Source organism: Meriones unguiculatus, chromosome 8 (assembly GCF_030254825.1).
Source record: "Meriones unguiculatus strain TT.TT164.6M chromosome 8, Bangor_MerUng_6.1, whole genome shotgun sequence".
Taxonomy (NCBI): Eukaryota; Metazoa; Chordata; class Mammalia; order Rodentia; family Muridae; genus Meriones; species Meriones unguiculatus.
This window is the reverse complement of record NC_083356.1, coordinates 33,274,438-33,418,616: the sequence shown is the minus strand read 5'-3', so window position 1 is coordinate 33,418,616 and position 144,179 is coordinate 33,274,438. Positions and strand designations below refer to the sequence as shown.

At 46.4% G+C, this 144,179-nt stretch overlaps 1 protein-coding gene across 2 annotated transcripts; it reads right to left on the bottom strand.

Annotated features, from left to right (window-relative positions):
- Positions 1-26,081: 26,081 nt before the first annotated feature.
- Positions 26,082-97,670, bottom strand: St3gal1 (ST3 beta-galactoside alpha-2,3-sialyltransferase 1). 2 transcript variants are annotated; one of them, XM_021661195.2, is made up of 9 exons: positions 97,398-97,670; positions 77,997-78,133; positions 53,718-53,772; positions 36,226-37,103; positions 35,258-35,454; positions 33,960-34,139; positions 32,698-32,743; positions 31,268-31,387; positions 26,082-29,975 (listed from the first exon to the last, which is right to left on the bottom strand). In XM_021661195.2, the coding sequence occupies exons 4-9, from the start codon at positions 36,529-36,531 to the stop codon at positions 29,802-29,804; spliced, it is 1,023 nt and encodes a 340-aa protein (XP_021516870.1). In that variant the 5' UTR covers positions 36,532-37,103; positions 53,718-53,772; positions 77,997-78,133; positions 97,398-97,670; the 3' UTR covers positions 26,082-29,801. The 2 variants fall into 2 exon arrangements, with proteins under 2 accessions (XP_021516870.1, XP_060245311.1); XM_060389328.1 differs by lacking the exon at positions 97,398-97,670 and adding an exon at positions 96,255-96,587.
- Positions 97,671-144,179: the final 46,509 nt, after the last annotated feature.

Sequence of the window (144,179 nt, the reverse complement as noted above, 5' to 3'; positions counted from 1 at the left end):
GGAAAACCTTTATATCCTGCCTGTAGCTGATACTGCCACTGTCCTATTCCTGTCCCCTCTGCCACCAAATCCTTTCTCCTTAAAACTCTCACGTCAGACTGAGAAGGGGCTGGTGGGACCTGTATTATTAACTGTTCTCTTTGCAATGACAAAAATACCTGACAAACAGAAAGAAGGAAGGAGGGAGGGAGGAAAAGAAGGAAGGAAGGAAGGAAGGAAGGAAGGAAGGAAGGAAGGAAGGAAGGAAAAAAGGAAGAAAGGAAGAACAGAAAGAAGAAAGGGTCTATTTTGATTCAAAATTTGACATTACATTCTGTTGTGGCAGGGAAGGCAGCAGGTCACACTGTATCCACAATTAGGAAGCAGAAAGAAAAAGATTGTGCTCAGTTCACTTTCTCCTTCTTATTCAGTTCGAAACTCAGGTCAATGATACTGCCAAGGTTGGTCTTTCTAGAAACTGTTGGTGAATGTTCATGTGAGATGTATACAGTTTACCCTTGTTCATTCAAATGCTGATTTCTCTACCTCACTATTCAGTTTTAATCAAGACATTGCATTGAGATACCTAAGCATCACCTGTCTCAAGTTTGTGTAAATATGCCACCTTTTGTTCTCTGTATTTTCAATAAAACAACCAGCCAATGCTGAGCAAGGGAGAGAATAGGGTGGGACATCCTGGTCTGGAGGGTAGGAGAAGAAAGCAAGTGGGAAGAGTCATAGAGCAATGATTAGGCAGGACAGGACTGGGAAGCACTAGGAGAGATGAACAGGATCTAAGAAATGACTGAAAGCAAGTATAATGTGGAAATTCTGAATGAAGAAACTACACCAGCTTGGAAGTTTAGGATGGAGTAACTATTGTCCAGCATTGTGCTCTAGGTTAATTAAATAAATCATAGTCTCTGTGTGGTGATTTGGGTATACAACTGGCTTAGGAATAACCACTGTTTAACTAAAAGATAAATCAACATTAAATATTAATAACCGACAACAAAAATCTCCATCATAGATATGCATTAAGATTTGTTTCCATGAAAATTCTAAATCCTGTCAAGACCTACCATCACAGGGGCCACACATGGACCAAGCTGCAGAAGCAAGGTGGTAGGTGTAGGCTCAGCTTTCTTGCCCACCCTGTGTACACTGTATTATGTTCCAACACAATCATGAAACCTCAGTGGTTATCTGTCAATCTCCAACATGGACATGTCTCTTTCTGCCTACTTTCTGTCTTCTCTCCTCCAGTTCTCTAGGTCATTCCCAGAATAACATATCTTCTCAGACTCCTTTTAGTGTCTAATTCTTGGGAAACCCAGCCTAAGGCAAAATGTCTCTCTCTGCTTCTACTTCAACATCTGGAAGATTCTTCACTTCTCCTGCATTCTACTCCAGGACACAAAAAAGCAATCATCAACATTCTGAACTTGGACGTGGAGACGCTACTGGAGAGAGGCTGAGGATGACCTGTGAGCCCATTGAGATACTGAAGCAATTCAAAAGATGGGAGAGGATCACAGCTCTGCCACAGAAAGCAGGTTCTATTCAAGCTAGTACTCAGAAAACAAATGGTGAAATAAACAGGAACTAGGAAGTGTGAAATGACACCAGAAGCATATGAAGGGCACAGACTTCCTTACCTTACACAGGAGGAAATTAACAGACACATCTTTGTTTTATGATATTTAACCATGCAAGCTGAACAGTAGGGCACGTTCTGAAAGATGTGACAGTATGCAACTTCTTCATTTGTGAATATCCTAGTGTGTGCTTTCATAAACCCACATGGTGAAGATCAACCGCTCCGGGGAGTCACATGGTGCAGTAAACAGATGCTGTAGACAGGAGATGCGAAGTACACTTTAAACAAATAACCCAAAGCATGCAGTCTGACACAATAATATAAGCTGGGGCAGAGTAAATACATAAGCCAGGATGAGGTCAACTTGATTGGATTGAGACACATCCAAAAGATCAGCAAGACACACTTTAAGATATGTCTGCAACGGCATTTTCTGACAGGATTGGCATGCAAGACAGGAAGAGAGAGGGACCCCAGGAATACAGACAGCACTAGCCTACAGGCTAGGGAGCAGATGGAAGAAGAGTGAAAGGAGGAAAGAACCCACAGCACAAGCTTGTTGCTGCACTTCCTGCTTCCTGGCTGCTACATGGGAAACAGCTCTTATGCAATACACCCTCCGTACCATGATGAGTCTTCCTTACCACAAGCTTAAAACAAAACAAAATAAAAAACCAAAAACACAAAAGCAATGCAGTGAGTGAGCCACGGACCAAAATCTCTGAAACCATGAGCATGGGGAGTAGATGAAGTCCTAATTGAATTGAATGTGTATTGTTGACATGTGCACAGCCATATTAAGGACCCGTAGTATGCTCACAGCAGATGCCTCTTGCTAACCTTCTCTCTGTGCCTCATGCCATCCACTTTTCCATCTTGACAACATAGCACCACACAGGTCAGCACTCTCACCAAAGTATGCCCACTCTCTGACAAATCCTTGACCTTTCTGCTTTCTATTTCTAATGTTGTTCCCATATCTTCTACAAGGTTGCCTCCTCCATGCTTTGATGGGAATGCCAATCTTCATGCCAGTAAGAATTATTCTCCTCTGTCCTTTGTCTGTCCAGAGGCTCATGATAGTAGCCGAATAAACAGTACAACATGATTTCCATGACGTGGCATGGGATCTTCAGCCTTGTGTCTTAGAGATCCAGTACAAAGCCCTGCATGGAGGCACTTCTAAAATGTATGTAGTAGGAATCAATATTTTAAGGATACAGACTGTGTGCTTGTCATTTTTCCTGGATTCAGTCAATCCCTAAGCTGGACAGGTCATGGCAATAAGATGAAATATATCTTTCCTCCTTTAGGTTGGTTTTCTCTTGGGTATTTTGTCAAAGCCTCAAGGAGTGACTAGCACAATTAACAACACACTTAATCATTATAACCATTAACTATTGTGTACTATACATAACTGTATTTCTCTGCTTTTATGAGACAAACAGCACAGTACTTCTGTTTATGCTAGCGTCACCACGAAGGTTCAAATGGATAAGAAGAAAGATGGATGAGATGGAAGCACAAGTAGAAGAATGGAAGGCAAATGGATGATATAATAAGGAGCAGATATATAAAGAGTTAAATGGATAAATGTATAGGTGGGTAGGTGAGTTGATGTTGAATTAAAGAATCGAGAGAGATGAGGTGAGTGAATGTATGGGATGCATGCATAAATAGAAGGACAACTAGATGATTGTTGGAATGCATAAATGATGAGTAAAAGAATATATGAATAGCTAGTTGAATGAAAGGATGGGTGGGTTAGTGATAAGCTTGGCTCTTCTTGGTCATGCACTACAGTTCAAACTACACTGTTCATTAGAAATATTTATTATTTAGTTGGCATATATTCATTTTACATAATCCTGAGTTTTATAGTGGCATTTTACTACAAGTATGTGATCCATTACACTGAAGTTTCCCATACCTCCCCAGCCTTCTCCTTTCTTTCTACTTTCCTGTTCATCTCCTCATTCTTCCAGAGCACTCTATTTCTACTTTCATGTCATACATACATATGTGATTGTAATGTATCTATATAAGTTCTAGGACCTACAAATAAAAGTTTCTCTTCCTGAGACCAACTTAATTCTTTTACTATGACTTTCTCTAGTTGTATCCATTTTCCTGCAAATAGTATAATTTCATTCTTTATAGTGTGATAATGTGTGTCTTCATCCCCAGAGCCTGTATATAGGGTATTTTAAATGAAAAGGGGACCTCGAAAGCTTGACAAAGGGGAATATTTTAGGAGAGCGATATGGTCCTTGAAGATGGGACTGAGGCAGTCACAAAAATCCTTCTAGTATGGAAGCAGAAGACAGGAGAGTCAGAGATGGGAATGGGGCATCAGGAGCTGGGTCAGTGATATGACTGCTGATGCTTTGGATGGACGAAAGGTCACAGCTCAAGGGACAGGGCAGGTTTTTGAAGTCTGAAGAAGCAGGGTGATACACATATCCTTGGGGTCCAGAATGAATACAGGCAGCTGAAACATAATTTCAGCCCACTAAGTCCACTTTAGAACTTGCAGTAACAGAACTTTAAGATTATACACTGGGGCTGGGCATGGTGGCACATGCCTTTAATCCCAGAACTCAGGAGACAGAGACAGGTGGATCTCTATCTCTGTGAGCTTGAGGCCAGCCTGTTTTACAAAGCAAGTTCAGGACAGCCAGGGCTCTCTTAAACACAGAAACCCTGTCTTGAAAAACAAAAACAAACAGAACAAAACAAACAAACAAAAGATTATACAATGGGTTCGACTTTGTGTCTGTGTGTTTCTATGAGTGTATATATCTGTGTGTGCATGATGTTTGTGCATGTGTATTTGTGTGCACAAATGTGTACATATATGTTTATGTGTGTACATATATGAGCATTCATGTGTACACATGCATGCATACATACATGTGTGTTCGTGTGTGTTTTTTAGAGGTCAATCTTTGGTGTCATTCCTCAGAAACTCTCAATGCTGTTTTCTTGAGACAGGGTATCTCACTGGTCCACTGCTCACAAGTAGGTGAGGCTGGTTGGCCAGCAAATCCTAGGGATTCACTTCTTCCTGCCTCCCTAACACTGAATTCTAAGTGTACACCACCATGCCTGGCCTAGTGCTCGTTTATCTTAGTGCTGGGAATTGAACTCGGGTCCTCATGCTTGGAAGGGAAGCACTTTAGCACCAGAGCCATATCCCAGCTCTTGGTTTAAGACACAAAATCTGTGGTTTGTTTTAGGAGCCGTAAGATAGCACATGGCAACAGCTAGTCCTTACAAACCTCATATGCCCACATTCTCATTGCCCTGGTTTCAGTTCAACTCCCAGGTCAGAGAGCAATGAAATCTCATTGCTGGAAGCAGTTGGTGCCTTGGTTTCAGCCCCTCAGAACCAAAGGCTGCTGGAGGCCTTCCTCTCTGTGGCCCAGATACCCAGTGCTTGGTGACAGAACGCAGGGTAGTCTCACTTCGTTCTTAAGTCCAGATCCCAGAGGCAAGAAATCTGTTTCCCCATCCATTTCTGCAGTTAGCTAAGAATACAAGCTGGTGGGGTATGGTGGCCTACCCTGTAATCCCAGAGATGGGGTTGGGAGTGGAAGCAGGAAGGGAGATCAGGAAATCATGGCCAATGTTGGCTGCCTAGTGAGTTTGAGGCCAGCCTGGGACACATGAGACCCAGGCTCAAACAAAGGGAACAGCCTGGAGTGGCAGATGTTCAGGCTCAGCAGAAGCTGGAGGAGCCGGCCCGCTGCACCCCTACCTCCATCTTTTGCTCCCACAGCCCTGACCTCCCACTGAGAAGAGGCTCATCATCGGGCCATCACTAGGATGCCAAATCAGCCTCCGGCACCAGCCAGGTGGGCTGTGGCTTTCCCAGAAGTCTTTGTGTTGTGCCAGATTCTCCTGGAATCTGCCTGTTCATGCTGCCAAGCAGAACACTGTTGTGTGCTCTGGTCTCCTCCAGGAGAGCAAATGGGGTGGGGTGGGGAGGTGGGGAGAGGCTGTTCTAGAGCTAGGGTCAGGCGTCCAGGCATGACTGCCAAGGCAACTCCAGAGTCAGCACTCAGTGGAGGTCTGCACCCTTGGCTCTAGAAGGTACGAAGTTCCCCAGAAGGAGGCAACAGGCTCCCGAGAGAAGAGGGAAAGCGACACGCCAAATCCTTGCAGCTATGAAGCTTACTGATAGGCACTGTTCTTGAAGGTCCTGAGACACATTATCTAAACGTCAGTTTAGGCTTATGTATTCCTCTAAAGCTGTCTTCTTTCTGCTACATTCCCTACACTCCAGGGAAGAAAACAAACAAGCAAATACACCCAACAAAACTGAAGCAGCCATTTGGATCATGACTTTCGTTGAAAAAAACTTATCATTATGGGATTTTTTTATGAATAAAAATTAAGAAACAATATAAAAACAAATGGCAGGAGATCATACTAATGAATTTTGGTAATTCTGTATGCCGGTATGCTAAGTGGGCTGTAAGCAGAAGGTTTCATGATGTTTAAATACAGATGTCAGGAAGCGGCAGGCAAACATGAAAGACTGTGATTCAGCAAGGATTCGTGCGTGCTTGCATGTGAGCTTGAGCACGTGCACATACACACACACTCACACACACACACACACACACACACACACACTTCCCAAAGAATGCTCCAGAATACTCTGCACAGTTGTTTTTAAGGCTGAGGTATAGTTTGTAATTTTCTAACATATAATTATCTGTGTTGTCTAAAATAACACGTTAGTTTATGTGTTTTTTCTTTTCTTTTTTTATCAAGACAGGGTTTCTCTATATAACTCTGGCTGTCCTGGATCTCACTCTGAAGACCAGACTGGCCTTGACCTCTGCCTGTTTCTGCTTCCCAAGTCTTGGGGATAAAGGCTTGTATCATCACACCTGAATATATGTTATATTCAAGGATTTTTTTTTTCTTGAGACAAGGTTTAGTGCTGTAGCCTGGGCTAGCTATGAATGCACAGATCAGAGGCATGGTGTGTGTATGTGTGTGTGTGTGTGTGTGTGTCTGTATACATGCCTATGTCATGGTTCATATGTAGAAGTCAGAGGGCAACTTGTGAGAGTTAGTTAGTTCTCTCCTGTGATGTGGATTCTGGGGACTAAACTCAGGTTGTCAGTTTTGGCATCTAGTACCTTTACCAGCTGGGCCATCGTGCTGGCCCAAAGTACTTTTTTTTTTTTTGGTGAAATGAACCCAAAGGGTGTGAAGTCAGCTTGTGTTGCATGTTGAGGATGGAGAAGACAGCAGAAAGCTTATGGCAGTGGAAGACAACCCAGCCCTGGCTGAACCAGCCACCAAGGATATTGTTCTAGAAATCCCTAGGGCTATAGCCATCAGCCAGGGCACAAGCTCAGTCATGAACCTGTTCCAAATTGGCTTGACCTGTTACTTTAATGGCATCCCTCACCCTCTCTTCTTTAGAGGCTCTGGATTTCTGGGTCACGTGCATGGATGCCCCTGATATCATACAAGTGGATATCCACTTTTGGATACTTAGATGGTTTCCAAATTATCTCATGTATTTTTTTTTCCATTCTAACACATCTTTCACACCCTCCTGTTGAACACTTTTCCCTGAGAAGACATGAGTATATCCCTCCAGATGGATTCTGGGACTCTTAGAGGCCATTTGATAGTGGCCTCAAAGCTATTAAAGAAAATGGGGGTTGGGTCCATGGCCTGCTGGCTCAGAATCAGGGCTTCTCTGTCAGGAGGAGACTGTGTGTTCTCAGGCAGCTTAGATACACCCCAGCCCAAAAAGTCCAGGGAATTGGGGCCCATCAGCTGTATTTACAAAAGGCAGGTGGAAGCCTCGGGACCCTGGTTATTCATTACACTTTATGAAACACTGATATCTCAAACCCTCATAAATAGACTAAGGGGTGGTGAGTCACTCAAAGGCCAAACCAGACAAACGAGAGCCTTACTGATTAACCAGCCTTACAGCAACCTGCCAGCTGCCTAGCAGCATGGAAGAGGCTAGGGTCCATGCCTTGCCAACGTGGCCAAAGGTCAGAGGCTGCCCTTGTTCTATGGCTCCTGGTCATCAGGAAACTAGACATTGCCCTTGGACGTTGGCAGCTCCTGGACTCTTATAATCTTCAAGGCCCGGAGGAGGAGCTGGTCCCTTGAGACCTGCCTTCCTGGACTCCATGAGGCCCATTGTGGAGACACAGACATTACTCATGTCCTTCTGAAGACACATGCAAACTTTGTCATCTCCTCTTCACTGGGCCTAGGGTTTCACCTTGAACTTGTACTCTACCCCTTAGGTTGAATCAAACTTAAACATTCTTGGGCATCCCTAGTACAGATCTAAGAAAATCTTTACTGGTCAAAATGTTCAAGAACAGTTTTTGTCCGGAAACAAAAAACAAAAACCAAACAACAACAACAACAAAAAACAACAACAACAAAAAAAAAAAAAAAAAAAAAAGAGGAAGAAAGATGATCTCTGAGGACCATGAACCCTCAGGACACAATGTTCCAGAGATACTATCTTGGTTGATGGTTGGATGGTGTTATAGTTTAAGTGTAAAATATCTCCCTGAATACTTGGTTCCCAGCTGGTGACATATTATGGGAGAGTGCTGAATCTTTCTGATATAGAGCTATAAGGCTTTAGCTCCTTGATAGAACCCTATGGCTACTTCCCACATTAGGATTCTGGTGAGCCTGGGCCCCCATCTTGGTTTGTGTTGGTAATCAGACTTGACCAAGACCAGGCCATAAGGCACATCAGGTAAACTGCTGCCACCTCCATGTTTCTTCATTGACACAAAAGTCCCATCTCTATGATTTTCATGAGAGCAGTCTGAAATGTTGGTTGGTTAACTTAAACACCAAGAATGGTCTTTTTGCTCCCTTGAATTAAGCTAAAGTTTTTGAAACAGCTCAGATTCTGGTCCTTGTCACCCCCTCACAGTAGATCTTTCAGCGGGTTCCTGTAACACATCCATTTAAGAGCCAGAATCTCCCCTGAAAGGATGTATGCTGCATGATGGCAGGCCCTCTCTAATCTCACACTAGCTCATGCATTCTTGCTTGTCAGGCAGCAGATACACTTGCCTAGTTTCTGTTTCTCAAATACACTAAATGTAATCTCTACTCTGGAATATGTATTTCCTTTCTATCCTGCCCAGAGCACTCTGCCCCAGCCACTGGAGCAGCTGACTACTAATCATCCTTCACTTTTTCATCCAAGCTCCTCTCCTCCTCCTTGGCCTCAGTAGGAGTTACTTTTTCCATTGGTTCTCTGTCTCCGTTTCTTCTCAATTTCCTTCTTGTATGTATTATGTCCTTTTTTTCCCCCCTCAACTTGGCTGACTCCATATCCAAGGTATGTGTTTAGTGGGCTATGGCATGGGACTTCTTTGGCCCCTGGCATATAATGCTGCCTATCTTTAGTCTTAGTTCATAACTCTATGATCTTCCCAGCTCATCCTAGACAAACAAGGTGCCAAGCATCAGGGGAGACTATGGACTTCCTACCAGAGGAGAAGTCATAAGATGGTAGAGCCTGAAACTTCAAACCAAAGCAAGACCTCCCTCTGATATATACCCCTGTCAGATTGCCCATTTCCCAAACATCCAGTTTTTGTTTGTCTGGTGCTTTTACTCTTGGCTTATTCACTGTTTTTTTCTAATGAAGTACAATACAAATTAAGGAGGAAAGAGCTTGTTTATCGTGGTCTTATTAGTCAGCACAAAGCATGGTCTCTGGTCTGTTGTAGGTGTATATCCAAATTTGCTGAGTCAACAAGCAATGCCAATGGCTCAACTTTCCTTTCCAAGCTTTGTGGATGGCCAACCTCCTCCCTTCCCCACCCCCAACAGATTCTCATCTCTACAAATCGGGTTGCATATTGGGGCTAAAGGTCTCAGAGGTCTACCATTCTCCTTTCCTTCCTGTTATTCTGTCTTCACATTACAATTAGTCACACATGCATCTTCATCCTTTTCTGTTACACACATACTGTGTCACAACGCACACACACACACACACACACACCTTCCTGAGGCCTTTGTGTACAGGATATTTAATTCAAGTTTAGGAAAGTGTGTTCACCCCATAGCAATGCCTAGAGCTGCCAAATGAAATCAACAACCAGTTTTCAGCTCCCAGGGCTGTTTCCCTTCACTGTCCCACTGGCCTAGGTGTTTTTACTGCCATTTCATTCCAGTATTGTTCTTCCTGCAGGCTACTTTTCTGTTCTTTCTTTTCCTCTTTGGCCTCCCTTCCGACCCCTTGATACCAACTATAGTTTCTTTCAAGATGAAATGGAGCCCTGTTTCCCATCCTGCACACTCTTCTACAGCATGATCCTGCCACCCTCTTCTTTGTCTCATTCCCATGACCCTGACCAAGCCTGTAGCTGCTCCACATAGATGAGCTAAAGGAAGAAGGGACTACCCATGGCCCCTAGGGCATAGCAGCTTCTCCCTTGTCTACTGAATTGCTGTTGCTAGGGCTTCAGTGTGTCCTCCAAGATGTGTGTGTTGGAAACTTAGGCTGCAGTGTGACAGCACAAAGAGGCCAGGGCTGCCCTTGTGAGTAGCTGAGGCTATGCCTGAAAGGGTGGTCTACTTATTTCCTCCTGATAAAGGGATGAGTTTGGCTCTTTCCTTTCCCTCCTCCACCACCTTCCCCTTTTCCTCCATAGTCTCCTCCTTTCTCTCTTTCATGTTCTCTGCTTATCTGCCTCTGGCCATGGCATGAAATATTAGGAAGATTCTCACCAGATTTAACTAGATTTGAGCTCTTAACTTTTGGGTTCCCAGTCTCTTCCCAGGATGGTAAGAGAAAAATTTCTAAGTAATTATTTTATCTATCATTAGTCTATCTATCTATCTATCTATCTATCTATCTATCTATCCGTCCATCTATTCTGTGTGTGTGTGTGTGTGTGTGTGTGTGTGAGAGAGAGAGAGAGAGAGAGAGAGAGAGAGAGAGAGAAAGAGACAAAGATAGAGACACAGAAATTTTGCAGAAGTCAGTTCTTTCCCCCTCCCATCTTGTGGGTTCTGGGAATTGAACTCAGGCTTGGCAGCAAGAGCCCTTTACTTGCTGAGCTATCTTGCTGGCTTGAATCTGCTTTTTAAAATGCTCTAGGAAAAAAAACAAAAGCTCCAGTTTCAGGTATTCTGTTATGGTGACATAAAGAGACTAAAACACTTTGTTTTGGAAACCTGAACTGACATGTCAGAGCCCAGCTCTGGCTGTAATATTGAGCGGAAGTTCTGACCACATGACGCTCCCTGATAGATGTTCTGGTCACAAGCTCTGGCCAAAGCTCTGTCTATGAAAGGGTGAGTGAAGACACAGTTTGATGAATGATTTGGCTCATAAACAGGCTGAGGCCCCAGACATCATGGGGCATCCCTGCCGGGCCCTGTCCTACTTCCTGACCTACAGAATTTGTGAGCATAATGAAATCGTCCTTTGACGTCACTAGCTTTTTACAGTAAAACAGAAACCAAGAGGTCCCTTCCCCGGTCTCCACAAGCAGAATGACCACTACTTTTCTTAAGCAAAGCTGTGTGGTCACTTCTTTTGTTCTCTGGGTTCTTGCCTACCAGTCTCACATACTGCCTCAGGGTGACTTACCAAGATGTTTTCCTAAACAAAACCCTCCCAGGGGCACCTTTGATGCCAGCAATTAAAATAGCAAAGACTTTTTTTTTTTTTCTCTGCCAAGGTTTTGAGTCCTTGGCACAGACACAGGGACACTCAATTACTGTTGGTTTTTTAATTTCTGCTTTTCTTTGAAGCTGTGGAGCAGAAGGGTGAGTAGAAGAGAGCAGGGTGAGGGAAAGATCAATGTTGGGACTGCAGAAATACACCACTGGCTCACACTGACCACAAGTCTGTCTCGCATGATTCAGTCACAGGAGAGCTTAGTAGGAAATGCAACACAGAAGAGCAGGTACAACTCGCAGGGGGCTCTGAGAAGCCTTATGTGCAAGGTTGCCAGATAAAACCAGGCAGCTAGTTTAGTTGGTTTTTCAGACAAAGATGCCTCTCCCCCAACACTCCAGAAAGGTATGTTCCATGCAAATTTGAGAATGATTATAATAAAAATGATTTGGGATTTGCTATTTCTCTCAATGCAAATGTAACCATAACAGGGCTTCCTGTATTTTCATTTGCTAATTTTGGTAACTCTACTCTGGGGACCTACTGGGAAACCAGAGGTTAGAGCTGCAGGGAGCTTCCTTCCCTGGTTTGCAGGATGGGTGGTGCCTGAGTTCAGGGGCCAAGGCTGTTCTGGCAGGTGATCCAGGCAGGCATTGCCTGGCAAAAGCTGGGATGAAGGAAGCGCTACCCATAGCTATTATGGAGTTGTCTGGGCTCGCAACTGGAGCATAACTCAGAGCCCAGTCTAGCTTCTTGCTCTACTTGCTGCTTCCTTGTGGCTGATCCCAGCAGGAGCCCCTGGCAAGGAATCCTTGGAAATGTAATTTGTAGAAGTGACTCCGGTGGGACCAGCCAGGCACAACAAAGGCACCAATCTCTACACTCTAAATTTTATTATAGTAATAAAAACTATTATATTAGATGTCTAAACCACTTCTTCAGCCCTCGTGGTGTTTGCAACACTGAAATAAGCAATCTTAACACGTTCTTTCAAATCCTTCTTCACATTCATCAGGACTTTGACTCTGAGAGATTAAAAAAAATTGCAGTGAAGTGTGCAAAGAAGTAGGGTAGGACTAGCCTTTCTTTTGCCAGCAGCATGGCAACAGATGGGAGGATGAGCAGAAGACGGGGACCCACTGGCAACACCATTTGCCACACAAGGAGGGTCTAGAAATTATGCTATCATAATCCCAGACCACGTACTTTATCTAGCAGTGCACCAGAAATGGCCTTTCATTCCTACTCTTCATAGAAACACCAAACTCACGAATTCTTCTCTCATGATTCTCAATAGGCATGAGTTAGTTGCTATGCGTGTTTTAGGAAATATCAGGCAGTCCAGTAAAGCTAGAACTAGAGTCAGATGTCCAGTTTGAATCCTCGCGGTCAGTTACTAGCTCTGGACACTGGTCAAGCAATGGAGCTGGCATTACAAGGATAGCTCTCATGGTGATGATGGTGTTCAAATCACAGTCAGGCTCACCAAATTCAGCCAGACTCTGACACAAGTCTGTGTAAGACTTGTCTGGGTGGTAGACTGGCAGTTTTAGACAGCAGTCATTATCTAAAACTCCCCTGCCTGCTGATGAGAAAGGTTGATGGATCCATCTCTAGGGATCCAGGGATCTTGCCAGTGCCAGGAATACAGTCTGAATCCTTAGAGTATTGATCCTTATTATATGCATTATGAAACTACCTACATGCAGGGTTAGGCACTGGGTCTCCAGGCCGCAAAGCTGAAGGTCCTATGCCATGTCACAAGGAAAGAATGTTGTAGTGAATTCAGTTACCATCATGAGCTTCTGGGCAGACAAAGGGCAGAAGGGACCGGTTCTTACTGGCAGGAGAGTTGCCATGTCCATGAGACCACGGAGGAGGCAGAATTGCCGAAGATGCAGGAATAGCCTTAGAAACAGAGCAGAGAGGTCAAGGACTGGAGGGAGAGCAGGCACAGAGTGATGAGTGAGAGTGCTGAGCTGAGGAATGCAGTGAGGGCAAGATGAGATAGTGGAATGGCATGAGGCACAGCCCCAGAGAGGTTAGCAAGATGCATTTGCTGTGAGCCTATGAGGAAGGATGGTTTATCTCCAGTAGGAGAGGTTGCTTTGCTTAAAGCTGATTTTGGATAGGGTAGCTGGGAGAACAGGAGTGAGCAAGCCAAAAGGAAAGAGTCCTTCTTTCCTTGGGTACCAGCTGTCCTCCACTCCTCACTCTGTTGCAGCCTGCAGTTTGCTGTTCCTCTGGCCTGATGCCCTCAATCTTGTAGCATCCAGTCTTGCAGGATGCTGCATTCCAGAGCTCCCAACCCCATCTACCTCCTTCCAAATAAATCTGACCTCTGTCTCCCACCCTCAGGACCCACCCTGCTCTGCCCTGTGGTTAGCTAGGCAGTCCAAACAGAGGTCCTGGCATCCTAGCTTGCCAAATTCCTTCCAGGTCTGTTTTGCATTGAACAGAGACCTTCACGCTCTCAGAGTCCTCTGAAGGCTATCAGGGTTGTTTGCTGTGAGCCCTTGGATACAGTCACTGTCTACACCTTCCGAGTGAGGAACTTGTGGCCTCTTCTCTTTGGAATGGGTCTATAATCAAAGGAAATAACTTGGATTACAGACCCTGAAGTACACAGGAAAACTCAGAACTTGGAATACTTTGCAAAATTCCTCAGTACACTTTGGTCCAGCACAAAGAACTTTTTTGTTCTAGGCAACAACATCAAGAGCACATTCTGTAGGAGGTCTCTGTCTCAAACTCCCCTCTGACCTCAGCCGCTGGCTATGGCCTTTCTCTCCATTCCGCTTACAGCATAGGCTCCAGAAACATATTAATCAGAACTGTAAAGCCCATCAGAAACTGTGCTGTATGTTAGAACCAGCCACGTAATCATAGGTCCAATAGCTTGTAGTTTTATTGGGGGTTGGTAGAACTGGAGAGAGGGCTCAGCAGTTAAGTTCCCTAGGTGCTTTCTAGAGACCCACGTTCAATTCCCAGAACCCACATGGCAGCTCACAACCATTTGTAATTCCAGTTCCAGGGTATTTAATCTCCTTTTCTAGCCTCTATGGACACAAGATACATATGTGGTGTAGGGACATAAATGTAGGCAAAACACTCATAATAAAATAATAATAAAGATTGTTTTAGAAGACTTTTTTTTTTTTTTTTTTTTTTTTAGAGAAGATAAGTCATTGGAGATATGGTGCTGAAGCAGGTGTTTTGAACTCACCCAGTTCCTCAGACCCTCCCCCTCTCACTTTGTTTTAGGCAACACAAGGTGATTGGTTTCACCAACCCCCCAAAAAGTACAATGTTCTGTCTTGCCACAGTTCCAGTGCAATAAATTGAAACCTCTGAAAAACTACGAGCTGAAATAAATCTTTGTTCCTGATTAAAACCGTTTCTCGCAGGCATTTTGTAACAGCAACATAAAGCTGTTACAGACTAATAGACCCCTTAATCTCCAGATGAGATCCTGGAGTGGTCTTATAGCTTCCTAGTGAGTTGAGGATGACACCCTTTGTTGTTGTTTTGGGCACCGATGCTTCCTCTCATCTGCACATATACCTATCTAACTTCTAAAAATTTATGCCTCTCTCAATTTAACCAGCTCTTGTTGAACACCTCCGAGATGCCAGGCACTATACTCGGGCCTGCAGAGCGTTCCTAGCACAGACAAAGAATAGAAATATGACTCTGAGAATTTGGGGTGGTGGTGGAGCAGTTTTCTTAAGGCTAGTTGTCATACAAGGGGCTCTGGAAACTGGAAGGAATGGGTTGGGGTGACTGATCCTCCTGTTGAGGATGGAGAGCACAGAAGGACATTTGTCCTAAAGAGACACAGCAATACAGTTCTGCTGGGCTGAAGGACAGATGCTGTGGAATGGGCAGCTTTTTCTACTATGGCTTGCACTTAGTCTTGAGCACAGGGGCGAGGATTTTGCTCAGTGCTAGATTTCTAGGACACCAGCCATCGGCTATGCCTACAAGCATTAGGACATCGGTGTGTCTGCTGTGCAGACCACAGTGGCTCCAAGTGGCGTCACAACCCATACTTTCCACCTTTATTAAGCAAGTTTGGCTGACAAAGGGAGGCTGGCATATGTACCAGGAAGTCCATTTCCAGGACGTGCCTTGAAATCGCAGCTCTATTTTTGGAAGACTTCCACACGCTCTGAGTTCCTCAGAAGCTCACACGAAGGTGCTACAGGCCAACAGGCATTGTGAGGGTTCAGCTTTTCTTCCTCACAGAGTTTCCTGGATCTGACTTTCGCTCCTCTTCCATCGCTAAGGCCTGCTGCTAAGGATTCGTAGCCTGGACTCCACAGCTGGGGCTTAGAAGGAACCCAACTCACAGAACATAAGCCTTGACTTGAGATTCAGGTGCCCTCTGCTTGCCCACTATAAGCCAAGAAATGGTGCTGGTTGGCCACAGGTTCTCCCCTAGAGAGAGGAAGCTAGGGAGTCTGAGTCTAATCCTTCTTCCACTGCAGAGACTCTGTGAGACTCAACAAACCTGTTAGCCTCCCAGCACCTTCCTTCATTTCCACATTCTTGGAGAAGGATCAGCATGCTGCCTTTGATGGAAAGCATCTTATCAAACAAGGAAACTTTGAGATGTCATCATTTGTTACATTATTGCTTTAAAAATCTACCTGAAATTCCCATAGTACATAATCAGCCACTTGGAAATATAAACCTGATCAGTACTAGTATTGCCACTTCTACCTAGTTATAAACATACCCACACAGAATCATCATCCACCCAAAATAAAACCCTGTACCCATTAAGCAGCTCTTTGCCATACCCTTCAAAAACCTACCCCCTCCTTACTTTTAGCCCCTGTAAACCACTGTTTTGTGTGTGTGTGTGTGTGTGTGTGTGTGTTTTGGGGGGGTGTGGTTTGGAGGGGAGACAGGGTTTTATGTAGTCCAGGCTGGCCTCGAACTTGCTTTCTAGCAAGGATGACCTTGATTCTTCTGCCTCCATCTCCCAAGCTCCTGGTTATAGGTGGGTTTCACTGTGCCTGGCTTTATACCACACTGGAGATCCAACCTACAGCTTTGTGCCTGCTAGGCAAACATTCTACCAATTGAACTATATCACCAACCCTTGTTCTGTCATTTGGTTTGTGTCAATTTACAGATTTTGGACACTAGGGAGTCATAGAACAGGCCACTGGCTATGGTTTCTGTCCCTCAGCAACTTCTCTGTGACTGAGTAAAATGGCATCCTTCCCCCTCCCTCCATTCTTCTGCTGATGGATTCGGGGGTTGTTCCCACATTTCACCTGTCAGGAGTATGGCTGCTGTGGGTGTATTTGTGAACCTGCTTGCAACTATCTGCAATGCATGTCTAGAAACAGAATCACTGGGTCACGAGCTAACTTGGCTTAACTCTTTTGAGGATCTGCCCAACTATTTTCCGCAGCAGCAGTGCCATTGTTATCCTGGCAGCAAGGCCCAGGTATACCAGAGTACCCACCTCCTCATCAGCACTAGTAATTTTCCACTGATTGTGCTGACTTCAGCTATGGTGGCTGGGGAGTGTGGAGTGTCTGTCTTCTCAGGGTTGTTGTAGACTTGCCTTCTCCTAGTGGCCATGAATGCTCTCAAGGATCTTTTCTTGTATTTATTGCTCATTTGTATGTCTCCTTTAAAGAATCACTTACTCAAATAACTCCTTCATTTTTTATTTATTTATGTGTGTGTTGCACTCTTGTTGTGAATGCAGGCACCTATTTCACAAAGGATGTGGAAAACCCCCAGTGTTGGTTCTCACCTTCCACATTGCTTGAGACAAGGTGTCCTGCTGTGTACCACCACACTGTGTATGACAGGCTAGCTGGCCTGCAAACTTCCCAGGACTCTTCTCCCTCCATCTCCTACAGAAGAGGACCAGCAATCGAAAGAGACGGGCTACTTCATTAGACGTGTTCTGTTAGGGATTCTTTCATGCAGAGAGAGTAGTTTACCCACAGAGCCATCTCCCCAGCTCATTCTCTCTACTTTGAAATTGTATTGCTTGATTTTTGTTGTTACGTTGTAAGAGCTCTTTATATATTCTGGGGACCAGACCTTTTGAAGGGGATGTCATTCTCTCCCATCCTGTATATCTTTTAAAGGGTTTATTTTGGGAACTGGCAGGATGGTTCAGTGGGAAGACGGACTTGATACAAGCCTGTCGACCTGAGCTGAATTGACGTATCTCAGGATGGAAGGAGAGAACTAACTCCTCAAAGTTGTCCCTTGGCCTCCACATGTGAGCAGCAGCGATTGCATGGTCTCTGACCCCTCTTATGGAGGATCATGGGTAAACACACACACACTCACACACACACACAATTTATTTTTATTGCTAGTAAGAAATTATTCAGAAGCGATGACGAGGATTGTTGGCATCTTCTGTCACCTCACCTCTGGTCTTTATTTAGGACACGCTAGAAGGATATCTGAAGAACTTTACTCATGGTTTTCCATTTAATCTGGAGATTTGGCCATTCTTCCCTCAAAGTGGCAGAAACAGAGTGGCAGGGTTTTCTATCTACCTGGCCACTCTTCTCTGACCTAACCTGGCTCCATTCATCACTTAAAGCCAACGTGGCAATTTTTTGAGGATTCGTTACATGGTGGTTATGACAGGTGACAAACCGGGTCTCTTGGAATTATGACTCCCATTCAAATAAAACTTTATATCCTTTGACAGGCAGCAGCCAAGTGCCTCGCCAACTTCTAATAGCCGCCACCCTACCCTCTGCCTCTGCTACCCTTTGACTTCTTCAGATTCCATACCTAGGTGAGGTCATGCATCATCTGTCCTCCTGACTCATTCCATTGAATATGGTATCCTTCAGGTTCGTCATGCCAGGCTCACAGGATTTCCTTTATTTTCAGAGGCTGACAGAATTTTTGTGTGTTGTGTTCCTGCCTCCTCACCCACTCATAGGTGGGCAGGGTCACTAATGCTGATTCCATCTCTTGGCTGTGAGCAGTGTTGAGGTGAACACAGGGTGCAGACTCAGAATAGGAAGAGCTGGATCACACGGAAGTGCTATTTTTAGTTGTTTTGAAGAATCTGCACACTGTTTTCCACAGCAGCTCTACTGGTTCACAGTCGCACCAACACTGCACTTGCTGTGGCTTGCTCTTGGCTTGCTGTGAAAAACAGTGAAGGTGTAAGCTTGGAGCTAGAACGGTCACCATGATCCTCTGAGGGACTTGTGACATGGCTCCATTTCCTGTGCACCCTGCTCCGACTCATGGTGGGAGGAGGGTTCTTTCTCACACTTGACTTTGAGTTTAGCCATCTCTTTTGGTTTTGCATTGCTATGTAGAATATTGCCCCAAAATATAGGGCTCAAAGCAGCAATTCCCAGCTCACAAACCTATACTTGAGGCAGGTCTGGGTGGGGAGGGCTCTTCTCTGTTCCACATGAAACGAACTGGAGCATCTCTTTTGGGGTACAGAATACCCTCCCAACTATTTTCATGTAAGTGCTGAGTTGTTTTCTACCCAGGGTTCCTGTTCATGCCACAGTCTCTTCAGGATGTGTTGCTTTCATTTGTGTGATGTGTCTGAAAGTTATGGAACCAAGAATTCGAAGCTTCCACATTTGAAGAGCTGATTTACATAACACAATGATTTCTAATGGCTGAAGGAGTCACCAGCTTGTCCTGATCCATGGGAAGGGGAAACGCAATAGGGGGACTATCAAAGAATCTGAGGTTGTTTTTGATCTTCTTCACCAGGTGTTAGAGGACATGATAGGAACCAGATCTCAAATGTGCACTGACGTGGGAGTAAGTCTTTTCCTGTAGAACTCCTGCCATCCACATATGTGTGTCTGGTCAAGAGATGTGAGGGAAAGCAGAGAAGTGATGGATCCTGTGTAGACAAGAGCCAAGTGCAAGAGAGTTGAATCCTGGTCAATGAGAAGATGGTATGCGGCATAGTTGTGGCAATAGATGACGAGACATGTGCTGGCTTAGGTTTTAGGTGGAGCTGTTTATATACAACATGCAGATTGAATGGGTGAGTGATGAGACAGGTAGCAGAGAGAGGAATTGATGATGAGTTCATTTTGATATTATCTGACTAGAAGATAAAAATATTCTCTACGTATGCTGAGGGAACAGTGCTATGGAGCATGTGGTTATGAGCAATGTCACTTTTAGAAGCGGAAGGGCCCAGGCTGATACTGGATAGCTGTAGGGAGGAGGTGACATGATGAGACTTCTCAGGCCTCTACTTCAAGATCTGGGCACACCTGTCCTGTAATGTAGAACCACAGAAGAGCAGGGGCAGAGAGGGAAGGAAAGGCGAGGTGTGTGGTTAGGGTCTGTGGAGATGAAGAGCCGTTAAACATGCCAGGGCATCTCAGAAGGCAGAAGAATATGGAGCCCTAAGTGAGGAGAGTTTGTCTCCAGAGGTCAAGAGGAATGTTGCTAGTTTGTGAGAAGTAGCACAAGGTAGGGGGGTGGGGTTGGCAGTCCAGGTACATGAATGTGGTGTTGGGAGATGAGGGACCTGCCAAGCGTCCTAGAAGGATGTAGACAAGGACAGAGGCAAGCCATAGGAAGTAGGAGAGGGCTTCTGGCCCTTCAGTAGGGAAGGCACTTTTCCACATTTCTACCCTCTGGTGAAGTCTGATGGTGTCCTCCAGCATCCTGCTTGGTGTACCTGCCCTTCCATGGGCTACACCATCCCCTCTGCACACCACCTCCCACTCGGTCTGTTTCTCTTGGAGGCCCCAGCCTTCCCTGCCTGGCTGTCTCTCTGGTGATGTGCCTGGCCAGCGGCTCCCCTCTAAGATGACTCTGTGTGAAGCAAGGCTCAGAGATCAGTTCCCCTGGCCTTGAGGGCAGAACAGTTCTCACCATTTACGCAATCTTACACCACACTCAGCCCAGCTTCTCTCTGGGATTTGGTGATTTGGTCCACAGTTTCAGCAGACCTTGATGGTGTGTGTACCGGATGGCTATTCCAGGGTATAGTGGTGGGATAAGGACAATGAGCCTGAGTGCTCTGGTTCCCACTGCGGTCCTCTACTGTTGAGCTATGTGCCTCTGGGCTGAGTGGCTCACCTCTTGGAATGCTAGATTTCTGTAAAATGTGTATGTCAGTGAGGCTGCATACCCTGGGTCATGTGAGAAGCAGGTGAGGGACAGCCTAAAATCTGGGTGGAATGTTTAAACTCTCAGTAGGCTAGTGTTCATCTTATCTAAACAGAATTTTATGTGGCAGTCAATATGATTCTGACTCACCTGCCTACCAGGTGCCTGGTACTTTGCTAGATGCTGGGCTTTCCGAAGGAAAATCACCTCTAGTGTCTCTGCCTTTCAAAGTGTCTCTGAGAGTGGAATGATAGGGTGGATGGAATCTTGAGATACAAAGATCTTGTTCAAGCCATCTTTTATATACTTTGGGAACTAAAGCACTGGAGCGAGCACATGGAAGCAGCCACCCTGAAGTCCTTGAGAATGGACTTCAATCTATTTTCTTTCCATTGTTTTCTCCCTGATGCTCAAGGTACCATTCACCATCTCCGTAAAGGGCCCTCTGCCTTGGCTTGCACACAACAGCAGCTGGGGTGAGCAGCCTCCATCTCCATTCTCTGGTGCTGGGCCTCCTGTCCTCTGGGACACCTCTCTAGGGCCTACTGCCTGCACCCCTTAAGGTTTAACGCAGGGTGACCAGAGCAGACCTGCCAAGTTGTCACTAATGGGCTCTCAGTCTAGAACAGGATCTCTGAGTTTGGCAGAGGTGGTCAGTTGCCCTCAAGGACTCTAGAAATTCTACCTCACCATTCATTTCCCCTTTATGGTTTTGTTTGGGCAATGAGGCTCACGCTAGTCAGTGGACCTAGCATGGAAGTGATGGGTATCAGATCTAACTGGAGACATTTGAGAGTTTATGAGCCATCACCAGCTTCTTGTGCAGTGACCTTGAGGTCTATGTGCTGAAGGTGAAGTTGGTAATGTCTTTCATGAGAAAAAAATATACAGGGCAGGTTGGGTCAACACATGGGGGAAAACACAAAACCCCTGAAACTGCCCCAAGAAGAAATTAGCCTTGTTGTTCTAGGTTAGTGGGACTTGGAGCCCATTTGTTTTTCCAGCATTAGCCTGTCACAGCCTGACAGATACATAATAAGCTCTGGTTCTTTTTTCTTGGCTGAGTAGTTATGAACAGTGTGACCACAGGCAAATGTCATTACCATCTTGGGCACTCTGTGAGAATACCACTGCCATCCCAATCTCTTGGGAGAATTCAGGGAGAAGCATGATAAATGTTAAAGACATAGAAAACCTCAGAAAATGGCTGTCACATTGCTTCATGTCTACCATGCCATGTAATACCCTTTTACAGATTAATAAACCAAGGTTCAGAGAGGTCAGGCTATCTCATAGGCATACAGTTCAGAAATAATGGAGAGTCAAGAAAAAATTCCATATCCGGTGGTCCCAGTGAACTTAGGTTTCGGGGACCCATGGAAAAAGGATACCACAAAACACTTACCTTGTTCACATGGGCTAGGTGGCTTTTCTCTTACTGGGTCCAGACCTATTTTCTTGACTAGTTTACTTAGTTTAGTGACAGAGATAGTGATCTTATCTGAAAGGTGTTTGGCTTGCTCACGTGTAAGGCAAAGTCCTTTGAAGGTCTGAATTTGTTCCCAGGCCTTTTCTCCTGTGGATTTCAAAAGGTAAACTCAGCAGATGCAATCCTGACAAAGGTGGCTCTGTTGCACCCTCTGGTGGCCACCACCACTGGTGCTCTAAGTCAAGGTCAGAAAGACCTGAGCAGCCATGGGCTGGGCCTGCTTTACTGCCAAAAACCAGTGTGTACAGCTCCTGCCTAGAGTTCTTCTGCTAGGAACATCACCTAGAGTCCTTGTCCCCCATGTCACAAATGTCATACTCAGTGTTCAGGACACAGTGCCCAGCCCTCACTTTTGATTTGCTTGCTGGCTCCACCCTCTGACTCAACTTCCAAGTCTCCCTGAGCTTGCTTCTCTTCCTCAAGGTGCTATGCCTCATCAAACTGATGGGTATGAAGAGGCTGTAAACAACGACACTTTATTTTTATAGGTGTGACTGTTGTCTGGTTATCTTCCTGCTACTGTGCTTCCCACCTTGTCATGGCAGAGAACTTGTGTTGCCCACAGCCATCTCCACTGGCCATTGCCCTTGATGTTCTTGTGTTACACGAAGCAAATACTAAGCCTGCATTTGCTTGCAGTACAAACTGTGGGATTCCTCTTACTCTATAAAAGTCCTATCTCTAGATGCAGCCCTTTGACTCCCAGGACCCATGGATACCCTTGGTCCAACCACATTTCCTCTTGGGGGAAGAAACGCTCCATCTACAGGTAGGCCCAGACCAACTTGAGCTCCTTGCTTGGGACAATGCTTCCATAAAGCTAGTTCAAATGTTGGACTAGCTAGTACGGAGGAAAGAATATCTCAAGAGTTCAGGGGTAGCCACGAGGCCACCAGAGGAGGCTGGACCTAAGAGCTTGAGGCTGAGAATCTCTCAGCCCACAGAAGATCCATTTCAACAGTATTCATGAAACGCTGATCTGAGAGCTCAAAGCAGACACCAAGATCTTATTTGTTAGGTCTGCCACTGGCCAGGAGTATACCTGTGCTGAGCTGATGAGGAGCTGAGAGGAAACAGCTTGACTCTGACTGTGGCACACACTGCAGTGTCTGGGGGATGCACAGCTCTGTCTTCTGCCAGTTTTTCATCTTTTTATCATCCAATGACACCACCCAGAAAAGGACTCCAGCACCACTTTCCCATAGGAGTGCTTCTCACCCTGTCTCTGCTTAAGGCAACCCAGCCACTTCGCCTCAGCAGCCTGGCCCCAACCCCTGGCTGTGTGTGTTCCCTGTTGCTGGTGAGCTGCAGGTGGGTCGGTGTGATCTGACTCAGCTCAAACCTTTACACTGTTGTCCTCCATGTCCCACTGCATTCACACACATCCCTGAGGACTGGTGCCCTCTCTAGCTCTTTCTTCTACTTCCTGCATGGATGTCCCTCCTCAGATCGCTCCCTTACCTGGAGGCAGCTGTGATCCAGACTCAGGGCTTCATGGCCTGCAGCCTGCCTAGGCCCCACTCCTGCGATCACAGAGTGGGGACTCAGATCCTTCACCCTGCTTTAGGGCCACCTCTGAGGTGATGGAGAAGCTGACTGAGGAGGATAAGCATGCTCTCTTCTGCTACAGACTAGAGCATAAGGCTTAGCAGTGCAAGGAGCTATGGAAGGTCCTCTGCTTCATCTTGACCATTTGAAAGGTTTGTCTAGCTTCATGGTAGTACCTTATCCACAGTGGCCAGGCCAGAGGAGAGTGGCCAGCATGAGGTGGGAAGAGAAGAATAGGACCTCCAGTTTGTAGAATTGCTGCATAGGGTGGGGCTTCCTTGAGAACCTTGGGATCACAGGTCCAATCCCACTTACTCTATGTCTCAACAGCAGAGATTTAATTGTTTTGTTCTGGAGGCTAGAAAACTTCAATTAGGGTGGGTTCTGGTGAGGGTTGTCTTGGTTTATAGGTGCCTGTGATTTTACATGGTGGAGTTAGAGAGAAAGGGAGAATGATAGAGATGAAGAGGCGGAGGGAAAAGGGAGGCACAACACTGATATTCACTGTCTGTTTCTTGTTATAAGGACACAACCCCACCATCAAATCTGTCCCCAACCCCTTTCTCTTGAATTGTCTTGAATTGGGACAATTCAACTTGAATTGTCTCCCAAAGGCCTGATCACCAAATACCACAAGGAGTCACATGGAATTGGATTGGAGTTTCATTAAGGCTCTCTCTCTATATATGTATGTATGTGTATGTATTCACACCTTAATCTGCAGCACTGGAGCTGAAAGTTTTCAAAACACTAGATGTGAGAACCAGTAACAAGCAGCCTCTGAGAGATGATCTAGAACTAGGAGGAATTTAGCATGACACATGGAAGAAGATTCACTTTACTCTCTGGCAGGTTTTGGGCAGTCCATGAGGGGAAAGAAATCCATATGGTGGTAGGAGTGCCTGTGCCGTATCCTCAGAGGTACCTTTGGTGTATAAATGAGGCTGAAGCAGAGTCCAACTCCTCCCCAGCAGCCCCAGCTTAGTTCCCCCAGCACAGGTATATTAGGTATCTAAAGTCCACTGCCACTTGGCACAGGACAGGCCTCTGAGGCCACAGTTATTCCTGTGTATCAATAGGGGACTTGCTCTAGCACTAATGATCTCAAAATCCAGTGATGCTGAAAAACCTTGTATTAAACACAGGAGCAGCCTGGAGGGCTCTCTGGAGTTCTCCAAGACACTCAGGGGTCAGATGTCTAGGGGGCTGGATGCTGTCTAAGGCTGTATGCAGGAGGTGACAGGAAAATCCCGAGGAAATGTCTTTAGAACCTTAGTGCTTTTTAGCTAATGTACATTGCAGTAACTCAGGCCTGAGACCTGGCACTGGGTGATGTACTGGGGACAAAGGAAGGAAGCCAGGCATGGTTCCTCAGAGACTGACTAATGCTGCCGCCCTGTGGCTGCTTGTCCATTGTGCATCTGAAACCATAAGTCTAAGGGAACTGGGTCTCTGATGGAGTGTTGTATGTGGTGTCTTGGTATGGTATGATGCATGTATGTGGTGTGTTTGTAAGTATGTATGTGTGTTGTGCATGGTGGGTTGGGTGTCCGGTTTATGTGTAGTGTGTGTGTTGTGTTATGATGTGTGTTTATGTGTTTTATGTGCGAGGTGTGGGTTGACTGAGTGTTTGTATAATGTGCATAATATGTGTTGTGTCTGTGTGCACTGTGTATATGTATTGTGTGTATTCATATACATACGTTGTATGTGTGCAGTTTGTTTGCATATTGTGTGTGTATTTTTATAATGAATGAGCGTGACCTCTGGTGAAGAAACAGACGTGATAGAAGAAAAGGAATTCTGGAGATCAAGAAGCCTCCTGGAGAAGATATATGGTGAAGCCCTCACTGAAGATAGGAGGCAGGGATGGATACACAGGGAGTGAGGGTAAGGTCAGACAGGGCTGGATCCTGGTCACCCTTCCTGGTCTTGTTGAAATTCCTTGGTCCAGTGCTGGGTTCCATGCTATTCCAATTACCAGTGCTAACTCTAACCCTGACCTGCTCTAGGGCCCCATCTGTCAGTAGAGACATCTGTACATGTTGTCTTGGACTGGCTTCGGCATGTGTCGTGAATTCAGTGGTGGGGCAGCAGGATGGACTGGGAATCTACGCCCACCATTGCCTTCTCCTGCTTACCACCTGTGGTGAGCCGTGTTAGAAGACCAACCAGGGCAAGCAAGGTGGCATATAAACTGTAAAGTGCTGTACCAATCATCAGGGAAGGTTCACAGGCACATGACAGTGGTGCATGGCAAAGTTCCAACATAAGGCTTCTGGAAATACTTCTTTAAAAATCCAAGCAAGCGTGGTTGTGTCATTCAGACCTGGCCTGTGTTCCTCCCAGGGTGTGGCTGTCTTCTCTGTACACTGGGCCCCAGCCAGTCAACATCAGAGCCACTGGCTCTGGGTCCGTTTGCACCTCCTGGGATGTTTTGTTTCTGATTTCAGCCCCCTCTGAGGATTGGCAAGGTCAAGTCCATCAGATGGACTGGAGTAGAGGTTCAGGGAGGTTAGGTAACTCACCACAGTCACACATCAGGGAATGGCTCCACTCTGTCTCCTGAGCCCCCTCCCAGTGGGGAGGGCAACTTCCCAGGGGATCCTAGGAGATGACGCATCCAGCCATTTCAGGACTGAACAGACCCCTTGAATAGAAACTTCGCCAAAGCAGAACTCTGAACACACCCAAACAATAAAATAGCTTTTTATTCACTTTGATTCGGATCATTGAAAATATTCAACAATAAATAAAACAGAGCAGGGGCTGAGAAAGGCAGACTCACTAACATCATTGGGAACACATTCAGACCGATCAGGAAGATAATGACATGTGGGCAGGAGAAAGCAAAGTTTAAGTGGGCAACGCTGGGGGCACAGGAGACAGGGAAGGAGAAGCTTTTGGGGGAAAAGTGCTTGGAGAACTTTGGCTCTGAAGGGGACCTGGGAAAGGGCTAAAGTGATTGTGCAGGGGTCTGGAGGTCCAGGAGGGATCCTCTACCAGGATCTGAGGAAAAGGTTAGGTAATTATGCACGGTCTGGGGGTGCAGGCAAGACCCATGTCCATCCGTGCTCACCTGGTGAACGAGATTCAGGTTAGGAGTTAAAGCAGGTACCATCGGCTGACCCTAGGCAGGAGGAGCCAAGGTAAAAGCCAAGTGAGCAGAGAGGTCAGGGAGGTAAAGATGGGGTCCTTCCCTAAATGGAAGGAAATCAGCAGGCAGAAGCAAGCTCCAGGCTGGGCCTGCCTACATACTGTTTGGGTAATAACGCAGTCACTATATTCTGAGGCTGCAGGCATGGGGCACTGCTCTGCTGGTCTCTGCTTGCTTTCTTCACCCTCTGTGTTTCTTACAGGTATTAGGTAGCACCTGGGGCACAGGAGAGGGCGACAAACAAGGGAGAGGCTGATGCCATCTCAAAACTGGCTAGCCAGGCCATGGTGGCTACATAGCACAGGGCCAGTCTTTCTCACCTCATAGCCACCTGGCTATCTCTGATGGAACCCGTGGCTCTAGCTGTCATCTCCTGAGTGTATACAGCTGTCACTGTATCCTCTGGTGAAGCACCCAGGGCCTCCCCTACCCTGCACGTCAGGAGTTACTTTGAAGGGCACACTTAAAACCAACCTCTGGGTTCTCAACAGCCACTGAGGCCTCATTCCCAGGAGGTGCAATGAGCCTCTAGCGACCCCATGTGGCCATGGTGAACACTGCAGCATGACCTGTGCTCTTCTATGGTCTTTTCCCCTAAAGCAATCTCCAGACCTTCACAGCCCTAGCTAGTTGCTGGCCTCCCTAGTCTATCACTTTCTTGAGTCTGTTCCACTAGCTCTGCCCATGTGGTTTATTGGCTGCCTAAAAGCCAACCTAAAGGCACCAGACTTTAGATTTTTCTCTCCAGCTTGCCTCTTGCAGGAACTAAAGGCTACAGATCTGCTTCTCCCTCTTCCCTAACAGTGCCTGAGGGCCTGGGAAGCCTGACACCAATACAGGAAACATCACCTGCAGTTTAGTATTCTGGGGTTCTCTTGAAGACAGCCCCCTCATTCTCTTGGACTTAGCAGCTTCCGGTGCACTGAAAGCCAGCCCTTGGCTCTCTCCCTGAAGCTCAGGCCACCTCTTTTGTCAGCAGTCATACTAGTGTCTTTGGGAAAGACCCTTCTTATTCTTAGCCACCCATTCTTAAAGAAAGCTTCACTCACCTTAAACTAATTGATGCACTTAATTCTAGCCACAACTGATTTTGTTTTATTCAGTTAAGAGCCCCCTGCTCAGCCAGTGAAACACAGGAAGGATGGGGGTTATGGAAGGAGAAATGCTGGCTCCTTGGCTGGAGGAGGGGCAGAGGGAGGAACAGAGGAAGGCAGAGAGGGAGGGAAGACCAGAGGAGCTTCCTGAGCAGTGCTCAGCTAGAAATGGCTACGCTCTCACTGCAGGCACTTGTTCTCATGCAGCAAAACCCAGTGACACCTGAACTGCTACCCCTATGCCAATGTCCACTAATTTTGACTTGTCCTAGGGATTGGCCTTCTGACTCACAAATATCTGCTGAGTTCCTCACACTCGGACCTTTGAGAATGCTTTTCCAGAGCAAGGACCTCACAGGAGTCCAGCTTTTTCAGCTAAGGATCTTATGTCAGACAGATTTTAAAAGTGAAAAATACTGTTCCCTCATTAAAAGCCTGAATTTTTAGTCTGAGAATTGAACAAAAGCTACACCAAAGCCACTCACAGGAGAGACTCCTGGAAAATGGCAATTTTGTTATCTGTTCTTTGGTGATGCTTGTGAATGACCCAAAGCTGGGTGTGGCCCCTGAGCTCTTGCTTGCAGAGGGGAACCTGAGCAGAGGGAGCTCTCCCAACCCTCAAGATACCTCTCCCATATTCAGCCTTGATGAAGGTGCAGTGGTCTTTAAGGAACACTTTCGACAGAAACAGAGGCTTTTCTTATTGAACATCTGTAAAGGGGTGACAGTTACTGCCATGTGCCTGTTCTCCCTTGTTTCAATTCGCTCACCAAAGAGTCAGCAGTGGGGTGAGAGGTCCCAGCCTGAGTGCGTCCCTTCTGCAGTGAGGAAGAAGACAAGGCAGTTGTCCTAGAAAGGCGGTGACAGGAATTCTATGAAGGATTGTCAGCGCCGTAGGATCTGCCTACCAGCAAGCCCCCAGTGCAGCTGTCTCAACACACACATCCAGGATGCACGGGGCCTTTCCCTTCCGTCCCTGCTCCCACAAGCCAGGCCAAGCAACAAAAGTTCTGTGAGCAGCAATGGGGAAGAGTGTGCACAGGGTCAGCTGACTTAACAAAGCAATAAATAATTAGGGTTTCTGTCGAGGGAGGCGAGGAGAGCAAGCAGGACTGAGGAGAAGAGGTACATGCATTTCAGTTGTAGTCCGAGAATGTCCCCACTGTAATCCCAAAGGACTCCAGGATGGTGTCTGCTAGAGACTTGGCTCAGTATTCAGGACCCAGGGGAGGATGCTGGTTGTTAGCGGTCCTGAAGCCACCAGTCTGAGGAACTAGAAGTGAGCACACATCCCATGCCTGGTATACTCTGGGTGGTACGATGTATCATCGGAAAAGAGATTCTGAGCTATGCAGCAAAGTGTGGTGCTGGTGGAGGTCCCCTTTCTCCATTTGGGGATTTCGCTTCATGTCAGCCAACGCATGCATTTCTTTCTCAAGTTCAAAGGCACGTGGAAGTAGTCAGACCTGTTCTGGCCATCAGTATCACTGTGGAGGGGGATCACACAGAATGGTCACGAGGGCTGCACTCCTGTCAGCAACACGTGGCTAGGTTTCTACAGAAGACCTCTGGAGTCAGACGCTTTACCCAGCTTTTTGAAGAAAGGGGATGTCATATCAAGTGACAGACCAGGCCTCATGCAAAAAAGAACAGTATCTTGCCCCAGTGCTGGTGTAGCCCGGTGTGGCTCTGCTCTGGAAATGACTGCCCTAAACGTTCCAGCTTAAGTCTGAGTTGAGCACAAGGCCCATAGTTCAGTGGCAGCCTCTTTATGACTTCCTGGAAATGTCTACCTTTGAACACAGGGATCTTCAGGATTTATTTTCCCCATCCCCACCCTCTAACCCACAAGACAAAATAACTGTCATTGTTTGGAGGTTAGATTGTCATTAATATCTGCTCACTTTCCCTCTGCTAGGGGATAGCAGTGGAGAAGTGCTCCCACCTTAGATGGGCCTGAGACTTGCTCCATACCCTGGGAAAGTTAGACAACTTTGCTAAATAGATGCAACCAAAATGAGGGTGCAGGAGCCTGCCAGAAAGCCTGGGAACACCCTAAGTTCAGCCCTGGAAGCTTCTGGAACAGACTGGCTCCAGTGAGATGCTGGGGCTGCAAGTTGAGAGGTGTGGTGTGTTGTGTCCATCCTTAATGGGTCGCAGCATCATCTCCCCTTGAAGATGCGGATTTTGTTGATGGCTGCCAGGGTAGCTGTGACATTGTACTCGAAGTCGCCATCGTGAACCCCTGTCTTTCGGAATGCACCCGCTGATGGGTTGTTTTCCCAGTAATGGTGCCAATTTCCTTTGCTGTCTGCCCCAAAGCCATACAAGTCCACCTGTGGGGTAAAGCCAAGGTAAGACCCAGATAGTATGACCATGGTAAAGGGGGTGAAGGAAGCAGGAAATGTAGCCTGTGGTTATCCCTGACATTTTATGGTAAACATCCATGATTCAGAGAAACCTTCTTCAGAAAGGCAAAGAGAGCCAAGTAAGGCTCAAGTTGGACTCCAGCCAAAAGGCTCCTTGGGATGACCTCAGGTGGGTGGTCCTGAAGAAGGCAGGGCCTCCACTGGATCCCCAAGGAGTCCTGGAGAGAAGGTGGGGAAAAGGGACGTGGAAGGTAGGCAAACCATCCCTCATCCAAGCTGACTCTTGACTCATCAGATCATTGCAGAACCTCAATTCCTCATCTGGAAAGGATGCTAAGAGGCATGAACACAGAAGTTGGGGGACAAGTTCTAAAACTTTCCTTTTGAGGCCAACATCTGAGGCTGGGGCCCACATGCACATGAAAAACACCACTAGCTACTTATTGTGGAGCTAACACGTTGACAAGGCCTACTTTCCTCAGTTGGCATCTGGCAGGTACTGGGGACATTAGGGACACTACCCATCAGGCTTCAACCTTTACAACTTATGGCATTCATGGATAGAATGTCACTTAGAGAGACGTGGGTTAAATTCAGGGCTCCCAGAGCACTGAGGAGAGGCCACAGACCCAAGGTGATAGGAGGCTCTTTCAAGCAGCAGACATCCAAGTTGAATAGATGGTGACTAATAAGGAGTCATTCAAACGAGCATTAAATGAGGGACTCAGATATACCATCTAGCTGCGGGGTAGGGGATAGATTGGAGCTAGAGAGGGTTGTGCAGAACAGAGCACGGACAGCACAGATTTGCCTTGGGGCAGGGATCGTTGGGTGAGATTGGAGATAAGAGATGGGAACAGTGCCTCTGAAGTTCCACTCTGGATCTCACAGATGATGGGTAGTGGAAGTCCCATAGGCCTGGTTGATTTCCTAGAAAGTCTCATGAAGAGGGTCAGCGTGTGGTTCCCTGGGTGGCCCTAACATGGGGGTGGTAACTATGGTTCTCTCTGTCTAAGCTGTTTAGAGCCTGCTTCTTCATTTTGAGTTGAATCGGGGCCTAGCCACCCTCACTGGAATGTTTTAGAAATCCTGCTCATTCTGTTGCCACTCTTACACATGCCTGGTGAGACATGTGTCAGAGACCCAGAGAGAGACATGGTTGGAAACTGTCTTCTGTCCTCTCCCCTACCCTAGATGACCCTGGATACATGAGTGGTAGCCCTTGTCCCTGCAACCTGCAGGAAGGTAGGCTGGCTTACCTCATCACAGACATGAATGGAGAAGATGACTGAGAGGATGCCAGTTGATGGGTACCGCCCGTGGCCCTGAAGCCAGCTGTCAAAGACGTACTTGATGAAGGCTGGGTGGTAGATCAGGATCTGCAGGGAGAATGGACTGGGTGAATATAGCTAGCAAAAGACACAGAGCATCTAGTGGGTGCTATACTGCTGTGGCCATAAGAACGTGGTAATGAAGGGCTCTGACAAACACCCTTGCATTTATGGATTTAGTGCTGGGGACGCTATAGATAGCCTGCATTGTTGAAAGGTAGGGCTGAAGAGTGTCACGGCTCACAGGCAAGAATCAGCATGAAACAGCTTCATAGTATTGAAGGAAGCTTTGCGGGGACAAGGCTGTTAAAATGAAAATCCTATTGTGGCAGGGATTTTCAAGGCTCAAGAAGTGTTTCAAGAAGCAGTGTGAGGATGATCATGACTGTCTCACTGCAGTAAAAACATACCCATGGGCCACCTGTTCTGCCTGACATTGGCTGGAATCTCTGACCTGAGGTGAACTATATGCTTGGCTTTCCTTTCTTGATATGAAGACACCAAGGCTCAGAGAGGCTAAGCAACATTCAGTGTTACACAGCTAGATTGTCTGCCTGTGCTAGGCATGGCCTTGGCCTCATCCCTTGTGGCTGCCTTGGGGACAGTGAAGGAGACTTTGGAAGCAGCAAAGAAAGGGCTAGGCAGCCTTTAGGGAAGGGCTGAAACGACTGGTTTATAGGTCTCTGGAGGGATCTTCTCTTCTCAGCTTTGCTTCAGGGAATTAGGGTCTTAGCAAAGAGACCCATTCAACAAGATGCCTGTGGCTTTTTTTTCTGGGATTGTGATGCCCAAGGCCAAAGGAGAACATGTTGCAGGTACAGGGGTACTTCATCCAGCCCTAGCATGATCTGGACTATATCCCTGGACAAGTTACTGGCCCCTCTGAGCTTACTGAAGTACAGCAGTATATACAAAAATCCAGTATGGTGGCTTTTTCACATACCTTCTTGCTTTTGCCCAAGTCTGGGTCGGTGCAGTACAGGGGCCTACTAGAAATAATGGGGTATGAAGAGAAGGAGCTGAGTCTGGCTTTGAGAAGCTCCCGGGAACCATAAAAAAGCCTCAGCCTACATTTCTCTGACACTACAGGGGTTGCAAGAGTTGGATGACTGGGTGCTACCCTGGCTTGGCTGTAGTATGTTTGGGTACTCCTAAAGAGTCATGTCTATGACAAGCTCTCAGATGATAGTGCTGTTCCAGTGTCCCACTTTGGGGACCTGACCTTAGCAGTGAGGCTCCACAGGTGCCAGAAACTGCACCAGGACAGGGTCTGGGCACCCGGTGTAGCTCAGTCATCACAGCACAAAATTTCAGAAGAAAAATTACAGCCAATTGGAAGGTCCCAAGTTCCCTCTTACCTTCTCCTGTTTCACTTTGATCTTCGGAGGCACGGGGACATAAGTGCTGCAGATGGGAAAGAGGAGGAATTTAATGTGGAAAGGGACCAGAAGCTGGGGCATGATACAACCAGAATGACGACGGTAAGGAGACTTAGGCTCTCAGATGCCACCTTCCTGCCCAGCATAGATCCTTCTACAGCAGCTCCAGAGTGACACCAGAGGGCGCCTCAGCTGATTTGAGAATGTCCTATGGTTAGACGAGCCAGAATGGGGACTCGGCAGAAGCACAGCCTTTCAGGAGCCTAGTGATATTTGTCTCCCTCTGTGCCTAATTAGCAGGGCTCAGGCTGGTGCTGGGGAACTGATAGGGGTGACTTATGGCAGTCTCCAGCTCACATAAGCAGACATGGGCTGCGGCATCAAGGTGTAAAATCCACTACCAAATGAAATGTATTGGTGCAATTTTGGCTTTCTGTATGGCTGGGTTACCAGGGGACCACCTTGAGCCAGCTGCCTGGCCCAACCTCTTGCTGAGCCCTTCCCTCACACTCTGTCCCCTGGAGGCTCAGAGTTCCTGGAACCCGCAGTTCTTGGATCTGCTCCTGAGAGACCTGCATTAGGACGAGGAGTTATGTGGACATCTGGAAATGAAAGCCACTCCCCTTCGAGAAAAGTCAGGGACTGAGGAATTAGACCCAGATGGTTGCATGGGCTCTGGGTCAAGTTCAGTGTTGGGCAAGTGGTTTGGCCCAGCCATGGTTGCTCCCTGGAGGCCAGAGCTAATGAGAAGCAGTGCTGTGAGGACCAAATGAGATGCCAAGTTTCAAATGATAGGCGCCATGCCTGGGGAGCAGATGGCAGCACTTACTCCCGGAGAGTCAATGTTGACTTATCCACAAAGTATGTACTCAGCAGCCCCTGCCAGTTCCATGCTGCAGTCTACTAGCAAAGGGTTCTCAGCACTAAGGATGGACATGGAACTACCACAGCAAGGGTATTCAGCCCTGAGGATTAGCATGGCGCTACCACACGCTGAGTACTTTCCAGACAGGTTGGGGGAGCAAACCACGGAGTCTAAAACATAAGTAATATAAGTTTGAAGTACCAGTGCTAGGAGGGGAGGGGACCTCACCAGTGAGGTAGGACCAACCAGGGAGGTGGCAGGAGCGGTCACATATGTACCAGGAGGCATGGGGAAATGACATCCTAAGATACTTCCCAGCAGGAGTGAGCCATGGTAGGAGACAGATGGCCACAGGGTAGACACTAGAGAAACTCACTGAGTGATGGTTCCCGTGGTGGTGGCACTGACCACCCACTGCAGGTCGGTGGTCTTGAAGGGGACCAGGACCATGCTGACATTCTCTCCCAGCTCCCGGAAACTTTCAGGATACACAAGGTGATGGGTGGTCCTCCTCCCAACATCTGCCTCAAAGCCCGCCGTGGGTGCCCTGTTCATCCTGAGAGGGAAGAACAGGGCACAGGATAAGGATGCTGGAGTTGGAGGCACCCGTGTGGTAGTCACAGGTGAACTCCTCTGTCCCCTCGGCTCAGTTTCTTCACATGCACAATGGGAACATTATAGACACAGGCCAGACAGTCCTGGGAGAGCAGGTCTAAAATCCCAGCTGCTTGGGAGGCTAAGCCTGGAGGATGGCAAGTTCAAGGCCAGCCCGAGAAACTCATTTGGAATTGTGGGAAGCAATTCAGTCAGGGACAGGCAGCTTGCCTAGAATGCACAAGGCCAAATTCCATGTCTATTTCAGCAAAACAGAGGGCAAGGCTGTCTGTCTGTCTGATGTATGTAGGTATTTGTTTATTTATTTATTATTTATTTATTTATTATAAAAGCAAGTTGGATGGGTCTTGCTCTCCTACATTGACCACTTGTGCCATGGGTAACTGCACCTAGTAGGCATGCCTTTTTTATTATCCCGAGCTCAGACAAGCTGTCTATCAAACTACACAGCCTGACCCTGAACCTAACTCTGCTTCTTATCATGGTCATTCCTGTAGGATACTAACTACACTGAAAGCCAGGAAAGGGGCCTATGGACATCAAGTCAAAGACACAGAAACAAGGTTATTCTAGGTTTTAGAACCCTCTACAATCTAGAAGGTATCTGCGGGGATATTGAGTCCCGCCTCTAATTATGCTCTCTGTCCCAGAACACTTCTAAGTAGGGACTATGAAAAACTCCAGGAAGGCGTGGTGCTTTTTCCTGAGATGCCAATTTCACTTGGGGACAAAGGAAGCAAAGTTGACATTAAAAGCTTCTGGATCATGGTACAGATCAAAAGCTGGGGGTGGATTTGAGCCATAGAAACAGAAGCTTCAAATGAGTTTTGCCCACTCAACAGGCCTTTGGTACAAAGTCCCCAGCACATTGAAAATCTCTAGCAAAAGCTTCCTTATTGGATGCCACCTCGCTAGAGAAAGATGAAGAGACTGAGACTCAGAGGTCAGTCAGTACTGGGGCCCCAGGCCTTGAACCTTGTCCTTCTGAGCTGAGCCAAGGTGTTCCACCCATCCCTGAGGCTCTCTAGACTCGGGTTGACTGAGGATTCTAATGCTTACCTCAGAACAAAGTCATGGCTGTCAATCTCAGGCCCATACGAAGAGTCCCTCAGGTTACCAGAGTTGCCCACGACTGCACAGCGTCGGCAACCAACCAACCTCTTGTCCAGCATGGGGTCCACATTCCCGGGCACCACGCGGAACAGTTCCTTGATGGTGTCACTCAGGTTGCTGGGCTTCCTCTCCCGCTGGAGCCTCTGGGGCAGAAAACAGTGAATAGCCAGCTTGGCTCCACTGCCTCTGTCTGGGCAGGTTGGCTCCCTGTCCATCAGACCCAGCTAAGTGTGAAGGCATAGGTGGTTAGTGACAGCCACCCCTTTCTCAAGACCAAAGACAGGAAAGCTCATTTATTCATTCTATATGTACCCTCTGGGCATCTACTATTTGTGAGACTGGGACTTTAGCTGACCTTTGGGCACATAAGAAGGTGCCAAGGCCAATGCCCAGACACAGAGAACCGTCTTTATTGCATTCCTTATTTGCATCACCCACTAAGATCTAGTTTTGCTACTGCTGGCAGGTAAGACTAGCCTGGATTCCATGTACACCCTAGAGCCAAGGCTACACACCCTTCCCGAGAGCAGACATCAGAGACACAGGGAAACCTTGGGAAGGGGGGCACAAAGACTGGGTGCTACAGATATGGGTCAAGGGGTGCCACAAGTGGTGATCAGCAGCAGTAGCAGGAGAGAGGCATGGTGGGGGTGGACTTTTGGCCTCCAGGACTGTGATGTGTGATCACTTCTGATGTCCTAAGCCACCAGGCGCATGGTGCTCTGTTATGGGAGCCGCAGGAAGGAAAATCAGTAGAGTTTTTCTGTGACCTATACATAATAGATGCTCAACAAATAGTTGCTGAGTGAAGGGAAGACAGAGAAAAATGATTCTCTGAATGCTACCAGGTGCTTGGCAGAGGGTCCTCAGGTCTTCCCCACCCCCACCCCTGTCCCTGGACCCTATCTGCTCACCAGCCACCACTGGTATGTGTCCTCCTCCATCAGAGCATTTTGGGCTGTCAGCAGCGGCTGCATGGTCTTGTTGAAGCGCTGATCGAACCAGTACGAGACTTTGCCCTGGCTGATGCAGTGTGCGCAGGTGCACGGCTGCGACTTGATGAACTTGCGGAAATTCTGTGAGAGTTCTTGGACCATCTGCTTGGGGAACCAGGCAGTGGGCACTCCCGTGCTTGAGTAGTTCAGGACAAAGGAAGTGAGGAAGATGAAGAGCAGAAAGAAGGTGATCCACTTGAGGGTCCTCTTCCTCATGTTCAACATCTCTATCTTGTGCTGGGACCTCTGTGTTGATGGGAGGGTGGAAGAGAGAAGAGCCTGGCTAGGGCTGAGTAGAAACACGAGGGAAATCCCAGAGATGCAGTACCAGGAGGCAGGAAAGGGATTCTGCAGGGAGGCCTCGGTGGCAGCCAGGGCAATCTTCAGTCTGTCGGGAGATACATCTGTACTCTGGACATTTGTGTGTGGCACATTGAGGGCAGTCTGTGCGATGCGGTCTTGGCTGTACTGTATTCCTCTTAGTAAACAGTGTGGTCTCCCTCTTCTGCAACCCCAAGCAAAGTCAAGAATGTGGCTTGATGACAAGTTAGGGAAGCCTGGAAAGAGCAATGTTCTCCCCCACTCAAAAGGGATCAAGGTTACTTAGTTAATCCTTAGCCTGGGTGAACCCCAGGACGTCCTGAAAAAGGGTCTTGGTGCACGACGGATGTGAGGCTTCTCAGCCACCCAGAAAGTGTGGCTCAAGAGAATCCTTAACTAGAGCTTTGTGTCTTCTAGGTTGTCACCAGGAATGGGGACTTAAAGGACATCTGGAAGGTACAGAGGTTGCTGAACATCTGTATAGAAAGGAGGAAGAAAGAAAGATGAAAACTTGGTGACCTTGCTATGGAAACTGCTTCTCTCTCCACACTTCTGCCATATGCCTCTCGGGCTCCCTGTAGGCTACAGGGGGTTTGATATCATTTGTCTGTATTTCTTGCTTCTAGCCTGAACATTGCCTCCCCATCCACCAAGAGTATGTCATTGCTATGTAACCCCCCCCCCCCCCCGGCTACAGACACAAGTAGTCTGCTTGACATGCTTTACCTTCCATCATGAACTGATAAACTCTGAAATCGTAAGTCAAAGTAGATCCAACCTCCCTCAAGGTTGCTCCTGGCCGGCATGCTGTCAGTCATTAGAAAAAAAAAGGAGGGGGGGGGAGCTAGTACAATGGCTAGAGCTTAAAGCTCAGCATTTTAGTTTCTCAATTGCTGTTTCATGCTTCTTAAACTATGAACTTGTACAATTTACTCATGAGCAAATGCCTCCAATGAGGAAAAATGGCTCAGAATCTAAGTCCCTTCCCCCGTGATTTCCTTTGCTATGGGCAGAACCTCTGTCTCAGTGTTGGAATTAGTGTCTTATGAACTTGATCCATCCCTCTAGCCTTTCAATCATGTCTCCATTTGGCTCCTTGCTGTTCTCGACTCTGCCTCCTGGGAGTTAGCACCCACCTCATGAAGGAGGTGGGCAGATTCATCTCCACTTTATTGCTCATCTTCACCCTCCTTCATCCCTCACCCCTCAGGGATTCCCACCCTCCAGGCCTAGGCTGCTTTTATCCTGAGTTCTTTGCTCTGCAGCCATTCTTGATTAGAAAGAAAGGGTCTTGAGTTAGACCCTCTCTGTGTCGACAGCGAGACTCCAGTGAGAGCCAGTGTATCTCCCTTCTCTATAGACCTGAGCAGGTAGCTGGGCAGGAAGGGGCAAAGTAGCAACTAAAGCCTCAACAGCCCCTGCTGTGCCCAGTGTTTTCTAATCTCTGTGTTCAACATTCTTTTCACAATAGCCCTGACTCATGGCCCAGTGACTTCTGGACAAATCTTGTTTTCCTCATCACTGAGAAGCAGATCCTTTCCAGGCCTGTGTTCTGGCTCACTGGCTTCATATGGCAGAATCAGAAATGAGAGAGGAAGACCCAGGCCAGTGGAACTGCTATAGAGAAGAGAAAGCCTTCCTCAAAGTGCTCTCAAGCCTGTCCTAGCAAGAGGGTACTCGGCACCACCTACTCTTGTTGTGAAAGCTTTTCAGTGGAGCCTGGCCAACAGCACCAGAGTACACACAGTCACAGACAGCATACCATGTAGGTCCTGTGTGTTGTGGGCCAGGCACTTCACCCCTTGGTCCTTGCTTCCTGAATCCAGAGAAAAGAAGAGTGCTCCTCCAGGCTCTCAGGAGAGAATGGCTGGAGTAAAGCTGACCAGCTGGGAGCACCGAGTGTATGTACTACATGAGTCATGGCTGTTTCTCTTCTTGAATCCCAAATGCTTCTTCTGTCAAATGTACCCCAACAAGATGGCTGGGCTGTCTCAAGGGAAATGCCACTTGAAGGACCAAATGACACTAGACATCAAAGAATACAAGCTAGGGATACCCTGCCTCAATTTCTCTAAGTGGTGGCAGCTGACCCTTCAGTGCTTTCTGAGGGCCTGGGGAGAAGGGGTGCTAACTAATACATGGTGTGTGCATGTATGCATGCATGCAAGCTGGTTTTCACTCCCCAGGGCCTCTCTCACAATGGCTCTGCTCCCACTTTCCACTTGCCTATTCCTCCGATTCCTTGCCCCCATGCTTGGGAATACAGATGCACTTGCCCTTTGAAGCCTGTGAGATTAACACCCACTAGGAGAGGCAGTGATATGGGCCCTAGTGTTGGATGGAGCCAACCTGTTCTTTGTACTTTAAATTCAGGGTCCCATCTGCCACCTGTTAGAGCTCCGAGCAGCCCTGTGTACCATGTTATGACTAGAACACAGCCTTTGTGGTCAGCTAGGCCTATCTTTCCTAGCTGAGAGATCCTGTGTAATTCAGTGTACCTCTCTGAGCCCAGGTCTGCCCTTTAAGGCAGAGCCATCACTTTTTTTTTAAGGTATTATAGAAAGTAAGAGCAGAACTTCCCAGCACCTAACAGGCACTTATCTCCACCCCCAACGCACAGGTGATGTGACCAAGACTCACTGGACAAGCCTCTGACCGAGTTCACACACCAAGGGAATGGACTATGAATTTGAATACGGAGCCTCCTTGTCAAATATGCTTCTTTCTCAGATTTAGGAATGAAAAGCCTACCCCTGGCCCCTTCCCTTCTTTTCTCTGGCACATCTACTCTGTGCTAAGCAAGAAATTCCAGGATGAAGATGCTGGCCCTGAAAATTGTGTCCTCTGAGTAGGATTTGGGGTTTCTGTGTTCTCACGAGCGGTGTGTTTCACTTCTGCTTTAATCCTTCATTTGAAGAACCCTGACCCAGTGAGTCACAGTGAGCTCTTGCCTGGGGCTCACCTGTGGAGGGAAATGCAGCTTGCCTCAGCTCCTGTACCATCCATAACCTGTAGCTGAGGACTACTCAGGGCTTCTTGATGCTGAAGCTAGGTGACTAGCTTTCTCCCTGAAGATATCCCCTATGCCCACTTCTGACCTCTACAGGCACCTGTACCTGAGTGCCTGTGCGTGCATGCATGTGTACACACATATATACACGCACATAAATAAATAAATAGTTTTTTTAAAGGATTTATATGAAAGAGATTGTCTAGAAAGGTAACTGAGCTGGGAAGACTTATTCTGAATATAGGTGACATCATACTGGCCATATCAGAAGGAGAAAGTCAGCTGAGCACTAGCAGTCATCACTCCCTGCTTCCTAACTGTGGAGGCAATGTGCTCAACCATTCCACTATCCTCCTATGGTACCATCCCTGCCAAGGTGAACTGCACCCTCCAACTGTGAGCAAAAACAAACTGTCTAATGATGGCTGGGATAAAAAAATGGATCAGGTATTTGAATACTTGGGTTCTAGTTGGTGGCACTATTATAGGAAAGTTATAGAACCTTTAGGAGGTTGACGTTTGCTGGAGGAAGTATATCAGTAGATAGACTTTGAGGGTTTATAGTATCGCTCCACTTCCAATTCGCTCTCTGCTTCCTGCATGCAGATAAAGATGTGATCGCTCAGTGTTTTGATCTGGCCACCTGCTTCCATGCCTCCCCTGCCATTAAGGGCCCTTACCCCAGCTCAGAACCATAAGTCAAATAAATTCTTTCTTCTGAAAGTCACTTTTGATTGTGATATTTTTATCACACTAAAGAAAATTAACTCATACAGAAATTGGTAACAGGAGTGTGGTTCTATAATCGGAAGATAGCCTCGAGAGGCAGGGAAGCCTGGGGAGGCCATTGTATGACAGTATAAAAGTGTAGCCTGAATTGCTATGGAGACCTCAAGACTTTGGAAATGACACATCTGTGAAACATCTGTTGAGGAGAGTTGTATACAGAGAATTAAACCAATTGGAGTGAGATACATGTGGCAAAGGACAAAGCTTGGGGGAGTAGGCTGGCTTATCTAAATCCTTTGGGAACAAAATACCCAGACACCAGACATTGAGCAACAGGATCTGGTGTTTTCCTTGATGGGTCTTGTTTTAGTCCAGTATTTCTCCATGTGCCTCTATCCACTCACCCTGACCCAAGGAATGGTATGTATATTCTGTACAATTGTATGTTAGAAGTATATAATTTGCTTTTTCATTTATAGGGGGTTACAGTCAAGAGATTGCTTTCAGTTTCAGAAGGCATTTTGTACTACAGAACAGTGTTAAAACTGTTAAATATTATGGGGACTTTTAAAGTTAGACTCAATGCATTCTGCATTATGATATGGCCAGGGGCCTATGAGAGGAAGTGCAAGGCAGTGGTTTGAATAAGAGCTATCTTTCACAGGCTTACATCTTTTAATACTTGGTTCCTGGTTGGTGGCATCATTTGGGAAAGTTATGGAAACTTTAGAAGGCAGAGACTAGTTGGAGGAAGTACATCACTGCGGGTGGGAAGTACATCACTGAAGACTTTATAGCGTCACTCTACTTCTCGTTCTCTCTGCACTTCTTACATTGGATAAACATGTGACTTCTCAACTTCCTGTTCCATCCTTTCCTTGACATTATGGGCATTCTCTTTAGAATAGCAGGCCCAAATAAACGCTGTATAAGTTGGTTTTGGTTGGGAGTTTATGATAACAATAAAAAGTGACTAACACACCTGTCTTCCTTTCGCTTTTGTCATGCATTTTATCATATCAACAAGAAAAGGAACTAATATGTCAAGTTCAAGCAGCCAGAGAGTCTCTTAGCAGTTCCCTGGAACTCTGCTTTGCAGAGGAGCAAGTTGAGCTGTGAGAGGCTGACCTTCACCAGCCTCGTGGAACTGTAGAACCAATCAGCCTTCTTTAACAAAGTGCAAGGTCAAGCCCTTGCATCAAGGAGTTTGCTCTAAGCCAAGGCTAGGGAAGGGCTGAGTTGGCTCCTAAGTCAGTCCTTTAGTGTCACAGTGTCCTACCTGTCCCTTGGGCATGAGAGGATACCTGGGAATTGGCAATACTTTTCTGAATATAGTTGGTTTGGTGGTTGGAATGACAATGTCCTCCAAAGGCTCTGACACTTGAATATTTTGTCCCCAATTGGAGGCAATGTTTGGGGGGCTTAGGACACACTCCCTTGTTGTAGGAAGTATGTCACTGGAGTTGGGCTTTGAGAGCTTAAGGCTTCGCTCTAATCCCAGTTATGAGTCCTCAGTTTCCGCTGCAGCTGCCATGGACTTTAACTGTCTAGCATGGTAAACTCAAACCCTTCTTCTTTAAGTTGCTTTGGTCACAGAGTTTTCTCTCAGTAACAGAAAAGTAACTAATACATCTCTGTGTGTGTCACCACTAGATAATGAAGCTACAGACAGACTGGACCAGAGCCAGAAAGTATCACGATAGTCCCTATGTTAAATCTGCTCAGAGGGGCTAGTGCCTCCCAGGAGGCTTCACTAAAGACTTAAGTGACTCTAAAATGGCTGGCCAAGGGACAGCTCAAGAAAGGCCCCTTTGAACAAGTGGCTCTGCAGACAGCTGAGGCTTGGTATGGATGGGGGAAGAGAGGTAAGATTGAGGGTCATCTTAGCATATGGTAGTAACAATGGAAATATTGGTCAGGATTATGGAAAATAGGGTACCCTTAAGAATGCCTGAGCCAGTGGACACAGCCTGGTCATGGAGTATTTGGAAACATGGACTCAAGATGAAGGGAGAGGGGAGCCCCAGCCAGTGTGTGAGAACTGTCAGGACTACAATGACATACAAAGCTGGAGTGTAGAGGGGGCTTGGGACACTACAAAGATGGCTGAAGAGCAATTTTATCTCATATCAGAGACTGAGGAAGCCTATCTCTTTTGGGGCCTCAGGTTCCCTAATCCTTCCTGCACACTCTCTCTTCCATCACTCCAATGACCAAGAGGTGCCAGCAGATAGGAGGACCCTTGGATATACTCGTCTCTTTCCTGACTCTCCTACTTGCCCCCTCTTTCTGGGTTTCTTGATGGAACAATGAGGAGCAAAGACTGCCTTGAACGAGTGATTTGGGACACAGTCTGGAGACCCCCTGAGAGGCCTGATTAACCAGGATTAGCGGGAGTCACACGGGGAGTGGTCAGGCTATGTTTTCATAGTCTCAGCAGCACAAAAGGAATTTAAGTCCACAAATCTTCTTATGTGGATGGAAGGGCACTCAGCTTTGAGTCTGACGATGTGCCAGCAGCATGAGAAGTGAAGAACGGGAGTGGGAACCTGAGGGACCCTGCTGTCTGGGTACCCAGGCACACAAGTCCTTCCTGGCATCCCTGATTTGGATGGTGTGGTAAGAACTGCACGGGAAAGGCTGCTTAGGAACCTCCACCTGACCCCAGAGGCTCCCGGGGCTGTCTAAAGAGAGTGAGAGCTAGGCTGCTGGGCGCTAAGCTTTAGAAAGCTGACATGTGACTCAAAGAGGGTCCTTTCTGCACAGTTCTTTCATTTTTACAGGAACATGTTAATTTTGATTACAAGGGCACGATAAAGTTCTAGAAGAAGCTTGCGCGACCTCTAGTGTGTCCAGGATGGGCACTCAGACTATGGTATAGAGCCCAGCAGTCACCAGCAGGCATCTGTGACAGCCCGATATGGAGGATTAAGGCATGTCCCTGTGTGCAGTGTTTTGTTTTTGTTTTTTTTTTGTTGTTGTTGTTTTGTTTTTTTTTGGGGGGGTGCTTCTCCCTGGATTTTATTAAACACAGGACAAGCAAGTGATGTCCTTTTTGAGCTCCATGTCCACTGTACAAATCATTTGTGCCCAGGCCTCTCAATATGGATAGGAAAATGCAGGTGTCCTGAGCCCAGCCTGTGAACCCCACTTCCTATGGTGTGTTACTAAGGAACAAAGAAGTGTTCTGAGGAGGACTGGAGCAGCTCTTGTGGGCCTTGTTATGGGAGCTTTAGCTAGTAAGAGTTTGAAACATGTCTCCATCCAGAAAACCTGAGGTAAGAGGTATTCAGGACTGGGAGTAAAGCTCAGGGTTAGAGGATGAACTTGGTATACTAAGACCCTGGGTTCAACCCCAGCACTGCAGAATTTATAAAAGTTCTCCGGGACCTTGTCTCCTGCTGTCAGGAAGCAAGCAGTTTTCATTCAGTAATGTCTCTGGACTTACTGAAGGAAAGCTGAATAAACTTATATAAGCATGTGTTTCAAGACAACCAAGTCTAACAAAAGGTGAAATTTGCATGGTTGGCCTGCAGGAGCCTGATTACATCTGAATACTTGTGATTTCCATGCTGATAAGACCCCTGGATCCTGTGTTCAAAAAGCTCTTCTACTGGGCATGCTAATAATGGGGGGTCTTCTTTCCTTACTTCTCCAAAATCCCTTCAGTCTCCACCCTGGAATGTCTGTCACAAGCTGAGCAATGTGTTACTTTAACAGGAAGCTTATATTATCAGCCAAATGGCAAGCACTCCTAGTATGTTGATTCTCCTGTCCCTCATCCAGAAATTGTAAATGTGGGGAAACACTGGAGAGCCTCCAGAGTCAGTAGTAATAGCAGCTGGGGACTCCTTTCTCTCCTGCAAGGACCACTATGCAAAAGCCTGGCCACCCTGCCTTGGGCATGTTGTTCCCTGCCCTGATACGTGACAGTGAGCTAGCTATTCTCTCTCTTTTTTAAAATATAATTTATTTACTTATTATTATTTATTCACTTTGTATCCCAGCTGTAGCCCCCACTCTGGTCCCCTCCCAATCCCACTCTCCTTCTCTCCCTCATCCCCTTCCATGCCCCTTCCCCAGTCCACTGGTAGGGGAGGACCTCCTCCCCTTCCATCTGACCCTAGCCTATCAGGTCTCATCAGGACTGCTTTTCATAGTCTTTCACTATTGCCTGGTAATGCTGCCCCCGACCCCTTACCTCAGGGGGAGGTGATCAAAGAGCCAGCCACTTTGTCCCTCAATGAAGGAATGGATACAGAAATTGTGGTACACTTACACAATGGACTACTACTCAGCAATTAAAAAAACAAGAAAAACATGAAATTTGCAGGCAAATGGTGGGAATTAGAAAAGATCGTCCTGAGTGAGGTATCCCAGAAGCAGAAAGACACACATGGTATATACTCACTCAAAAGTGGATATTAGACATATAATATAGGATAATCATACTAAAATCTGTACACCTAAAGAAGCTAAACAAGAAGGAAGACCTTGGGTAAGATGCTTAATCCTCATTCAGAAAGGCAAGTAGGATAGACACTGGAAGACGGTGAAAATGAGGAACAAGAGAGGAGCCTACCACAGAGGGCCTCTGAAAGACTCTACCCAGAAGGGTATCAAAACATATGCTGAAAAAAAAATGCTGAGATTCATAGCCAAACTTTGGGCAGAGTTCAGGGAATCTTATGAAAGAAGGGGGAGATAGAAAGAGCTGGAAGGGTCTGGAGCTACACAAGGAGAACAATGGAACCAAAAAAATCTGGGTCCAGAGGTCTTTTCTGAGACTGATACTTCAACCAAGGACCATTCCTGGAGATAACCCAGAACCCCTGCACAGATGTAGCACATGGCAGCTCAGTCTCCAAATGGGCTCACTGTAAGGGGAACAGGGGCTTTCTCTGACATGCAATGGGGTCTTAAGTAAAGCTGCCTAGCCCCTGAGGTGAACAAAAGCTCATCAGAAAGAGCCACCCTTCCACTTGACAGTTCACCACACCAAGTTGCCTGTTGACATTCCCTCCCAAACTCAGGACATGAGGAGCATTGCCCTTGGCAAGGGATTACTGAGCAATCCTCTTGGAGGACTGAGGTAGACTGGGCTGGAGTACAAGTGCGGGGACAGCACTTTAGAAGCAGAAGACTCAAAAGGCAGCAGAGGCCAGATAGCCCTGATGAGGCGTGGGGTGAGCACAGGAAATAGAGGGTGGTGTACCAGGCAGTGTGGGCAGACAGGCCTAACAAAACAGGAAACAGTGAAGCCTACTGGACCATGGGCCTAGAGTAGCCTGTGGAGACACGAGCACAACAGCTATGAGAGAGATGCTACTGGTAATGTTTCCCATGTATACTCTTGTTGGAAAAGCCTGAACACAGTGATGCAGCCCTGTGCTCACAGCCCAGAGACCTGGCTTTAGTATCTAGCCTGCTCTGTTGAGTGGCTCAGGGAACTTCAGCTTTGTGGCTAATTTTTTCTTTGTATTACTGGAAACATGGAGACAGGCTTGAGGATATAACTCACTACCACGTTGTGAGTGACAAGCCCCCAGCCAGACGTGACACTTGGTCATGCTGCCAACACCTGTGATGGATACCAAATGCTGGGGGCCAGAGGTACTCTGTTAGCACCATGCTACTGGTTGGATTCCTGGTGCAATGTGTGGTCACAGAGGCACTTCCTCATCAATCATTACATGTCAATAGGGCTTCAGGGCTTCAGGTTTCATGGCAAAACTCACTAAGAGAAAACAGCTCCTAGGTCCGAGGTCAGCCATTGCCTGCTACCCTTCTCCATGCAGGAGACATATAACAACACCTTCACAGTCCACTAGAACAGAGTGAGAAAATGCAGGCCTTGGCCTTCAGAAGGGTGTTACCCTGCCTGCCCCTTCTCTGGCCCCCCTGTCCTTCTAGGCTTCAAGCAGGGCTCTGACATCTGTATTCTGCTTCATCCAACCAACCTGTCAATGTGTCCACTTAACACACTAGGAATGTAAAGCCAAGAAGGGAGAAGCAACTTGCTGCGCAGTGTGGAACATTTTATTAGAGTTAAGCTAAAAGGCTGGCTAAGCAGTGTGACTGCAAAGCTCAAGCTCTTTCTGCTGGGCTTTGCCTCTCAGATCTGGTCTTGTGCCAGGTATCCTCTTGGGGCACAGCAGCCTCCTGCTTCAGGGAGTCCACGTGGAAAAGGGAAGGCCATCCCACCCAGTCCTGCACCTCCTAAAGAGACCACAAGTGCTATACCCTCCTTCAAGCATGCATGAAGGAGAGAGGTGTCCTCAGCCAGTATCACTTATGGCTGGAGGTATAGTGGAAGGCTGCCCAGCCAGCGGGCAAGTAAGTATTTAATATAGACATTCCCACCAGCCCCACCCTACAGCCTGTTCTGAGTATGGGGGAGGGGCGAGAGGACTAGACTGCATCTCTTGCAGCCCATCAAAGGACTTCTGAGAAGGGAGCACCGAGTTTTAGAACATCATGTTCTGGTCCTATTTGCTTTAATGTATACAGGGGTCCTTTTATCTCCTCCTAGCACCAGTGGTGAGAGGTAGATGTGGGAATGTTTGGCTGCTCTCCTTGCTCTCAGAGAGATGCCAGGGCTAGAAGGTAGGAGGGCACAGATGTTCCAGGTGTGGGGAAACACACACAGGTCGGGGCCAGAAATATCTGCCAGAACCTGGCTCTCAGACTTAGCCAGTCAGTGCTTTTTGCAAGACCTCTTCTATATAATGTCTCATCTAGACAATTTGAGGTGCAAATCTTTCCCAAAAATACTATGATGGACACAGGGGGCAAGCTATGTGACAGAGGGGCACTGTATGGTTGTGTAAAATGAGGCACAGATCTATTTCCCTTTACTCCATTTTTTTTTTTATCATTGTCATCTTCCCTCTCTTGATCCATCTTTCCCTTTGTCAGGGAACAAACCAACAGGCAGAAAAACTATATTTTGAAATTTTCAAGCATGGATGAGTACGACTATGTGTGTCTTGCTCACTGGAGTTCACGTGAAACATTATTATTCCCAGTAAAGAAAAGGAATAATCAAACCCTGAAAGTCTGAATTATGGGGTGAACTGGCTTTTCCTATTGGTGCAGATAGCAACCATTTACAAGGTCCATGCTTTGTCTCTGCATAGCTCTCCCATCATGCAGCTGGGCCTTTCTCTGGATTCAGAAGTTTCATGTCCTCTGCCAGGATGTAGAATTGCCTACAGCCTGAATGGTTAGTTCCCAAATACAAAACAGAATCCAGCCCCAGACTCCTGCTTCCTTCACTTCCTGTGCTGTTCTCTGCCCAAAAAGCTCCATGGCTTGTCCACACCTGGAATACAATCCCAGCCCCCTACCTCCCTAAGCTACAAGAATGACTCACCATCAGTGCAATAGTGCCACCATAGCTATAGAGGTAACCAATCACTCTCTGATTGGATTTAGGGCCCACTCACAAATAAGAACTCACATCTGGCCAAGAATCCATGACTAAGGAGGCCACAGGCCCTAAGGGAGAAGTTATTTCTATTTATTATTTTACTAAATAAACACAGTATCAAACTACTTTCTAAATAATTGTTTTATATTTGTAGATTAGTACATCATTCAGCCTCCATAAGAGAAACTTCTTTTTGCACTGGATGGTGGTAGATAATAATAATAATAAAAATTACAACTGGTCAAATATAGAGAATAAGTGACAATAGAGTGTTCATCTATATCACACCAAAATGCAACATCTGTCTTACACCTCTTCCCTTCAAAGGTTGAAAAATGTAGCAAAAGAGGGGGGAAGAAAACTACAAAGAGATATAGTTCATGAAGGCCAGGGGAGAAACAATGTTTTCTGGACATGGCAGGACCACTGTATTCATGAATTCATAACAGAACAGCTCTGGTAGCCTACACAGGATCAAACCAGTCAGCACTGCAGTGTGTGTGTGTGTGTGTGTGTGTGTCTAGCTGAGAAGCTATCAGCACTTGATAATTACTGAGAGAGGAAGAGTCAATTTTCTTCAGGGATGTGACCCCTGATAGGAGACCATGTTTCAGTGGATGGCCTTATACCCATTCACATAAGGGCCAAACCACTTGAACATAAATAATTACAAAGTAAGAAAACGTAAAAAGAGGGTATGAAGTTGGGAGTGGGACATGGTGGGGTGGTCCGAGGAGAACTAGAGGGGAGTGGGGTAGATATGATCAAAATATATTCTACACATACATTAAATTTTCAGGGAATAAATAAAATGTATTTAAAAATTTAAAGGATACTTTAACACACCTTGAATTCCCATGAAGGCGTAAGTTCCACCGTTACTAAAGTATTTGCTGTAGCCCTACCCTGTCTCTGCTGTGATACGTGTTGGGATTACTGGTGCATGAAGAAAAGGCCTTGCCCTGGGAAAATGCATTTTTGTCGTCAGGAAGACAGGCAGTGACATTAAAAAAAAACATATTACTCAAGCTGGCTCTCTTCCTGTCTGGCTCTGCAACATGCCTCATGGGACGCCTTAAGCCAACAGACAGGCCCAGGGGCTTGCACCAGCTGTCTGCCCCCTCCCTGACCACGGCTCTCTGTGACAGGTTGCTTCTTCATTCAAATCAGGATGGGGGTGGAGCAAATGACAACTCCTTGGACAAACAGCAAACGGTTCCCACCACCTCCACACCCTCAGGTTCTAGACCACACAGCGATTAGCGAACATCATGAGTTGTTGTGCAAAGCTGAAAGGGTGAGCCTGAAGCTAAGCCTCCCCCTCTTCCTCCTCTCTGCACCCCCTCCCCCACCTACCTCTGTCCCAGCTCTGACTTTCATTATTCCCACTGTGCTCCTAGGAGAGACCAGGAATGACTTTAGCATTGAACAGCAGGGACCATCTGCATTTTACAAATGAGGAAACTGAGTGATTTTTAATGTATCACTCGATTAATAATATACCTTGTGATTTTTAATTACTCGGTCTCCACCTATTAACTGTTTTTTGTTTGTTTGTTTGTTTGTTTTTCCCGTCCACCTAGTAACTCTTTTTCCAATGCTGCCATGGGTGGGGGACTTCCTTCCCATCTCTTGTGTTCTCAGGGGTCATGCTGACACTCCTACAAGGCCAGGCTAGAGGGCTCTGGATCTCCCTGTTACAAAATGGTGGCACCCGACACTTGATATTTCTGTCTCAGACAGCAACCCACTGCATGTGTAGTCCCTGGTTCAGGCCTTTACTTGCCTCTCAGAACTTGGGGAAGAAAGACCAGAAACTTGTGGCCCCTGAAGCCTCCAGGAAGTAGGGATCCAGCAGGACATTTACTCACAAATAAGATAAAATCAAGTCCTAGATGATGCACCACCACTGTTCTCTACCCTGCAGGGTATCAAAGCAGAGGCTGAGACACATTACCAAACTTTGAGCAGAGTGCAGGGAATCTTATGAAAGAAGGGTGAGATAGAAAGATCTGGAGGGGACAGGAGTTCCACAAGGAAAGGAAAAAAAAAATCTGGGCACAGAGGTCCTTTCTGAGACTGATACTCCAACCAAGGACCATGCATGGATATAACCTAAAACCCCTGCACACATGTAGCCCATGGCAGCTCAGTCTCCAAGTAGGTTTACTAGTAATGGGAACAGGGATTGTCTCTGACATGAACTCAGTGGCTGGCTCTTTGATCATCTCCCCCTGATGGGGGAGCAGCTTTACCAGGCCACAGAGGAAGACAATGCAGCCAGTCCTGGTGAGACCTGATAGGCTATGTTGAGAGGGAAGGGGAGGAGGACCTCCCCTATCAGCATATGTGTGGAGGGGCATGAGAGGAGATGAGGAAGGGAGGGTGGGAGTGGGAGGGATCTAGGGAGGAGCTTACAGCTGGGAATCAAAGTGAATAAACTGTAATTAATAAAACAATAAATAAATTTAAAAAAAGAATGAATTAGCCAAGAACTCTCTGTAGTTTGGCCAATGGGGAAAGACTGTTAAGATGAAGGGGCCCCACAAAGAACTCCTATTAGGGGCACATTTGTCCTGTCCCCATTCAACTGACACATTTTTCTTGTTCCCTGACACAGACCAATAGAACAGGTACTTGGAGATGACAGACAGAGGAAGAGAGAGAGGAGTGGTGGCTGTGGTGGTGGGAGTGGGAGAAGAGAACACAGATAGTCAAGCTGGATGAGGGCAATGGGTACCAAGTACATTCCCTGCCTCAGGGTCTTTGCACCTACTGTTGTCTACACAGCAGTCCTCTTACCCCAGGGTCTGTAAGAAGGGCACACACAATGTCTGAGTATGTGCTGGAGACTGAATCCTTGACCTTCATGAGGATCTGTTTCATATCAGGCCTGTGGGATCAGGATAATCCGATGATGCTCAGTGAAGCAGGCTTGCTGGCAGAGCCACAGCCTGCCCTTGGGGGAGGGTGCAGTAGGGCTGGGTTGCATCTCACCAGGCTGGCATTCTGGAGTTCTGGCCTGTTCTTTATGAGATTCCTACAGGTGATCCCAGCTTCTACCCAGGCAGAATAGCTTTCTCATAGTTCTTTTTTCCAGCTGAATGAAATTCAGTTCGTGGATGGTTTAATAAGTCCTGGGTCCCCAGGAAAGAAGTGCTCAACCGTTCCCAATAATGAGTTTCAGCCTGTGCATTCCCAGGCCATGGAGGGTCTGGAGATACAAGGCTAGCCCAAGGCTCCAGCCTAGAAGCCCTGGGCAGGAGTGCCAAGGTTTGTGATTCTCAGGATATTTCTTTGCTAAGAGCCAAAGGCCTGGAAACAAAAGGGATCACTGCCAGGAGACCTGTTCCCCTGCTCACTGCTGCTCATCTCAGAGACAAGATTTGTCACACTTCAGAATCAGAGGGACACTCTAGTGCCACCATCTCCCTGCAAAGTCTGAGGTTCACAGGGTTCACTGAGAGGACGATATAATTTGCTTCCATTTTAGGACCAGGCCTGACTTGAGAAGAAAAGTCATCAGTCCCAGGCATTAGGCCATAGGTCACCAATTCCAGGAACAAGACTATAAAATTCCCTACCCAAGGAACAGCCTGGAGATAACCACAAGAATAGGAAAATATCTTATTCCAGGATGGGTCATCTATGCTGGGCAGCCTTACCTCATCCTGAAGTTAAACACAGGAATGCAGCCGACTACTTGGACGCAAGCCAATGAGGAACTGACCCTTGTAACTTCCCCAGAACCCACCAATGTGGTTTTTACATCACCTAACCCTTGCTAGAATCCCCTAATTTCCTATAAAAAGGCCTTCAAGCCTTTTTCTAGGGTCGCCATTTTGTAATATGGTTTGACCCCTGCATGCAGGTTATCATGAAATAAAACACTCTTGCCAAATGCATATGTCAGTGGTAGTCTCCATGCAGTGATTTTGGACTGAACCAGTCTGTAGTGACATTGAGGACCTGGGGTCCTCAACTGTTTGAGTACATTCCTTGTAGGAACTGGACGGTGGGTGTTTGGCAGGTGCCAACACCACCACATGTAGAAGTAGCCTTGGATAGAAGCCATGCTTGCCAGCTGCGTCTATACCCCTCTAGCTCCAGTCTCTGCCTGCTAGGCATCGCTCCCTGAGGCTAGCACCGCACAGCAGCTCAGCCGTGCTTTCCAGATGGAGCCTTTGGCTCCACCTGGAATCATGAGGCCTGCCATAGTGATATGCAGAGGGCAGTGATATGCAGAGGGCTCACAGTCCTATCTCTGGAACACATTTTGAGAACAAATGCAAAGCAACAAAATGAAACAGTTTCAAATTGCGCTGAGTGCGGTGGAGTAAGGATGAATAAACAGCTTCCAGTTAGAGATACCTTTGTCCTGCTCCCATTCAATTGTCTGGTTTTTTTTTTTTTTGTCCCCTCCCAATCCTAAAGGCACTTGGAGATGACAGCAGAAATAGAGAGAAGTGGTTGCTTCGTTGTGGGAAGTGGGGGAGACTGAACACACAGAAAATCAAAATGGAAGAAAGCTGTGGGTACCAAGTACATTCCCTATCTCAGGGCCTTTGCACACACTGCTGTTTTCATAGCAGTTTTCTTACCCCAGAGTCTTGTTCTCTGCATTTACTTTGTTATTTTGTGTCTGTGCAAGTACACATATATGTGCAGGTGCTTGAGTGTGTATACAGGTATGTACAGGTGGAGGCCAGGGGTCGATGACATATGTCATTTTTGCCAGGAGCCATCTACCTTGTGTTTTGAGACAGGAACCTTGTTTACCAATTGGGCTATGCTGGCTGGCCAGCAAGAACCCCAGGGATTTGTCCCCTGTGCTGAGGTAGCAAGCATGTGTCACTCACTATACCCAGCATTTGAAAATGCGAGTGTCAGAATCAGATTCAGGTTTCCATACCTGCGAGGTACAGAAACTCTTTACTGACTGAGCCACCACCATAACCCCCACTGCATTTGTGACTTTGCCCAATGGCTTTTCTGGCCACTGGAAAGTCACCTTGCTCTCACACCCCGCTGTCCCCGCCCCCCCCCAGCTCTGTAGCCTTTCCCCTCTTGCCTTAACCATGAGATAACACTGCACCGCAGCTCAAGTTACTTGTTTTTCTGTGTGTCCCCTGTTGACCTGTGGGATTGGAGCTCACCAGGCTGCCAGGGCCCCCAGTTGTGTACAAGTGACTTGAGATTCAGGAGAGCAGGCAAGTCTGGGAAGCGGGTTCTTCCTGCCTGGGCCTCACAAGGGCTGGGAGATCTCAGTCTTCTCAGGTGCTGAGACTTCACAGGGACGAGGAGCTAGCTGGTCAGACAGCAGCATCACCTGGAGCAAGCAGCCTATGACCTTGAGACGTTAAGTCTGGGTTTGGTCTTTTCTGGTTGACCCTGGCTGAGCAAATTATCAGTTTCAGGGAGGGACTTCCTCTGGCTTTACCAAAAACCAAACAAGCGAAAACAACCACACAGTGTAACTGTCCAACCATCCAAGACTGTGTCACTGGAGGGTGAGAGGTATCTGTGGGCACCTCTGTGGTGGAGGCAGGATATGACACAGTCACGAGGAGGAGGCACCCGGCCCTTGTGTGGGCTGAGTGTTCCGCTTCCTAGAGGGCCGGGTCCTCAGAGGGTTCTTTTTGGGAGTTGGATATACTGACAGTTACCCAGGACTCATTCAAAACCAGGACACTGGAGCTCTGGAGTTTCCTAGCCACCTACCAGCTCCCCCACCCCACACCTCCTGCCCCTATTCAGTTCAAGGCCCCAAAGCTCCTTCCTGTAAGCCCACAGTTCTGCACGAGGTCACCAGATCACGAAAGCCACAGCCCAACCTTTGGCAGAGGACATGATCAGTACAACACTGGCCCAGACAACTCAGAACACAGACTCTAGAGTCAAGGAGAACGGATTGCTTACCGGCTGTGTCGCATCAGTGGAGTTCCTTAACCTCTCTGAGTCTCAGTTTCTTCATCTGAAAAACAGAAACAACGGTTCAGCTTCACTGGCATGAGAGTGGATGCCTGTAGGACCAAAGAGAGGGTCCCTGCAGTTTGCACAGCTCAGCCTTACACAGCAAACACGAACTCTGTAAAGTGGACTGACAGCGCTGTGAAACTGTGCAGTGCACTCACACTCACACAAGTACTTAAACAGCATTGGGCAGAGCTGAGAGAACTGTACGTCTCGACTTCCTGCCCCAAACTGAAATAGCACAGTTCCGGAGCCCAGGTCTCTAAGACCAGTTTCAGTTCCAAAATATTAAATATGGAACACCTGCCCCAGAGTCTGAACTACCTGGGAGTCTGGCAGGTCCAGCTCCTTCCCACTCCTGGGGAATGAATATGGCTGCAAGTAGACAGGGCAGCAGGGAATAGCCCTTGCCTGCAGGCCCACGGATACGGGCTGAGCCCAGCACATATTCCAACCTCAAGGAGGTATCTGGTTCCCAGGGAGGGCATCGAGAAGAATGTGAGTTGACTTTGGGGACCATGAGGTCAGAGGCAGGGCTGGAGCTCAGGTCTCAGGTCAAAGGCCATGACCGCTGATCACAGGCCCTGCTGCAAGACACTGTAAGGGTCTCAGAACTGGTGAGAGACAGGTTGTCCTTTTGGATAAGAGATTTATTAGGTGGGTCTGAATACTACAGAAACCCAGCGCGAGAGTGGGGAGAAGCTCTTACAGTTTTCAGAAGTGGGGGAGGGATTTCCCTGCCATGTAGTTGGTGAGTAGCCCCACTGTGTGTGCCGGCATTCAGGTAGTCTCTGATTCCTCGGGAACAGAGGCAGGCAGAAGTTCTGCCCTTGACTTAACGTGTGTCCACCATGAGGGAGATGTGACTCGCAGCCCCTTTGCTTAGGGTCTCAATAAACTTCCTTAAAGGAAGACAGAGTCAGACTCGCAGACTGGTGGACTGTCCCAGTGCCTATTATTTTCCTACAGCAGTGGGAATCACAGAGCCAGCTGAGCATGGAGGCCACTGCAGGTGAACGTGGCTTGAAAGGCCCTGGCCCAAACTTAACAGTCATAGGTCACACTGGGGCAGGAGGCAGAAGGAAGCTCTGACTCCAGACCATTGTTTCGAGGGCAGGAAACAGGCAGCTGGAAACAGTGTTCTCACTTTATACATCTGGTGCCCGAATGATAATGAGGACATACTTCTTCTAGGTGTGGTTGAGAAGGTTTTTATTGTAGATACGAGGGAGGAGGGCACAGTCGGAGGCATCTGGAAGAGTCCAGACTGAAAGTGCCAGCAGAATAGACCAGACCATGAGAGGAGAAAGAGAAAGGAAGAGTGAGAGAGGAAGAGAGAAGAGGGGACAAAAGACCAAGAGGGCAAAGATAGTGCATAGCCAAAATGGCTGGGAATTATGTAGGAAAGAGAAGCTAGGGAAGGGAGACAGAACTCAAGGGCTGGAGAGGTTTAGGGCAGGGCTTGGGGATGAGGAGTGTTGAGAGGATCTGGGTCCACTTTGATATGCTAATAGGCACCTCAGCCAGCCATTTGTCCTAGGTTTTTTTTTTTGAGACCTGACATCGTAGAAACCCTTACTTTATATATCTGGTGCTAAAGGCCCCACAGGGTTATAGTCTTTTCTTTTTATATATATATATTTTAATCTTTTTTATTTTTTATTTTTTATTAATTACAGTTTATTCACTTTGTATCCCCCCCATAAGCCCCTCCCTCCTCCCCTCCCAGCCCCACCCTTCCTCCCCCTTCTTCTCGATTACCCCTCCCAAGTCCACTGATAGGGGAGGTCCTCCTCTCCTTCCTTCTGATCTTAGTCTATCAGATCCCATCAGGAATGGCTGCATTGTCATCTTCTGTGGCCTGGTAGGGCTGCTCTCCCTTCAGGGGGAGGTGATTAAAGAACAGGCCTATCAGATTATGTCAGAGGCAGTCCCTCTATGGAACCCACTTGGATACTACGCTGTCATGGACTACATCTGTGCAGGGGTTCTAGGTTATCTCCATGCATGTTCCTTGGTTGGAATATGAGTCCCTGGGGAGACCCCTGTGTTCAAATTTTCTGGTTCTGTTGCTGTCCTTGTGGAGTTCCTGTCCTCTCCAGATCTTACTATTTCCTACTTCTTACATAAGATTCCATGCACTTTGCCCATCAGTTGGCCTTAAGTCTCAGTGTCTGCTTTGATAGTCTGTAGGGCAGAGCCTTTCAGAGGCCCTCTGTGGCAGGTTCCTACGTTGTTTCCTGTTTTCTTCTTCTTCTGATGTCTATCCTCTTTGCCTTTTGGGATGGGGATTGAGTGTTTTAGTCAGGGTCCGCTCTCTTGATTAGTCTTAATTAAGAGAGCTGCAGCAGGGTTGTGGCCTGAATCTAGGAGAGGCAGAAGGAGAGAGGCAGTCTAGGGTCTGTGTTCTAATGGGAGGTGTACCTGTGTGTTCTAAGGCTGTTAGAAGAATTAGATGAGAGATACATGGAGTTCTCAGCATGGAGCCTGACAAAGGAGAGCTGGGGGCAGATAGATCACTATGAGTGCCTAATTATATGAGGCTTGGAAGACAGGCACAAGGGGCTGGATTGATGTTGCTTTCACACATGCTCACAGCAACTACTCTGGAAGTTCACATTGTACTTAGATGGTGCAAGGGCTGCTGGGAAGGGAAGGTTGTTATCTTGAGGCACACAGAGGGACAGAAGGGACAGTAGGGTAGGAAGGCACATGTGGGACACAAGTGCACCCCCACCCCCACACATCACAAGATCTTTTTGGGGCTAGCCTAGGAATTTGGACTGGACCACTGGTTTCCTAGAATCTGTCAAGCATCACCCTGTGGCCTTTTGCTCACACAGGGAGAGCAAGTGGCCCACCCCCATGCTGCCTTCAGACCAACGTGAAGTGTCACCACCCTTCAAGAGTGGGCTGCCAGAACTTTACACAGCACACCAGGTTCTGAGTCATTTCCAAACTCTTCCTTTGCCTGGGAAAAAAAGTGGCCACACTTGGCATCTCTAAAACAATCCACAAGACCCAAGGGACCTTGGATACCTGGATCCCAGCCAAAGAAATGCACACCTGAAACCTGCCTGCCCAGTGAAGTGACCCTCGGGGTCACTAGCTTCATTTGCAACCCAAGCCCAGCATGGCTTCTGATCAACAAGCCTAGTCTATTCCTACTTGCTGCTCAAATTTCCTCTCATATAGTACTTGCTTCACCTGAGAAACCTCCTAACCTTCTGACCACCACCCTAGGAAGCTGGCTCCCTTCCCCTAAAGTTGGGCCATCCCTGTGCTGCTGATCAGAGTGAGGGCTAGCCCTAGCTGGGAACATAGCTGTTCTACAGCTCCTCCTGCCTGGCTCTGTTCCCAGGCCCCCTGGAAACACTTCCTAGTTATAACACATGCTCTGAAGCCCTGCCTCAAGCTCTGTTGGGAGGGAACCGAGACACAGTGTGAGGCTGGTCTGAGCTGTGAGCACCAGGAAAGGAGGCCTCAGAAGTGGTGTCCTTCCAAATTCAGAGAGCTTTGTCTAGAGCAAGATCCTCAGCACAAACCTGGTCCAATCCTCTGGCTTCGTATCATGAGCCAGAAGCCAGCGGTCACCTGGCAAAGGATTACCAGGTCTCCAGTACATGCCAGGCCCCATTCTTGATCCTGGCAATAGTACTGTGAACAAAATGAATTCTCTTCTCTGGATGCTCATTGAGTCTAATCATACAAACTGGCAAACAATGAGCAGGTTTGTAGAAAAGCCTAGATTCTCTGAGGCAAGTAGAAGGATGGAAATGGGAAGCTTGGCCCCCTGCTGTGATGCATGGCATGAAATCCTTGTCTCTGGTCCAGATGCTAGGGTCTTTGCAGCATCTGCCAGCAGGCTGATCTGTCAGCTGGCATGCAGTGCTTCAATGCTACTGGCTTCATGCAGGCTAATTCTAATTAAAATTCAACCTTAGAATTAAAACATAGCTCCTTGGTTGCACTAATCAATGAACCAATTAGCACTACTAATTCAATAAAGTAATTTGATCAAAATTAAATATAAAAAGAGTCCCTTGGTGGCAGCAAATTTCGGGTGCTTATTAGCCTGGTGGCGGGTGACCACTGCCACAGCCCGTGTTGCTTGCTGTAGGACTCACTGTCACAGGCAGTGAGTCCAGCTCCAGTAGAAAGTGCAGACCGGGAAAGTCGAATGCCTTCGGTAAAATCCCAGTTCTCTGGCTGTGTAGCCTTTCGTAGATGACCAATTCTCTCTGAGCTGTTTCTTCACTTTTAACAATTAAACAGGACTGATACCTTGAGCTCTGGGGAAGGAAGACCCTCTGAGTCAGTGTGGGGGTCTGAGGGGGAGGATGGGGCAGGGTACCCGGAAAAACATCCTGCTGAGCTCCAGAGTGAGGCCTTCAGGAAGCACAGGAGCAGGGACCAGGAAGACAGAGACGGAGGAAGGGACAGGTGGAAGGGACCTTCGATGCATGGTGAGGTTGGCAGCAAGCTGAGCAGAAGGAATCTTTCTGTAGGTCGGCAAAAGAAGGAGTCCCTTGCCAGGTCTAGTCACCCGTCAAATTACTTAAGGACAAAAGTCTCTTCACACACCCATTTTCACATGCCTTTTCTGGTTTCCTCTGTCCTTGGGAACCTGTGTATTCTGGAGTCCCCAGGCCAAGGTCATCTTTTATGCTAGCTGTTGCTATGCCAAAATAGATTAAGTCTCAGGAAGAAACTCTCAGGGGTTTCCTGGAGACCAGCTCCACTCCCTAAGACAACAGTTCTCAACCTGTAGGTTGCCACTCCTTTGGGTTCATATGACCCTTTTACAGGCATCACCTAAGACCATCAGAAAACAAGGATATTTACATTATGATTCATAACTGTACATACATTACAATTATGAAGTAGTAAAGAAAACAATTTTATGGTTGGGGGGTTCATGACAACATGAAGAACTGTATTAAAAGGTCACAGCATCAGGAAGGTTGAGAATCATTGCTCTCATGGCTTGACGTGACGATACATGCTGTACCTGAGCCAGAAAGTAGCTCATCACTACCTTAATCTCATATGAGCAAAAGATTGGCCACACAGGTGCATGCACCTGTAGGGTGCTGGGAGATGGAGGTGAGCTGTGAAGAGGCTCACTGCTCTCAGAAGACAAGCCTGTGAGAACTTGCTGAGTACAAGGCACAGATAAAGTGTTTAGAGCCTCAGTACCGGCCTCTTTTAACTTAGAGGCTGCTTTTGCTAAAATGTTCTGACTCTTCACTTGGGTCCACATGCAGACACATCTGCCTGCATTCTGCAATGGCTTCTTTTTCTATGGGACACCCTATGACTCCTGACGCTCAGTATTTTAATTATTCAAGGAGTTTCCATCTAGTCTAACCTCTCTATCTCATTTTCCTTTAAGGACATAGATATTTGGGTCAGGACTTGTGGTGGTCTGAATGACGACGGTTTCAGGGAGTGGCCTTGTGGAGTAGGTGTGGCTTTGTTGGAAGGAAATGTGTCAGGGTTTTGAGGTCACGGATGCTTTTTTTTTTTTTTTTCTGAGACAGGTTTTCTCTGTGTAGCCTTGGCTGTCTAAGACTCAGTTTTGTAGACCAGGCTGGCCACAAACTCACAGAGATCCACCTGCCTCTACCTCCCCGAGTGCTGGGATTATAGGCTGGTGCCATCTCCGAGCGAAGTTACAGATGCTTAAACCAGGCCAGTGTCTCAGGGTCTCTTTCAGCTGCCTGTGGATAGAGATGCAGAACTCTCAGCTACCTCTCCAGCATCACACCTGCCTGCATGCCACCATGCATCCAGCCATGATGACAACGGGCTGAACTTCTGAATTGTAAGTCAGCCCCAATTAAATGTGTTCCTTTATAAGAGTTGCTGTGGTCAGTGATGTCTCTTCACAGCAATGGAAACCCAAGCTAACAGAGGACTGTAGCTCAGTTGGTAGAAGGCTTATCTAGCTTTCTTCAAGCTTTGGGTTTGACCTTCACCATCCCCCACACAGAGCACGGTGGACCACACTTTTAACCTCTGCTAGGATCATCACAAATTCAAGGTCACGCTAGCCTACAAAGCCAAGTTCAATGACAGCCTGGGATAACTGAGATTTATTCTCAAATTAAACAAAACAAAACAAATGGAGGCAAAAAGATAAGTCATGGCGCTAAACCTGCAGTCACCTTGAGTTCCAGGAATAGCAAGGCCTATGGGCAGACAGCCCACCCTCAAGAATGAGAGCAATTATCTATGAAGGAGAAACTGCACCCAGGAACAGCTCATCTGGAAAAAAACAGATTTGTCCCCTTGGGCTAGGATGGTGAAGGCAGTGAAGGCAGAGATTAATAATGTATCGATCACCTTGTGTGACTGAAGCTGAGACAATGATGAGTGGGATTACATCTTAGACAGGAGTGAAGCTCATACTAGGACCCCTGAAGAAAGCCAATTTGGGAGTCACTGGACCCCTCCATCTGTTTCTCTCCCAAGATGCATTGATGAAATCTCCCTGCTTTTCAGCTTTTCTCACCCCTTCCACAGGTGTGTTGTGATGGGGCTGAGTTGAGACTCTTGGAGCTGCCGAGGACGGGGCAGTGGGCCTCAAATTGCAGTTGCTCTCTGAGAAAAGCAACTGTCATAAGAGTGCAGTAAAGGTGCCTAGGTTTGCATCAGCACAGACAGCCTCCCATGCTGAGCACAGCCATACTGCCTGAGAAAGGGCAGGGACTCGAGCATGCAAAGAGCATGAAGTGGCCAGCTCCCAGGACTTTATCTCTAAGTTCTGGCAGCAAGCTTTCGAACTGGGATTTGAAGGGATAAACGTAAATGCCTATCACCATAGAAGAGAAAGGGTGACGAAGTGTAAGCCTTTCCATTTCCTTCTTTAATCGCCAGCATTCTCTCAAGCACCTGGATTAAACCTGGATGCCTTGCCAGTGTGAACTCATCTCAAGAATTTGAAAAGGTCCACAAACACCTTTTGAAAATTCTCATCAAGCTAACATTTGCTAGGACAGAAATGCAAGGCTGGGGGCGTTGAGGGATTGGGTGAATGACAGTTGCAGAGATAAGGGTGTCTGACATCTTAAATTCTTGCAAAAACAGCAAGCAAGAGTAGAATGGGACTTTTCTGGTTCACCTACCAGCAGATGAATGCTTATACTTACTGATTACCTACTGTATACCTAGTACTTTCTGTGCTAGCAAATGTTAACTACTTAGGTGTACCCCGTTTCAAATGTCATGTGGATTAATCCATCAACTCTTGTAGAAGAGCTGAGGTTAAGTGACTTCCTGTCATCTCATGTCTAGACAAGCACAAAGACGAAGCTCCTTGTTTTGGATCACATAACTTCAAGTGGGCAGTCCCACTTCCTGAATTCAGGTCTCCTGGCTCAGGAGCTGATGTCTACAGACACATATGACACTACGCTGCCTCACTTCACCTTTGACTCTGACTTTCTGTGCGGTTGACAGTCCCCTTCATTGTAACAAGATGTTCTGGAGACCAGAAAGCTGAAAGGGTTCCCCAGGTGGGGACCATGCGGGCTCCACCTAGCTCTTCAAGCCTGTTTCTTTGGCTTGTCACTAGGTCACCGAGCTTGACAAGGCCAACAGGGAAACAGCCACCCAGAGAAGTGTCTGAAAAGCCAAATTAGGTTTTTCAGTTGACAATAATTGGTGAAACCCTGGCTGCAGGAACATCACTGGAGCTGGGTCAGAAGGGAGAGGAGGTGTTTGCAAGCTATAATAAAATTTTCCTACATTCTTTAAATCAGACTAGAAATTACACAGGGTGCCTGTTGTATATAGCAGTTTCTTCTGAGATCAGAACATTCCATTACTCCTTCATAGAGGCTCAGTAAAGGACTCAAAACAGTGTTAGGAAGTCCCTGAAACTGACAAGATTCACCAGGTCCCTCTCTCCCCATGAGTGTATAAACATTAAAGACTTCACATTTGACTCAGACCTTTGGTACCACTGACAGTCCCCTCCATTGTAACAAGAGGTCATGGAGACCAAGAAGAAAACAGTGATTCCCCAAGATGGGGTCCATACAGGTGCCACTCGGCTCCTAATCCTTCTCTGGTTTGTCAGCAGGCAGAGTGAAAGAAACAGCCACCCAGAGAAGCCTCAGCAAAGTCAAATTAGGTCACTCTCAGACAGTCCATGGCACAGGGAGAAGCAGGGTCCAGCAGAGCTGCCTGGAAGAGGCTTAGACCAACTGAGCCATCGGGAAAAGATACTCTCCAACCTGTTGAGCTGCTTGCAGGCTCTGCAGTGTGCTCCAGGTTCCCAGCTTTTATAGCTGTCATCTAATCTGCTTTGGTAATATAGCTGCCTTTGAGACATTTCTGTTATTATAAATAACCTCTCACCCATATTCTTGGCAGCAACTCCAATAAAACTCACTGGGGTCGCCAAGCTTGACTTTGTTGTTACCTGTTCTTTGGTCTGTTGATGGTTCCATGTTGTGTATGTTGTGTCTCCCAACAGTCTGTCTCACAACAGTACAGGAAGGGGCTGGAGGGGCTGGTGACTTCCATGGAGGTAATGACATGACACCTAGACACATGACACCTGCACAGCCATTTTGACCACACCCCCAGGTGTAACACTGTGATCCTGGACAACCCTGTTGCTGCTCACCTTGCTCCTCTATCCTCCCCAGGGCAGACAGAATGTTCAATCTGAGGCTGTTTCTCCCACGGCCTGCTGGAGGGATCACCCTCCCTCTGGGGGAACCCACACTCTGGCCAGTGGAAAGACAGTACCTTAGGCCACATCCAGAGCCCTGTCACCACCAAGGCCTCCTAGAACCACCTTCTACACTGAATGAAGGCCCAGCTTTGAAGTGTGAGAAAGTTCTTACAGGAAGCTCCTTCTCAATCATTTCCTGCTGGTAGAATTCTAGGGTTGGAAGGGACTTGAATAAAAGTAGCCGAATTAACCCAGCATTTCATGCTACATTCTCCTCCAGGAAGGCTTTGTGACTCCTTGGAGGTCTTCTGGCAGAAGCTTTGAATATAAATACATCCCTGCTGTGATGCACACCAGCCCAGAAGCACAGCCAGGACTGCAAAGCCAGCCAGGTCTAGAAACTCTCCCCTGCTCAGCTGTATTATGGGTCAGGTATTCCTGCTAGTTCTCAAGAAAATTCTCCCTGCTCCTTTAACCTTTAGTTTGCAGGTAAAGAACCAAAGTTCAGAGAGGTGGAGGCCTCTGCTTACAACTGTAGAGCCTGTATGTACTGGAGACATCAGAGGTAGGCTTGCTTGCAAACTGGACTTCAGCGAGCAGTTGAATGTAATCTGTCCAGCTGACTTGTGAAGGACAAGAAGAAGTGGGTGAGGTGGGAGGAAAGCTGAGGCCAGGCAGAAGGAGGAGAAGGCAAGGGACCTTCCTCAGCTATTGGAAAAAGGCGAACAAAGACAGAAGGTGACATCCTGTGACACTTATCTGTGTGGTGGAAATGAGAAGGCACTGGGATGCCGTGTGCAGGCTGTGATGTATTCTTGTGATCTCATCCCTACTAATGGGAGGGAAAGGCATCAGCCATGGAGAACCCCCTGGAAGTACTACGACATGTTTCATACAGGCTTGTGAAATACCCCAGAAAAATTCCACTTGGGAGAATCCCAGAGCTGCCCAAATTATCAAGCAATCTCCTGGAGGCTGTCAAACATGTTCAAACAACACAAATGGTTGTCTGTAAAGAATTTACAATAGCATTCACATTGTACTGCTATGACACCATTTACAATAGCATGGGACTATTGTATTACCATCATCTATTATGGTGTCAATGCTGCAAGGAGTCAGGAAATAAGGAGATGGCCACCATCCATTGTCAGTAATAATGTCTGGGAAGGTAGGTGTAGGGCACACATCTAGAGCTGAAAAACTGAACTAGCTGAAGGACTGTTACTGCTTACTATCATATTTGGGGACCTGGGTGTGGGTCTCCATAACTTCACCTATTTATTCTCCATTCATTCCATCTATGATGACTGAGCCCTTGCACTGGGTCAATGGATGCCCTAGGTTCAGGAGGGCCACAGCAGGGACAAAACTGACCTTAACAAGAAAAAGAAATTCTAGGAGAGGTAGAGAGTAAATAAAGGCAACAATTCATAGCTGGTTGGATGTCTCTAAGATCCTTGAAGAAGAATGCACAATAGGACAGGAAACAGGGTTCATAGGGGTAGGTTCATGGGAGGACTGTTTTGTGGTTATTTTTCAGGGAATTCTATCTTGCTGGAGGTTGCCCCTTTCTTGGCATGGCAGCTCTGTGCCCAGACACTTCCAGGTCAGCCTTCCAAAAGCTCTGAGTCATCCCAGCCCTAAGACAAACCTGATCTGATCATGAGGACTCATACAGCTGCGAAGTCATCAATGTAGGATGCTGAGTCAGATCCCATCTCTGCCTTTGCTTAGCCAGGAACACCTAGAGTCTGGTCCCTGCTCAGCACAAAAGAGCCACAAGCCTCTGCGGGGAGGCCTGTTCCTCACCAGGTCTGCTCTACCACAGCCTTCCATCTGGCACAAAAGAACAGTCACCCAAGTGTGAAAAGCCTAGAAAATGGCTTTCCCTTTCCATCCTGAAAATCTCCTAAGAATCTATTCAAGGAAAAAAAAAACCTCGATGTACCATCATCTTTGTGTGCAGAGATTTTTATCATCATATCATTTCAGTGAGCATCACGCCAGAGTGCTTCTACACTTGCTGCCGCAAGGAAATCATCAGCCATGGGGTGAGGCGGTGCATGAAACAGGCTTCCATCCCAGCACTGAGAAAGCAGAGGCAGGAAGGCCAGGATTTGAAGGTTAGCTTCCGCCACACAGAGAACTTGAGGCCAGCCTGGGATATGAAAGATTCTGCCTCAAAACAAACACAGACAAAGATGAAAAAGAAAGGAAAACACGATCGGGTGGGTAAGTCACGGGCACAAATGTATTATCAGATGCACTATGGAACATGCAGCATTGTCACACTTCAGAACACACCCGGAGTTTCCAACAGCACTGGACGTATCTGCTGTGTTGCACAATCAGGGAGCATGAAGAAACTATTACTGAACCAGAATGCCAGAGAGTCAAAGAGTGTGAAAAATGGGGACAGGCAGGTACTTCCTGGGACAGGCAGCCATGGGAATCCAGGTGTCTATTGTTTTATTTTTGTTTCTTGAGCTTTCATAGTTTTCTTAGCTTTGCAAGATTTGCCCACACTTTCCTGACAGGAAACAGACTGTCTAACTAATTTAAAACACTGGAAACGGGTGGTGTCCAGGGCTGGGCGGCGGGGTACAAAGAGGGTGAGAGGGTCTCCATTCTCAAGACCTTGTCCTGAGACCTCAGGTAGACCTGAGACCTGTTGGGGGTATAGGCAACCTAGGAGCCACTTCCCCAGTCTCAGCTTGAAGTAGATCGAGCTCAGAGCAGTGACAGACACCGGAGGAAGTTGAGCTGAGGACAGGTGTGTGAGAATGCTGTCCCAGCAAAACTTAGGAATCAAAATCACCGAAGCTGCCTTGTGACAGCAGCTAGAGAATTGGGGAGACCAGCTCAACTGGTGTTTCTAAATTCCAACCCCAAACCCCACCAGACAGACTGTGCTTCCAGAGCACATAGGTTCCTTCCCTATTTGCAAAGTGGGGTCGCTGGGTAGGGTGTAGTCTGATGGCCTGCTGTCTGTCCTTGTATGGATGTCCTGGGACTGAAGGTCAGAGTTGAAAACCTCAGGCTCAGAGGAAGCAGTTATCTACCATATCATCTAGGGCAGCACAACAGGCATGAGGCAGAGCACAGAAAGGCCCATCTACCGTTTCATCCAACTCTTGTGGTACTTTTAAGGAGTGCTTGAAACCTGGGTTCAAAATCCCACCAGAGGCCCTGGTATCTTGGTAGTTATCTTTTGGGAGCACAGTTTCCCTTATACTACTATAGTGGGTATGCCTTCTCTCCACTTCCTGGCCACCCATGAACTGCTCTGCTCTATTGCTCTTCTCACCATGATAGACTGAACTCTCTGAGCCCAAATAAAGCCTTCCTACTTGAAAATCATCTCCCTTAGGTCATTAGGTCTTTGTCATAAGCAAGGGCAAACAAAGATGGTCAATGTGAATGACCGTAAACCAGCTGACAGCAGGTGATTATCAGGGCCTCGGAGAGGCTCAGGTTCCTTCTCCTTTGAGACTGGGATCCAATGTGTGAGTTTGTGACCACAGCCTTGGGCCAACTGGTAAGGCAAATGACTCCCAGCAAGTGCATAGCTGAGCAGTGATGGTTCTGGAAGTCCACCATGCGTAGGGGATTTGAAGGGAAGATGAAAGAAGTGACACAGCTTTGAATCACAGACTAGATATCATGTCCATCCATCCAGTCTGAGGTGTTCTCAGTGTTCCTGGCCAAGGAAAAGAAGCCTTGAACTGAGGATCTGCGCTGTCTAGAGACAGGGCAGGTTTTTTTTGTTTTGTTTTGTTTTGTTTGTGTGTATGTGCGTGTGTGTTTGCAGACAGGTGTTGCAGAAAGATCAATTCCTCGAGCTGAGCCAGTTCTTTCTGCAATGCCTGTCTGCAAACACAGAAACGCTGCCCAGCTTTGTCTCTAGACAGCCCACATCTTCAAAGTCAGCGACCTCTCATTACCACTCAGGGCAAGAGGTGGGAAGGAAGAGAGAACTGATGGGGACTCTTAAGGCTCCCTAGCCATCTGAAGCCACCAAATTCCCACGGAGGTCTCTGAATTCAGTTTGTCAGATTGCATGGTTGCTTCAACTTGTCCACAGCCTCTTTTCTACTCAGACTTCTGTCTTATAACAAAGCATCTCCAAGGGCCTGGGGCCTAATGGCTGTGAGATCCTTGAGATACAATTAAAAGTCAGAGTGGAGCAGACAGAATGCTGGCCTCCAGGCAGCAGAGACTACCGTGAAGGCCTGCAATTACAGGCAAACACAAGGTCACGGACAGGACTCTGAGCAAAACCAGCCTGCCAGGGTTCCCTAGACTAAGAATTCACAGGGCTAAGAGCTCAGTGGGCTCTTGCATGGACTCTCCAGCTTAGCATGGAAGGCAGGGTCTCTCTGGTTCACAGAGGCCAGAGGGAACTACACAGAGACGGAATGAGAGAGGAAGTCATGTGTGTGGAGGGCCAAGGCTCATCCACTGTGGTACTGCAGACCCAACATGAACTAAGAGCATGACAGAGAAGGAGAGGGCCCCTGTCTTCATAGGCTCTTAAGCTGCCAGAAAGAGGTCACTTAAAAATGGCTTTCTATGTCTCTTGGGCCACAGCGAGGCAGAGGATATTGGAGGAATTGACATGGCTACATTTTCTTAGGCAGAACTTGTGGAATCTAGCATCTACAGGGGGAATCTGATAGGCAAATAGTAGCTGGCATGTAATGGGTTCTCGTGAAGGAGAGAGATGGGTGCATCTGGGGATAAGGGAGCAAGAGTGCTTGAGGGGACTGTACTTGAGAAGTGCCCCAGGATTGAGAGTGCGAGCCAGCCACTCGTTGGTGTTTATAAAAATCAGGACCCACCAGCCGGCCTCCAACAGAAAGACCTAGACATTGTCACAGACAGGCTGACAGGAAAGAAGCCCCTATCTGGAGGCTCAAGATCTACACAGGACACTATAGTCCCAGGTTGGTGAGGTGTTGGGGAAGGCTTCCACCAAAGGCCACCATGGCCTATTGACCCATCCATCTTCATCTTCTCTGCCTCATCTTCTATCAGCTCCCTGAACGCTACCCCTCTGTTCTTGAGGGACCTTCCTGGGTCTCTAGTGCTCATGATGGTCTCATCTACAACACGGCTCTGCTCCCTTGATGGCCATACTTTTAACCTACTCCTAGTCCATCAACACTCCCAAATCCTCTTTCCCCTGCCTGCCATGGCCTTTCTTAGTAACGCATGACTTTCCCCAGAAGCACTGGGGATTTGGTTTGTGCTAGTGAAGAAACTTAGTTCTATGAACCCTGCCTTCCCTCGTGGCTCTCCAGTGGGTACTGTCTACTGAGATTTTCAGTTTCTTAAAAAACCCAGCTATGTTACATGAATATGTTTTTGTTTGAAAACTAACCAAGTGTGCAATATGGGGCTGCTTCAAATTGTCCACAGCAGCTAATGTGTCTCATTCTCTGGCAGGGGCACGATTTTGCCAGCTGAAGAGAGTTTAAGTTTGGGATTCCGGGGACTCTGGAGAGCTATAAATGTGAGAGCCCTGAGAGGGTCTGTAACTGCCGCTGTTCCTCACCCTGCCTCAACCCCCACCCCTGCTGCTGATTCCTGCTGCTGCTTTTCCTAGTTGCTGACAGCTTTTGCTGTTTGCTAGTTCCTGTTGTTGGTTGAAGATATCTTGATGAAGACAGAACTTGCCCCAAGGAACTCAATGGTCCTAATTAGCAGGAAGCAGTCTAAAGAGCTCCATCCTGTCTTTCCCCTCTATCCTTCTTTCTCTCCTACCTAGTGTTGGGGGATTGGAAAGGATTGGGGTGGAGAAGAATGGTAGGTAAAAGAACAGAGTAAAAATAGTCAAAAGCCTGGCTATAGTACTGTTAGCTGAATTTGTGAGTAAACACAGCAGGGGGCAGGCACTCCAGCACAGACTATCATAGAATGTCTTCAGGCAAGTGTCACTTTGGGACCTTAACAACGGCCTCTGGGGACCTCCCTCTCTCCTCCCATGGTGCAGCTGTGTCAGAACAGAAAGGCCAGACTTGCTTCATGGGTAGAGGCACATGCACCTTTGTTCAGCTCACACTGTGGGCATCCAGGCAGAGAGCCAGCTGAGGCCCTGCGGTTTCCTGAGTGCATTTCTACTGTATCTAGGTACTGAAGAAACAGGAGCAAAAAAGCAGGGAACAGAAAGCCAGGAGCTGTCACCAGCCTAAAGAGGAGCTCCAGGGAAGCAAAGGGGAGTGGGTGGCTCTTAGCAGGCAGTCACTCATTTGTACCCCACCTTTATAAAACTACGCTCTGTACAGCATCTATGAACACACTGGTGGCTATCCCTCCATGTCCCCCATTCTGGGTGCAGGCACAGGATGAACTGGCTGTTAAATATTCTAAATCTCAGGAATGACATGTGGGTGACTTTTCTGGAGGAACTTGTGAGATTTATTTACACTGGCTTCAGTATATGCACAGTGCATTTAATATATTTATAAATGCATACGATATGTATATATATATAAAACATACTAGTATAATGGAGTGCATGTTGTATATGCGCATATATGGATTAAATGAATGTAGTAAGTACATACATACACATGCATACAGTGTGAATGTGTGTGCAGACATACATGCACAAATATAAGTCCTGCAGCATTTCTGATCTACTTACCCCTTGGAGTAGCATATTATTAACATGTTAACTCTCATGATTATCCTCTAAGTAGGTGTTATCCCAGTTCATAGGAAAAGGAAGAGAGGCACAAGAAACTTCAATAGTTGGGCGTGTTCGATGGATACACTGCAGTGGGATGCAGAATATGGTCCCCTGCCATCAAACCCAAGAACGCCCATATACCCATTGTTCTTATGTCCATCCCCAGAACTGCAAAGGAGAGGAGGTGAGTGATGAGACGAAGCTTAGACTATGCTCTAAGTAGAGCTCTAAGTAGTGGAATTCAGTCAGAACCATTCCACCCTAACACTAGGCTTCCTGGTGCTATAGCTACCTTCAGGGGAAGATGACATCTGATCTCAAACAAAGGCAGAGACTGACACTCCAGGTGTCAACCATCCAAACACTGACGAAATCTGCCCGTCGACATCTCTCGCCTCCCTCTTAGTTTCTGTCTAAGCATTTTCATTGAAATGTTGCGGGGGTAACTATTTTCGGACAATAAACTAAACGTCTCAAAAATTCTTCAATATTTTCATCCAGAACCGTGCACGTTAACAGATCTTCATTAGGTGAGTGATCCGGCTGGCACCATCCAGATGCAGTGTGGAGGGACATACTAAGATGAGTGAAGTGAAGAGTGGCCTTGTGCAGTCACCCCACATGCCAGACACACCGTCTCTCAGGAGGACCTCTTGGCTTGTGTTCCAAGCTGCCTTTCCTGGCATGTGAAAGCCTGTCCTGTGGCAGTATGGTCTGCCTACAAAGTGCTAGAACACGGGAGAGTTTCCAGGCCTCACTGGGTGTGTGTGAAGGTCCGGTGCTGACGAAGCATGCCTTACATTAGGACATCAGGGCATCCAGCAGAGCAAAGGCTATCTGTATTCCACTAGAGGCTAGAATCCTGGAAAGTCCTGAATTTCCATAGAATGTGGGCATTTTAACCCTCATGGTCCAGAGGCACTCCCAATTTCATGCAGCCCTGAAGTACTGTTACCAGGCATATACAGCCTGTAGGCTCGGCAGACGCTTTGAACACCAGGAGCCATGCTTGTGCTATATTTGCCCTGTAGATTATCAACAACACAAGCTGACCTGAAGTGGGTCCAGTGTAGCCCATTAACTGCTAGCATACATCCTGCCTCCTCCACATGCTAGCCACTGGAAGAGTGCAATATGGGAGAATGGGTTCTTTTCCTATCAGAAACAAGCTCCCTTGACCCCGAGGCCTGCTTCTTCTTTGCTTGACCTGTCCTTGTTCCATTTTCTCCATGACCTGGACAGTGAGCCCCACAGAAAAAGGATCCATTCGCTTGTCACATGATCCCACCATGTTGTGGGATCTCCTTGGTTTTCACCCTGTCCCTCTCCCAGCCTCCTGAGATCATCTTCCTGTTTATAATCTTCCTGGCTTCCTTCCCCAGCAAGGTCACAACTGTGAACAGGTGGCAGAAATTCTCAAAGCAGCTCTGGTGTTCTCATTCCTCCTGGGAACTGATCCCAGGAACACAGTTCAAATGAAGCAACATGCTCACAACATCACAGGGCTGGTGACAGTAACCAGAACAATCATATATGTAAATGCTCATGACATATAAATATGCAGCAATTGAGGGGTAGAAATGTCCAGATTCTACTGCTGCTTGCTGGAATATTACACAACCACTGCAATGATTGCTCACGGTGATTGCTGGAACACTTTCAGAGTGACTCTTGACCCAAGCACAGGATTCAAGGGGGTGGGGGAAGAGACGGTCTGTCCCTGATGCCTAGAGACCCCTGTTGAGTACACTGCCCAACTGCAGAGGCTGCTAAGAGCAGGGAACGGATCCTATGCTAATTAACAAGGAGAGAAGCAAGTCTGTGTCTCCAGCTTTAAAGGTCCCTTTCCTGCTTTTCTTCTGATGGCCATTACTCTCAGCACAAAGGAAAGTTTAGTGCTTAGGGAAAGTGTTTACACAAAAACCATTGAGCAACACAATGACGTGTCTTCCCTGAACAGCCTCTTGGATGTGCTGTAGTCCAAAGGCATGCCAAATGAAATTCAGGCAGGCTGGCTCTGTTACCCTCCTTTCCCTTTCTTCCTCCTCCTCACCCAGCCACTGATTTCAGAAAGGGCTGACTGCTACTTGGGTGTGCTTGCTTAATAAAGTGGGAGACATGCGGACATGTGAGTGGAAGCTATTTGGGCTTCCAGAAATTTGGGAATCCAGAAAAATCAAGGGTTCTCAAAGTCAAAAACCCACAGATACTGGATCTTCAGTTTCCATTGCTCTCAAATTAGGTCTGAAGTGGTATCAACATGCCTGAGAAGGCTGAAAAGGGAAGAGATTCCCCAGGGGTCCTGCCTAACCCCAACCCACTCGGGTGTGGCACTCAGAACGTTGTGCTTATGGATCTAGCAGGTGGGCCAGCTGGTGGTGCACTGAGAACAGTGGAAAATAACATGGCTTTGGATTGCATCTCCTAGTGCATTGGGAATGCCTAGACATGCCGGGTCACCTTCCTCAGTGCTGGAAAGGAAAAGCTGCACTCGTTGAAGGTAAGAACTCATAAGGGAAGGAGGAAACACCAGTCCTGTTCCTCCAGGATCCTAAATAGCTATTTAAGACTGGCCAGGGTGACAATGAGATGCAACACGTGTGTGTGATTGTGAGTGTGGGGGGGGGGAGGGGGGAGAGGAGGAAGGGGGAAGGGGAAAGATGAAGGAGAAGGCCTGGTTGAAGATGGGGTGAAAATGGAAATGGGAGAGAACGATTCCCAGAAGACAGGTCATGCACATGCATTGAGTTTTGAAGAAGAGAGGACAAACGACTCATTAGGAGGCAGGGAACAAGGTGCTCCATCAAGGAAGAAAATATACAAGCCGAAGAGGCATGAAGTCCCTGAGGCACAGCAGGCTTCCATCTGGAGTGGTCACTTATGACACCACAGCCATATCCCTATGCAACTCACCCCTTTGTTGTGGACTCAAGTTCACGGAAAAAAAAAAAAGCCACACCTATGTTGAAGATTTTGCAGATTGGTTAGTGCTCAGTAATTCTGGGTAGCTGAGCTGTTGTAGAACAGATGGGAGCAGATGACTTAGTAGAATGCTAACTCAGCACATCCTGGGTTCAATCCCTAGCACCGCAGAAGCGGGGCATGGTGTTGCATACCTGTAATTTCAGTCCTGGGGATGTAGAGGCAGGAAGAACAGAAGTTTAAGGTCATCCTCAGCTACATAGCAAGTTCAAGGCCAGCTTGACTATATGAGACCCTACCTCATAAACAAATATTATAGGTCATATTTTAAGTCTCCCTAATAACCATTTATCAACTATCTCTGTATCTGATCTAACATTCTTTTAACTTCAGGTGAAACCTTCAGTATGTATTAACACACTTCAAGCTTCCAAAACCTTAAAAGCTAAGCATGCCATTAGCCTCTGAAATCTATAGTAAGATAACCCATACCCTTTGCTGTAACCAGCCCTCCTGATGTTCCCACTAAATGGGTAAATGCATTGCTTTATGACTTTCTTTTGTTTTGTGACTATAGAATCCATGTTACCAGTTAACAGGGGAACTGCATCACCTGGCACAACTTAAGTCTGTGTTCCTCATCCATGGTCACTTATATTTGGCTCAGAATAAAGTTTCCTTCCCCCTGGAGAAAGAGCTGTGTTTCCAATACCCATTGACAACTCTTCTGTTTCATACTGGCCATCAGAGTGTGTTGTATTTGGAAGGACTCTGAGCACTTTTCTGTATATTAACTACTTCAGGCTATAATCAACTATTCTAACCATCTGACAGGTAAGCAAACTGAGGTCAGGATGACTCGGTGAGTAGCAGAAGTGTGATCTGCACCCACACTACACTCATCACTGCTCTGCAGAGTGCTGTGCATAGCAACAGGTTGGATGAGGTTGGATGAGAGTGGGGACTCAGAGGGGACGTTGAGGAGTTTTGTCCTTCAACCCATAGGACTTGGACTCTCTCCCAGAGCTATTATGGATATGAGCATTAGAAAAAAGAAGAGCAAAATGGAAGCATGTCTGGAACTGAGATTATCTGTAAAACCTGTAAATACTTGCCAGCTGGGTGTGACCAGAACAAAAGCTGCTCATTCATGAAGAGTGAAGGACTCAGCACATGTGAGTGGCTTCTAAAAGCACCTGCAAAATTTCCATGCCCCTGGTGGCACTCCCTTCCTGCAACACTGGCCTGGCCACAGTGGTTGACCAGAAATATCCATTCTCCATGAAGGAAAGTGTTGGATTCAAGGGAGGCTGATGTGAGTTACATCTGATACAATAAGGAAGATGCAGGTAATAGCAGAGAGCCCACAACAAGCTGCACAGTGAGCAGTCACAAGTGAAGGAACACTCCTGGTCCTGAGGTTTAAAAGCTTCAGGATTGGGATAATGAAACAGGTGCTTGTGGACATGTGGGAAAATGAGCCTGCTCTAACAAGCCCAACTGAGGGTGTACAGGCCAGAGAGAAGACTCAACATCACTAGCCCCCAGTACTCATTTTTTGTTTACAAAAGGGGCTTTGCCCTTAGCATCTAACAGTTGGAACATCCTGCTCTTCTAGGAAAAGCTCCACATGGATCCATTACGAGTGATTTCATTCTAAGCTATGTTTTATCTAAGCCTTTTCCTGAACTTGGCTATCCAGGCTATTTTCCCAGATATTAGATATTAGAGATATTAGAGGCTACAAAAGAATTAGAAGCAAGAATCCTGAAGAGGCAACAGAGCTGGTGGGAAAGACCCTGGAAACGCACTGCAGCTTTAAAGCTCAGCTCAGAGCCATGTGCCTATGGGTATGTTACTAAACCATCCTGTGCCTCTGTTCCATAAACAGCTTATGCAGCGTGGAGTTGTCTCTAAGGAAACACTATACAAAGCCACATATTTAAAACAAAGCACAAGCTCTTGATAAGTGGGTTGCACCTGACTTATCAGTAGAAAGTTCCCATAGTGGCTGACCATGTGCTTTTAGAAATGAGCTCTAGCCAAGTCACTGGAAGTACTCCCACATGCTCCACATATACCCAGCTCAGCACTACTGCAATTCAGCTGGTCCTTGGGACATACCCTGGAAGTGGAATCACTAGGTCAGTGTCTTAGTTACTGTTCTATTGCTATGAACAAACACGATGATCAAGCCAACTCCTATGAAAGAAAGCATCGGATTGGGGGCTTGATCAGCATTTTAAAAGGGTTAGATCATGATCAGAATTTAAAAGGGTTAGTTCATGACCATCATGGCAAGAAGCAGAAAGGCATGGTGCTGGAGCAATAGCCAAGAGTTTTACATCTTGATCTGAAGGAAACAGGTAGAAAGAGAGAGAGAAAGAGAGACCAAGAGAGAGATAGATACTCGGCCTGGTGTGGGCTTTGTGTGAAACCTCAAAGTCCACTCCCAGCAACATACTTTTTTCCAACAAGGCTACACCTTCTAATCCTTCTAATCCTTTTTAAACAGTTCCACTCCATAGTAACTAAGCCTACCAACATAGGAGCCCATATGGGTCAGGACATTCCCAAAACACCACAGTTGGCCTAAAGATTATATAGACTGTGTCTTTGAGCACCCAGTAGCATGAAGAGAACAAAAGACTTCACTCCATCTCATCAGCCAGAAAACAAAACCAAGAACACCCACGTTACCAAACACTACAGTAGATGTTCCTGGCCTTCCCAATGGCCTTCCTTATGAGTATGTGTCCAGATAGTAACAGGTTACCTGTTCCCCACCTACAAGCTCCAGAGACCCAGGAAAGAAGGTCTGATAATCCCTCAGCTCCAAATCCACCAGAACTGACCCACACCCAGAAGAGTGGTCCCCTATCCCCAGAGCACCCCACTTATCAAGGCTTATATTTTATTTTAAATCTATGACTTAATATATTATTTCTATATAGAGAACTTTAAACTGCATATGCCTTCAGCTTCACAAAGCCAGAACTATGCCCTGTGCCAGCCACTGACTGGTAGATCTGTTTTCCCCACCTGGGCCATCAGCATCCCAGACGGATGGTACCTGCTGTCTCCCTTCACTTTCAGTGCCCAGTAATGCCCCAGGGCTGGAGGCACCCCTGAGTACCTGCCAAGAACCTGAAGATGGGACGTGCAGACAGAAACAAAAGCTGTCTTCTTTTTCTACTTATTTATCCACTGGGTTCACTCATTAACTCCCCCGTACAAGCTAATCCGTCACCATCTGACAGCCTTTAGAATATGCAAAGATACTCCCCTGCTTGTGTTTGCCTTCTTCCAGGGAAGGAGCACGTGCTTCTTGACACTGACGCTGCTTGACACTGCCTCTCTCTTCTCAAAGGCTATCAACAAAGGAAATTCCCCCAAGCTCCTCTCCACCCAGGTGGAGTGGGGGACCGCCAACATGTCCTCTTATCTCAACTACTGAAAGCCTGGCCTGCAGGCTGTCTCTGGTCTGGCTGATAACACAGCCTGTTGTTTTTAAAGGAAATAACTTTGCCCTGAAAGCTTCCATGGACGTGACTCTGCCTGACCGGGTTGAGGCAGGAACAGGCTTGGCTCTCTACAAGACCCATAGACCCTGTGAAGGAGGAATCATTTCTGTCATGAATTGTGACCAACAATCCTTGTGTCTCTCCCCGCTCTCTTTTTTGACTCATTTTCAGTGGAGTTGGGCTCCCCATGGACAGAGCTCTTGTGCCCACACAACTGCAATGCTCCAGGGCCCCTGCTCACTATCCTGCCACTTCTATGCATACTTCCTTCTTCCCCTTAGCCACTCTAGGATAGGACATGAACTCTCTGGTTCTTTGTCTAGAACAGCACATTCAAGAACTCAGAAATACTTGTAGGCACCTGAGGGGAACTAGTATCTGTCAAGTGATGTTGGGAATACAGTGGCGTTTAAGTAAAGGCATCTTTTACTGAGCTAATGCAGCTCAGCTAGGTTCAAGTTTTCCTCCCACTCTGAGCTCAGGACAAGAGACCATGTGCTGTGTTCCGACATGTATGCACATTCACATATTGCTAGGGGCTGTCTGTTGTACTTTCCCTTGCAAGACTGTGTGTCAGTGCAGTGGCTCATATACCTGGCTCATGGGGAACAAGGGAGAGGTGTCCTTCACTAAGGTCCAGTTGGCTACTGCCAGGGCTAGAGACTTGTAGCCACCCGAACAAACATTTGCCCATTATTAAAGTTTGGAGGCGATATGTCCTCTGCAGTCTTAGATGTTTCAATGACTGATCTTCTGCTGGTGGCCCTGTTTGGGGAATTACGGAACCTTTAAGATATGGCCTGACTGGAGGAAGAGGTGGGGAGGGGAACACTGTGTGTGTAGTTATGAGTCATAGCTCAGCTCTAATTCCTGCTGTAACTCTCCAGCTTCTAGGTCTATCTGCCCAGATGAGAGCAAGCTTCTGCTGCTATAACAGAAGCCATTCTTGCCACTGTGTCTTTACCTCCATGCTGGAGAGTATTCCCTTAAACCATAAGCCCAAATAAATCCATCTTCCCTTAGGTAGCTTTTGTCAGATATCTGGTCATAGCAAGGAGGGATGGATCCATGACACCCACCCTCCGCTCTGGGATTTCTTCCTCTTTTATGGTGCATTCCTGGACCTTTGAATCTGAGCACAACAGTCAAGATAGGTGCTCACTGTGAGTGGCTGCTTTCCACAGCAGTGCAACTTGGCATAGCTTTGTTAGTATTTCAGGATAAGGATCTAACACAGGCCCCAATAGTTTAATAAATGTGGTACTTAGAGGGGTATTGAGTCATTTAATAGCAAGATAGACCTGAATTTCATGGATGTTCTAGCATCATCAGCAAGAGCTCATGATGCAGTTACTATGCAGATAAGTCAGTCAACTTGATGAGGTTTAGAACTGCCATAGGTTGAACTAATTGAGGTGGGAATGCCTACTCAAATTGTAGTTGTTCCCATGGATCTGCTGGGTCCTGGACTAAATCAGGAGAGAGCAACCTGAGAACCAATATTTATTTCTCTCTGCTTCGTGACTGTGGGTACCATGTGATCAGCTGCCTCATTCTCCTGATACCATAACTTCTCTGACACAATGAATTGGCTATACCTCAAACTGTGGGCCAGAATAAACCGTTCCTTTCCTAAGACACTCCTGTCACTGAAAAGTAACCAATACAGTGTGTTCAATAATAATTCGGATGCTGTGTGCACATGTAGATGTGTGTTTATATGTATATCAATGTATGTGTTTGTCTCACGCAAATACACACGTCTTTCTTAGCACTATGTTCAGGATGTAGGCTACCCAGGACTTCATTGTGGCTGCCACAACATTCTCCCCTGAGAGGCATCCAGGCACTGGCAAAAACTCTGATTCCACACAGCAGCCAGCTCATCTCTAGATCTAGATGCACAAGACAAAGAGCAAGGGAAGTTCATCAGGCCTGTCCTCAGAACAAGCAAGTACCTCTTGACCTAGAATGCAACAGTGTCAGGCCAGGCCTTATTTGTAACGGCAGCCACTTGTCATGGAAGAATGCTCACAATTCAGGTGTCTCTTCTCAGTGTTCAAGAGAACTGCAAAGCTCTCCATCCGAAGCCTACTCTGCACTTCACGGGGAGAATGGGTCCCCTCTGTGGGCACTGCTCCACATGGCAGGCAGGCAATGATACAAAGAGTCTAAGAAAACAGGGCAACACCCTTTGCTCTGCTACATAGCCCACAGAACCGTCTGGAAAACACAGTGCATGTCTCATCCCCTGTCCAATCCCTCAACATAATTCCAAGTGTTGGAAAGACAGCATATTTTTCTCATCCCCCAGTGCACCCACAGAACAGCCCCACTGGAGAGACTGGAAAAGACAGCACATCCCCTTCATGTGGGAGAAATCAGTCACTCACCTCAGGAAGCTGAGCCACCGTCAACTCTTGGCTCACAAATACAACTGCTCAGCCCCACAGCTCTGAGCCTTGTTCAGCACCATCCCCAAAGGTGCCAGTTGCTTTTCAATGGCATTTCTAGTTCAGCAAAGGCAACTCTGAAAATGGAAAACAGAGAGAAAGTACAAGTTAAGTTGGTCATTAATCCCATCCCGGGCTTTCCTGACATGCTCAAGACAATGACACGGAATCTTCCTACCACCCTAACATTCACACTGCACAGGAGGCTCCAACAGCACTACTGTTCCATGGTCAGAGTTGGGACAAAAAAACCAATCAACTCATACCTCCTGCTTGCAAGGGGTGAGAGGCAGACAACTGCACAGAAAATTCAGGGTAATGGGACACAGGATGCAACGGACACTCTGGAGAATGGAGGAGGAAATGAGCAAATTGGTCTGAAAGGAGGGTGTGATATGAAAGACATGTGAGATGGTAACTGTGAATATACATCAGATGTCGCGTCTATAAAAACAAGGTCGTGAGGAAATTGTTCCCAAGGGCCAGGGAAAACAATGCAAGCATGAAAATTTAAGAGAATTATTGGATCGTGAACAACAGTGGAGATACAGTGGACTTTGGCTGGTCCCCAGCTCTACAATGCAGTCCTGATGTCACCAAGGTCACAGTCCCCAAGGTTCCCATAATACGGATTTGAAAAACATGCAAATTGGCACAGCACAACAAGGCAGTAAGGAACAGGAAACAAACTGCACTGTCCCATCAAGAAAGGGTCCCAATTTCCCCAGACTATCAGTATTCAAAGTGGTTCTGCCTTCCCGCACAAGCAGAGCCCATTTCTCTACCTTTTGATCCTGAGATTGACTTTACAGGAGTAGAAGAGCGGATGGAGCACAAAGCTTCAAACACAGACTGTGGCAGGGACTAGGTAGCTTAGTGGTAGAGCACATATTTAGCATTCAGGAGGCCCCAGGTTTGAACCCTAGGATCACATACACGCAAAACAGTCCTCATGCAACCATTCCACTTCCTCACTGCAGGGACTCATTCTGCTACCACAATAACTGGCCTAGGACAGCCCTATGGAGCATATAAAACATCATGCAGAGGTCTTGGGTCTCCCTGGCTAGCACAGGTTAAGCACCAGATTTGCTTGTGAGAATATCAGATACAATGAATCCCAGCAAAACTAAGTAGATCCGAAGGATGCATCCGCCCAGAGTCCGGAAGATGAAAGCAGTGGGCTGGACCAGGCCCCTGGGTTTAGACTATGCATCTTCCAGGGAAGGGTTGCTGAGCAACATACTCACGTTAGTGAACTCCACAGCAGTTCATGGCGAATTAGGAAGGAAGCTATCGAGGAGACAGGCTGGGGCAAGCGGAGCAGGGAGATTCAAGAGCTGTTTCAGGTGAAGAATTGGCAGATCAGAGATCAACAGAAGCCAGCTTTGTCTAAGGGCTTAGGTCTGGCTCTGGGAACCGCACAGGGTGTTGACTATAAACAGTCTGCTAGGAGCTGTAGTGGGACAGGATGTTTACAGGGAAGCTACACGAAAGGGACATAAGCAGAAGGACTCAGATTCTCAGGAAAAAAAAAAAGGTAAAAAAAGATAAAAAATTAAAAAACAAACAAACAAAAAAACCCAAACAATATTACCCTCTCCTGGCCCTGTCGTAAGTGAGCCACAGGACACCAGTCCTGGCATCATTACCATCTGGCCACCACCACCATTTCCACTGAAGGACTCTTGCCTCTCATGAACAGCAGAAGGGGGCCTTGACTACCACTAATAGCTGGAAGGACTTGCCTTATCATCAACAACTTAAGGGGGTCTTTCCTTCCAGCAACAATTGCAGGAAACTTTTACTCTCCACAACAGCTGGAGGTGGACTTGACTCTTAGCAACCGCTGGAGGAAGCCTTGACTCTCTCAGCAGTAGCCAGTGTAGGCGTTGCCGACCTTACCTTGGCCTCCCTATTTCATGGATGGCACAAACCCCTTTATTTTTGTGCTTTCTACTCAACCCTCACATTGCAGTACAAAGGACACCTCCCAGGACCCCTCTCTGACTCTCAGATGGGAAAGACATTGCATTGTAGTCCTTGGCCTCTATGCTTTCACAAAATACTTTCCTGGCTTGTTAAGCCCTGACGTGATGGGCCATCTGCCTCTCCAGAGCCCCTGGTGTGACATAAGAAGAAAGTTAATCACTATTTTCTCCTTCTCTCCCTCCTCCTTCCTTCCTCTTCCTCTTTTTTCTTTTTCCCTCCCTCCTCCTTTCTTTTCCTCCTCCTCTCTCCTTCCTTCCTTCCCCTCTTCTTCCTCCTTCTTTTTGTAGTGCTGGAGATCAAGTCCTGGGCCTCCTGCATACAAGCCGGGCTATAGCCCTTACCCTAGGGTGCCCACAGTTTCCTTTGTTTTGCCCACTTATAGTCTATTCACTGTTTTTTGTTTTGTTTTTTTTTTTCTTTTTTAATTTTTTTCTTGTTTGTTTGTTTTTGCAGCACAGGTTTACTTAACACCAGGCCTCCCCTCAGTCTGCTGTCAGTGTTCTCCATAGAATGAGCCCCTTCCTGGAAACGGGGCTATACTTTGTAGCTGGTGCCCTCCACCCACTCTTGTTACCTATTGAGCAATACTGTAGTTTATATACAATACCAAGGAGGCACTTGGTGATTGTTAAATAAATGAATGAACAAGAGATAATATCTGAGTAAGGCTGGTTCATAATTCAATAGAAGCCTGTACTTGAGTTTGGATTTATATAGGTTACATCTTACTGAATAGTTGAAAACCATCACGATAGAATGGCCTACACACACACACACACACACACACACACACACACACACTCCTAGAGATAATACTTTGGTTGCTCTCTATCTTAAAGCATAATGGGGGAAATAAAGAATTGCTTTAACATGGAACCCCGCTCCCCAGTGAGCCTTATTCTATAGTCTGGCATTGTAAACATCAATTCATGACCAGGGATCTCACTGGAGCAATGCAACCAGCCCTGAACCAATTCCTTCCTTGGTCTGTCTGGATCAAGGACCATTCAAATATGGTTGGTTTGAATCTGAAATATCTCCTGAAGGCTTGTAAGTCAAAGGCTCTATTGTCAGCTGATGAGCCTCGGGAAGTGAATGGATCTCAAGAGCATGGCCCTTGAGATCCATTCACTTTATCCATCTATGGATAAATTAGCAATCTACAGACAGATTGCTAATTTGATGGCTTTATTGGGAGATGATGGGCATGGGGCATAGGGCATGGGGCCTAGTTGGAGGAAGGAGGTCATTGGAAGCTGTACCTCTCTCTTTCCCTTCCCCTGTCTCCCTCAGTTTCCTCAGTTAGCCTTGATCTGAATGGCCTCCTCTGTCCCATGGTCCCACAGGTTTTGCCTTACCACTGGCCCACTGCCATTGGATCAAGCCACAGTGGGTGGAAAGCTCAGAAACTGGGCCAAATTAACCCACTCCACTCACGTGTTTCTTCTCAGACTTTTCTCAGAAGAATGAGAAACAAAAAGCATCTCTCAGCATCTAAGCTCAGTTCACTTTCTATAGCCTCAGTTGCTCAAATTTGCAGTCATAGCACTGAACTTTCAAACATAGAGCAGGCCCACTGCTGATGCCTGGAACAGTCAGTTCATTACTCTGACTCCCCAGGTCTTGTATTTAATACAAGTACCCAAAAACATTTGCTGAAAGGTCACCTTACAGCTCTGTGCCCACCAAGCCCTGATGCTATGCCTCTATTTGTCCAGGCTGATGCTTCCACAGGCACTTCCAGAAGAGATGACAACTCAATCCTCACCACTGAAACACAAATACTGGTGTTTCAGACACTCCAAACACGAGTTTTACACACAAGAAAATCAGCCAGAACAGTTATTCTCTGTGGGCCCAGGAACAACTCCCCAACTTGGTCTGTGGAGTGAGTGTAGACTCAAGGTTGTGTCAACCTATTCCAGGCAACTATCTCTTCATGCTGCCCATCCTCCAGGCAGCATGAGTACTAATCCAGATCCTCATTGGAAGATTTCTGGGTTCCAACTAGGACACTCAGAGACAAGAAAGACATTTACCGCCTAGCTGGAGCATGGATTAGGACAAATTCCAGTTAAATAAATCATGGTTATGTTCCTCTGTGTTCTTATTTCCCCTGATCTGGATCCATAAGTCATTCTTTCTTTGACCCTATTAGTGCATCCACCATTCACAGCCCCATGTGCCCTCAGACGTGCAGCCCTTTCCTGCACAGCATTATATAGTAAATCTCACAAGAGACTGGTCTCCAATTTCATTCCTTCTCAGGGTAGGTCAGCGAGCAAGAAATCAAACTCAACATCATTCCTGGAGAGACAGAGGCAGTTTGCTTAATAAATCATAGCTTTTCCCCTCCAAGCAGAAAATGATTGTCTGAATGTTGTCTGGCTCAATACTATCGCTGCATTTATAAATTACAGGACTCTTTACCCAGGGGCCCCCCGGGCATGTCATGTTCTTTCACAATGTGAATGCTTCTATGCATGCCACAGGGATGGGCAGACCAATTCTCAGTGTGATTTCACAAAAGCAGCTTTTCTAAAACGAACTCATAGAGAAGAGGCAAAGTATGCCTGCTTCAACTGTGTTGGGAAGCTGTGTTGGGAAGCAGATGAATTAAACAAGGGCACAGGGGCTGGGAAGATGGCTCACAGTAAAAGTGCTTTCTGCACAAGCATGAAGGCCCAAATTCAGATCCTCAGAAGCCATAAAAAATCCCGGCGGCACAGTGGGAGGCCGTAAGCCAGGTGATAGAGAGCGGGCAGCGCTTGTTGGCCAGCCCAACAGAAGCAGCGAGTTGCAAGTTCTGTTTGACACTCTGCCTCAAAAAACTAAGGTGTAGATGGATTAAAGAAGACGACACTGAAGATCAACTTCTGAACACATATCCACAGACATGGATGCACAAACAAAATGAAAAATTTAAAGAATTGAAACTATAAAAAAAAACAAACAACAACATGAAATCACCTTGCTAAAACCAAATAAAACAGCAGTAGTAATAGTAAATGGTATCTTCAAGGGCTGAATGGCACGTTGTTAAACTATCCTTCAGTGTGTTTGGGTGTGTACACATGTACTGTAATTTTTTTATCATTTTGAGCAAGAATATTGTAGTGGTTTGAATATGTATGTCCCCCATAGACTCACGTGTTTGAATGCTTGGCTCGTACAAAGGGGCACTCTTAGGAGGTGTGGCCTTGTTGGAGGAAGTGTGTCACCATGGGGCGGGTTTTGAGGTCTCCTATGCTCAAGCTATGCTCAGTGTGGCACCCAGACTCCTACTGCTGCCTGAGGATCAAGATGTAGAACTCTCTGCTCCTTCTCCAGCACCGTTTCCTGACATGATGATAAGGGACTAAACCTCTGAAACTGTTAAGTCAGCCCTAATTAAATGTTTTCCTTTATAAGAGTTCCTTGGTCATTGTTCGATTGCCTTCACAGCAATAAAACTCTAAGACACACACACACACACACACACACACACAGAGGCTTGGGGTTAAGCAACTTGGAGATATGACTAGCACATTCTGGGGTCAGAAAGAGAAATTAATGCAGAGCTAAACTGACTTGTAAAGGCCAGAACTAACACAGCCTTCCTCATGTGAGCATTTACGAAACTTGGCTGGGCTCTGTCACACACTGTACCTTGCCCTAGTGAGGCCAACAGTAGACTCTTGGGCATTGCCTTCCAGGAGTGCACTGTGTTGGGAAGAAACACAGACCCCGTGAGAGATAATAAGTGTACATGTGGACAGTTTCCTAACTAGAAACTGTATCTAGTTTCTGTGAAACTGTGCCGCTGTATCTGAGTGCAAAAGGGATATAACCAACTGGCCAGAGCGGCTGGAGCCACGCCACACCAAGTATTTCATGTGCATAATTTCTCTCTACCTTCAGCATACAACTCTGAGCCTTCTTGTCCAGTCCTATTTCACAGATGTGGAAACTGAGGATCTGAAGTAGTTCCCTAATTTACTCAAGGCCACACAGAAATGAGAAGAGGTGAATTTCAAAGCCAGGGCTCCTTTAGATAGGATAGTCCAACATTCAGAGCTGAGCCTTACCCCAATTTCAATTGAAAAGACAGATCCATAGAAACATGACTGTGAAGTGAACGTGCCTCATCCCCCACCTTCAGTAAGGTGGCCCCCCTGCCATCTAAGAAGACTGCTGATAGTGGCTTTTGGTATGCCAGGGCAGTAGGTACAGCCCATTTGGCCAAAAAGCCCACCTAAGAGAACACTGAAAAAGCCCATTTATTCCCTTCCTTCAGCAATAGGGCTGGAGCCCAGGCCCAATGCCCGAGTCTTTTAATCCTGTTTTGATCATCTTCAGTCAGTTTCTATTTCTTAAGCTTTTTTTTCTGTCCACGAGGTGGAAGTGATGGTGACAGCAGTCATAAAGAAAGAAGGATGTATGCTTTTCCATGCTGTCACTGGACTGCACGTAGGTGGTCTAGTCACTTAGTGCCTAGGCCTTCTCTTCCTTTGGGGACATAAATGGGGTGAAGGAAGTCCCTGATTCCAGGGAGGGTGTTCCTGGGCACTCCTGAGGTGGACTGAGTTGGTTTTCACTGGAAGTGGCAGCAGTCTGAGTGGTTCTTCTCTGGGCCTCAGCTGCATCTCAGTGCATGTTCTCATTGTCACCTGAGAGAGGGGTGTATGTGACGCGTGGGCAATGGTTTCTAGCCAACCCCTTCTTTAATGGAGGAGGTTTTGAACCTGATCTGGTGAATGGGGAAAGATTAAATGAAGGAAAGAGGAAATAGGAGGATCGAAGGAAGAAAACCTTGCCTATGAGCATGGAAACCTTGGACCCAGCCTCTGGTGCGGGTCACCTGAAGTGCCACGACCAACCATCCTATTTTTGATTCTCAATAGTACAGCTCAGTGTACATGTTGTAGGGGAGGATAATGGTTAAGTCTCTGATCTTGATCTGATTGAAGGAATGTAGTGCAGAGAGGCAGAGCAGTATATTGGCAGATGAGCAGAGGACTAAATACAGGAAGAGATGGCGGTACCACTTCCTCCCTTTCAGACTGAGTGTGTTAGAAGAAGACATGACAAGTTGGAAACAGTCCCCACTGCCTGTCCTGCCCTGAAGACTTGCATTTTGACTGGTTTCTATGCCTCAGCTTCTCATTGTCAAAACACCAATAACAGTGATGTTCCCAGCCTTACCTAGTGATCCAGCATTATCTAAGGATCCAGAATAGTCAACCAGTGCATTCCCTGATAGGTGCTCTGATAGATAAGGGGCACAGGGAAGAAGGCTGAAATACACCAAGGCCAACACAGACTTGCTCAGGGTGTGGGAGTGTCCCCTGAGAATGGTCAGTGGTGTGGCAGCCTGGTAGCCACATGAGGCCTGCTCCTCAGCCCACCCTAATGTGTGAGGACAGCAAGACAGGGACCACTAACAGGGCAGAGCAAGCACACCTGATGGCCTTCCTGAGCTAAAAAGTGCAGGCCCTGTGGTTATTTGCATTTTTACCTGTCTCTGATGTCCAACACACACACACACACACACACACACACACACACACTGATATCCCAAACCCAGACAAAACTCCCGGATTACATTCAGATGGCTCAGGGGAGCTCCAGCATTCTCTGGAAGGTCCCCTTCCCCAACTCAAAAGATGAGTGAGGAATGATTTTCTACCCTATAGAGACTGTGGTCAGAGAGGTCCCTACATGCAGCATGTGTAAACTCAGACAGGATATCCACAGGGCTCTAGCCAGGAAAATGTGTCAAAGCGGCCAAGCAAGAAGGTTCTAAGGGGCCCTGCAATGCCGAATGAGGATGTCATTCAGCACATTGCTTCAGCAACCCTTTCCAAACACTTCCGGAGCAGTAATTCTCTTTGCATTCATTTAGCACCTCCTGAAAGATGATTACTATGAAGACCTCTATTTTATAGATGAGGAAATGGAAGCACAGAATGACTGAACGACTCCCTCCAGGTTACACAGCTAGCACTGTAACAAATGAGCTGATGAATCAGTGAGTGACTCAGCAGATGAATAACTGAAGTACTGGGAAGAGAAGGTGGAACAAGGGCACCCACGAAGATTTCATAACTTTGCTTCGCACTGTCTTAGTGTGCAACCCCTGTACATTACTATCATTGGATTGTCTCATGGCATCTGCACCCACTCCAAGTAACAGTCATGACTCCATAGCTCAAGGCAAAAAAGAAAACCTCCCTGACTGCATGCACCCCTGGGGTGCTTTCCAGTCATGCTGGTTGTCCAAATTCTAAACTCACTCCTCAGCCTCCAGGGCTTCTGGAGGTATGGCATGACATTAGGGATCAGTTTTATCTGTAAAATCCTGTACGTACTTCTGGGCTCACAGCTGCTTCCTTCAGTCTGTTCCAGGTTGCAGGCAGAGACAGGAAACCAGAAAAAGGCTTTATGTGGGAGCCAGTATGTCCCCTACAGAAGTGGTTCTTTTTTCCTTTTCTTTCTTTCTTTTTTTTTTAAGTGTGTGTGTGTGTGTGTGTGTGTTGAATGCAAGTGTGCACGTCACAGAGCATGCTTGTGAAAGTTAGAGGACAACTTTTCTTTGGGAGTCAATTCTCTCCTTCCACGTGGGGTTCTGGAGACAAGAGCAGGTCTTCAGCCTTGCTTGGCAAGCACATATATCCACTGCCAGGTCCCAGAAAACTTTTTTTTTTTCCCTAATCCAAAGTTCCTATGAGGTGGGTGGCAAGCACAACTAACAGCTCATCTTATCTCCTCACTTCATTTTAATTTCCTTTTTGGCCAAAAGACCACATTTTTACATTGAAGATTAGCCTTTGAAACTTGCAGCTCTGCACCCCACAGAGCAGCTCTTGGCTGTGGCAGTTAATATGTTTCCCAAGCAACGGTCCTTTATCCCTCTGCCTCTCCACCAGGTGGTGGGGTCAGCAGCTCTTCCAGTAAAGGAACAGCGCACCTTCCTGTCTTTTGTGAAGATGTTATTAAAAGGCGGGTTTTCAAAGTCACAGGCTTTCACTCTTCAGTTCACTTGAAGTAGCTCTGCCTCCCAAGGTGCCCATCTAGGAAGCTGGGGGGGGGATCTCAGGGTGGTTTGCGAACTAGGTGCTCAGTCTTGTTGCTAAGTCCCGTCTCCAGTCCTGGGAGACTCACAGTGGCTTTGAGCCTGGTCCTGGGGTATCATAGGCTTTCTGGATTCAGTGCATGCTAACACACACCACACACACACAAACACACGCACACACAATTCACTCGCCATCAGACACATGGGATGGGGATGGAAGCGAAGATAGCAAAATCAAGTGAGTCCAGAACCAAACAAGACAACCCACGGAGCCTGATTGGAAGGTGATTTGATTCTTAGGGACTCACTGATGCCAAGCACCAGTCTACCAGAAGGTAAGGCTGCTGGTCTTAGACTCAGGAGAAAGGAAGTGAGGAAACTTAGGGCCTCCTTGCAACTAGGTAGTTAGAGCATGGAGTCCACGGTCACTGATGAGCATGGCTCAGACAGGGGTAGATCCAGGGGCTAGGCTGGGAGCTGGTGCCCTGTCAGATGCAGTTCTGCTTTCCGGAATCCCCCAAACTTCCACAATGCTAAGTTGTAGGGTACAGGAGGATGTTCTAAGTGCAGGGCATGTGTTCAGGGCCTTGGGCTCTGAAAGTGCCAGTAAATTCCAACTCTGCCGCTTGTAGGACTCATCGATATCAGTGGCTTGATCTCGATGACACTCAGCCTCCAGTTTCTCTATCAGAGAAACAGGGTTACAATGAAAAGTACGGAGACCACCCAGGCTGCTGTGGGAATGAGGGTACAATTTCAGAGGGGTCAGATTCTTCTACCAGGGAGCCTGCTTGCTGGGTAGGCAGAGCTGAATGATGATCATGGCTCTCTGTGGTCAGGTGTGAGCCCAGACACCTTGTCTCCCTACTTTGTAGAAACAGATGCGGACCTAAGACAAACAAGATGCCTCAGAAGATAAGGGCGCTTGCCACCAAGTCTGGCTGCCTGATCTGGGATCCCTGAAATCCTCCCAATGGAGGGAGAGAACAGAAACCCAAAAGCTGTCCCCTGACCTTCACAAAAGTGCCTTTACATGCTGACATCTCACAGTCTTTGCATCAGCATGTTTATCTGCAAAGCAGGAAGATTCTTCATCTAGAGTGCACTCAGAAGGTGACTCAGTCACAGATACAGCTGGCTGATCTCAAGAAGTTTTAGCTCTCAGACCCTTCCAAGCCCTGAAATAGCCACTGTTCACCAAAACAGGGGAGAGGGAGGAGTCCTTCGTTATATGACCAATGAAATCAGGAGAGTTATCTGAAGCTCCCCTCTAGCCTTCTGAGGATCTAAAGAAAGTTGTGTTTTTATTTTCTTCCCACTGAGCCTTTTATTTCTGAAAAAAGTAAATGGCCAATTAGATGAATTTTGGTCTTTCATGTGGAGTTGTTCTGGGCCTGTTGAACATGAAACAATATTTTGGAGTCGTTCCAACTTCTCAGAAAAGTCATGGGTTTGCTTTGGTTGTTTTTTGGGTTTTTTGATAGATGATGGATTTTCTCAAGAGCTCTCTACTAAGTAAATATGCATGGAGTTAGTTACTTACCTCCATTAGTTTCCTGTACATTCAAATGGATTTTTGTTGTTTCATTTTAATGAAGCCAAATCTATCATAATACAATCTATTTGGTAAGTTTTTTTTTTTTTAAACTGTGTCTAATGAAATTTGGAGAAAGCATTTTCACTATATATGCTATTGGTCCCTTCCTAAAGTCACTTTTTAATTCCACCAACTCACTTGGAACTAATGTTGTATTCAATTGTTCTGATTATTTATTTATTTATTTTTGAGAAAGTGTCTTACTATCTAGCCCTGGCTGGCCTTAAACTCAGAGCTCTACCTGACTCTGCCTCCCATCTACTGAAGTTAAAGGCATGTCAAACTGATTTTGATTCGTTAACCCTTATTTTATATTCTCTTTAAAACTTTCAAGTTATTGATAGGAAAAATGGCTCAGAGGAATTGAGTTAATTCCCAGCACCCACATCAGCAGGCCCACAGCTGCCTGTAGTTCTAGCCTCAGGGGGATCTGAGGTCTCTGGCCTCTGTGGGCACCTGCACTCATGTGCACATACCCACACACATACTCACATACATATACATAATTAAACATAACAAACACAAATTTTCATAAGTCTTTCATACTTTCAGGGCTGAATAACTTCTGTATTTTAGAGGAGAAAAAAAAAAAACAAACCAAAAAACACCCAAAATGAAACACACACAGAAAGAATCAGAAAGAGAAGTTTTAAATAACCCCAGACTAACCAAAAGACCCCCCCCCTTTTTTTTGAGACAGGGTTCTGTGTCACCTTGGCTGTTCTGAACTAACTTTGTAGACCAGGCTGGCCTTGAACTCAAAGCAACCTGCCTGTCTCTGCCTCTGCCTCCCTGAATGCTAGGATCAAAGGTGTGTGCCACTGCGCCAGGCTTTTATTATACAACTATTCCAGTCCTATTGTGTGATCTTTGAACAGCCTTTTAAAATGTCATGGTAAGGCACAGCCTGTCCCCACACCAACCTGCCCAGAAATTAAACTTCTCAAGAATGAAAAGCCAATACTGAGGGAACTAAGGAGAGGGCTCAGTGGACAAAGCACTTGCTTCACAGAGAGCAGGACCTGAGTTTGAATCCCCAGTACCCACATAAAAAGCCAAGCACAGCTGCAGATGCCTGTAACCTCAGCATTGGAGGATGGGGGTGTCAGAGATAGATGGATCCCAAGAGTTTGCTGGCCAGAGAGCCTTGACAAAACAGTTACCTTCTGGCTCAAGGAGGGACCCAGTCTCAAGGCAATAAGGTAAAGAATGATAATGGGAAAGACCCATGTCCTGCTCTCACTTTTATATGTATCACTGCATAAAAATATCACTGCATGTGTTCACATGGGCCTATATCCATTCAGATGCATGGACTACACACACACACACACACACACACACACACACACACACACACACACACGAAACCCCTTGCATTTGCTGGGAAATTCTTATTACCCAAGATTTACAATGAAATGATTAATAAATAAGCTTGTTTTCACATCAACTGTGCAAAGTATATCTATGTGATAAAAGAGAAAACTGAAACAGGGAGCAGGTGAGTATGTACTTGAGGTGCTCAGAAACCCAGGCAAATGTAAACACTTCTTATTGACATGTGAGTGGAGACAAGCTGAGGACCTTCAGGGTTTGAATGTTGTTTCAGGAGGTTCTATGAGGATTCACATGTTGGAAACTTGGTCCCCAGTAAACAATGTTCAGGGAAGGTGGGACCTTTAAGGGGTGAAGGCTATCGGGGAGGACCCCAGACTAGCCCAACCCCACCCTATCCTCCTTCTTGACCTCTGAGTCACCAGGGATCTCTCCTTCGTGTGTACCACATTTCATGCTATCCATTAGAACCTGAGCCAGGAGACCTCACTGGAGCCTATGCCATGCTGCTTGAATTCTCAACTCCCAACACTACAAACTAAATAAACCTCTTTTCTCTACAATTTCCCAGCCTCAGACATTTTGCTATAACAACAGAAAACTAATAAAAGACCTTTCTACTGCTGTCTTATCTTTGACATACTTGGAGGCTGATACAATGGGTTAAACCAGGATTTGTAAGAACTCTGTGGCCCCCAAGCTCTGGCTTCTCACTGATGGTAGGGGAATCTTTGGACTGACATATTGATGTCTTAGGCTGTGGCAGAATCAGATGAGATAACAAGAGGGGGCTGGACCTCCCCAATCTACCCAGCATGCCCTCTACACTTGACTCCTCCCAATTCCCTCCTCAGGAGGCTACAGTAAAGCGTCCCTCCTTCTTCCCTGTTCTACACCCTGCTGCATCCCTGGCTGCTGGGTGGCTGTATTTCCAGAAGCTTGAGGCTGTGCATAGCGGTTGGATTAGGGCACATTCTTGAGTTGGTTCTTCTTCTCCTCGTCCCCGTGGTCTTTCCCCAGGACCTCTGCCCTACCATGCTATCCTGGATACCAGTCCCTTCCTGTGCCTCCTTTTGAGAAGTAGGGAAGGTACTGCATCATTTCTTGCTGATTTCCACAAGTGCCACCTCAACCTCTGGGAAAAAAAAATCCATTATTCAACTCTCCACTTGAATTTCCTATCCGAACCTAAAATGTCAAGATGTTTAAAACACTTTGGGGCACAACACCAAACACTTAGTAAAAAATTAGATGCTACTGAAATCCTTCTCGGGGAGAATAAGACATGCTTACATAAATCTGTCTCCTAGGCTCCTCCCAGGAGAGAGAGACAGGATGAGCCTTTTTATATTGCTGCCTCCTACCTAAGACATGGAGGGTCAAAGAAGAAAAGGTAAGAACCCAAAGTCCCCAGACAGGAGCACATGGTCCAGGACAAACCCAAGACTCAGGAGTTCTAAGTCCCAGGCATGAGTTTTCCCTTCACAGGTTGGTCCCTTGACCTGGGAAACCTCCTGACAATGGAGTCTTCCTGTTCTAGTTTCATTCCTGTTGCTATGAGAAGGTACCCTGACCAAAAGTAACACAGAGGAGGAAAGGGTTATTTTTGTTGTTGTTTGTTTTTGTTTTCATCCACAGTTCCAGGTTACAGACCACCACTGAGGCAAGATCCAGGCAGAACTTAAGCAGGGATAACGAAATGCACAGATGCTGATTGCTAACTCATTTCTACCCAGTTTTCTCTAGTCCCACATAGCTCGGGACCCTCTGCCTAGGGAATGATTCAACCCACCATGGTTTGGGTCTTCTTATATCAATGAACAAAAAATGACAAAAATGACAGCCAATCCTCTAAACAAATGGCCACAGGCCAACTTTTTCTAGGAAGTCCCTCAGCTGAGGATCTCTTCCCCTTTAATTCTAAGTTGTGGTGTTGACATTTAAAACTAACCATCATATTCCCCACCGGGATCACAGTGGCACCTTAAACTTCATTTAAGCTATCCTTCTCCTCCCAGCCAGGTTACAGTGTTCTTGTATCAGACATCTGTTCCTGGCAACAGTGCTTGGTGGCCACTTGTCAGCCCCCGTTCTGACCACCTGGTAATTTTGCACTCTTATTCTTCCAAAGAGAAGAAGGGCTTTTTAAAGGTTTCACACAAGTCAAAGGAATGAACAAATGCAGGCTTCCCCAGGGCAGCATGGGAAGCTTTTGGCTGTTTTACCTCCAAATCATCTGCCTATTTACAGAGTTTTCCTATGAGCTTTCCAGAACCTCCGTATACTTCATTCTACCATTTAGAACAGACTCACGCCAGACACAATCACTTTCTCTCATGAATAGATTCAATTCAACTGGAACCTGGAGACTCTGGAGCTTCCAGGAGTGAACCCACATTCTCATCTTCTCCACATCCCCACATCCCAGCGGAGAGGCCCAGGTACCTTAGCACAGAGGTGCAAGGCCTGAACCATGCACACAGGCAGGCTCTGGCCATGCCTTCCTGAAAGCCAGAACCTTTTCCCCACTGCTGCCTGCTGTGTCCCTTAATGCTACCCCCCCCATCTGCTGTTCACCTCTAAATGGGAGGCATGTGTAAGTCAAGTACTCAAAATAAAGCATTAAGCTGTATCTTCAAAGTGAATCCGAGGCAGCCCCTCAGCTTCACACACAATTATGCTGAGGCATACAGTCATACTCTCAGAAGCTTGCGGTGAGGGCCCCGCAGGCTCTGGTCACTTCAGCGTGCACAGCCCAGAGAAGGGCTCAGTGAAGAAATCTGAGGCCGAAGCATCTAGTTCCTACCACCTCCAGCTGCCTCACCTCTTTGGGCAGAAGCTGAAGGCAGACTGTCATCTCAGGCTTGCATACACATGGCATACGAATGACACTTCTGATATCTGCATGACGTCAGTCAGGAAAACAATCTGTGCTACTGCAGACAGAAAGCGGAAAGTCTACATTGCAGAGGCTTGGTAACCCCCCCCCCCCCATTCCTTCTGTGGACACCTCAAGGAAGGGGGGGGGGTTTCACCATCTGGTGGTCCTTTCAGCCCAAGTGGCTTTGGTTATGGTAAGTACCACACAGGGCATGGCTCTTTATCATCCCATGCACCTCCCCCAGAATACAGAGACCTGTAGGACAGCAAGAGTTCAAGGACCATGTGTTTTTCCCTCCTGTATCTCCTGTACCCTGTGAAGTATTGGGAGCAAAACAAAGTCTCCATAAACATTGGATCATATGGAATCAAAGTAATCTAACTCTTGCCACCAATGCAACCAGAGAAGCAGTGAACTCTAGATTTTCCAATGACGGGTGATGTTGGGTCTCCAATAAGAACAACAAGAGTGAATGGATATGAGTGGCTTTAGAGATGAGGGTGCACAAAGGGTTAAGATATCACTCTTGGCGCAGTTCCCCTGGGGCTCAAAGTTTTGCATTAAAGCTGAAGAGTTGAACAGAATAAGGTCTATGGTCACTTTCAGCGTGTGGACAAGGAGGTCACCCTGGTCTCTTTGCATCTGCACATGGTTGTCCCTCAGACGTCACTATAAATACGCTGTCAGCAGTCAGACCTCATCTCTTAAACCGAATATTGAGAACTGCTGGTAAATACTCGACCAAGTGAAGGAAGGCTCAGAAACACGGGAAGCCACCCTGTCAGCAAGAGGGGAGGATCTTGTGAATTGGGGTAACACACTACAGTCTCCCCAAGCAGACTAGTTCTGAGGAAGAATCTGAGCAAATGTAAAGGAAGCTGGGGACTGTCCTTATGAATAGGCTTTGCTGCAGGCCAGGTGATTGTCTGCAAAATATCTTGGTTGCCACGTTGCAGAGCAATTGAACCTTGAAACTGGAAGGCAGGCTCCCACAGGGGTCATGTCTGGGTTCTTCGCACCAAATTAGAACAGACAAGCTCTTGGGTTCTCAGGCTTCCATGTGGGTCATGCAACTGATCAAAAGGGTCTGAAAGTCTGATTCTAGAATTCTTGCTAAGCAGGCCAGCTCTCCATGCACAAAGCAGTCATAGGGACATACCCTAGAAGTCCCCCTTGCCTGTGGTTTCACTTCCCTCTTTTCAGTAACTTGCCATCTGCTGAAGTCCAAAAAATATTACATAGAAAATCTTAGAAGTTTTAAACTGGCATGTTCAAAGCAATTTTTACTGCTGGACATTGTTATAACTGTTCCGTTTTGTTGCTATGTATTGTTAGCAACAAAATTTGCTGTGCTTGATTTAAAATTTGAACTTTGTCACGGCAGTTCATATTCGACAAGGTCTTGGATATCTACTGGGATCTTGGGAAATATCTGTGGATAAGAGACCATTGTATGAGGACAAGCTGACTGATGGACTTTCCTTTTTTTCTTTTCTGTTTGCTTTTCGGGGAATGGGATGGGCTTGGGATAAAAGTTAAGGTTCGGCTTCCACAAAGTAAAGCTCTGTCCAAACATGAGCTCCTGAGTCAGCAATTCCAGCTAGGTCAACTGAGGGGGGATGGGTATCAAAGGCACACATCCGGAGGCTCCTTCCTGGGGAGGTCTGCCTGACACTTGTTTTCAGGGGAAAGTCCTGACAAGACAGGCTGCTTGGTAGGAGGACAGAGGCGGATTCACTTGTCACAAAGTCATACTCAGGATCCAGGATCCCAAGACATTCTTTTCTTTCAGGTCCATCCATGGACTACTTCCCCAAGCTGGGGGGTTGCGGGGGGAGGGAGGAAGTGGGGTATCAAGGCTCCAATGTTCAGAGGCCCCAACCTCAGGAGGTGTGTGGGAGTGGTGGTGGGCTGTACCCACTGAGTTCACCTACAAATAGCTCAGAAAGAGTCAGCTTCTGCTCCACACTGCAGAGCCCAGAAGAATGGGACTCACACCCTTAAAGAAACCTCTGTTTTCACTTCCAGCAACAGTTCCTGTTTTTTAGCCCCAGATCTGGTCCGGTATTGCCGTCTAAAGCAAAACCAGTGTGGGGAAGACCCTGCTAAGCCCTGGCCCTGCTGGCCAGTATGACCTCAACAAAAAAGGTAGGAAGCGGAAATGTCAGAAAGGACGGAGAAGAAGTTCATTCTTTCATTCCTTTATTTAGCTCCTGTCCACGTGAGCATGCTTTCAGAGTATACGTCTACACACAGTTAAATATAATATCTATTCTTCAGGAGTCATTTTGGAGCCCATCGTAACGGCTCCACTTTACAGATACGGAAACTGTGGCTCTCAGAGGCTATCACATGCTCAAAACAAAAGTCTCCACCCTACATCTAATTTTAGGCACAGGCAGGAGGCACAGAACGGCGAATTTCAGTTGTTTTTTTTTTTTTTTTTCAGCCAATCATGAAAGTTCAGAAAATGACTAGGCTTTGTGTTTGGGGCAGGAAGGGGAAGTGCAAGGAGGCATAGGGGCCCAGCCCAGAGGCTTTGGTCGCTTTTTTCCGCACAGCTTAGCCTAACCCTTGTTTCCAAAGCAGCCGGCAGGGGGCAGTGCATCCCTCTTTTTCAAACCTGGGGGCGCTCTGGGCCACCATCCGAAAAAGAATATCTGGGGACACCGCCCGCACGTTTCAGAATGGCGCACACTGGTTTAGGGAGGATAGGTGCTCAGCGCTCTCCTGGAAACCACTGGGTGAATTTAAATTCTGTAGTAATAATGGTAAAAAAATGAGACGAGGGGAGTCCCGACCCAGCCAACGCCTTCTATCCTCCAGACCTTTCAGTGAGCATACTATATATTTCAGTGAGCACCTACTATGTGCCAGAAGCACCGACAGAGACCGTCCCCTGCTCCCAGCAGTTTTTCTGCTGAGGAGCGCTCCTGCCGCAGGGGAGAGTGGGTGCTCCATCTCGCAAGTCCGTGCAGGAGTGGGGACCCGCGACAGTGGTAAGCTGGGAGAGGACAGGGTTATCGGAAAACGCAGTAAAAGCCTGGCGAAGGTGGCGGCTGGCCGAGCTGGTTCCTGATCTCGGGGTCACTCGTGTCTCCTGGGGACTCGCTCAGCTTCCGAGATGCCGCGGCCATCCCAGCCCCCACCCACTCGCGCGCTTCTCGGCGCGCACGTGTCCTCTCACCGAGCGCCACTAATTCCTGCGTGGCGGTAGGAGCCGGCTGGGACCCTTGTGCAAGAGGCTGGAGAAAAGCCAGCTTACAGCGGAGGGCGATCTGGGCACCCTTTCTCGAGACTCCGCCGGGAGGCAAGGCGGAGCGCCCAAGGTCTTCTTACCTGTACCACGAAGCGGGTACCGGCCGACTCAATCCCCAACTGGAGTTCGGCTGCGCTGCCTCCCGCAAGGTCACGCTCAAACACTCAGGCGTTGGAAAACAACCCGGGCTGAAAAGTTGCTTGCGCAAGGGTCCGGTTCCGAGCAAACAGTGCTCCAACCAAGTCGACTTAGCCACTTCACCGTTTCCCACCCTCGTGCACTTATGATAGGGGCGGGCCGTGCCCTGCGCAGGTCACACTACAGAGACACAGACAAGTTGCTAACTTTTGTCACATTATCTCTTGGCAGCTGCCGCGCTTAACAGGGCTGGGGCAGACTCCAAGTTTGCAGTTGCCACCGCCGGCCGTGGCTCGCTTTGTCTACCCCAATCTACCCAGTTTCCAACACACCTCATCCCGTTGTCCTGCCCTAAGCTCCAACTTCTCCCCGAGATCCGGAGCAGCGCGGGATTAGAGGTGTCCCGGGGACCCACAGCCTCCTCCCCGGTCGAAGCCTGCTCACAGCGGATTGGGGGACTCCATCCGGATATTGTCCCACCATCTCTGGTCTAAATCACCGAAGGCCTCCAAGAGTCCGCACAGTGTCCCAGCCCGAGGAGACCTCGGCTTCTCTAGAGAACCTGGCTAATCGGCGCCTGATGGAGTCTCCTACCCGCGGCCCGGGCGGGGATCCACTGCGGTGCTGGGTGCAATGTCACCGCGGCCGCTCCGGGAAGCGCTGCCGCGGTCACCGTAGACTCCCCGCTGAGCTCCGGGAGGCGCCTCCAGCAAGCGCCCAAGAGCCCGGAGCCTCCCCGACCCCCTCCCCGAGACTACCCCGGTGGCCGAGGCGGAGACAGGGTTTTCTCTCCTTGCGGCTCCTTCTTGGCGCCTAAGGTCTAAGGTCCCGCGTCTACTGTCACACCTTCCCAGTCCCTTCCTCACCCCTTCTGTTCCCGAGTCGGGACGACCGCCTCCTCACTCAGAGAACACATGCGAAATTGCTGAGCCCCAACTCGAGAGGGGGTGCCGTCCCCGGGGCACCCGGACAGAGACCAGATGGGTGCGCACTCAGCAACCCCGGAGACAAGCCGGAGTTGCCCAGCTTGGGGCACCGAAGAGGTTCAGCGGGGTTATCTAAGGAGATGTGTCCGGGATACTTACCCCAGGCAGCTCACACCTCCCGGTCCTCCTCTACCTCTCTTCTACCTCCTCCTCTCTGCTCCCTCCGGTCTAGGGCTCTTTGTCTTTGCAAAGTGTCGAAAGTGTCTTGGCATAGTGGGCTCCGCCGGCGGAGGCTAACGCCGGAGGAGCGGGAGGCGGGGTGAGGACGGGAGCGGCCTCGGGAACACCTTCCCCCGGGTGTAACGGGAGCGGGGGGCGGGGCGTCCGGGGAGGGGCCGCCTGCGCCCGCCGGCCGGGACCCAGCCGCGACTCCGGCGCGCCCAGCCCGGCGGCCGCCTCCTCAGCGCGCGGCCCTCCCCTTCCTCCGCCCAGCGCCCGCCCCTCGGCGCCCGGGCGCCCCTCCGCCCCTCCCGCAGCCTCAGCTCGGCTTTCCCCTAGCTCGGGGCTTCCTGCGAACCCAATATAGCTCTGCCGAGCCACGTGGACCGCCGGGTGGAGGCCGGACCGGCCTGAGAGACGCCGGAGGAGGCGGCGCGGGGACGAGATCGCCGCCCCGAGAGAGCGATCTGCGGGAACAGCTTGGCGAGGCTAGGGAAGAACTCCCGAGAGGCCCAAAGCCCGTGGGGTCAACCCTGGGGACTAGGCGTTGGGCGTGTACGGAGAGGACGTGGCTAGCGGTGCCCCGAAGAGCCCCAGTCGGATGCGCGGTGGAGAGAGGAGGCGATCCCCCTGCGGGCGATCTGGCAGAGCGAGCGCTTCCTCTAAGGGCGTGGGACCTGAGGTGGGATTTAGGGAGGCTGGGGGAGGGGCACGGCGGGGTTAGGGATGGAGGAGACTGGAGCCCCTGTCCGCTCAGCCGGGACTCGGAGCCGCAGAGCAGGTCACCGTGAACATCCACATCCCCGCCCTTCCCACCTGCTAGCCGAGGGTTTTTCCTTTGCGGATGGATAAGCAGCGGCGTGGTTCGGAGCTGGCCTAAGGCTGGTAGTGGGAACCAGAGTTAGAGCGGTCCTCAAGGCTGCTTGGGTCTGGGGGTTTGTTTTAGGGTAGGCTTGCGGTTTTTCTGTCCCTCCCTGTATTGTAGGAAGTGAGGCTCGAAGTTACCGTGTGTGGGTTGTAGGTCCTAAATAGTCGGTCTAAAAACATTTTTAAGATCTGGTTAGTCAATGCGTATCCTCTCAGTTGGGACTGTCTCTTCTACAACTTTTCCGTGAAATGTTAAGGGGAAAGACAGCGCGCGCAGGGGTCTTTCCGTTGTTTTCAGCTCTGGCTGTTTCTGGAGACAAGCCTTTGCAGTGGAGGTTAGAGCTGCCTAGCTGTTCACTCATCAGAATGAGGATGCAAGGGCGAATTTGTGGCGCTTCTCCGAGACCGAGACCTTGGGCTCATTCAGGGGTGTGTGGGGGGATGTCCTGTTTCCTAGGTTTGTACGTTGATGTCCTCACTTGCAAAGGGTCCCAGTCATACTGTCTGTTTGCTAGGGTTGTTGTGCTTAGCAACTGGATACAGGCACGCAGAGTTCCTGAAACTGCCCTTGGCATCTTCTGAAAGCTCAGCCCAAGCCAGCTGCAGAAGGAGGAAGGAGTGGGTTTCGACTGTGCTTTGGGACTTCGTGGAGAGGGTGGAGTCATTGTGTAAGTTCCAGGGAAGTAGAAGATGAAAAGGGATGAAGGAGAAGACAGCCAAAAAACCAAAACCAAAACAAAAACAAAACTTTACAGAAAAAGAAGGGAAAAAAATAGAGACCCACAAATTCCACTTGTTGGGGGTTGGGGAGTAATGTGGTAAGGACTTCTCCAGTTAAGCCACACCGGGGCCTCCAGGAATTCGAAAGGAGGGGTCTCCAAGGTGTTCTGTGACCTGTGCTGAGTCCTCCTCCCCGCTGTCCTAGGTTGGTTTGGATATCCTTGTTAGACAGGGTGAGGTCCTTGTCTCACGTGGAAGTATCTCTGTAAGCTCTGTTGTTTGTGAGATGCTGGTCAAACTGCAGCACCTGGCATTGGTTGGCGTGTATGGGAGAGGAGGGCAGAGATCCAATCCTGTCAGCTGCTGTCCTGCATAGCACAGCATCTTCCAGCCATATCCACTGTGGGCCACTTAGATTCCTGGTCCCCAGACACGCAGTTTGGAGCAGTCACACACATCACCCTGGTGACTCTCAGTAGAATACAATTTAAATGGTCACCCATCTGGGCCTCGCTGCCAAGAAAAGAGCCCTGTGGTTTTGCAAGCCTGTGCTGCTTGATTTGATGAGGCTTACTGTGGCTGAGGAACACTGCGTCTTACTTCCTGCCGACTGCAGTCCTCTGCCTGTGGTCCACAAGGTAGTACAGGAGTGCTTGACTGAATTAATTGTAGTGTTCTTACAAGGAATCATGAGTGCACAGGGAATCACTTAGGAAAATGGAAAAATACTGTATGAATAGAGAGAAGGCTGCTATTCTAATGGATTCTGTGGAGGGAGGTTTAGATTAGGCAAATTAATAGCCCCAAGTCATCCAGCGGGTTACACTATGCTGCTGAGAGCCCACACCAGCAGTTTCCACCCCAGATTCTTAGTGGGTCTCTGGATGACTCCAAAAGTGACTGCTGAATGTACATACACCATCACCTTACCTATATAAAATGCATCTACTTCTAGTAAGGAAATGCAGTTGGGACCTTTTTTAATCCACCTACTCCCTGTCTGTTACAACACATTTCTTTCTAGGTGACAGGGCAGGTCTTCATATCCTTCCCTTCTTTCCTTTCCTTCCTCTTTTTTTTTTTTTTTTAAGTTGTGGCATTCCATGCAGGCAGCACCTTTGACACACCGGGAAGCAAGGGAAACAGAGTGCATTCCAGGGGAGGACGTATGCATTTCTTCTTGTCACCCTGATCATGTCTTCCAACAGGCCCTGCTGGGAAACAACTGGAAGTAGTGATTACTGGGAGAGCCTGCACAGCGGGTCTCCTGGGGAGCCTTGACATGGATATAGTGCACACTGCTACCTCCTCATGAGTACAGAGCACAGCAACGCTATCATACTGATGGCTGAGGAAAATTGATTTTCTTGTTTCCCTTCCCCCTTTGTTGGCACACCAGAGTGGAAAAGTACTAATGGATTTCCAGTCCCACTGGACAATTGTGTAGAGAAGAGCAGGGTGATGGGGCTTGCTGGAGGCTTGCAAAGAAGCCAGCACCTGCTCTTCTGTGTTTTGGGTAGTGCTTTCTTCGGTCTATGGGGCTATGAAGATTTCCTAAAGTCTCCTTAGGAAAAGTGGTTCATGTAGAAATATCCAAAGTAATGTGACATGGGAAGCTTGAAGGAGAGACTGCTTGTTACTCGCTGTGTGTGTGCACATGTATGCGCTTGTGCATGTGTGTTGAATTAGTTTTTCCAGGGAGATGCACAGAAACCTATTCATACCTGATAGAGAGGTCACCGACAGCCTGAAGAAATTATCCATTCAAGTTTAGCTTAGGGAACCAACACTTTGATGGGGTTACTTCACAGGAGTCTGGGGGTCAGAAAGATAGCGTCCCTGGAGTTCCCTGCATAATGTGCAGACAGTCACTACAGCAAAGAGTTCTCTCTCCCCTGCAATTGCTAACTGCTTATATGCATAATCTCAGGGAGGAGCCGCACAAGGAGGAGTCCTGTACATTTCTTATGACTTTAATGAACTGGCACCTTACCTCTTGGGGGAGTGTTTTCAAAATAAAGTTACACACCATACTAAAAACAGTTATGTAACTCTGTGTGTGTGTGCGTGTGCGTGTGCGTGTGTGTGTGTGTGTGTGTGTGTGTGTGTGTGAAGTTTTTGTTTTTGTTTTTCCCCTTAATACTTTGGATGAGTGTTTGCCCTAGCCTCTGATACCACTGTAACCATAGAGACAGTTATTTTAGTCCCAGTCTCTCACTGTCGATCTCTTCAATGTTTGAGTTAATTCAGGAGAGGAATCCAGTTGACAAGCCCATCCAGAGGTTAATGGGGTGAGCAGTCTAACCTGCATAGGCTGCCAAGCACCGCGTGTCCGTCATTGATTTGACCATGGCTCTAGATTTGGCACAACACGGTATAGAGAATATAGCCTGTTAACCCCTCCGATCCCGACACTCCTGAAGGGCTTTGAGCCAGCTAGACCTTTTTGATCAACCACATTCCCAGACCCAGCGATCACCCAACCATGCCTCTGGTTTGTGACTGCCCTAATTAGCCCTGAGGTGAGTTTTGATCCCAGGTGGAGACACCAGAATAGGGAGATATATGGGCTTGATTTCTTTTTTTAAAAAAATTTTATTATTTATTACAGTTTATTCACTTTCTCTCTCTCTCTCTTTCTTTCTCTCTCTCTCTGCAGAAGTTGATTCTCTTTACCATGTAAGCCTCTGGGATCAAACATGTCATAAGGCTTGGTGGCAAGTGCCTTAACCAGCTGAGACATCTTCCTGGCCCGGACAGGAAAAATTTATTTCATTTTCTCTGTTAGATATCTCCTACTTATGAAAGAAGCCTGATGGAAGACCAGTTGTTGTCTGATAGTCATCATTTAGTCCCCCAAGTATCCTAAGTGAAGCTTTGATAACAGTCTGAAAATAGGAAGAAGTGCTGTGGACCTTTAAGAGGTGGGGCCTTGTGAGAGGTCTGTAGGTCACTGGAGCATGCTTGAAGGGATTATGGGAGCCTCTCCATTCTCCTTGCTATGCTTAGACTTATGCTTGCCCCTCCATGGGATTCCAATACCATGTGTTGCTGTCAGCTGTCCTCACCAGACAGTCTAACCAGTGGTGCCACCTGATCTTAGAGCTAAAAAACTGAACAATGCCAGGTATTGTGTGGCACTTATACGCTACATCAGGAGATCCAGGCCTTGCCACACTACCAAAACCTATGTCCAGATTTGCTATCACATGAACTGATAATGATGTTTTACTTAGGCCACTGCAGGTCACAGTTCTGGGACTTGGAGCCAAGAGCTTAAGTAAATATAGCCAGGTTCATTTTCCAGAAGCACTTCCCCACCCTCTCTCAGGTCACTCCTAAACCCCAAGCTCTTAAAACCTATTGGGTATCCATTACCTGGAGAATTGAAATCTAAATTCCCAAAGCCTGGTAGTCACAATCCTTCCTGGCGTGGCCCCAACATGCTTCTCAGCTGTCCTCTAACTTTCAGATCCTGGGTTAGCGGGTGTGTTGGTTAAATTACATGTCATGTTCTTGACGGTCACAGTTTCCCAGGCTGCTGAACACTTCAGTGTCAGGCAGCATGGATTCCTCAGCCCCCAAATGTTTAGAGGGCTCATGCAGGGTCTGGCATCTGGGTAGGTCTCACAGCCTCTGTAGCTTTTCCACGTGCCCTAGAACGCTCAGGGACCATGGCTTAGAAGCATCCTTATGCTTAGCACCTTCCCAGCTGAGGGAGCTCATTTGTGCTGATGTGGATGGCTGAAAAGTACAATTCAGGAAGCACAGAGTTTGATCTAAGGCATAGGCAGAACAGGACCCTTTTAGAGGAATGAGTCAGAAACCCCCTCATGCATCTTAGACTAATAGCTATCCTTAGTATTCTTGACTAGTGCAACTTCTGCTATTCTAACATCCCAAGACTCTGTGTGTGTGTGTGTGTGTGTGTGTGTGTGTGTGTGTGTGTGTGTATTTGTGTTGTAAGCCAGTCTTTGACTTTAGGGCCTGCCTCTATCCAGTATGAAATCATCTTAAACTTATTTAATCGGATTTGCAAAAACCTATTTTCAAATAAGGTGAGATTCTGAGTTTCCTGTGGATCATGAATTCGGGAGAGACAACATTCCGCCCACTGTGTCCAGGATACTTGGTCTCCCCTGCTCAGCACTCTCCCAGGAACATCTCTGGAGTGTGCTCTCACTTGCCAAAGCAGCAGCTTATGCCCAAGCTTGGACATAGCCGCCCCCCCCCTTTTTTTTCTCTCTCTCTCTGTTTTCATTTGGTTCCTTTTTGTTTCTAAACAGCCAGACCCTCAGCCACTTTCTGCATGTATGTTAGGCAGCAGTCCTGAGGGCAAGAACACAAAGGGCCCAACATCAGGTTTACAATGTTAATATGGGGGAGATACCCCCAAATTAACATTCAAACCAAGTGTCCTCCATATTCATATACATGTGCCATTAGAATACTCTATTCCTTCTAGAAAACCTATCACTCAGCTGTGTGTATGGACCATTGATTTCCTGGAAGGCTTCCACCTCTTAAGTCCTTCCCATCTGGTATACTGCTGAAGCAGGGTGCCATGTCCCCTATGCACTTAACTCTTTGACTTCCAAAATCCTGCCTATCTTTTAGGACTCTGGTTTGACCTAGGACCTTTGTAGGTACTTTCCCGGAAGATTTGTTCATACTAAGTGGTCAGACCTGAAAAGATATGATACTTCATTCAGTATATATATATATATATATACCATATACTGCCCTGAGTGCTGGAGATGTGAAACAGGCTACCCTTTAGACACTACCATTAGTAGAGAACTGTCCATTTCAGGACTCTGCAGGGTTATGATATGGTATTGCAGGGTTATGATGTGCTAGAATGAGCTCACCTGAGCGTCCAGAAAGATAAAACCAAGCAAAGGAAGTAGTGAAGGGCTGAGGTTATTCATCTTCATTTTCCACTTGCTGGGATTTGGAATCACCTAAAAAACTCACCTCTGGGTGTGTCTGAGGGTACTTCTATGACTAGTTGCCTCAAATTCCTTTCACCACAGTGGGGAGACTTGCTCACCATCATGGTTTCCCCAGTTTGATGAAATGTGCTTTCACTCTGAACCAAAGTAACCCCTTCCTTTGGTTGCTTCTTGTCATGTATTTGATATAGTGATGAAATGGTAATGACTACAACATCTGTGGCTGGAAATGGTAAAGAGGAAGAGAGAAGAGCTGATCCTGTTAAACCACCAAGCAGAAAGACATTACTGGTCAAGTCATTACTGGTCAGATCACCTCCAGCTTACATCTCTTTCATCTCACAACAGACTCAACACTGTCATGTATATATATGTACATATATACATATATATGTATAAATACACACATATATACATATATCACATATATACATATAAATATATATACACACACACACATATATATATATATATGATATCTGTGTGGATCTTCTGGAGAGGCTATAGCTATCTTTGGTGGGAAGCCCAAAATGATACAGATCAAAGATGGAAAGACCTTGACTATTACTGAGTCTCAAGGCTTTGACTCTGAGGCCACCATTAAGTATTGGATTTCATGTGAGCAGCTTCACTCAGAATCTCTTGCTCTGTTAAAGGAAATATGCCTGTTGTGGGTTTGTTCTTTCCTCCTAGCTCCATGCTCCCTGAATAATGACTCATGAGACTAAAAAAAATTACAAATGCTTAGGTCATATAGCTAGGCTCTTCTACAACTAGCTCATAACGTAAAATAATCCATTATACTAATCTGCATTTTGCCACATGGCTGGTTACCTGGGCTCAGGTACCATGAGTCCTTCCTTCCCACATCTTGCTGGCTGAATCTCCCAAGCCGAGGTCTATCCTGGAATGCTTTCTGTCTGCTGTATGTCCCACCTCCTATTTCATGCCTAAGGTATAAGACATCAGATTTATTATCAACAGGTGAAGTTTCCATATAGACACAAGATATTCTCTCAACATGATACATTAAAGTTTTCCTTACTGTATCACAAATGCAACTGACATTGGGGGTCAGAGGAGGGTGCTGATCTGCAAAGTATGTCACCTTAAGAAAGAGGAACTTGAATGGGTACTATTATAACCACATGCTAATTTTTATGTGTGTGGCATATAACTGCCCGCCTTACATAACAACTTCTCTGAACAGTGAGGCAGAAGACAATAGCTCATGACCCTGGGTCCAATGGTTTGGGATCAGGACAACCCAGCAGGTCATCTTGTCTTTCCAACATGTCTGAGAAAACCAAAAGTTAAGAGACACTCAGGTGACCAAGGGTTCTCCACTCAGTTTAGCCATGGACATGGATGACTCAAAGGCTGGGTTCGTAGGGTGCCACCTATCTCCAGTGTATGCAGTAGCTTCCCCATATGGCTGGGCTTCCTGCAGCGTGGAGTGTGGATTTTAAGAAGCAACGCCACACATCTAGGAAGAAGCTATGCTTTTCCAGTATACCTTTAATGACACAATATCATGTATATTGTCCTCAACATGTGTGAAGACTGCATCCAGAAAACCATCTTGGATGCCAAGCAGTTAGTGAGGCTCTATCAAATGGAATATATTTGCACATACCCTGTGTGTTCTTTCTTGTGTACTCTAATGAATCATTTGTAGAGATTACATAGTTACTATACTATATTGTTTAGAGGACTAATAGAAAAGGTTCCGTGTGGGTTTAGTACTAATACATACTTTAAAAATATTTCCAAATTCAACTTTTGGATCTGCTCTCTGTTCACAGACAGAGTCTGTGGCTATGATTTATAAAGCCACTGCGAGTTGCATACTCAGGATGTGGGTATCAGAATACTTCAGCCAAAGACAGAGAAAGCCAGGTGAGGATGAGATGGGGTGGGAGTAGAAAATGAAAAGGGATCTCAGGGTGGTAACTTGGTAAATGCCCATGTAGAATACAGGCTATTGACTGGACCATGGAAGTGCTGGAATTGCCCAAGGCAGGGAAGGACTCAACTGAGTCAGCAGCTCCCTCCTGGCTTCAGACTCTGACATTCTGAGTCCTGCTCATCCACAGTACTTTTTTAAAGACAAGTCTCAGCTGTAATGTGGCTGTGTGTGTGGGGGGGGGGAGCATGCAGTGGACTTTAAATTCTTGCTTAAACAGTGAGGAGGTTAAGTGATGACAGGAATTTCAAACCATGTTCCCTGAAACCGAGGGGTCCTATGCAGAACGCTGATTGGTGTCAGCCTATGACAGCACACAGCCACAGAAAGTTTGTAGTACACAGGGCTTGGGCTGCATTGGAGAAACAGCTTAGACACTGCATCTGCCCTCAGAGTCAGATGCTGCAAGGTGGCCCCAGTCCAATAGCAGTAGACATTATAAAGGAATGTAGAGGAGAGACACAAATGCATGAGACAAAGAGGACCATGATGGGGTAATATGTCAGGGTGTGTGTGTGTGCACTGTGCTACCACTTGGATAAGCTGTTCTCAAGGTTGGAACTGGCTTAGGAATAGAAACCTTTTGTTCTATGATATTTTCCCCCAACTGAAGTCAAAACAGGCAAGACAAATGACTGGCTTTTGAAATGTGCCCCCAAAACATGAGACTGATGTCTTAATTCTTGAAAAGAAACGGTGAGGCTCCTGGGGGATAGAGACTGCTCTGTGTCTTGGGTCTGATGACAGTTAGAGCCAGCACCTGAACCTCAGGAACTGAGGCTGCAGCTGAAGAGGGGGTTGAGCTCATCTCTGCTTTTATCCGTGTATATAGACAAAAGCCTGAAGCCTGAAGGCAAGTGTCTACACAGCTCCTTATGCTGGTTCTATCCTCAAAACTGGCATCTCAGCTGTTCTGAGGAGAAACATAACATACAGAATTGACTAGCTCTGTGCCACATACTCAGAAGGCCTCCGATAATTGATGGCCATTACTAATTTAACTATCTTTCTGATGTGTATTATGCTTGTCAACATATCTGCGAATGTTTTATAAATGAGAATGGAAAAGTACAGAGTTTGCGAGTTGCCAAGACGTGCCAGTCTCTGGCAGGATGGCTGCATCACTTTGGAAAAGAGGATTTTCCAATTGGTGTGTGTGTGTGTGTGTGTGTGTGTGTGTGTGTGTGTGTGTGTGTGAGAGAGAGAGAGAGAGAGAGAGAGAGAGAAAGATCTGTCGATGGGGGAGGCTTCAACACTGCTTTTTTTCCCTTTCCCTCTTTTTGTTTTGGGTTTTTAAATTTGTTTCTTTTGTGCCATTTTTTTTTCTCTAGCAAAACCAACTGTAAATATCTAAATCTGAATAAAAAGATTCCCATGCTTGAAAGGGATGGTATCCATGTCTGTTCCTGGGAAATAAGACCTGAACCAAATTCTTTCCTGTTTTGTTTTGTTTTGTTCTTGCACCTTAGTAAAGCAGTTTGACTGTTCTTGAAACAAGTCCACCAAACTTTTCCTTTTGCTTTTGGTAGTTGAAACATGCTCAGAAGTCACCAGTAGGGACATCTCTGTTTTGTTGTGCCCTATCAAGTGGAACTGTTTTATATACAGGTAAGGTGTCCAACAAGGCTTAGCTTTCTGGCCTCTACCATGAGTAATGATGGGGTTAACTTCAGACTGCCAGGAAGGTTCAATATCGTGACTCATTAAATGAGCATCTTAGTTTTTCTTACTATTAGGACCATACACCTTGCAAGAAGCAACTTAAAGGAGGAAGGGTTTCTTTAAGCTCGCAGTTGAAGGGCAGTCCTGCATAGTAAAGCATAGCAAAGCATAGCAGCAGAACTCTGGGGCTAATTGCTCACATCTTAGTGGCCCAGGAAGCAGAAACATTGGTCTGAAAGGTGGGCTGGGCTATAACCCGGAAGAACTGTCCTCCAGCAACCAAGTTCCTTCAGCAAGACCTCATCTAAGGTTTCAGCAGCCTTCCAAAATAGCACCACCAGCTGGAGACCAAGTATTTTTTTTTTCAATGCAGTTTATTCAGGAACCTTGAACAATCATCTGACCCTGGGTAAAGCCAGCCCACTTTAAATAGCCTCTGGGTAGCCAACCTCAGCATGCCATGTGGGCAATGCAGATAGGTCCACATACATGGAAGCAAGCCAGATCCTCAGCCTTAGCCAAATGTGGAATTGTTCGTGACGAGAGCACTCACCATCGGGAAGGTGGAAGGCGGAAACCAGCTCCATCTTTAAGGCATAGCTCTCTACAGTTCCCCCTTTTTGTTTTAGACGCATCAGGCAAGAGTAGAGGTCTGATCTCTGATATTAGAAATAAATTGGGACTTTGTACCGATGTTCGTTTAGGTGTCATCCACCCAAAGAGCATCAGACCCTTCCAATACCTTTTTCTCAGAGGCGGGACCTGGGGCATCAACCCGCATGCAACCAGACATGCTCTTCTCTGGGTCCAAAGCTGCTGACCCTGAGTGCAGTGCTTAGCCTCGCATCCTGAGCGTAACATTTTAGCTTTTTATGGTATCCAACCATGCTTGGGGAGACTGTCCTGCTTCAATGGCTGTAAAGGCCTGAATGATCATGGCTGCATTACGCTGTTGTGAGACTCTAATCTTGCATATACACCACAGGCAAACCAAGGAGACCAACACCAGAAGGCCTGCTAACGCTTCCATGCCCACCCATTCCTTCAAATGATTCATGGCTGCAGCAATCCATGATGATAATCCTGTGGCTAGTCCTGCGTCCACTCTGGTAGAATTTACCATGACAATGGCCACTCTCAGCTGCTCCATCGTAGTATCGAATTCTCCAGTCCAATTACCTAAAATATAGCTAGACAATTGTTTAGACAGATTTGCAGCACAGGGAAAATTCTCATGTTGTATGCTAGTGACACAAAGTCCAGCATACTTTCATTGACAGCCAAGTTGAGTGATTTGCCATAGGGTATCAATTTGCTCCTGTACGAGGTCAATCCTCTGATTGAACACCATCAAACCTCCTTTTAGTTGAGCATTAATTCCTTTTTGTGCATCTAAGGCATGAGCTACATTGGCTAAAAGGTTATTCAGGGTCTGAGCAGTCTGCATGGTATGACTCATGGCTAATGCCGTGGTGGTAGCTCCAACAGCCGCCAATGAGATGGCAGTAACAATGGCAGCTGTAATTCCAGGATCCCTTTTCTGTCTGAAGAGAGTCATAGCGTGAGGGCATCAATGGGCACAGGCACCTAGCGAGGCATGCGAGTAACCAGCTAGTAAATTTACTAGCATTACAGCATTGGGCAAAAAAGCAAGTATCATTACCACAATTACTTGGCTCTATCTGGCTAATAATGAATAAAAATGGGGGATATAAACAAACAGGTGTGGGCTTATAGGAAATATTATGAGAAGCCTTAACCCCCTCGTTGGAACATCCTGCATCAGTTCTAGAACTAGCAGTGGTGGTGTCCGAGGTCCGAGTAGGTTCAGGAGACCATTGCCCCCAGGGGCGAGACGTGCTCCATGTAAATTGACTAACTCCATGTTTTCCTCCACTTTTGAAAGTTATTTAAGGTTCTTAAATTATTTTTCCCCTTTTTTAAAAAAATTTTTCATCAATTACACTTTATGCATTCTGCATCCCCCATAAGCCCCTCCCTCCCCTCCCAATCCCACTCTCCCTCCTCCCTCTGCATGCATGCCACTCCCCAAGTCCACTGATAGGGGAGGTTCTCCTCTCCTTTCTGATCTTAGTCCATCAGTTCACATCAAAAGTGGCTGCATTGTCCTCTACTATGGCCTGGTAAGGCTGCTCCCCCTCAGGAGGAAGTGACTAAAGAGCAGGCCAGAGACCAAGTATTTAAATACACGAGTCTATGGGAGATGTTTTCTATTGAAACTGTGACTACTTAGTCATGTACAAGTGAATTTCTCCTCTTTTTCATTATGAGAGCAATGTTGGTATGGCATTTTACAGTTTTCAGGACCCAGGCTTCATCTACCTTGATCCACAGTGGTTAATAATAGAAGACCAGCCATCCCCAAGTTTTATCCCATAGTACAAATTGTTCTAGCTTTAGGCATCAGATTTTTATTTTGAACATTTGGAGGAAAGAGTGGCCCATTACCTTTAAAGACATTACCTATAGGCTCTCCCGAAACCTACTAACATTTTCCTACTTGGGCTAGTCTCAAATCTGTAGCTTTGAGGGGTGCTGAATAAACATTTTTATCCTAAGTATCCAGGTGCTGAAGGCAGTGGGAATCTGGGTGCCATTAACAGTCTGTGCCACAAGGTACAAGAGGCTAAATCACTAAACTTAGATCAAGTCCAAGGGTGTGAAAAATCAGACCCATCTATAAAATGTGGACTTGTAGTTTCTTGTTGCCATAGTAACTAGAAAATAGTCTAAATCCAACTGTGAAGAGGAAGGAAACTGCCTTTGCACTCCAGCCAGACCCCTCCGGCTGTTAAGTCCTAAGTTCAGGATGGAACTTGCCTGTGGTAGTAAACTCAGCTTGTTTATTCCAGCTCTAAGGCCTTGTCCACACTGTAAAAGTTCAGAATTATACAGAGATTTGGAAATGACAGGGATAGCTATGGGTGAGAACTAGCCCCTTTGGGGGCAGGGTGTATTTAAAGACATTTTTGATGGGCTCATGGAAGATTAGTCTTTTGATGATTATTTCATATGTGACTGAGTTGTCCCTTAATTTGGACCTAGCATTTCACTGAGGAAATTTAAGTAAGATATTACCAACCTTGCCACATTTTGTTAATTCAAAGAGAATGGTAGCCCTTCCATTTGTATGTCTCCTTATTCTTTTGCTTTAGGCTTTCCATCCTTTGGCTTTTCCTGTCAGTTAAAACACGGGGAGAGGACATTTAAGCAATTTGTTATCTGAACTCTGCTGAAAGTGAGCATTTAACAGGAGACCTCTTCAAGGGAATAGTTAAGATTTCATCTATGTTGACATGGATTTGTGAGTTGAATTCAAAGACCAAAAGAAAGCTGGATTTGGAAATTTCAGGGACTGGAAAGATGCATGACTTAGGAGATAAGAGCATTTGCTGCTCTTGCAGAGGACTAGGGTTCACCTCCCATACATACACAGTGGCTCAACTATTTCTGACCCTCCCCTTCTGGCCTCAGTGTCTTTGGAATGAAGATGGCACACATACATAAATGTAAGCAAAAACACTCATAAAATAAAATTATATTAATACATCTATAACAATCATATTAGATATTTTATATATACAGATGTTACATGAAAATAGATAATGTGTGTGCGTGTATACAATGTGCATATGTCTGTGCTTGGATGTGTAGGTAGAGGTCAGAGGTTAGAAGTCAACCTTGAGTGTCATTCTTCAGGCATTGTCCTTATTGTTTTAAACAAGGTCTCTCACTGGTTTGGAGCTTGCCATGTAGGTCAGACTGGCTGACCAGTAAGAGTCCTATTTCTACCTCCCTGGGACTTGGATTGTGCATGTGCACCATCCCACTTTGATCTTTTATTTGAGTTCTGGGACTCGAGCTCATGTCTTCGTGCTTGAAACCACATCATGTACTGAGCCATCTCCCTAGCCAAAATATATGGTTTAAATGCATACTGACACAGTCACTCTTTTCTTTGTCCATTCATGTACAAAACAAGAAGGTTCTGGGATTTCTTGTTCTTTCACAGGCAGAGCTGTTATTTCCTTTTTTGTTTCGCATCGAATCTTATGCAAAATGTTGTGTTGACGCTGTTTTGGGAAATGACACTCCCTATTGCAAGTTGTGTGGGGAGTGTGTAGTAGGAGACCTCTTCCTTGGCAGTGGTCCTCGTGAGGCCATTTCATACCTTCTCTCTAGATTCCAGGCCTTCTTGCATCCTGTCTTAAGCATAGTACCCTATACACCTCTAACCCAGAAGCCAAACTTTGTGTTCTTAGATCGGGCACTCATGTTTCCCAGCTGTGTGACCTTGGGTTTGTTACTTCTCTGTGTCTGTTTCCTCATTTGTGAAATCAGGAAAGTGACTGTGTGCCTTTATAAGAAGTCAACATGTGAATACATGGATACTCTTAGGATAGTGACAGGCTCAGACAAGTTTGCTCTGCAAAAGTGAATTACCAGAATGTATCCTTCAACATCAGCTTTCTTTGTAGAAGGTCTAGTTGCTGAGTTTTTCTCTTCACTGAACCCTCTCTTCATCCCCCATTGAACTTGCTCTTGGCAAGCATAGCACTCTAAAGATGCAGGTTGTGTACAAGGTGATATCTATGGGAGGAGCAGGGTCCAGGCCCATATTTAGACTCCCTTTGTCTTCTGCAATAATGGAAGATCCCTTCAATATCATGGGCAAGGATTGGAAACCAATGAACATCCACTGAAATTTACAGCACCGTAAAGCCTAGAACAGTGTTTTAAACAGGGATGTGTATAGTCATGGAAGCCGAAACAACTTAGACATATAATATAGGATAAACATACTAAAATCTGTACACCTAAAGAAGCTAAGCAAGAAGGAAGACCTTGGGTAAAATGATCAATCCTTGCTCAGAAAGACAAATGGGATGGACACTGGAAGAAGGAGAAAACAGGGAACAGGACAGGAGCCTACTATAGAGGGCCTCTGAAAGACTCTACCCAGCAGGGTATCAAAGCAGATGCTGAGACACATAACCAAACTTTGGGTAGAGTGCAGGGAATCTTATGAAAGAAGGGGGAGATAGTAAGACCTGGAGAGGACAGGTGCTCCACAAGGACAGCAACAGAACCAAAAAATCTGGGCCCAGGGGTCTTTTGTGAGACTGATACTCCAACCAAGGACCATCCGTGGACACAACCTAGAACCCCTGCTCAGGTGTAGTCCATGGAAGCTCAGAATCCATGTGGGTATGCTAGTAAGGGGAACAGGGACTTTCTCTGACATGAACTCAGTGGCTGGCTCTTTGATCACCTCCCCCTGATGGGGGAGCAGCTTTGCCAGGCCACAGAGGAGGACAATGCAGCCAGTCCTGATGAGACCTGATAGGCTAGGGTCAGATGGGAAGGGGAGGAGGATCTCCCCTATCAGTGGACTGGGGAAGGGGCATGGGAGGAGATGAGGGAGGGAGAACGGGATTGGGAGGAAATAAGGGAGGGGGCTACAACTGGGATACAAAGTGAATAAACTAATTAATATAAAAAATAAAAATTCAATAAAAAAGAAAAAAACCCTTTTGTGGGCTGAGAATATAGATCCAGAGACAAAATGTTAGTCTTGTAGGTGCAAAAACCTGAGTTTGATGTCTACAACCCATGAGAAAATGCTGGGAATGTTAGTGAGACCTTATTGGTGTAGCTTTTGACATTACTAGAAGACAGAGTCTCATAGCAAACTCCCAGATCCCATGGCTCTTACAATCTTTTTGCTCCTTCTTCTGCACTGTTCTCTGAGCCCTAGAGGTGGGAGTTATTTTGTAGATGTATCGATTGAGACTGGGTTTGATGATTGTGCATTATAGATTTTTTGTGGTGTTTTTATCTGTTGAAAAGAGAAGTTTCCTTGATGAGAGGTGAGGATTATGCTTAACTGTGGACATAAGAACAAATATTTAGAGTGTAGTTAGGGATTATGCTGGCTTAGTAAAATGGGGGTTGTAGGTACTCCTCCAAGAGCCATAATGTCACCAGCCCTGGAAGATTGCCTAAACATGAATGGAACAAAGACAACAACAATAGATATGCCAAAGTGGACAAGAGAAAGCTCATGATATCATATCCTTACACAAAGAACTACAGGCAACCATGGAATGTTGAGAGTGGGAAAAACAGTCTTCTTCAGGAAGGAGCACACCAATTATTGTTACACAATATCAAATGACCAGCCCTGAAAACATATACAAATGAGTAACATTATGCAGACTAAATGGACATATTTTGAAATTATATACATATGTATGTATATTCATATGCCAGTATAACAAAAATTAATGAAAAAAATAGGCCATGAATTTAAGAAAGAACAATTTTATAGAGAGCATTTGGAAAGACAGGCATATAGGAGGACTTAGAGGAAAAAAATTGGAGGAAATATACAAGTATATTATTATATCAAAAATAAAAGAGAAAAATCTGATATGGTGGCCACATATTTATTTATAATCCCAGGATCAGGGAGACTAACACAGAAGGGTCCCTGGGAATCACTGGCTACCTAGGCTAACCTAATCAGCCAGCATTGGCTCCTATCCTTAACATAAGGTAGATGGTACATACCTGAGGCATGACACCCGTGGTTGACCTCTGGCCTCTATGCATGCACATACCCAGAGAGAGAAAGAGAAGAAAAAAAAAATAATAGAAACAGATTGCTTACCAAGAAGGAAGTATGTGACTTTCCTGGGGGGAAATGTCAGTGGCTCAAAGGCAATGGCTGTACAAAGGGCTAGAGCTTCAACATTCCAGGACTGGAGACACTGGATGGTTCATTTGAGCACGCTGAGCTGGAACACAGTTCAGCCTAGGTAAGAACCATTTTTAGTCTTCTTCTCTGCTCTTGGCTTTTCTCATTTGCTAATTCTGACCTCACTCTTTGCCATCCTGCCCTGTTCTTTGTCAGGATAGGGTTCAGGGCCTCCAGGCAACACAGCCAAAACTATTGGCTGAAATGACATTACAGGCCCTGGTTTAACGCCCTCTACGGCTCTGATTGCTTTGCCCAGGAATGCCTGTCTTTCTGGGCCACAGGATCACATGGGCGATAGGAAGAGTAGACTGGAAGCATAGGAGGTGGACATCCATAAGACTCTTGTAAAGAAAAAAAAAAAAACCTCTCGAATTTAAAGGATAGTTAGTAAGTTTCAATGTAAGAAAAAGTAGAGGATAAAGATGAAGGGAAGGAGCAGGGGGAAAAGGAAAAAGAGAAGGAGGAGGAAGAGAAGGAGGAAAAAGAAGAGGACGAGAAAGAGGAATAGAACAAAAGTACCCATGTCCCTGTAGCCATTCGTGGAACCATCTGCTGTGACACCCTTAGACCTCCCTCATCTGTGGATTATATGGGACATTTCCTCAGAAGGAAGTGTCCAGATTCTTGAGTTCTGCACTTGTCCCTTCCCTCAGAAGCTTACTTACCTTTCCTCCTTGAGGTGGGTCAAATGAGAAATGTCCCCCATAATCTTGGGGATTTGTATACTTGGTCCCCGCTTTGTTTGGGGTTTAGGTGGTGTACCCTTGCTGGAGGCAGGGTAAAAAGAGTAAAAAGCCTCACCTAGTTCTAGTTTCCTCTCTCAGCTTTATGCTTACATTTGAAGATATGAGGTCCCAGCTTCCTGCACCTGCAGCCATGCCTGCTTCGTACCTCCATGACTCTACCACCATGGACTCTTACCCGCTCGGAACCATAAGCCAAGGCAAACTCTTCCATAAGTTGCCTTCAGTCAGGATGTTTGATCACAGCAACAAAAATAACTAATACAGTCCGTCTCGCCCTGTGCCCAGCAGAAACCACGTTGGTGCACTCCAAAGCTCTATGATCTGTGCACTGCTACACCTCTGTGCACTTTTCTCCCTCTCCATTCCATCCAATGTCTAAGTTCTGCAGCCTCAGCTCAGTTGCCTTCTTCCCTGGAGAAAGCCCCTGACTTCCTAGCACATTATTGAATCATGTGGTCTGCTATAGACTGGCCCTCAGATGCATTTCCCTTTGACCACAGGGCCCATTCCTTCATATCATTTTGTGCTCACTGTCAGTCTGCTTCCTGACAAGATTCATGCCTCTCAGAAGTTCCCGAACTTTGCTTTGCCTGGCAATGCTGTCTCTCTAAGGGTGACTTTCTTAACGCGTCAGGCTGGTAGAAACTTTCCCAGCAGTTTCGGTAGTGGGCAGAGGTACTGGTTTAGTGTCTGAATCTCTGCTCAGTGAGATGACATTACCTACTTTTCTAGTCATGGGTCCCCAGTGACAACATGAGGGAATTGAGAAGACTCTAAACAACATGATTTAGATACCTACAGACCCCTGAATATAATCCTGCTGGGGCCTTAACTGCAAAGGGGATTAATTCCAAGTAGTCAGCTAGACTGTCATACTTGTCTTTCATGACCATAAAGGGATGCTTGCGCCACCCAGCTGCAGAAGCATGGCCCTTGAAATCTGTAGATACCAGCACTTGGGCTCAAGATGAAAAGAATTTGGGGTAGGCATCAACTACCTAGTCCTATCTAGTCCTATAATTCCTGCATGAGATAACGTCAGCATCACCCATTTTCAAAACTACACATAGCAAATCCCATTAGCTTGGACTGAAGGAAATACTAGGACATTAGCAGAAACAAGACTTGAGGCTCTTCAACTCCTGTTACCCATGACTGCTCGTACTCATCCCCTCCTAATCTGCAAAGGAGTGCACAGGCACCCATGTTCTCCAATGCCACTCTTCTGTGAAGGTGAGAAAAAAGGTATGTTGTTTGTTTTGTGTGCTCATTTCTTTAACAAAATATGAGTTGTTTCACAATCACAAAATGACAGCTTCTTGCAAAAGAACAAAACAAGTAAGAAGCATTCATTCAGCCAGAATCACTGGGAAAGCTGTGGGAGCCACATGTGCTAGCTACCTGCCACCCGCCAGACTTGACGTTCTTTATGGCAGGCAGAGGAAGAGACTCACAGTGACTTTCACCCTTTTCACCCTCGCAGGAATTCCCTGCAGAGTCTTGGTTGAGTTTTCACTTCTGCTCTGTATTGAAGCATGTGCTCCTCCCTCCTGTCTCCATCTGCCCGAGACCTGTGGGCCATCGTGATGTTTCTGCTATGATCCAACAATATCTCATCTGACAACCTAAAACTTGAAAACGGACAACCAGCCTATGCAGTGGGTTGAATGTTTATGGCTTCCATAAATTCTTATGTTTGAATACTTGGTTCCCAGTTGATACAACTGTTTGTGAAGGGGTCAGAAGGCCTTGCTGGGGGAGACATCTCACGGAGGGTGTGCTTTGCAGTTTCAAAAGACTGAAGGAATTGCCACTATCTTTCTTTCTGACTTTTGGTTGTCTCAGGGGGAAGTGAGCTTTCAGCTCCTGCCCCACTGCCATGCCTGCTGCCATGCTCCCTGTCATGATGGTCATGGACTCTAACCCTCTGAAACTGTAAGCCCCAAATAAACCCTTCCTCTATAAATTGTCTTGTTCATGGTGTTCTATCACAGAAATAGAAAAGTTAACTAAGGTAGCCTGCTAGGCTCATTGTCATCACCAAAACTGGGTTCTGAACTGCTTCACTTGGCCTGGGCACTAGAATCAGGCAGGGCCCAGCTATGAATTTATTCTGCAATTTACTATGTCACCACAGAAAATTAGTTAGCTGATTTCTCCACTCCTTCTTTTCATCACCAGTACCATATACAGGATTCTCCTCAGGTTCACCGGGATCTTGTAAGGAGTCACTCTAGCACAGTTTATGTCTGTACCTGGTTCTCCTACATGCCTCCATGTCCAACTTGTGGTTCACAAGCTGCATGGGGACAGGGACAGCTACAGATGTGGTCTAACCCAAGATAATAAATAGACTCAGGCCATGAAATACTTTTTTAATTTGTTCTTTAACTTGACTGTGCAGGTCCAGAGTGTGAACTTTGTGAATGACAATGTCATGTCACAGTATCAAAATGCTGACATTGGACCCGAAATGTCTCACACTGTGAAGCATCTAATTAAAGCCTTTCATTTCATTGCAGAAGAAACCAAGCCTTGGGGAAACGTCCCACCTCTCAAGAGTCCTGAGTGGAAAGTCATTCACATGGAGTCCTATGTTGATCTATTTGTTTAATAAATACTTAGATAATACTTATCAGTACCTTTTCAGGTTATTTACAAATATTAGTACTTTTTCTTGTGTATGTTACTGGAAATTGTACCTAAGGGCTTCAGACATGTTAGGTAAGCAAGCTCTCTCCACTGAACTACCTCCCTGCCCTCATCTACTTTGTCATTTTTACATTGTACTAGAGTCTTAGTAAGTTACTCAGTAGGATTTGAACTCTTGTGACCCTCTGTCTCCACTGTCCCAGTGGTTTGAATGCAAGCCAATGCCACTGGGTTCAGCACTATTAGCATATGCAGAAACTCTGGGATATCAATTTGTCACTAACCACACTTTAGAAGGGCAGCAAAAAAGTTAACTAATCTGTATAATTCTAATTATGTAGCTATAGGAATAAAGACACAGACCTGGTCAACTGGCTCTGGATTTTGCCTAGAGCCAATACCTCAATCTTTGTTCTGTAACACCTTTCACTTTCCCTTGACAGCAACCAGAAGTCCAGTGTCTACCCTTTCTGATTCTCTTTTCCTCCATTTCTCCACTTTCTTCCTTTTCCCTCTCTTCCTGAGCCATCACAATGAAAGAGGAGTGGGAATGACATTCCATCGGCATCTGCCATATCTTTCCAAGTTTCCTTTACAAAGGCCTACTTCCCTATGGAGGATGAAAATGGAGGATTTGCTAGGGGGTGGAGGGCTTGAGAACTGAGGAGAGGAGAATTGAGAACAAGTTTGAGGTCATGTTCCCTGGGCAGACCATTGGTCATTCCATCTCTTGGTATTCTCTCTCAGGATCTCATAGGGTGATGGTGGCAGGGTGCTCCTCCTTGGACTAGGTCTCCATGGACTCCAAGTTGTCTGTGGGATGTCAGTGTAGGTCACTCTAAGTGACCACAAACAAGCTTCCAGTGTCTCACTAAAGAGCAGGGCACGTGTTTGAAACTGTCATGATAGAAGGGCCTGAGCTATGGGAAGCTGGGTGGAAAAGAGCCTAAGAAATTGGAACCAGGTAGACTGTGAAGAACCAAGGGTTCCAGGATTGCAGATAGCATCATATACCTACTTCTAGGAGATTTAGGGGTTTCTCAATGCCCAGATCTGGGCAGGGATCCCCAGAGTTCAGGATTTCTTTGCCTGCCACTTGGAGGCACATTTAATAATTTTTTTTGTCTTTTTCTCTTTTTTTTAAAAAAAATTCTTTATTAATTACACTTTATTCACTTTGTATCCCCTCTGTGGCTCCCTCCTTCCTCTTGTTCCAATCCCTCCCTTCCTCCACCCTCTGCATGCATGCCCCTCCCCAAGTCCACTGATAGGGGAGGTCTTCTTTTCCTCCCTTCTGATCCTAGTCAATTAGGTCTCATCAGGAGTGGCTGCAGTGTCTTCTTCTGTGACCTGGTAATGCTGCTTCCCCCTCAGGAGGAGGTAATTAAAGAGTAGGCCAATCAGTTCATGTCAGAGACAGTCCCTGTTCTTATTACAATGGAACCCACTTGGATACTGAACTGCCATGGGCTACATCTGTGCAGAGGTCTTAGGTTATCTCCATGCATAGTCCTTGGTTGGAATTTTATGAAAGAAGTGGGAAACAGTAAGATCTGGAGAGGACAGGAACTCCACAAGGGGAGCGACAGAACCAAAAAATCTGAGCACAGGGGTCTTTCCTGAGACTGATACTCCAACCAAGGTCTTCTTCTCTTTTTAAATGAGATCAAATAAATTAACAGGAAAAGAGCTCTTCTGAGGTGATGTGGGGAGGTAGTGGTGAGCTGAGGACAAGTCTAGCTTTTTTTTACAGGCGTTTGGACACTGCCCTATAACAGCATTGTGAATAAGAAAGTTCAGAGTATCTCCAAGCCAGGCCCAGGAAGGCCAGCTCATGAACTCTGTGCTTCAGCCCTTCCCACCTCTGCTGCACATCTAGCAGGCCAGTCTCCAGGAGGGCCACTAAAGCAAGGTCTCCTGGTCCTAAGGTGAGAGTCATCAGAAAAGGCTTTAGGCTCGGATTATCACTGGAGGTCCCCTTCTTCAAAATGGCACTTCGAACAGCAGTAATGTTCCTTCTTTGCCTTTTTGTAAAACAGGTTAACTGAATGCTCAAGACATTTGGAAATGATTGACAAAACCATTCTGAGTGATAATTTCCAAGAGCCTCAAAGCCAGCAGAGGCCGTTGGAGGTACCAAGTATCTGTAATAACTTTATGCTCTTCTTAGGCTCCACGCATAGTTCAGTGGGGGACAACTGACATGATGTACCAAATCTTTCCCTCAGACCTGGGACTGAGGTATTCTCATGAATATATCTATTTTGTAGACAAAGAAAATGAGCCTTAGAGAGGTTTGGGGTCTTTCCTTGTGTCATGCAGATGACAGGAAGTGGAACAGTGACTACAGACCAGATACTGGGAGTCGCCTTTGTCCTTTAAGAAGTGCCCTAACCCAAGTGGGCTGCTGCTTTGTAATTTAGCCTCCTTTTGCAGGAGGCTATAGGGCTAGGCTCTGGACTGTCCATTGCCCTATGACTCTGCCTGTGCCAGGAACTTCACAACTTAAAACTGGGCTCAGCTACATTCTGATTTAATGACCTTGACCCCATTACTGAGGGTCCACATTATGAGCCTCTGTGTTTTATCGGCTAAAGGAGGAAAGCCTTCCCGTACAAGGTCAGGAGCACAAGCATGCAGCTTCGAGATAACCTCCAACTCAAAGCCAGGAACCCTAGGAACTCAGCCAATGCCTGCATCCTTCCCTTCCCCTGCTGAACTTCTGAACTTCCTCTGAGATTACTCTGCAACTGATCTGCCCCCTTCCAGATGCCTCAGTTATGACTCTTCCCTGCACCTTGCACATTCCCTGGTGGTGAGCTCTTTATTCTCTTTGTTGGCTTATGTCTGTTTTGTTCTGGAGCTTCTACATAGCGAGGCTATGAATTTACCTCTTAGAACTATCTCAGAGCACAGCCCACCTCCTGACTGGTGCTAATCTCACAGTTAACACCAGCAGGATAAGATTGGAACACCTTTATGAAGGCACTTGCTAGTTACTCAGGATTTGACAGGAAGCCCCAATGTGTGCCTGAACTGCTCTCAGTGAGGACAGGGGAGGGGAATGTTTTTTGTCAGTTAGCAAGAATTTCATTAATCACTCTATGGAGTCTAAAGTGGTTAGGGCAGGGGCTGATCTGATGAATAGAGCACAGCCATGTCCTAATTTCTGGACTCATCACAATAGCGCTTGCAAAGCCCCAAGCAAACAAATTAGCCACTTGAAGAACATTTTTTAATGAATACACCCTCGTCTTTATCTTTGTTCCTGCTGACAGCTCATTGGGAAAGGGAAGTAAGCAGGCTCTATTACAAAAGGGATGTGAGTGTTTACCTTCTGTGTTCTCACACCACACACACACACACACACACACACACACACACACACACACACTGTGTGTACCACAGAGTATAAGGAAGAGGGTGTGCAACCCTATGGAAGGAGTCCACCTACTACTCTAGCAACCTGCCTCTGGGCATGGGCACAGGAGCATCTACTCACTCTGGTGGGAAGATGTACCAGGGATGCCACTTAGTGTGATGAGCAGATGCACCATGGAGAGGGGGAAGACGACAGAGGCTGATGTGCCCTCAGCTCCCTATGGGCAAAAGCTGATAAACAGTTTGTGTGACCTTCAGGTAAACAAGTTTCCGGTTGGTGGGCTGAGCTTGCACAGGCATGTGGCTGAGCTAGACACGTGGCAGTAAACCTGTGCACAGTTTTACCAAGGAGTGCCATTAAAGCAAGTCCAGCAAGACCTGGTGTATGGTGCATGGAAAAGACCTGAGGTAGAAAGACACATGGAGGGCATGCCCTTGTGTTGTTATGTGTTATGGTATTCATGGCGTGTTCAAGGAAATACATTTTTACCTGAGCATGCGTTTATGTGCAAATGCCACCTGGACCTCACTAGACATAGCTCCAGTACTCAGCCTTGTTCATTTCGGGGGTAGGTCTTTTAAAAAAATTTACATGTATGTATGTATGTATAAAAGGAAGAAAGGAGCTGTGTACAGGCCATAGCATATATGTGGAGGTCCATTCTTTCCCTTCCACCAGGTAGACTCCGATCGAACTCAGAGCATCCGGCTTGGCAGCAAGCACTCTACCCACCAAGTCATCCCATCAGTCCCCATTCTGAGAATTCTTTTTTTTTTTAAAGTATTATTTGTTTTTATTTTATATGTATGGGTATTTTGCCTGTATGTATGTCTGTGCACCACATGTGTGCAGTGCCTGGTCAGGCCAGAAGAGGGTGTTATATTTTCTGGAACTGGAGTTCCATATGGTTGAAAGCTGCCACATGGGTACTGGAGATCAAGCCCAGGTTCTTCGAGAGAGCAACCAGTGCTTTTAACCACTGAGCCGTCTTCTCCTGTCCCCATCCTAGAAATTCTCTTCTTTTTCCCCTCCAATCTCAAAAGACAACTGCCCTTCCCTTCAAGTCTCTCTTCCTTCAGCTACACCTTACTGTCTTCCTGGAGCATGGGAGTGTAAAGCAACTTGATACAAGCACCACCCTATGAAACAGGAAGGAAATAGAAACCTACCTCAGTTCATTGTAAGGCATTCTTTTCAGCCATACCACCATTCAATGGAGAAATAAGATCTTGGAAAGAATGATCCAGAGCATTGCTACAAGCGGAATTATAATCTGGGCATTGTAATACTTTGCATTGACTTAGGGATGAGAAGGGAGCTAGCCTGCTTGGTCCAGGTTTCATCCCACTCCATCCTGGTTTTGTGACCTAAGGGAAGTTATTGAATATCTGTTGGCCTTGGCTTCTTCGATTTCTAGTGAATGAAAAAGAGCACTGCCAAATTCACGAGTGGGAGACATCTTAAGCCTGACAATCTCATTCCCAACAGAGAGACGCACCACAGATTCACAGGTAAGTGTACCATGCATCAACCACCCCAAGCGCATCAGATTGGCATCCACCTCACGTCCTAATTACATCTTTTTAGCAATGACTGCAACAATTTTTGTCGTCACTCTGATCCTGGTGCTGGGACATCTTGGAGATGAACTTCCCTGTCAGTGGCCTGCTGTCTGCTCACATGGCTGGGCAGTATGTAGATGCAACCTGCCCAGCAAGCCAGAGTCTGGAGAGCTGGCAGGGCCTGCTGCATTAGACAACAGGTACTGCAGTGGTAGGACTCAGCAGAGGACTCTGCTGCCTGTCAAGGTAGTTTTTAGAGATATATGCTCTTCTTACCTGTGGACTGTGTGGACTGTGACCCAACATTTTTACAACTTGGGGGATAAAATCCAAGCCCTCACTTGGGCTAGACAAGTGCTCTATGACAGTGCTACCTCCCCCTCTAGCCCTCCCGCCATTAGTCTCATTGGCTTTGCTTCTACCTTGTGTATTTTGTTTCTGTGTGTAGTTTACATCTCACAGAGCATTATAATAATCACTGTATGCAGCCAGCACTCCTATCCACTCTCTCCTTTGTGCTTTCATTCAGACATTTCCATCTTCTTTCCAGGTTTGTTTTCCTGTTGTTTACAGAATGAGATTTTATGTTTCTGCTCGATTGTCCTAAAATCTTTTTTTTTTTTGCCTTATTTTTTTTTGAAGATATTCTTAGAATTCTAGGTGCAGATACTTTATTTCTGTATCTTGAGGATGCCATTCCACTGTCTCCTGGCTCACACTGTTTCTGTCGAAAACAAGCTGCCTTAGGTGCAAATGCAGCTTAATAAGCTTTCACAAACTAGGCATACCATGGAGTGAGCAACCAGATGATACACATGATAATACAATCAGAAGAAGATACACATGTCCCCCCAAACCTCTCGAAGCTCTTTCCTAATGCTACCAGCACAAGCTGGCTTTTAATTCTTTTCTGTGCTGTATTTGAGTGGAGACATGGAGACTTGTCTTGGTTCTTTTTGCTCAGAATGTCTGTGAGGACTGTCCACGAACCTGATATTGCAGCTACAAAGGCTACATTCTCAGTGCTGTGTGTTGTTCTGTGATAGGAGGCTCTACACCTGGGCTTATTTATCCTACTTTGGATGGTCATGGCCAGTGGTGCTAAGAGTATTCCAGTGCATGGCATGCCTAATCAAGGCATGCGGCTGCATGGGCCTATGAAGATGCACATGCACAGCCTTCATTGCTGCTGCAGCCAGTTAGCTGCAGGCAGTAGTTGTGATTCCCAGATGCACTAGTGTGAGTGATACGACTATTTCATACCACGCTGACCAAGAAACTTTATCTTATTTTATCTCCTTCACCCTGGAGGATGTTCATTGCTGAAACCACAGGCTCACAGGACACACAGACATGAGAGCAGAGGTGTAAGGCAGGAAGGTTGCAGATCTTGAGGACGGATATAGTTGTATTAGCTCTGCTCTACACGATGAAGGGAGAACCACCGGGAAGCTCCAGGGACTTGCCTATGGCCACACAGCTGGCAGAAGACAGTCTCTAGTCCAGATCATTTTGTTCTACTGGTGAGCCCCAGTCAGACCATACCAGAGGCTTTTTGTTGTCTTTACTTCTGGTGCAGCATTCTGCCTGCTTCTCTTGAATCCCTGTGCCTGACTCTAGGTATAGTCTCTGAGTCATTTTTTCTACATATTTGTGTACACACACACACACACACACACACACACACACACACACGCACACACCATGAAGAATGAAAAGAACATGTAAAGCTTGGTTTTCAATGCTATGCCTATACTGAATTGCAGGTGAGAAGTTCAGAGAAGTGACATGATTTTCCTGAGTTGATAAAACTACCTGGAAAGATGCTGCCACCCTGCATGTTTCACTTCTCTGGCATCCTGAGGAAAGGAGGAGACAGACTTGTGTTTCATATCCTTGGTATGAATGGATGTTTGCTTTGAACCATAAGTTAAGACTTATTTCCAATGTGCATGTCTGTGTATGAGTGAGTGTGTGTATGAGTATGTGTGTATGAGTGTGTGTGTGTGTGTGAGTGTGTGTGTGTGTGTGTGTGTGTGTGTGTGTGTGTGTGTGTATAGGCAGCTGTGCTGTGGTGGCCCTATCATGTCAAACATTGCTACCATTTTTATTCAATTTCAAAATATTCACTTGAGCAAATCTTAACCACAGATACTCTTTTACATTTTTCAAATAAACTGGTACTTTCATTTGTGTATGAGGCACAAACAGATACCTTCATATACACATAGGGGAGTGCTTTATTAATGTCCCTGTCTTGAGCAGAATAGTGACAGAACTAAAGAATAATAGTATTCATTGCTCAGTATACTATACTATGGGGATTCTTGAAATATGAGGAGGCATACTTTTAGTTTGATCCTATGTTCAGCATATAATTCAAAATGGGCCCAGAAAGGATCCAGGTTTATGCTCTGTGTGTACCTATCCACCCACCACCCATCTACCCACCCATCCATCCATCCATCAATCTATCCACCCACCTATCCGTCATTCATCTATTCATCCATCCATCCATCCATCCATTCATCCATCCATCCAACCATCCATCCACCCATCCATCAACTCATCCATCCTTATTAACTAACTGAGCTTCCAACTTCCCCTACCAATGACTTGGGCTGAGTAATCAGGCTTGTTGTTGGAGTGACCTACAATGTTTAACCAACCTGTATGGGCAGTGCCCTATGCACACACGTGCAGGGTTAGGAACTCTGAGAAAAGAGGGGACTTACTTCTTCTTGTCCCTTCTGTATCTCAAATGAAGTACAGACATCCCCTCTATGCTGCGTGGAAGTCTGGCTTTACCTAAACTGAAAGCAGGGAGAGAAAGTTAGCTAGCTCAGAAGCTTATCTTATGCTAAGTTTAGCTAGCAAGAAGCTGATACCATGCTTTCCATTCACTTCATTTATTCACTGATCCATCATTTCATCCTTTAACCCCTTGAGGGTGGGGTAGGGTTAAGAGAAGCATCTCCTCTGTTGTTCATTGTGTGGATTAGAGGGAAGGTAGAAAGATCACTCTGCTTCATTGATAGTTCTTTTTAGGTTAGAGAGAGGCCTTGTCTCAAAAAACAGAGTGGATGGCACTTTGAGATGTAATTTAAATGAGAATGGTCCCCATTATGATCTTTTATTTGAATACTTGGTCCTCAGATGGAACTGTTTGGGAAGGATTAGGAGGTGTTTCCTTGCTAGAAGAGGTGTGTGACTAGGGGATGTCTTTGAGGTTTCCAAAGCTCAAGCCATTCCCACTCTCTTTCCCCTGTCCCCATCCATTCCTCTGTTTCATGACTGTGTCTAAGCTACTGCTCCAGCACTATGCCTATCTGTCTGCTGCTATGCTTTTTGCCATGATCGTCATGGACTCTAACCTTCTGAAGCTGTAAGTCCCAAATAAAGTCTTTCTTCTACAAGTTGCCTTGGTATGGTGTCTTATCACAGCAATAGAAAGGTTGCTGAGACACAAGGAAAGACACCCAAGAAGATCCTCTGGTATTCACTGAGCATACACACCTACACCTAAACACACAGACACACACACAGGCAGACACACACACACACACACACACACACACACACACACACACACACAAGATACTTTTCAATGAGATATAATAAGCCAAGCAAAGGGTCTTGCTCTGGTAGGAAATAGGGGAAGCTTGTTACTATCCTGTTTCTCCAGCTGGCCTGAGCCCAAGTAATAGTCTGTAAGGTATTTCAGAATTTACAAAGGACACAGCTGAGAACTTAACCTTGACAATAATAAGCAAGATGGACACACACACACACACACACACACACACACACACACACACACACACAGAGAGAGAGAGAGAGAGAGAGAGAGAGAGGCCCAGGATCATAGCACAGACAGAGCTGACAGTATATCCAGGTCTCCTAACTTCCAAATGAAGGATTTTTCATGAAGGACTCAGATAATACAGCCATGATAACAATGGACCCACCCTCTGAAACTGTAAGGAAGTTCTCAACTAAATGCTTTGTTCTGTAAGTTGCCTTGGTCATGGTGTCTCTTTGCATCAACAGAAAAGTAACTGAGACAGTTGTGTTGGGGAGAGATGATGGGTCATTGATAAGAAGATGGTATGTCAGGCAGAAAGAATGTCAGGAGTGGGAGTGTCAAAGAGAGGAAAGGCCAGAGAGGGAGTGTGTTAGATGAAGGGAGTATAAAAAAGATATTGTGACAGAAAAAGAGTTTCTAAGAGTCTGAACACAGGACCATTGGACTTGGCTAAAGTTGTCTGCTAATGTATGTTCTGTGATAGTGGGCTTACTATTTAAAACCACACACCCATTTTGATCTTAAGGATAGGGAGACTCACCCCAGTCTGCAGGCTTGTCATCAAGTGGGGGTGGCACGGTGTCTGCTCTGTATTTTAATAACACGGCCAGCTCCTCTGAGCTCAGACAATATTTCCTCTAATTAATGTGCTGGATATTAAATTTCTGACCCAAGCCTTCACCCTGCTGAGGAGCCCAGAGGCACAGTGAATAGCTCGTGAAAATGAATTGCTCAGAGTGCAAGGAGGAAAGCTTTTGTCCCCTGTCCTGGCTTCCCACCCCTCAGGTCAGGCTCCTTGGTCCCTTCAACAGCATACTTGTTAGGTTAAGATTTGAATGGCTTGAAAGAAGCCCCTCTCCCCCACAATGAGGGGACCTTACCCAGATTGCCTGTGGAGCTCCGCATTCCTTTGTGGTCTTTAGTGGATGTAAACAAAGCCAACAAGACAGGCTTAGGCCAGAGGCTGACTGGATCCTTTCCAGTTTGGAGCCACAAGGCCTTTCTACAAACACACCCAGTCAACCAAAAAATAAATAAACAGACAAATAAATGTTTCAACATCTGTCTTATCTACACTGTGTTCCATCGGAAACTCTGCGTACTTTTCCTATTTCTTCCTGTGGAACTACTCTGAGAGGAGACTGTGTAGGGACATCAATACCCAAACAGGGGGAGGGGAACCATTTTGAACTTGCAGAGTTGGGCAAGCAGGTGGCAAGCCTACCTTGTGCAGCAAGGTTCTTCAGTGCGCTCACTGTCCTCTCTATTACACAGAAGTGCCAACTGGGACAAACCACCTGGCTCAGCAGTTCTAGTCATCAGAGCAGCCCTTCCTTGTCCTTCCTTATTAATACCTGTGCAGTCCATTGACGGTGGTCACACTGTGTTGAGGGGCATAGCCAACCTGGTGAGCTGGCTGACCCCAGGAGTCTTTCAACTTCTGGAAGAGGCTGGGGAGTGAAGGGTGGCCATGTATGCCCTGCTCCTCTGCAACTTCTAAGAATGTGTTGCTCTGTCTTTTCTCACAGACCTAGAACAGAAAAGAAAGTCTTGGTGTAGCATGGCAAGGCCGTTCTGTGGGGCACAAAGGATGCTGTGCCTCCCAATAGAAGTGAGTCAAGGTCTGCACTTCCCCATTTTACTTCTGAATGTGGGGCTCTTCATAGCCTCCAAGTTCTGTGGTGAACATTGACAATAGTACCTCCACAGAAAATGGTGTTCACAGTCAGCTCCAGACCTTCAGACCCCAGGCAAGGAGATGTGAACAATAGTCATAGTACTGTTGGGAAGCAGAGAGAGTAGATCCCTCAGTCATGGAGTCTGTGGTCAAGTGCAAGTGGTGACCTTGAAACAGTTCATTTACTCCCCTCATCAACATCATCATCTCGTGATGTAACTGTCCTGGTAGGAAAGAAGATATTCTGAAAAGCCATATGCACCTTCTCCCTTTGGCTGTTAAATTATTCGGTCCCCAAGGATTTGGAATTCTCAAGGATCTCATGCTTAGAGAAAGAAAAGACAGTCAGAGGAGGAACTTGTTTTCCAAAAAGAGATTTCACAGTTTTGAAAACTTGTCATCCATACTACCTTGGAGGAAAGTATGAAGTTGAGACAATGATGGATCAGTGACTGGGGTGAGACACCTTGACGAGAACTGTTTGGCTATGCCAACCTTTTGCCACCTATTTAAACCTAAACCTCAGGTGCATCCCCCGATTGTGGACTCATGGTGTGGGCAGTCATCACCGAATCTCTTTTTGCCTCTTCCCAAAATGGCCACATTGAATAAATTTCATTTTTCTGCCTTTCACTATTAATTGTGTTTTTAATTTATGGAGGATGGGTATCAGATCCTGGCTTGTTGGGACTTCCAGGACCCAGGTTCTGACCTGAATAACTGTGGTGACAATAGGGATTGCTGATAATACCTACTTCATACGTTACCCTGAGAACTAAATCTATGCAGAACAGCTCATATTTCCAGAGTTGGATATAAAAATCACGTGGAAGAAGATGTTGGGGGTTGGTTGACATTTGCAGACAAGGACAGAGTCCAGTTCCCTAATGCACCAGTACCCTACATGCTGCAGCTCCATCCTGTTTTGTGGGATCAGGACCCAGGCACAGGAAGTTGTCTACAAATAGCAAAAACCTCTAGCAGCAGAAGGAGAAGGTCAGATTCAGGGTTGTAGTCACTCAAAGTTGACCTTACCAGTCGGCAGGCCTGGGTCCATGTCTTCTAGCTTCTGAGACTGTCTTGACATGTGTCAGAGGTTGTCACCTCAGCTCTTGGTCAAGGATATAACAGTGATCCCGCCCCTGAACTCCTGTCTGGGCTGTGTCCATGTTGGGGAGTTGTTGGGTGTCCTAACCCTGGGTACCTCTCCCGTTGCTGCTGAATGCCTGCTCATGTGGACAGTGCTTTGATGATGTCACTGATACCATAATTCACTGGGTAGATTCCTTCTACCCTTTCCTGTAAACATAAGACAAAGACTGGCTCTTTGCAGTTCTCACGTAGTTTTTGAAATATGCAGTTTGCCATGATTTTGTAAAGAAATGGCAATTGAGCCATGCCCAGTTCCCCCTCCTGTAAATTTCCACTTTTACACAATGTCCTTCAATTACACTGAGATCAAATCATGTTCACTGGAGAGTCCATTTTAATATTAGTCATGTCCCTGGCAGGAAGGAACAATTGATCCTGTGAGAGCCCTTGGGCCTATAGAGATGCTTGTGGGCAGACTTGCAGTCACACACCAGCACCTCTGATATGACCCCTTCTTGCTGGCTTCACTTAGACTCAAGCTTCCTGCAATAGTCTAGTTTAGCAGCCTCTGGATTCAAGGGCCTTGTGGGCTGTTTTTAATCTGTACTCCATGCATGCTTGTGAATATACACAGCTTGAAAGAGCTGACACATCCCCCTTCCTGTCAGTCAACTGACCATAGCTGTTGGCATGGGGCCTAAATTTACCCTAGGGGTATTCCTCATCGCTTCCTGGGCAGCAGGGATGGTCAAGCCAGTCTTCTTCCTGGTGTCCTGGGAAAGAAGCTCTTTTCTCTCTCGATTTGCTGAGCTGATGGGATGTGGCTTCCCAGCTGTGGGAGGTTTTACCACTTTAGAAAACACTGCCCAATGGTGGGATCTAGAAAAGATCATTCTGAGTGAAATATCCCAGAAGGAGAAAGACAAACATGGGATATACTCACTTATATAGACCTATAAGATATGATAAATATAATGAAATCTATACACCTAAAAACGATAATCAATTGAGCAGACATGGGGTGAGATGATCAATCCTCGTTTAGAAAGACAGATGGGATGTGCATTGAACGTATGACAGGAGTCTACTGAGCGCATCTGAAAGATTCTAACTAGCAGTGTTTTCAAAGCAAAGACTCATGACCAACCTTTGGCAGAGTACAGGGAATCATAAGAAAGAAGGGGAGTTAGTCTGATGGGGAAAGGATAGGAACTCCACAAGGACCAAATATATCTGGGCACAGGGTCTTTTCTGAGACTGACATTCAACCAAGGACCATGTATGGATATAACCTAGAACCTCCACTCAGATGTAGCCTGTGGTAGCTCAGTAACCAATTGGTTTCCCAAAGTGAGGGGAACAAGGACTATTTCTAACAGGAACTCAATGACTGGCTCTTTGGTCTCCCCACTCCCGAAGGGAGGAGCAGTCCTGTTAGGCCACAGAGGAGGGCTTTGCAGCCAGTCCTGAAGATACCTGATAAAACAGGATCAGATGAATGGGGAGGAGGTCCCCCCCTATCAGTGGACTTGGAAAGGGGCACGGTGGAGATGAGGGAGGGAGGGAGGGACTGGGAGGAAATGAGGGATCGGGACACGGCTGGGATACAGAGTTAATAAAATGTAACTGATAAAAAATAAGTAAAAAAAAATAAAGTAATAAAAAAATAAAGAAAACACTGCCCAAAAGCTGAGACTTGCAAAGCTTTTCCTTGTGGCCTTTGCATGGCCCTTTCCTCCAATTCCCTCCATACCCCACATAGATGAACCTATACTTCTGAACTTCTGTCTATGTAAGCCAAGTTGAGTTATAATAACTCCTGTTATCTCCCGTGTACACCTCTCCAGAGAGGATTTACTAATAACACATACCATGCATCAACAAATACACGGGACAGTGTTTGAAGTACCAGACAGCTCCTGGTGACAGAAAAAGACATTCTCCTCACATACCCACTTCTCTCCTCCTGGCAGGCCAGGTCCGTCTGCTCTCTTCCTCAACTGCATATTGCATGTCTCTCTGAGATGCCTCTCATTATTGTGTTGTGACATCCACTTGGCTGGTGGGACTCCTCATCTGTCCAAGCATTCCATGAGGGCTGGCCATTGTTAGACAGGTCATGTGAAAGCAGCCTTATCCAAAGGGGATGGTCAGTATTTTGTTGCATAAATAGCTGAATGATTGACATGAGCTCATTTCATTCTCCTGGGGAGTTTCATGGAGCAATTCATCTGTTTTCTGACATATTCAACCCAAACACCTGGGTGCTGAGCCTGCCCTCACTCCCTGAAGTCTCTTTCAGTGTGTGAAGCCTCCCCAGGAGCAGGAAGCAGGTAGAGCAACCATTTGTTTACCTACGAGACAGCAGCCCATGCCATTTGAAAAAAGTACTGTTTCAAAGAGCTGACCACTGAGTACATGTCAGAGACTGCCCCAGCTCTCCTTACTGGGGCACCCACTTGAAGACTGAGCTGCCTATGGGCTACATCTGAGCAGGGGATCTAAGTCCTCTTCATGCATGGTCCTTGTTGGAGCATCTGTTTCTGCAGATCCCCCTGGGCTCAGAGTTTTTGGCTCTGTTGGTCTTGTGGAGCTCCTGTCCCCTCCAGGTCTTTCTCTCTCCCCCTACTTCCATAAGATTCCCTGCACTCCCCATGGGGGTGCAGCCTTGCCAGAGGAAGACAATCCTGATGAGACTTGGTAGACTATAGTCAGATAATAGGGGAGGAGGACCTACTTTATCAGTGTACTAGGGGAGGGGCATTGGAGGAGAAGAGGGAGGGAGGTTAGGACTGGGAGGAGGGATACAAAATGAATGAATTGTAATAATAAATAAATAAATAAATAAATTTAAAAAGTGGTGTTTCAAATAGGTAATGTTCAACAAGCCACTTGCTGTAGTCAACTAAAATTTCTTTTGATTAAAAAAAAATACCTAAGACTTCAAACAAATAGAATCTAAATGTTGTTTGTTTTATTGTTTCATTATTCTGGATTTAATTTTATATATATATTTTTCAATGTGGGGTGGAAGACATGTGCCTTAGTGATGGGGACATGATTTGCTAATATTGTCCACATGGTTAAAGTGTCATTAGGAAATCGTCTTTGGAGAGATGCACATGGGAGTGATAATGGGTACTGATTAGCAACATTCTTTCGTCATGATTGAATCAAAGGCCTGTGAGCAAGCAGGCCAAGGTTGCTGCTGGCTGGTTTTGAATCTTGGAGCAGTAGGCAGCTCCTGGCTTAAATGCTGCTTGTACAAAGTGAACATGGTTCTGTCTGTCTCCAGCCTTAGGCTTCCAACATCCAGCCCAACTTAGCAGGGATAAGGAGTGTACCATCATCCTCCAGGGGAACTGAAAATTAATTCTATGTGACCAGAGTCTCCTGGTAGCAGCAAGCCATGATCACCCCTGACTCATGTTGAGTTTGTGTGTTTGTACGTGTGTGTGTGTTGGTGGTAATTTTTATTCAGGGTAATTTTTATTCTCATGGAATAGGAATATCTCTACCCAATCACATTCATCTTTCACATACAATGTCCAGGCACAGAGTGCTGGAAGAAGCTCCCTGCTCTGGGATTCTGGAGACTGACTCTTGATCTGTCTGTTTCTGACCTGTGTGTTCCCAGGAGCACCAGGTGCTATCTTCTTGTTGCCAAGGACTGAACTTAGGGAGTGCCCTTTAAGAGTCCTCTTGTGGCTGTTGTTACTCCCCCATCCCCTATTTTGCTCTCATAATTAGGGTTTATATATTAGCTACAGAGAGTGGTAACTGATCCTGGTTAGACAGCCTTGCAGTGAGAAGATTGGCTGGCCCCTCGTGTCTTAAGAAACACTTATCATTTGTTTTTCTATGGCCTGTGATGTCTGCAGGCCCACAGAGAAGAGCCTAATTGGTACCCATTAGCTACTGTCCATGCCTAGCTCATGATAAGCTCTCCAGAGTCTATCAATTCCATGGTTTACTTAAACACCTTTTCTTAGGGCTAGGAGTGTTTCACCTTTTATTTACTCAATAAACTCTTGCCATCCTGCAAAAGCAACTCCAGCATTCTCTCTCACTTTTTCTTTCAATTTTTTTTAAGAATGTCTTTTCTAACCTGCTTGAAAACATTAGTATACTCAGCTTTAATTTCTGAAGTATGCTTACTTTTTCTGATATATGTATTGAAAACATACACACACACACATGTACAGACACAAATTCCCCCTCTAAAAAGCAAGGCACAAGCTGTAGTGCAGTATGATGAGGGTTTTAGCAGAGAAAAGCTCAAACATCAGCGATCAGTGAGAGTAGAGTGCTGAATGGACACAGTTGTGAATATCCTCCTCACTGGACCATGTGCTGGCCAGAGCATGGAGAATTTTTTTTTTAATTTTTATTTTTTGGCGCTCAATGGTTATCTGCTTGCTGAGAATATGTAAGTTCTGAGTCTTTCAAGGTGAAGTCACTTAAGGTCCTCGGAGCTGCCTAGGGAGTCAACAGCAATATTCCCTTATAGTGCCACTTTCCCAATTCAGCTATGCAAGATGGTTATTTTTTATTGTGTTAATATTACTTAAATTCAGAAACAATTTTAGATTGACCAGAGAGTTACAGTGTGTGCCTGTGAGCTCTTGGCCGGCTTCCATATTTTTGAAATTGCGTGTGACCATAGTGTCTTTGCCAAAATGCAGGAGGCATCATTAGGACAGAACTAACCGGTTCATAGATGGGAGGCTGGCTTCTTAGGCTTCTCAGTACTCTCTCTGTTCACGGAGCCTACCCGGAATCCCATACTATGGTCAGTCATGATGCCACACTAATCTCCAATCAATTTTGTATCTCAACTGTCCTAGCTTAATTAGCCTCATCCTTAAGACGTGCTTCAATAAATTCAAGCTTTTCTGTGCTTCAGACTCCCCCAACACCTTAACAACATTTGTAATCTCCAACTAAACACATATGCAGGAATGATGTATGTATATGTTGAATGTTTCCATAATTTATTTCTACTAACTAGACACTGAGAATATTTGCAACTCCTGGAAATGCATAAATTATTTGTTTCTTTAAATTATGGATGGCATGTTTATAACAAGTACATATAAATTGTGAGTATACATTATAAATATGTAATCCTATTTTCCAACATTTATCATCCTTGTGCTAGAGGCTGAAGTCCATTCTAAGCGCCTTGCAACCATCTTTTCATTTAAGTTTCCTTGTTAGCCCACAGAGAAAACAAACTGTCTTAGGTTTCAACTTTTGGTAAACAGAAACTAAAAAAAAAAATTTCACAGAAACTTCAATATACAGAAGATGAAGGCTTCTAGGGAAGGTGAGGGTCTACTTCAGAGGCACCTAACTGGGAGATGGTGGTACCCTGTAGACCAGGAGATTAAGACTGTTCCCAGACACATTGTTGTTCAGTACAGACAAGTGGTGGAGTGGGTCTCAGTGACCTCCTGGCAGCTCTCCAATGAAGCCAATGGCTGTACAGATGTTATTGAATGTTACTGTTCCCAAAACAAACATACCTTGAAATGTTAGACCTCCTCTGGAAGGAAGGCCTGAACAGTGACTGCCAAAACCAAATGGATGATGACATGCTACAGACTGCAGAATGGTTAAGAAGCAGGACTTCCTCATCACTGGGGTCTTTGCTAGACTCCATCAAGTACCAAGTTCAACCAGGTGTCTTCTTCCTCTAGGCTCAGCCTTTGGTGAACATCTAGAAACTTCATCTCCGTAGAGACTTCTTAGCTAATGGGGAGAAGATCCAGTGTCCCTGAGCATCAGATCCTTCAGCCCAGGGCATCATACCCAGGGTATTATGTGCCAGGGTATTGGCACTTATCTGTGCCCTTGGCTGTAGATTAGGGCTAGAATGAAGCTAGTTTTGAAAATGGGTACACCAAGAATACAGGAACCAAATATTCTAGAACTATGCACCAGAAAGGAGCACTTTTCTGAGGGTTCACTTTGGAGCCATGCCCTTAGATATCATTCAGTGTCCTATTTACCCAACTGGGGGAGGAGGGTTGCTGTTTTGATTCCTGCTTCCTGGTAGAGACCACAAGAATATTTGCCCTTCTTCAGGTCAAAGGTGATGTTCCAAAGAGCATTCTAGCCTTGATTCTTCAGATTCCACCTTACTGCCTTGCCCTTCATGTGACCTAAGCTAAGGAGATCCAAGAGAAGACTTGATGCTTCTAATTAGAGAAAGACTGCAGGGACTGTCACCCATCTGGACAGTGTACACTGAGTGTTCCAAATGCTGCCCCAGGAACTTGTCCAGATGCCTAAGCCTGGAAGGGAAGGAGACTTCAAGGAGGGACAGCCTCCTTTGTCTATTGGGTTAAACTATGTCATTCATTTCCCATTCTATTCAAGTGGAGGTATGGAAGTTCCATTTAACACACAGGGTACACCTGATGGGAGTTCCCCTCAAACACTGGCACATAAATGTGTCTTTTAAACATAGACCCTATTACTAATCAGCCCTGCAGGCTCCAAGGTCTTAATCTGTCATGAACTCTGCCTCTGCTCCACCTCAGAGACCAAGGACACAAGCCACATCATCCTCATTATAAGTTTCACACAGTGGCTGAAGGGTGTGGAGTTGTTTCTGTCTCCACAAGACCTGGCAGGTCAAGTCTAGGCCTTGAAACCTGACTCTGCCTGGTTTGCTCCATCAGTCCATGACTAATTTCACGGAAAAACTGCCACAATTCAGGAGTAACCTTTGACCTTATCTCCTACCATATTATCTGAGGATAGGGTTGTGCCTTCAAGGGCTTCATACACTGGGAAGCCAGGGTTCATTGTTATTTCTCTGTATCTCAGTTTTTCAAATTGTACAATAGGCTTGATTTTGACAAAACCCTGTTCCCAGATGAAAGGGAGGAGAATTAAGATGAGCCCAGGCAACTGTAACATGGAAGTTGGTGCCTAGCCTGGCACAGAGCAGAGACACGTACACAGGTTGGTGCTCAATACTGCATCAGCCCCTGATGTTCCTTCACCAGGAGCTTCCTGCAGGGACTGTAGCATATATCAATGAGCCAGGCAGGCTGAGAGGCAAACACCATGGGGGTCATCTTTTCAGTAGTGTCCCATGTCATCTCCTGCTGTCTTTCCCCCATTGTGGTGTCTTTAAAATAGGCACCTAATAATGTCACCCCAGGCCCTTGCCCCCTCCCCCGCATGAGGCTGGCTAGCTCAGTTTCTCACTTCTCCCACTGAGTGCATACATATACAGAGAAGGTGCTTTATACTTTTCCTAGGAAGCATGCACCTGCCACTGCCTCAGGGCCTTTGTACCACATCCCTTTCCTTCTGTCACCTTCTTCCTTCTGTTACTGTGATGCTGACCACCCTGTGCTCTCTCTCTCACTCTCTCATCTAGCTTACTAGACAGAGTGACTGAAACACATTCACAAGACAGGGTAGGGTGACCAGGAGATTCAAAGTCACAGACTAAGAGGTAATAGGGCGCACCAGTTAAGAATCAGACTTCTTAAGCTTCCAGAGGCTAGGGAAGGAGAGCACAAGCTTCGTAAGGAAGAACCAGGATAAACACTCAAACCACAGCCATGGATAAAGAGCTGTTTCTTAGCTGCTCCTGAAGGAGAACCAGCAGGGTTGTATGGGTCATGCCGAGCTGAGGGAGCATTAGGCAGAAAACTCAGTCACACCCCTGGGGTTGTATGGAGGTAGAACTGGGGTTGGAATAGATAAAATTACATCTCAGAGCCACTGGATGTCCTGTCTCTGGGCCTATCACAGTCCCTGGGGAGGAGATTCAGTGATCTGCATGGGCTCACATCCTTCAGTGCCTAGTCAGACACCCAGCTCCCATGGCACTGGGTTTGAGGAGTGTGCAGATGTGTCCTTGTCCTCCAGTACCCATCATCTCCCTGAACTCTGTAATCTGTAGCACAAATATCTGGCTTCCTTGCTTTCTGAACATTCCATAGGACAGGGTGCCCTTGATCCAGAGCACCATACGGTACAGCCTCTCAGTGCTGAAGGTTTCCCTAACATTTTGCCCACAGGTCTGTCCCATCTACTTGCACCATGTATTAAGAGGTGTTTCTGACTCCTCCATAATTAGTATACCATGGAGCACAGAGTCAGAGACTGTCCAATTAATCCATCACTTCCAGACATGGACATAGAAGTTGGCTCTATATTTTACTTGACTGTGGTTCCTGAAGTGCATATTATTCATCTTACACCTTTCATGGCCATGACAGGATTGGTCATAGAATAGATGCCAAGAGCAACACTGAGCTTGCTTCCCACAGGTTCTACCCTTCCCTTGACTGCGATCACAGATCTTGGTCCTGGTCAGTAAATCTTGTATCTTTTCTTTCCAGGAGGAGCCTCTTAGTGATGAGGAAGCATGATTCACAGGGTTGGAGATTTGGGGCCTCCAGGAGGATGTTATAAAATCGCTTAAGTTTTCTATAGATTGAATAATACCTTGATGACTCACAGTGTCAAGGGCACTGAGAGCCAGCCCTAGCTCTTGATCCCTGGGAAGAGAAACCCACACATCCATGTTTTGTAATGCCCAGAGGCCATATATATATATATATATATTCTAGAAGCAAGGCCAGGCCTAGCAGCTCTTAAGTAAGTAGACTTTTGGCACCTGTTGTACTGATTCATAAGAGAGACAGGTTTTGTCCTTCAGCAAGCACAGAAGGGCACAGGGCCCTGTCCACTATGGGCTGTGACACTACTATGTAGGTGATCTTGGGTGGTATGGGGAGCCATCGGAAACAAGCTCTGAAACTGTTTCTTTATGGTATCTTCAATTTTCTGCCTTGAGTTTCTGTCATGACTTCCCTCCATGATGGACTATAAGCTATAAGCTGAAATAAACCTTTTTCTCCCCAAGTTGGCTTAAGTCATTTAGGTATGATAAAGTCATGGTCTTTATCATACTAGTAGAAACCAAACTAAGACATAACTGTATGAAATGAAAGCCAGCATTTTAGACTTTGGTAACCAAAAAGCTGGTCTCCTGAGGGATGAACACCATCTACTGCTGAAGAGGGTATGACCTAGACCATCTGTAGGAATCAAGGTCCAAGGAATCTTTGAAACTGTAAGTCATCAAAGCATGTCATCATTCAGAAGCATTCCTTTCTCTCATTGGTTGTCCAATGCAGAGTCATCAGCCTTGAAAGTCATATATGCACCACCATAAATACAAATACCTTAGTAGGTTGTATTTATATATAATTTTGTATACACATGCATACATGCACATATATGTGTAGAACAATAATAAAGAAAAAGGGGTTATCAACGTAAGAGTAGGAGAGGACATAGCAGTGGTTTGAGGGAAGGTAGATCAGGGTGGATGAAGGGAGGAAAGGGAGAGGAAAAGTGATATAATTTTAATTCAATAACCAGAAAGGTCACTCATCAAGAAAAATTTGTCTGCCCTGACCCCGTATCATCAAAATGTGATTCACAACACTTCTTCCTATAGTCTCAGAACATGAATGAAATGTTAATAGAACTAACTAAGGATGAATTGATATCTAGTGTGAGAATGGGATGTCTGTCCACAGAAGGACCCATTCTATGTGAGAGGAGGCTAGGGACTTCTGTAGGAGGTGAGATGGATAAGAGGAATGGGGAATGGAGATAAAGCACTGGGCTCAAGAAAAGTGTTCACAGAATGTGGTGGAGAGCTTGGAAGGGGAGCATAGAGAAACTCATCCCATGGATACAGAAAAATACCTAGGATCCTGGTACCTCATAAGCATGAGATACCTACAGTGGTTAGAAGGTAGAAGCTTCAGTAGAAAATGAGAGGCAGTGGGTTTCCTAGGCAGGGAGGGGTACCTAAATTTTTTTGTGTCCATTTAACACAGCTTCTTATTGGGTGTGTGGAGACCAGAATTTGATGCCTGCAAGTGGGCAGTCTGGAAAATCCAGGACAGGATGACAATAGGTCATCAAACATTAGGTAGGACATAGCTCATGCCTTGTCTCCAGGGAACTGTTTCAAGGGCCACCCATCAGATGCCTGGTAAGCAAGACCCAAGCGCAGCTAAAGAGAAAGACATCTACTTCTGTCTTCCACTCTCCTTTTCCTGCTGCTGATGCTAGAGTCCAGAGCAAGAGAGGGATTGGTGCTATGACTTTGGAAGATTAGTTCCTGTCCTCTTCTTGCTGGTTCCCAAGCACAAGGATAATATGGCTGATTGGGTCTGAATATATGGAAATTTAATTTCACTCTGGGCTCTTGACTATTTCTTGGGCTTGAAGTTATGATGTCTATTAGAGGTGTCATTCAGGGGTGGGGAAGGGAGAGATGGCAGACTGTGTATTAGCCACCTGGCTTGTAATTATATCTGACTGAATATAGCTGTCCAATGAAGGCAGTAATTACCAGCAGGCCTGAGGATCTTCAAGGCATCTGACCAGAGCCTGTGCACTCTTTTGATGCTTTCAGCTTTAGACTTAAGACTATTCAGGCTTCTATTCTGTTGTTGCATCCTTCATTTTGCAAGGCATATTGATGTCCACACAAGTCATAGCTTCTCATGACCACACTGTGCTGTGTGTATATTCTCAGGGTACAGAAGTGATAAGGAATATATCTGTCCATATAATCTTGGACTAGTGCAGGCCACAAAGGCCATCAGGGGACAGAGCTCCCAAGCATTTTGTGCTTTAATTCAGAGATCATATGCCCTTGCTTATACCTTGTGCAGCTAGGGAAGGATTTTGAGAAGAGTGGATCTCTAGGGTGACTCATCTCCAACTAGTAATAATTCTCCAGAAAAAGAGTATAGCACATACAGAGGCTTGGAGGTAAGAAAGCTATTGAAACATGCGGGTATCAGTAGTATGGCATGGCTGGAATGTGAAGTGTAAGGGGGCAGGTGAGAAACGTGAGCTTTGGAGAGACACCATGTCCACCCACAGACTTAGTTCAAAATTCCTTTCACCCATCTGTTGTAGATGAGATATGAAGGTGCTGGTTGTGGCCAGATGCCATTGCTAACAATGCACGGTAGCTTGGGAGGAGAGGAAGTGATATGAGGCCTAGCCACTGGGCAAAGCAAGCTGCAGATGCAGCCTTCCAGGAAGGAAGGAAGTGAAGAAAGTGGAGGCTGGGAAGTGAGCACTGTGTGTCCATTTACTGTGGAAAGAAGGAGTTTGCAGAGAGAACTGGGTACTTCGTTGTGATGGAAACACTACATGAGATCTTACTATGGTGGATGTAGAGAAGAGATTGAAAATGAAAGGCATGAAACAGAAAACAAATAGAATGTCATCTATAGGAACGTGGTTTGTGTGTGGAGATAGAAGGCAGGAACACAGTGCATGTGGGATTGGAGTTTGCTTTGGCAAATCTCATGCTGACCCAACTCCTCCAATAAGATTTGATTATAATATTCATGTTGCCAGATTGCTAGTATAACAGAGAAGAGCAATATTTTCCATGCATGGGCTTGGTGTAACTATATTTCCCTTGGTATTTAGAGCATCTCTCTTTCCAAAGGCCTTCAAATGATTCTAAATTGTGCAATCCAGGACCTGGACATTTTTGCTTTGTTTTGTTTTGTTTTCTGTAGAGAGTCAGACTTTTGGAACAGGCTCTGGAAGCAGCAAGCTGGGTATCAGAAGTGAATGTCACTCCACACTGCTACTCATTCCCTTTTTAGTGGCTTGACCTGCTAATTAGCATCATTAAATTATCTCTGGAGAGAGAAATATCAAACATTTAACAGCTATCATGGTATTGGATAAAAATAAGGAACTAGGGGGATCGCTTCAGTTAAAAAAATGCTTTTCTATAAACAAAAAAGGCAAAAAAAAAAAAAAACCCAGTAGAACTAATATTGAATTCAGAGCTCTAGGGGCAGAGCTGCTATTCTAATTGTCAAACAGGCTCCTAGGCAGAATACTACTTATCACTGCTATTTTAAGCAGCTATGGATTGAGGCTCAGGAGATTGATATTCTCCAGGTACAGAAGACTCATGGACTATTCTCTCAGTAGAACTGTATGAGTCATTGTTAGAGCAGGTTTTTGGTTTGTGGGTTCAGCACCAGCAGAGAAATTTGCTGATCATTCAGTGGTGGAGAGGGTGGGTAACTTATAGGTAGCCTGTGCTTATAATTCTAGGTATTGGCCAGCGGCCATTCTCTGCAAAATGTTTGCAGCATCATGCTGTGACATAAGGCATCTATGCCTACCTTAATTATAGCCGTTAAGAATGTGCTATGCAGGGCTGGTAAGTTGTCTCAACAGGTAAAGATGCTTGCTGCCAAGTCTGGTGATCTGAGTTTGATCTCCAGGATGCACATGGTAGAAGAATGGACCAACCTCTGGGCCACAGAATAAACAAACAAACAAACAAACAAACAAACAGACATAATTAAGGGTTCTCAAAAAAGAATATCCTAGGCACATTCAGATATTCTAATAATCAATAGTATGTTAGGTACAGCCATACTAGATGCTTTCAGATATGATACCCCTACTCTGAGAAACATTCTGAGTTGATATCATGGTTTCCCTGTATAAAGAACTTGCATCTAAGAGGTGCCAGCTGACTCCTTAAGTCACATCATTTGAATGTAACCCTCCTGCCCTGAGAGTTTATATCCTTATCAATGTTGGGAAGGATTTAACGTGTACTTTCATCCCACGAAGGTCAGAAAATGGGTGAGTGACTCTATCCATGGCCTATCAAACCGTGTTCTCTAAAGGGAGTTCAGTGACAGTTTCTAAATAGTAAAATTGTATTTGGAAGACTAGACTTTGTTCTACTTAGAAGGACAGAACTTGGGCGAAAAACAGGTGTTGTTCCAAGGGACCAACTACTGCCCCCAGCAATGACCCTTTCAGCTATGTTTTGGTGGCATGTCTTCTTCTGCAGGTCAGAAACAGATCTGTCCCTCAGTGCTGGCACAAAATTGGCATAGAAGAAGGGCCCTTCCTTTGAGTCATGGAGACACAGACCTACTGTTGTATGGGATTGTTCTCTGAACCAAACATATGCCATCTTTGGAAGTCTAGCTACTTCCACTTGCAAATAACCATCCCTCCTGGGAAGGTTGATTGTTGACATTCCCTCCTAGAAGGAGGTGAAGGAGTGCTGTGAGACCCTCATCTTGTCTTAGGGAGAATAAGAGTACAGAGAGCGTGGAAGACTTGGAGGGGGCCCATCTACAATTGTGAGAAGGCCTTCACCAGCTGGGTAAAGGCTTACCAATGCAATCCTTTTCAAGGAGATACCCACAACCCTGCAAGTCACTCTTCACCTGTGATCTGTAAATAAACCCAACAAATATATTGATTATTCAGAATGAACCTTGCTAGAATTATACCTCAGTTTGTTGGTGAGATATTAGGAGGAGGAGGAAAAAGAGAAGGAGGAGGAAGGGAGAAGGAGAAGAGAGGTAAACAATGTTCATGTGTCTGCCAGGGAAAAGAATTTTAGCGACAACTACTGAGTCTTAGATGACCTGATCCAGGCTGTTCTTCTCTCCCATAGCTTCTGCCTGGTCCCAGCTTCCTGTCCTTCCTTGGTAATCTGCTTCTAGGCTCTCCCTATAGGAACTTACCCTCTACTTTGCTACCCATCCTGAAAAATTTTTTAATTTAGTATTTTTGAATTTCATATTTAATAATACATATTCTAGAAAAATCTAGATGATATCATGCAATAGATCTGTTTCTACTAATGGGGTAGGACACTGTGGTCCAAAGAGTCATGGCAACAGAGGAGAGAACAAAATGAAGAAACAAATTCATCTTTTCTCATCACTTTCACCCAGAAGGAAAAGAGACTTAAGTTTCACAGTCACATGCTGCCTTCTATGAGTATTCAGAGAGTCCCTAAAATCAAGTGGAGGACCTCCTAGGAGAAAATAATTATTTTTTCAAAATAGTTTTCTGAGTCCATCCATGAAAAAAAAAGAGTCTCACTAATAAAAGGTTCAGCAAAGTAAGGGCTTCTTTTCTCTCTGTCTCTCTGTCCCTCCCTTCCTCCCTCCCTCCTCTCTCTCTGTTCCTCTCTGTCTCCCTTACCCTCCCTCTCTCCCTCCATTCCTCTTTTGCTCCCTCCCTCTTTCCCTTCCTCTCTCTCTCCCTTCATATCTGTGTGTGTGTATGTTTGCAAGGGTGTTCCTATACACACACACACACACACACACACACACACACACACACACACACACTGATGGCCTGACATTGTGCCTGATGCTGGTGACAGAGCATGCACAGATGTTTAAGGAAGATGAGAACTCATCATCTCACACATGCACTTACTAGTTATAGGGACACAGTGAATAATGACTCATCTGTTCAGGTTTTGAGCTAGGCATTAGGAACTTAACACATGCGTGCACGCACACACACACATACGCACACGCACACACGTACACACATGCAAACACACATAAAATAGCAGAGACTGAGATTACTATCTTCAAGAAATGCACTCACAGCCAAAAGCAATGGTTCCCATTGTTCTTTCTTTTTTCTTTTCCTTTTTGTTAACTCGATGCAAGCTAGCATCATCTGGAAAGAGGAACCTCACCGAGAAAATTCATCTACCAGATTGACCTGCAGATAAGTCTGAGTATTGTTTTGATTAGGGGTTAACGTGGGAGGGCCTTCCACTGTGGATGGTGTCATCTTGATGCAGGTGGTCCTGCATAGTATAAGAAAGATGTTAGAATGTGAGCTGAAGGAGCAAGGCAGTAAGCAGTATTCCTCCAAGGTTTCTGCTTGTCCCATCAGCTCTTGCCTTGGCCTCTCTCAGTAATGGACTATAAGCTGTAAGATAAAATAATCCCTTTCTTCCTCAAGTTAG

What these genes read in the sequence shown, in the direction of transcription:
- St3gal1 (XM_021661195.2), bottom strand. Translation starts at nt 36,531, where the DNA reads ATGTTGAACATGAGGAAGAGGACCCTCAAGTGGATCACCTTCTTTCTG. An exon ending in ACCACGGGAACCATCACTCA is followed by an intron (nt 32,744 to 33,959) that starts GTGAGTTTCTCT and finishes TCCCATCTGCAG; the next exon opens with CACTTATGTCCCCGTGCCTC. An exon ending in TCAAAGTGAAACAGGAGAAG is followed by an intron (nt 31,388 to 32,697) that starts GTAAGAGGGAAC and finishes TTCTCCCTGCAG; the next exon opens with ATCCTGATCTACCACCCAGC.